The following is a 144,179-nucleotide window of genomic DNA, read 5'->3' on the forward strand; positions in this document are numbered from 1 at the left end:
ACAAAATACACCGTATGGTGGGTGGGAACAAGTTGATTTTCAAAGAGCGACGTGGGGAGGATGATTACTGACACTGTTGCCAAGTAATTATGCTCCTCGTGGCAAATGATGAGGGATTATTGGTAAACCTTTATTAACCAAGTCTGTTTAAAACACAAGAGTTCAGGGAAAGGTCAGGAACATGGGACCGTGAGGAGATTAGTGCATGTGTGTGTGTGTGTGTGTGTGTGTGTGTGTGTGTGTGTGTGTGTGTGTGTGTGTGTGTGTGTGTGTGTGTGTGTGTGTGTGTGTACACTGGACTGCTGTGTGTTGTGATTTGAAAGTTGAAAAGTAGAAAATACTGCACCTTTCATAAGCCTCTTTTTCCACATAGAATACAGTTGAGAATTAAATGTTTGTGAAATTTTAAATCAATTCTATTGAGGATTTACTTAGATTTTTCTTTAATAATTAAAACGATACATCAGGATTGAGTTTTAATGACATATATACTTACACAGTTATTCTAGTCTCTAGCACTTTTGTGGAATCAGAAATATATTAAATTAAAATAATTTAAAGTGTATAAGCAGGCATGAAATGCTTTCTTTGGGGCCCGAATCAGTAAAGTAAATATGATTTTGTACTTAAATAATACACTCTCATACTTCTGTGAGCAAATATGGATGAAATGGAGCTGCGACGTGTGCTTTGAGATTATATTGTTGGCATAGGTGTTAAATTCCTTCTATGACACTATATCCAGTCCTTGGCATGCCAGGCATATAATGATTCCTCACATCGTTTCCATAGAGTCCTCGAGTTAGTTTATGTTGAACAAGAATGTACAGTATTTTAGCACTATGTGCATTAAGCCTCCAGTATATGACAGTTGAACAACAACATCTCTTCTAGAAAAACACTATCCTCGCAAACTTTGCCAAACTGTGTTGCATTTAAATGACTAAGTGAATGTGAGATTACAACAAAAAGTCAAAAAGATACACAGCGCATCTGTCTGAAGACACAATGCAAGTGAGACAGTAAAGTACAATCTTATCTAATCTCATTTATTCTTGAGCAGCTTTTTTTTTTTTTTTTTTCATGGCCAAGTATTTTGACAGGTCAGAGTAAGAATAGCACAGTAAAGAATTAATGATGGCCAAGTTCCATTTAGCTTTGTCAGTTTCAGGGTGCATGCCAGCTCACTGTCACACTGTCCCTGACTTACAGTACGGGACTAGAACAGAGCCATTATTCCAGTTATTATTTATTTATTTAGGGGCTTTTCCTGATAAAAACGCGTCAACCTGCGTGCTTATTCATGCAATTACAGAACATAGAAAGAATACTGAAAATACAAATACTAATGGCATAAAAAAGATAACCCAGCCTGAATTAATTTGGTCTAGACGACTGATTCTCAAACTCTTTTGTACAAACTATCACCTGAGAAAATGTTGAACTCTACAGCTACAGATTTTTCACACAAGGCAGATTTATTCTCTCATCTTCCTCCTCTTCCTTACATTTACTTCACACACTGGTAAAGTGAAATTAGATTAAGATGGAGCGAGAGATTTGAATTATTATTAGAATTATTGTGTTATTTGTTTCATTTCCTTACGCACTGCAGTCAAAATTCCTCAGCCCCACTCCGATCACATACCCTGGTATATACAGTTGAACAGTATTTCCTGATGGTGCACGTACCACAGTTCGAGATACGTCTGCAAATAAGAAAATGACATGATTCCCTTTGGTGCAATCACATACCAGCACACCAACACACGAGACAAATCTTCTCACAGTCTCTCACATTAAAACCAACATATGCCGACGCACTCACTCACAAATGCCATCTCCAGGTCAATTTACCTCCTCATTCAACGACACAGAAAGGTATTTGTAGAACTGCCACCAATGATGATGACTCTATTAACCCAAAGACTTTGGGGTCAGATGAGGACCTTTCCACTTTTCACACCATTTCATCCCTTCTACCCTCCACAGTCATGAACGAGCCACAGGAACAGAGCTGGCAGCCATCAGATTTCTTTCCAGAGCATCTCAAGGAACCCCCCCCCCCATCCTCTTGATAACAAGTCTGGAACTTGGCAGGGGTTATAGAAGAGGAAATGGATGGTGTACATTAACAGGTGGAGATACTTTGTGGGAGACAGAAGGATTTAATTTGGACACTAATTATCCAGCAAAGAAAGAAAGAGCTGTGGCGAGCAGACGCACTGGAGCAGGAATAACACGAGAGGAGATTTTCACAGTACATGTGCTGTCTCAATGCAGACCAACTGTGGCACGCTTGTGTGGTGTTGTTCTGTGGCCGTGCTGTGCTGTGCTGTGCTGTGCCGACTAAAATACAGCAGAGAGCTGCAGAATGACACAAACTAACTCCCCCCTCAAGATATAAAAGATGGATTATGAAAGAGCTACACTCTCTTAATTCCTTTATGGCCATCATTACTATATCGTAACGTTGTCTAATGAACATAACCTTCCCTGTCTGATATGAATGACTCGTGGCGTTACGATTCCCTCGTTTCCACTGAATGACTTCACCGCCTAAGAGCCAGTCAGTCAATGAAGACGAACCATTTTAAAGAGTTTTATTGCCTTAAGGAAAGCACGAGGCCAAGTGTTTCATAAAGTGCGAGTTTGCCAGAGACATTCTGAGGGATCATGGGACAATTAATGGAAGAGGAAACAAAGTATATTTCAGACACATTAAAGTTTCATTATCCTTTCCAATAACACTGCCAGTAGGGTGAGACTAAGGACATAATATTACAGTAATACCATATTTCCAAAGTAATATCCAATAAAAGCTTGGCAATGGGAACTACTATATAAGCCCTTATAGTGCATTACCTTAAATAATTATTAATATAAATTGATCATATCCATATTACAATGTTGAAATTCATCCTCCCTTATGTCGTACACCTTTCCCATTATAACCATTACTGGTGATACTGTAGAAATAAATGATATTACCATATTGTTATAGTACAAAAATATTACGCAAGATAAAGAAATCCGTCCTTGTTTACTTCAAAAATCCAGTGCTAACCAAAAATCCTATATATATATATATATATATATATATATATATATATATATATATATATATATTGCATGCGTCACTATGCAGAGACTGTAAAAATGTAAATATAAATCGCAAAAGTATTTCAGCTGACTCATATTTAAGCTGTGTATTTCTTCTTTTTGGGAGAACAATATTTGTCACACAGTTGGGAGAATTATGTGAATTTGAAATGACTCGGCAGCAAATGGTCCATTATGACTAGTTTGAGTTTGTGATTTGGTTACAACGGGTATCGCCCCATCCCTATTAAAAATGATGGTGTGTAAGCGTTGCTTGTTGCAGCTGAATATCTCTTATCTCACAAATTCCTAGTCCAATAGAGAACCACCATAGCCGTCAATTATTACAAGTCAAAAGGTAAAGAAAAATAACAATTCCTTTATCCAGGAAATGGTTCACTTAAAAGAATAAAAGTATAATTATTTGTGTGTTTAATTCCTGCCAAATGAAAATAATTGAAAGTAAACCTGCATTCAATTCAATACAAAATGAAAATAAAAAACTATAAAGTAAAGTTAGTATGTTATTTTTCCTACTTGGAAAAAATGCACTGACAATATAATACTGGTCATCAAGATTTCTATCACACATCTGCAACTTTGTGTTATTTAATCTTTTCCCCTTAGGCTGATAGTGTTTCTGCTGAGTTCACAGAAAGCCTCACTTTGCCAAGAAGGATTTCAGTGGATGAGGTTGTTTCTTCCCAGAGTAAATATTACTGTTAAAGCTACATGCTGGCATCTACTGTTTGTTTTGGGTAACAACAGTGCAGTGCAGCACACGTCACTGTAACAATGACACAAAAGGGCAAACGTACATTTAGTGTTTTAATGGTTATAGTCTGCATGACATTTAAAGTTGTACAAACGAACACATCGTTAGAAACTGCATGTTGTGTCTGCGTATCCGCGAAGACCCTTAGAAAATGTTAAATATCATATGGTTGCTCTTTATTTTTGACAATAATCTACTAGACAACAACACACGGCGATTGAACACGTATGTCACTATGAAAAAAGATTGTAAAATGTGTAAAAATGTATCAAATTTATCATGAATATTAATAAGCCATGATATGTAACTATACTCATTAGAGTTAGACAGCAAGAGGATATAATCATTCTGACATTTTCCCTCTCCTCTGCTCTGTCTGTTATGGTCAAAAACAAACTGAACCCAGCCAAGACCTGTAACATGGGAAGTATTTCAGTTAAGGTTTAAAGTGAGCTTTTGGTCAAAGTTGTGTAAACAGTGTTGAAAGGCACAAGATTCTGATTTCGTTCTGTACATTAGTTCATTTGGTGAAAATAGAAAAGAGGAAATTTCTCCAATGGCATTGGCAGAAGTTGAATGTTTTTAAAAAGCATCTTTTTAGAGTACAATATATCTTAAGTAAAATACAGCGATCCCTCCCCAGCATCTAATATATTATGAATAACAAAACCCTGCGATGCCCGAGGAACTGTTTTCCTATGCAAAGAACTATCGTACATTTCCTTTTTTAAATCAAGCTGCATATTTCCTCTGATCTGTGAACGCATTATATTATACAACAGTCAAAATCCCATTTCCAGTTTAATGAGTTACATATTCAAGTATTAAAAGCTCCATCGCAAAGTCGTAAAATGCTTAATTACTGTATTTACAGCTCGCCCTCTACCAAGCGTCACCAGCTTAACTGATTTTAAGGCAAAGAAAAGAAAACTGTGAATTGCATTAGATTATAGAAGCCACTGACAAACTGCTGTGTCTGCAATCAGTGAGTAACCTCAGACTCGTGTGGTGCCAAAGCTGGTGGCAGTGTGGCTCCACATTGTCCCTGGAAATGGTACCTATACCACACACATACACACACACATAGAAAAACAAAGACACACTGAAGGTCAGAATTTCAGGGTTCATACACTTTTTCTAAGGTTAAATTCACACTTTCTATGTCAATTTCAAGCTTTATTTTAGCACCTTACATCTGTGGATAAAATATGAATACACAGAGCATTTACTCAAAATGATCATTTAACTTTGAACATAAATTGTCATGATTGGAGTCAGTGTTATGCTACGAGCAACCAAAGTTGAGTTTTATAATAAGACATTAAAAGGAAGATGCAAATGTTTATTATTTCAATATATTCCACCTGCCTTAAGTAGACTTACAGAGAAAGCAAGGCCTAGACAGAGCATTTCTCTGTTTAATAAGTGATTTACTCAGTCTTTTTTGTGGTAAAACACAGTTGAAATTAGTTGTATATTGTATAAGTACAGTTGAAATTAATTGCTTAAGTATTTTCAAGCACTTTTCCCCAAAATTCAAGCACTTTACTTTACAAACCTTGAAAACACAACATTAAAGTTAAAGCATTTTCAAGGATTTCAAGCACCTGTACAAATCGTGGAAGTTAAAGGTCCCATATTATACCCTATTTCTCCAAGTTAACCTAGTTCCTTTGTGTCCTAATGAACATGTCTGTGACATGCTTTGGTCAGCACTCTCGCGTGTTTTACGGACAAAGCGGAGCTCCGCGAGACAACAACTCCAGGAATTTAACGCATTGTGACGTCCCAATGAGCGCGGAAGTCAACATTGCATGTTTTATCTCCTGTACTTAGACTGAGGAGGACCACAAAAACATGACCGAGTCATCTTTTTTCACACTTTGCCGACTGATAGGACCTCCAAGAGTCCCAAATATAAGGACTTGAATGATTAAAAAGTTAATTTTGCATAATATGGGACCTTTAAAACATTTCACTGCGTGCATTTGATTCAAAGTGCTTTGGAGTGTGCCACTGATTCAAGAACTGGATGTAGCCTATGAAGCCAGCAGATGGCACTAAACAGCAATATACACATGCACCATTACCCACTGGTTTGTTCCATTTATTATTTATGAGTAATTTTTATGATATTCTTAGCTTTTTCAACATGCACTAGGTTTTTTGACTGACTTACGTGAAGTATTCGGATTTGGGAGTTGGATTTGTGTTGAACTCTGCCACTGGGACACCTCTGGATGCAATGCGGGGCCCAAACATGGCTGCCGGGTAAACGATTGAAGATGTGCCCACCTGCAGGTAAACCAGAGAGGACAATGACACCAGCATCGAGACCTTGGAAAGGCATTCTGAACAAATAAATAACATTACACAACAGAGGAACGTGATATGTACGCAGCCAAACACAGAGATGAACTCACCACCAGACACAGATCACAGACTTCCATCTCTTTCTCCACTTTGGTCAGGATATGGGAGTCCAGAGTTTCTCCAAAGAACACCGTGTTGGGCCTCAGCAGACCACGGCAGTCAGTTTCTTCACACCTTGACACATAAAATAGTTAAAGCATAAATACATGCTGGGAGTCACTGACAGGTTTTGGGGCTGTAGAGCATCATTTTTAAATGAGTTCACACAATGCAGATTAGGCCCATCAGCTCCACATGCCCCTCTCTGTCAGTATAGCTGCTCTGTTTCACATAACTTGGTAGAGATAGAACTTAATTAATGCACTCCTATTGCTCTACGTGTTTCAAACGTACATCCTGTGTTCCTTGCCACAAGCTCAGTGTTGCTGTTCACAATATTTGCACGGGGTGAAGGTCTGGGCTGTGATGACGAATCAAGGTGAGAAAATGATGCGTCATGCACCCTGAACCATTTCTTCTACAACCTGAGCCTGATAAATCCTGGAGGTGTCATCTCAGGAACATGTGTGAAAATCAAATCAAATCAAATCAAATTTTATTTATATAGCCCACAATTACAAAACACCGTTTGTCTCACGGGGCTGCACAGGGTTTGTAACATCCTCTGTCCTTAAACCCTCGACCAGGGTAAGGAAAAACTACCAGGGAAAAAAACCCTTATAACAGGGAAAAAGAAAGAGGTAGAAACCTTAGGGAGAACCACAGGTGAGGGATCCACTCCTTGGACGGACAGATGTGCAGTAGATGTTACCCAAAACATACTATACACAATTACAAAAAATAGAGAGTAAAAAGTATTTAAACGACAGGATCCATCTGGATCACTGGGTTTGTCACAGAATGTAGTGAAGGACGTTGTGCTCAGAGACTTGAGGATGAAATCCTGGTCATTCATTGTATTTAGGTCGTCGGCTGATCTCATATTTTGGGCAGATGTTACCGAACCTAAACCTGACCAACTGAAGCAACATCAGATCATAACACTGTCCCCACCGGCTTAAAGACAATCTTACATAAATGTAATGTGGGTTCAGGTGTTAGAGGCACAATTCTCACTTTTACAAATCAATGACCCATAAAAAATTATTTCAGTACATCTTTTTAGAGGGTTACATAATGTTGCACTGATATCAAAAAAACATGAAACCCACCTGGGCAGTTTATCCACTGGAATGTTGGCATCGGGAACATCTGGACCTGGCGCACTGCACAATAACAGAGCAAACACAATGGATTAAATAGCACTTTGGGCAAACATAGTTCAACTTGGTGAAATCAGGCCTACTGTGTGTGTTACTCGGTGTTTGTGTATGTTTCAGAGGTGCCGCCACTTACCCTTTGCCCTTTAGGGCAGCACATATGGGATCGCGCGCGTGCACAGTCACGTCTCCACAACTCATGCAGCGTGTCTCCATCAGGTTTCCTGCAAACACACTATGGTTCTATCAGGATTTCTAAAGTCACAGATAACATCTACCATACACAGAACTTGTAAAACATCCAATATGCAATATTTGAGCACCACTATCCATCACAGTTAGACACAAATGTCAGACCAAAACAAGAGGGACTGGGACAGCTAGTGCCAGTAAAACATTTTGCCTGTTCTGGCCAGTCACCAGTGTATAAAAACAGACATGTAGCAATGTATGGATCAAGTTACTTACGAGTAAATATGTATCTTGGTATTATCCATTTCCTTGTCTGAAACCTTTTCAGCCAAAGAACAATCTTAGACGTAAATCCAGAAAGTCACGTTCAGCTGGAAGCTTTGACCTACTTTCTGCCACAACCAGCGGCTCGTTACTCACTGTGACTATTGCTGAACTCTTGAACTTGTTATCACAACATACACATTATATATGACACATTCTGAACCTGAAGCATTAAGGAAACCTAAAAATTAGGGATGCAAGATAGCTCAGTTGGGAGAGCTGCCACCCCATGGGTTTAATTCCACTTGTGGTCATTTGCTGCACGTCTTCCCCCTCTCTCTACCCACCTTTGGCGCTGACTATTATATCTAGTAAATGCTTAAAACTACATACATATGACAGGTGAGTGTTCAAATGTGCTTGCTATAGAGGGTCTGGTGTTTCCTGAAGTACTCAAATACACTTGTATTACAAACTTTACGTCCATGTGGTATAAAGGCTGCTTAGATTTCATATAAAATAGGAGGATGAATAGGATAAAAAAAGCAGTCACCATGTCATGGACTTTGGTATTTGTTACTTTGTAGAGCATTTATGTGCACACAAAACCTTGAAAAACACACAACATGGAAACTTAAAATTGGTGACTAACACTGACTGTGGGTTTAAGGGATGTTTGATTGGGAGACTGAAAACTATAATTCACAAAATGTTTCCCTAGCCAAGCAGAACCATGTGGTTCAACATGGTGCCGTCATAATTTCCAGTAATTACCGACTATGAACTTTCAGTTTTAAATTTGCTTGCTTATATTTTATCAATCACTGTATGAAGCTTTTGGAATTCGGGTTAAAAAAAAAAAGGGTAATCGTTGTCTTTGTGCAACAAAAAATTTCACCAAGTCAATAGTTAGTATGATAATGTCGAGTATCCCTTTGAAAGTTCCAAACTACACTCAGATGCATGGCAGTTTTGCCCCTACTCTAGCACTCACCATGAATCTGGAGAATGTGTTTGGACCCAGCCCGTCGGTGAAGGTCGTCTGTGCACTGGGTTATGACAACCACGGCGCGTCCCTGTTTCTTCAGCCGGGCCTCACACTCTGCTATAGCCAGATGAGCAGCGTTTGGTTTCTTGTTCAATGTCAGCCCCCTTCTGTAATGGTAGAACTCCCAGACCCGAGATGGTGTGCGAGAAAAGGCCTCTGGAGTGGCCAGGTCCTAGATACATCAACAGTTTTAGGTCATGGTTCATAACTAAGATGTTCGCAAAAAGTTATTTCTCAGAGGCAGGAATTAAGCAGTTATTCTGTATTTCTCACAAGAAAGCTGATAGAAAAAGTGGGAAGGGGAGCCAACAGGGGCTAAACCATCTACTGTATATGTCTGTGAAGGTTCTCAGTCATACAGGCCAGTCATCTACAGGAGTTCTGGTGTCTGATGAAGCTTTATGGATGAGAGGTGAAACGTTTCACCTTAACTCGAGCAATTACAGTTGTCACCAGCTAACTGCACAGATTGTATATGAAACGGTGATGTGGTCTTACAGGTTTATTCTGAGGCCAACCAGGAAATGAGTATATATTGAATAGCCACCAGTGGGCAACTGCGCTGGCTACAAATAGAAAACCCGTTAAAATTGAAGTCTATGGGAAAATGAGCCTACTTCTCACTTGATTCATCAGATGTTTCCTGAGGAGTTTATGATATCGACCACTTGTTTGGGTCTTCGTCAATAAAGCATGATGTCCGTTTTGTAAATTATGTTCCACCTTAGTGGAAAATAGACTATAAAATTCAGCATGTATGAGTGGACACCAGTGTGATTGTATTTTCTAATAGGAACCTAAACTTGCAGTTGCAAAAACCTCTACATGGCACTGGCCAAATTGCAATTCTAGAGAGTTCAGATTTGTATGGGTGACATCACAAAAGACAAGTGCACCATGTTCAAATCTACAATGAAATAATATTTTACTCATTTGAAATAATAACAAAATAAGAAATCAGTATACGTTTTTGCATTTATGAAGGATGATTATTGATTGATTGATTGTTTGCTGAATAAATACTATAAATACTGCTGCAGCCTACAACAAGAATCTATGTGATGCAACATACACCATTTATCCCTATATCAGCTGTTGCTGCCCAAGATATATCCACTGAGCTGTGTAGATGTATTATGCAAGCATAGAGCACACACTCTAAATCTCAACTAGAAAACCATACCAAACACACAGTTTCACCCTAAAAACATTAAAAATGTATTCCTTTTTAAGTATTAATTACCTGAGACATCCACTTCCTCCACTTCTCATGTACTCCCCTGAAGGTTGGCACTCCGCTCTCCGCACTCACACCTGCCCCTGTGATTATAACTATGTGCTTAGCTTTGGAAAAGACCTCCCGGAATTCAGACATATCTGAAAGGGAAAGAAAATTAAAACAATCAGCAGGTGCTTCTTAAGTGTCTTGATAGTCGATACTTATAACCATTCTGTGATTATGCTATTCAGGGAAATCTCAAGTTGACAGAAGAGACATTTTCATTATGCCTCAACTGATAATGAAATGACACACTGTAAGACAGGTGCATTCCCTTTTACCTGAGTTAGGTCTCACTGTGTCTTTCAGAAGTCCAGTTGTCGCATGTGTGGAGCACATGCGAAGACCGAGGGCAAACACAGCCCGGCTTTGAAGAAGCATTGTCATTACTGTTTCAGAGGAGCGGAGAAAAAAAACATCAGAAAGAGGAAATTAATTGTTGCTTAAGTTTACCACACATATCAAAATAAACGATCTTCTTGTTTTCACCAACGTGCAGAATGTAATGCAGGTGGGCCTTAATAATGTATCTTTTTAACACATTTGTCAAAATTCTATATTGTGAAATATTATTTAAAATAATATTAAAACGTGTTGTTTGAATGAATGTTTTTTTTTTTTTTACTCAAAAGTAGGGCTTCTCGAGTATAGTATTTTCCGATTTTGATCAGTATTTTGCAACATACATTCATCAAGACACTTAAAGGTGCATTATGTAATAAATCTGGCCATAAACTGAACTCACCAACAACAACAGTACAGCCAAAGTATTTGCATTAAAAAATATATTTTGCTGACTGCAAATCATGTTTATGTTTTGAAATCATGTTTTGGCATGTGGCGCCACCTACTGCCGTCTACCAATCATTGCAGTTAGTAGGGTCCCAGCTGACGAGCAACCACGGGTTGCCAGTTGCGTCAGAAAACGAAACCTAAAAGACCACTGTATTTTGAATTTGAATGTAGTAACCGTTTTTGGCCACATTCTTACATATGGCTCCTTTAATCATTAATTGGGAATTGGGACTATAATCTCATTTCAAAATAATATTTTTCCTGAATTGTTCTCTGAGGTTTGGGAAGCTCAGATCAATAAAATATACTCATTTGGTTTAATAATGCACACAATTATGTGTTCAAATATAATTGCAGAGAAGTGTAGGAACAAGTATACTATTGTATACTGTATAGTACAGTATAATCTATGTTATTACATTCTATAAGTATAATAGTCTATATTAAATGCAGTACAATATACTCCGAGGGGGGAGGAAAGAGACCATAACTTTTGTGCAACTAATTGTGTAACTGCTTTAAAGTGCCATTAAATATACTGTGCGAGATAATGTGGTAAAATGGATGCAGGCATTGACAAATCAAGAACTATGCAAACATTTGGGTGCGTCCCTCAAGGATGAACTAGTTTTACAAGCTGCGCACAAAGTGCTGCATGTTTTCATGTGTGACATCTAAAGCGATAACAAGTCAGACTGTTTGTTGGTCACTTGACAGCAAACCATCCAGCTGCCTTTATACGTAAAAAAATAGGATATATTCACAGTACAGCACACTAACTTTTGCTAACATGAAGCAAATGCTAAGTTTGTAACGTTGAGAGTTAGGTTAGCTCGGCTAGGTTAGCTGTCTACAGACAGGAGCAAACGTACACACACAGACGCCTATTTTAGGGGAGTGACACGTTTGTATACAGAAGAACTGCCCTGAACAACTTTGCAGTACTTACCGCGTTTGGTGAAATGTCCTCTAAAGGAAGAGAAAGCTACGCGTTTGTTTACCTCACAGCGACTAACATGAAAGACCGTCAACGTGCCACTGCCGTCGTAACTCCAGCTCCTCTGATCATAACTCTGATGTGTTTGAGTGCGCCATCCAGTGGTAGACTGGAGTACGACTCATTCAAGATGATCCATTCATTCTCCTCAGCAAGAGATGATACACCCTAAGATTTAACTTTGTATCATTATTGTCATTATTATTAGTAGTAGTAGTTAATAATAATAACATAAATATCATGTGGATACCCACAGTATAAAGTAACGCGTCATTTTTATTTTACTTTTTATCCCATAGGGAATTAAGTATCGTATGATGAGAATAGTATTTTATCGATTACAATTACAATTTGAATTTTTTTTTATAATTATATGTTTGTGCTGTCTTTATACCCGCCTCTCTCTCTCTCTCTCTCTCTCTCTCTCTCTGGGTGTGTGAATGTGTGAACTTCATCCTCCCCCATCAATAGCTACCTCCCAATGTGTGTGTTGGTCTGTGTGTGAGAGCGAGTGAGTGAGAGAGGGCAAGAAAAAGAGAAAGATTGAGAGAGAGAGAGAGAGAGAGAGAGAGAGAGAGAGAGAGAGAGAGAGAGAGAGAGAGAGAGGGGTCCGCGGCTCTGCGTCTGCCCCGCGTCGACCACAGCAGGCAGCAGCATCACCATCCGGACACTGGTTCAAATTGATGGCGACCACTCCAGACAGCGGCACAGACCGACGACCGATCAGGAGACTCCGCTCAAAGAGCGACACACCTTATCTGGTTGAAGCCCGACTCTCCTTCAACCTGCGGACAGGTAGGCGCACATCCACGCATCCATCCGTTCGTTCATCCATCCGTTCATCCATCCATGCTGTCTCCAAATCCTCCTCCTCATGTGAGATTGAGTTTGGCCAGATTTTCGTCATGTGGGTGGATTGCACATCCCTAATACTTTCCCCTTAAAACCACCACAATGTCACCACAACAGCCAGGTTATCACTGATAACTTGTGTCATAGTATTTGAAGTGAGTGTTTATCCCTGCTGAATTCGGAATAATACATGGCGAGATGTGCTGCTCCAGGAAGGGGGGGGGGTTGTAAAATGTTATGCAACTTTGTGCACTAATGCTGGTGTTTTTGGCGCAATGGTATAGAAATGCGCATAATGTTTATTCTATTTTGAATCATGTGATGTATTTCTGCTTCGTGTGTTTATTATGATGCGGTTACATGCTTCCCATGTAATTCAACGCAGTTACATAACGTGAAGAAGCGTCAACGTGACCTGTAGTAGTCCGGGCGTTCGGCAGCTGCCGCGGTGCAGAGAATGGAATGGGATATCCGGGCGCATTCAGCATCACTTGTGCATTTTATTATCGCTGCATTTCAAACTGTTGTAAAGCATCCCGCGATGATGCTCCTACTTGTGAATTGCCTCCTGCCTCCTGCCTCCACCATCAGCCTTCACAAAGCGCGTTGCATCCCTTGTTACCATGGTGACTTGGCATTTTTATGCTGACTCAGACAACGGGATTCAGGTCGCCTGCACGTCATAGTGTAATTCAGATACACACTCGTGTGTGTTTGACCGAGGATAGATGTCGTAGAAGCTGCTTTTCTCTCATTAGTTTCATTCACGTTCAAATGGGAGCGTTAGTGTGTGAGTGTGTGTGTGCGTGTGTGTGCCCACGTGCGTAATGATCGCGTTGACATCATCGAGTCCCACATCGTTTGTTCCCATGGTGCATATGGAAAGCCAGTGCTCTTTTATATAATGCCATGCATCTCAGTGTGCTGGAGTCACACCCTTATCTATCCACTCAGCAGTCTGTGAAAGAGGAGCACACCACGCCTCTGGCTCACTGTAATGTGTGACTGCAGGCCAGTTCAATGAGGGGTTTAATAGAACTTATGCTGCAGCTAAGTTTGGGGAAAATCATTTGTCGATGCTTTGTTTTTCACTTTATACATTCACCATTTGGTTTTATGTCATTCTCATAGTGTATTTAAATGACTGTGGTCTTGTTCTGGTAGTTGTTTTAGAGAGGGGTGCGTTTTTCTTTATGTGTAAAGCTCAACAGAGAAGACTATTTGAATGATATAATATATCATTCAAATAGTGTATATGGGATATGGTATATATTATATACACCAGTGTTTCATGCATAAACACTAATCTACTCAGTAGTCCTCAGTTTAGGTTTTACATTTGTATTGTGGTTGGATTAAGATTAGGGTTAGACATGAACTAGTTATGGGTAAGGTAATGGTAATTGTCTTAATGCCAAATATCCAAATTATACACACACACGCAAGCACGCACACACACACAGACACACATATATACATATAGATGATTAATTCTTCATTGTGAAATCATATTTTTTTGGTAAAACAACAACAACAATCTCAAGCTGTGCAAAAAACGTTTTTACAGCAAGCTTTTTTTTAATTATGTTTTTTAAATGTATGAATGAGTGGAAATATGTGGCGCAATCCACCAGTCTGTTTTTTTTGTCATTCAGGTTTTGGAGATACGAGACAGAAATATGCAGCCAAACCTCCCTTTTTGAAGCGTGAACGCCCAATGAATCAGTTTATTTAATTTCTGCACACATGCCATCATGTCTCTCTTGGTGTCAGTATGACAGCTGCTCCCAGGTGTGCAATGGGCAGCGCTGGAAAAGAGCAAGGCTGCCCTGGTGTGTGCTCTCCTGGATGAATGAATCTCTCCTGGATGAATGAATCCTTTTCTGCAGCCTCTAGTGTGTTTTTCTCAGATAAGGCTCTTGCATTTCGATGCAGATCTGTTCAAACCAGAGAGCGTTTGGCCTGTGGGGGGAGAAGCTTGTTGTCAATGACAGGACACTGAAATGTGTCTCTATGGTTCTGTTTTATTACGCTTCTCTACAGTGACCTCATACGCAGCATGGGGGTGGCATGGAGGCGATATGTTCAACAGCACAGTTGACTCACTTCCACATAAAGAAGTGGAGCAGGATTCATCTTTGTTATTGCCAAGGAAACCAAAAGTCTCATGGTTGTGTGCCCAGGTGCTTAATAATGATAAATGACCAGAGAGCTGCAAAGGACTTGAAACAAGAACTAAGCAATTATGTCTGTAGTGCAGGTTCAAATAAGATAATAGCTTTGGTTACTCTTTGTTTTATACACATTTTAACACTTTTATGGGCTCATTATAATGGTTTTACACACAGGCTGCATACAAAAAATGACCACATTCATAACGTAAGGTAAGAGGGACACAGGGAAAGGACAAAGGACGTTTGTGGCGTTTCAGAACTATTATAAAATCCACATTCATATCCAATACTTTCAGGTTATAAAGCCATGTTCACTGTGGCGTCTGCTGTGTGTGATTTGTTTTATTGTGTAATGGATTAGGGTCAAGCCCGTTCTCTTGTTTCGTGTTTAGACAGCTGATATTTGTCTTTGTTCTCTGATGGTGATTTGCTCACCCACGGTCTGTAGCCAGTCTATTCAAATGGAGAAAGACCTTTCACTGTCCCTCAAAGATTCCTCAACTCCTACAGTATAGTCTGATAGGTGTGATAGCAGTGTTAGTTATTTTGTATCCTGTTAAAGGCACTTTGAAATGCTTGCGGGTCGTATATGACATGTGTTTATCTTATTTCAAAGAGAAACAAATGCTAATATCGTGCACCTTTTGGATATTATGCATTTTGAGTTGCACCTGAAATGCAATTTCTTGGTTTGAAAATGCGACTAAACTGAATTTGTAATTGAATAGTCCTGATCTCTAGTCACCTCTGTGGGGATTCAGTCTCTGCTGCAAGTTATGACCTTTTTTTTTTTGCAGAAATGAGTCTGTAGTGTACAAATGACAGACACCCTGTGGGTGTCTAATGGAATAAGGGAGCATGTATGAAGCATTGCTTCATCGCATCGGCCTGTTTAGCATCTGCGTTAATCTAATTTGCCCCGCAGATAAATGGCCCTGCACGCTGCAGTCACAAAGATGTGGAGATATAATGGCATCAGTTACTATGCGGCCATTAACGGCAGTATCACCTGTCGTAAAATATTAAAGGGTGGAGGAGTCGATGGATGGTTGACCTACTTAACAGCTTTGATTTCAATGATTACAGCCTGTTATTAAACTTCATATCTTCTCATTGTCAGCTCAGTTGCCCTCTCTCTCACACACACACACACACACAAACAAACTTATTACGACACATTATTACCCTAACCCTGAAAAAGCACTTTAAAGTTGTGGGGCCCAGACAAAATGGCCCCACATGGTCAAAATGTCCTCACAAAGATAGTATGGTATGTGTTTTTGGACCTCACAAAGATATAAATGCAAGTACACACTCACTTCTGTCTGGTGTACAGTACACTGTGTGGAATAATCATTATTGTTTACCTTATCTAGCACAGAGGCAGACATATGTGCACGTGCCTATGTGAATGCTTGCCATTGTGTATATGTTTTTGCAGGACAAGTGGTGCATGCACATCAGTGCCACGTAAGCGTGCCGTGCATGCATTGCTTCTAATTTAGTGTCCGTCTCAATGGAAGAGTTTTGTCTGCTTGTTTTTGTTTGCTCATCATTCAGCAGCTCAGTCCCATCTTCTTCCCCTCTGCAGACTCATGCTGCACACACACCCAAAAAAAACACTCCAATTTACCAAGGCATTAGCATTTCAAATGTTCCTCCTGATATCCGTCCACTGAAGAGAACACACAACGTCTTTCCTCACATGATACAGCTTCACATTTTACTCTATCTGCTATTTTGTTGTGCGAAAAATAAGGGATAATTGAAGTAGCAAATGCCAGCATTTGCACGTGGCTTATAGGAATACCATATTCATGCAGGATTGAAATGGCACTGTAAGTCATTTAATTCAGTCGTTGTTTTTCTGTGCACGTTGCAGCTGCGACACACAGGTCAACTTGTCCTCATATGATCAGGGTCTGTTCTGGCATATGCACTATTAATAGCAGTTTGCCTGTTGTATGTTAATTTGGCTGAACAGCTGGATGGTGCGTGCAGTTCAGAGGTGTGTGTGGACACTGGTGCCTGGATCTGTGACCACTATACTTGGCCTGAATGCAAAAAGACTAAGCTCAAGCCAAAACCTGGCTGCATTGCAGCTGTTGAGTGAGATAATACGAGGACTTCCCAGAGCTTTTGTCCGAGAGTGTTTTTTTTTTTTTTTGCAACCTGTACAACATGCATGCTCTGTATTATAACTCCACATGGTTAGATATAAATGTGCAGTGCATAACTTGTGATGATTCAAACCTGTCAGTGGTGTAAAAAATGGACCCCAACACAGAGTCTTTCATAAATCAAACTAACAAAAAGGCAAAAATGGAAAGCAGGGTGTGAAAAACAGGACAGAAACATGGCCTGACACAAACAAAACAAACCAACAAAACACTGGGGAGCACATACTTAATACACTAGGGAGGCAGAGGCAATCAGACACAGGTGAAACACATTAGGGCGTGGCAGGCGATCAACTGGGAAGACAGGAAGTCGAACTTGAAAAGGTATACCCAAGGTAAAGGAAACAAATACAACACTTGTACAAGAGTACAAACAGAATAAATGTGCTTGGATAATACAGGGGTCACAACAAAACCGTTGTCAAATGAGTATTATTATTATTATTATTATTATTATTATTCATTACATTTCTAGAGCGCTTTTCTAGACACCCAAAGCGCTTTAGAAATTACCCATTATTAATTTACACATTCTCAGTGGTGGTGGTAAGCTACGTGTATAGCCACAGCTGCTCTGAAGCAGACTGACGGAAGCGTCAGTGGCTGCCAATGTGCGCCAAACAGCCCGTCTGACCACCACGATCATTCATATATACATCCACAATGCTAGCTGTGCTTAGATCCTGTGTGGCCCGATGACATTTCCTCACTGCACACAGGAAGTGGTTAGTTTTATGTCAAGATCAATGGAGACAACCACAACATTGTGCTGGTAAAACACAACACAACTGCTGCAAATGGGCTGCACACCCACAAAAAAATCTACTTCTACTGTCAATCAGTAAGTAAGAATATGTTGAATAGCCACCAGAGCACTCTGCTGAGTGCAAAAATAACCTATATCTCATTTTGTCATTTTTCTTAGGAGTTAATTGGCTCTTTATTAGCACATTATAGAGACCATTTTGTAAATGTTGGGTTAGGGTTATGGAGAGGAAAATACACAATAAAGTACGGCACGTATGAATGGACACCAGTGCGCGACTGGTATCGTCCAATAGGAGCCTGGTAGCAGGTGACGCCTCAAAGAGGCTTCAAAACATGTTCACATTCTTGTGGGTGATGTCACTACCAGTTGCTTTTGTGCACAAACGCTCCCTCAGCTGAGTCAGACCTGAAAGTATTGTTTGATTGTTTGAGATTTCAGGTGTCTTACAAAAGATGTTACACTGTTCTTGTTCGCAGCCTGAGACTGAAAAGCGCCATGATAACAGTTACACATGGCAGCATCCATTCATCCATTCATGTCAGCATTAAGTTTGTAAATACTAATCATTGAAGCAAAAGCTTAAAAATTGACAATCATTTTGGAGTGTACATGTAATCTTTGTCTCCAAAGTGAATGTTCTCAGGCTCAGTGCTGCAGCCACAATGCTCTAAAAAAAGCTAAACTCAACTCATTCACCACCCACCACCCCCTGCTTCTCTCTCCTTTTGCTGCTTTTGTTGCAATCTGTGTACAGAAAAGCTTTGTTATCCGAAAGAGCACAATCAATACTCGACAGTTGCATAGTGGGACAGGACGGATTCATGCTGCACAGCTTTATGTGGCTGCTTGGTTTACCTGAGGATTTGCAGCGTTGTGTTAGAGATACACACTGCACAGCACAAACAGGACACGTGTGCATGTTTTGTGTTATGCTGATTTTGCACGTTTGAATTCTTTGAAGATCGAGTTCTCTTTTTTTCCCCCCCCGCTGGGAATCCAAAAGACAAGGTGACCACAAAGTCAAGAAGAAGGGAGATTTGGAGATGATGTCTGAGCTCTCAGTTCTTGTTGTTAATAGGGAAATGGAATTTTAGATTAACTTTTTGAGCTGGAGCCAGCACAGAGTCTGATGAATGAGTAATATTTTTAGATGTTTGAAGAGATACTGGAGGCAATTTGCAAAAGTGTTTTGCAAAGTGATGATAATTAGTGCCAAGATTTGTATCACTTCTCTGTCTTCGTCCCTTCCAATCCACCCAAACCCAAATCACATGCACACAGCACGTGCTTTAAGACCATCATACGCTCGGCTGTAACAGCGTTGCGTCACAAAAAGTGTGCATCAGCATTCATCTTCCCCAAATGGTTGCACATAGGCTTTCTTGTGCTGAAGCATCCCAGGCCTGAATAAAACATGAGCAGGGAAATCAGATAATAATAGCAAAGCTATATCCTCGACTATCCTGCGCTGCAAAAAAAAGGATTTAATAAACCATTGGTGTCACCTGGCTAACAACACCTGCCAACCTGTGTAGCAAGATGGTTTAAAGAAGGTGACAGGCAGGTGTTTTCAGTGAGAGCCTGCATGGAGATGCATTTTTTTTTCCAGAATATCCCTCCTTTATTTTATCCCCTCATTCTGTGTGTATGTGTGTGTCACACTCAGAAGTGTGGGAAAGGCTCCTGGCAACGATGTGCCCACCACACAAACACACACACCAGCTGAGAAATAGCACTTTTTTTCTAAATCCTCCCAATCTGAGGAAAAGCTGCATGGTGATTTGCTTGTGGCTCATATTTATTGTTAGTGTGGCAGCACATTGAGCAGAGTGGGGGTAAAGATGGCACTGTAATCTGACAAGAAATGTTAAAGTTGGTTTCGCTGAGATAAAAGGAACGTTGTTTTTGATGGTAATGGCTATGTGGTGCATTTCGTTAGAGGGAAAATGAATTGACATGCATAAACGATGCATAAAAACAATAGAGAACATGACGTGTAAGCATGGCGCAAACACATTAAGCACAAACAAACTCGCACAACAACGAAGTAACACACAGCATCCAGCAAAATGCCCTAGGGCTGGGTGGAGGATATCCCCACAATAGTAGTGGAGGGGACACACCATTAAACGGACATGACAAATGATGACTGCGAGGCTTTCGTTGCTTCCAGTGCTGCTCCCAGAGTGCACCGGCTCTTTAGGACGTTTCTGCTGAGTAAGAGACTTTCCAGACTCAGAGCCACTTCAACCACTGCTGCAAAACTGGGACTCAATTCAATCAAAGCTGCATTGCACCACTTAGCAGTGCTACTTGAAATCATCATGTTTGCAATGCTTATGCTCACATGTTTAAGCATGTCCTACACTTCCAAATCTGGTCATGATTTTCAGTTTTTCAATGAGGCAGAAAACACTGTTGGGAGTATATTTCATGAGATGGATGTTTGTTAATCCTCAGCTCCAGGGAGATTCTCCAATCTATTTCTGGAGAGGATTACCATCAGGTTTTTATAGAATACACCCATTTAAATAGCAGCTTATATCTTGTTGCTTGCATCAATACAGGATGAATTTCCATCAATTCTTCAAATGAAGCAGGCCTAGTGTGAATATTACATGTATTTTTCAGTAACAAGTGAACTAAGGGTTGCTGGTTCAAGATCCCGCCAGGTAAAGGGCTTGCGTACCCTTGAGCAAGATACCTAGTTCCCATTGCTCATTGTTAATTGGACACTCTAAATCAGGGGTTCTCAAAGTTTTGATGCCTGAGGGCCAATTTAGGAACCCAACATTGGACTGAGGGCCACCAAAGGAAAAAAAACAGAAAGAAATCCTGTTACTAATAATTTATTTATTTTAATAAATAGTAAGAATTTTAATGACCAGGTTGCAGTTCTACAGTTTACACTTTTTGATCTGTATCCAGTAACGTCCAATACACATTTAACAAGCTTAGTAGCTCCTGGATTAAAACTATCAACTGTAATTCATTGTGGGCCACCAAAAATGTTTTTGCGGGCCGCCATCAGCTCGCAGGCCGCACTTTGAGAACCAATGCTCTAAATTGACCCCAGCCACAGGGAAGCCACATCCAGTGTACTCCGTGTTGGTCCCACGCCCAGATAAATGGGAGGGTTGTGTCAGGAAGGTCTTAAATAAAATGAAAATTGTCGATCATACACATTGGTGACCCCTTGAGACCCCATGTACTGTTCAGACAGTTCTGTAAACCAGATTATACACAGACCAGTATCCTGAAGTGTCAAAAGTGTGGGCATTTGGAGTGATGGTAGGATGTCTTTCAACTCAAAGGTTGTGGGTTCAATTCCTGGCTCTGCATGCTGACACTTAACCCCATGCTGCTCCTGTGTCTGGTCATCAAGACTAAAATAATTTAAACACAGACCATTTGCATTGTATTAAGATAGTTGTACTTTAATATTACCTATTACAAAATGAATACCACACAAATATACCTTTACGTCAGGGGTGTCAAACTCATTTTCACTGAGGGGCCACATCAGTATAATGGTTGCCCTCAAAGGGCCAGATGTTACTGTAAGACAGAATAAATGTAAGTAAATGTAAACGCACCCTCAGAAAGACTTCTAAACATGGGTGATTTCTTCAGCCACAATAAAGCTAGCTTTTACTGCCCCATGGTTTTTAGGTTATGGCTTTTGTGAACACATTCTGCTGCGATTATTTGACAATTTGTTGTTTTCCTTGAAGGCTAACTTTGGCATACTTGGCTCCTTGTTTGGTGTCAAAATGCAGACATAGATCGTACTCTTTGACGACCGAAACCGCCTCATAACACAAAAGTACAAACATGTATTCGCCCTCCCATCTGTCTTGAAACTGCCTTCCATCGCCATCAATCTTTCTCTTCATGGACATTTTGGGATCATATGTGGATATTTCAATCTCAATTGCATTCATTGCATGATGCATATACAATGATACACTGCAATCTAGTGGCAGGATACTGTCACTTCTTGGGTAACACAATCGTCATGCACTGTGTTACCTGGAAATATAGTTTATGGTCAACACACATAAAGTAGCATAGACCTCGCAGGCCACATAAAATTATGTGGCGGGCCACATCTGGCCCCCGAGTTTGACACATGTGCTTTACGGTGTTGTTATTGTGTTATCAAGATTAAGTCTTATTTCTGTTAGTCGGCGTCAGTGACAACATGGGGTCAAATCAAGAGCTGTAGTTGTGTCGGCTCCATAAAGGCCTTGTGGATTTGAGGTGACTCATTGCATCTTGATCTGCTGAGAATTATTCGATAGTAATATCTGCATTCATGTCAACAATCCTCGCTCATCACTATCAAGGAAAAGCCAGCCTCTGATGTGACAGGTTATATAACACCGTTACCTGTGCTGAAGAGGAGGAGATGTGCTCATACCTAGCTTTAGCAGAGCCAGAAGAGGCCACAGGAGGCCTGAGCTCTTAAGTACCACTCCATACTGTGGTGGTTCATCATCAAAACGCAAGCTGGATGGATTGAAGCTTCACTGAGAGGGAAATCACAGAGACAGACAGAGCACCCCAGAGGAGAGCAGCAGCGCAGCCTGCTACCATTAGGTGTTGCGGAGCTCACAGGTCTCATTTTATCTGACTTTATTTTTTTGTAATGACACACACACTTGCCGGCTGTCAAACAGCATTATTTGGTAAGACAATATAACCAAACCCTATTACCTCAAAATTGCTTTTTTTTATAGCTTCCTGTCCACAGCTCAAGTGTGCAGTATTACCTTTTGCTTTGTCAAACCTTTCATTAGAGATGACTAACACAAAAGTCCTCACATGCATCCATTACTCTGCAGTCATTACAGAGCTGCTCATGCATAAAGTGCAGTCTGTGACTCCATCACGTTGCCCACAACACCGTTTCTTAATTAGGGGACAACATGGAGAAACAAATTGTGATGTTTGCTCTGCAGAAACGGCACACACTGCATCGTTTCGCTCTGTCTGCAGGCAATATGAGAAACAAGACACATCCTTCCCCCCCTGAAACGTAGAAGTGATTGCAGTCCTACATAATAAGTTTAAATACCAGAACATGATTTAGTTCAGAACACATTTTCCTTCTGACAGCTGTACATGCTTTTATAGAAATCTGTCGCCGGTCTCAATTTCATGGGAGGTTGGTCTGTGAAATTATGACTAAATCAACTCGCACTTACAGAGTTTAAAATACTGAGCTGCTGCTGCTGAGGAAACTCAGGCAGTTTTCCTGGAGCACCACTGCCATCTAGTGGAGCAAACTTTTTCCTGCAACAGCAGTTCATACTAATGCTGAAATTATTTATTGGACAATTTATGTATTTATGCTGAAAATTGGCAACACAACATAACCAATGTCAATATGATACTTAAGTATAGTTTCTTGGTTTAAAAAAAAAAAAAAAAAGAATATATATATATATATGTATTTTTTTTAAAGTGCAAATGTATATATATTTTTTGGCATTATATGGATTCGTTGATTAATTAATACTGATTAGTAACCAAATGACATCAAATAATTTGTTTCCTGGAGTCAATTCTTAGGTGATTGTAAGTAGATTACATGTATGCATTATTAAAATGACATGTGAAATGCAGCACTGCAGGGAATCTTCCTTTTAATTACTTGCCCATTGATTTCGCCGTTTTATAATAATAAATAATAAACTTTTTTTCTATTCCCATATGTGAAAAGGAAAATAAAATAATTCTGGGCTGCAAACATTGTACAGCCTTGTGGGTGCATGTTTCACCAGACACTTTCCAATACTATATTTCTCTGGTAATTTCATTCAACGACCATTGAATTTATATGTATATTATCGTACAGCCTTCAGTTTCTTGTAAGCCTTGGAAAGGGGGGAAAAGTATCACAAAATCATTCACACAACCAGGCAAAATGTTTGAGTTTACTGAAACATCTATATAGCTTCATTGTGAAAGCTATCCTATATGTACAGCAGGGAGACACGGCTAAAGATGGAACATAATGTAATCAACATATGTAGTGGTGGAGTGCAGTATAGCACACACACCACTTAAAGGAAAACCTCAGTTTCCCCATTCTTTTTTGTTACGTGCCCACCAGTGACACTTGGCCCGCTTTGCATTAATGCTAGCAAAGATAGTGGACACTGTTTACATTCTGGGAATGCGGTCCCGTACCCCTTCGAGTGGGTCTAAAAAGTGCTGAATTAGCGTTGCAGTTTCAAAGTGACCAAGTGTCACTGGTGGGCACGTAATAAAAAAAAAAATCAAGATATTTTCTTGACTCAGGGTAAACTGAGGCTGGGAAGCACAATTTCTCAAAAATACTACCCCATTCTAGTAATACAGAGCTAAATGGAAATCGTGAATTATTCCTTTAAGTACAGCACAATATAGTAAGTGAACAAAGAGCATGAAGTTACGGACATGCCTTCTCCATGTGCACCGTGAGATGGGTTTTTCTTGCAAATGTTTTGCCACACTTTGGACATGTGAACGGTCACTCCCCGGTGTGAACCATCATGTGCCTTTTCAACGCGTTGCTTAATCTAAAGGCTTTGCTGCAGATCTCGCACACGAAGGGCCGCAGCCTGATGTGCTTCTCTCTACGGTGAGCCATCAAATGTGATTGCCTCTTGTAACACATACTGCAGTCCTCGCACTTGAACGGCTTCTCCTCCGTATGTTGAACCATGTGAACCTTGAGCTGAGCCGCACTCGGCCAGCCTTTCCCGCACGTGTCGCAGAGGTACGGCTCCTGCCCGTTGTGTTTGTCCAGATGCCATTTAAGGTATGTCTTTTGGTAGAATTTCCTTCCACACAGCGGGCACGGGTAGCCACCTGTGTGCCTCACCATATGTGCTTTCAGGCAGTGTTTTGTGCTGAACTGTTTGCCACAGTAGGAGCACACACTGGGCTGCTGTTCTTGGTGCTTGCTCTGGTGCAGAATCAGATAATCGAGTGACTTGAAGCTTTTCCCACACGTTTCACAAATGTGTGCCGCTACAGTGTTGATGTGTGCGTTCTTGTGGTTATCTAATAGTCCTTGCTTAGAGTAACATTTCTTACAGGTGGAGCACTGATACAGCCGTTTGTTCTGCTGATGTCGAACCAATTCGCACAGCTTCACAAAGGTTTTCTTACACAGAGCGCAAGGGTAAGAGCTTGTGATTTTATGTAACATGGTATAGTGTCTTTTCAAGAGAAGGATTTCTGAGAAACTCTTTTCACACACAGTGCACTTGATAGTGAAGGACTTGGTGTGAGAATCATCTGCAAGGTCGGTAGAGTTCTTCTGTGGTTCAGTTTCACTTTCCTTTGTTTCAGAACTTGTCTCACTGTCACAGGACTGGAAATTACACCCACTGATGACAGAACGGCTAGTGTTTCTTCGCTTTTTTCTTCAGGGACATTTCTCAGAACATATGCTCTGATGCTTCTCAAAACTCTTGTAATACGAAAACACTTTGCCACATTCCTGACACGTCAGCGGTGAGTTACAATCCTGCACAGCTTGTGTGCGGGCAGGTGCATCTGCGATTGAATCAAGAGCGTTCTCCTGAATCTTTTCCTTAGTCATTCTGGAAGAAGTCTGTATGGTTTTGTCCTTTACTTCTGGGTCTTTTTTTGAAACCCTGCATTGACTATCTTCGTGTGACACGCAGTCCTCATATCTGTCAAAGTCTTCGTATCCATCCAAGCATTTTTTGTCCATATCTTCATCATCATCTTCATCATCATCAGGCTCACTTCCATCAAAAGGATCCAGTATTACTTCAACGGAGGCTCCCTGGTAATCAGTCACATTACTTTCTTCTTCATCCTGTTTAAACTCCGTAACAAGTGAGTTGCCACTGTGCTCGTTCTCTGTGAAACATGTGGATCCAGACATGACAACTTTATTTCCTTGTCACTGATGGCCTGTGGAAGGCGGTAGGACAGACTGGACAGTATAGCAGCATCACCAGAGGAAGACGGAGCTAGATACAAATCAAAAACAGAACAGAAAATAGAGTCAATATCTAAAAATACAATTAAAAATGGATTAATACAAAAGATAATTGCAATTCAAATAGTCACCTTGTGCAACGTCATGCCAGTGGTGTTTGTGATGCTGAATAAGTTTATTCAGAGGCTCAGGCTGTTTCATTATCTCTGCACACTCTTTCAAGACAGAAGGGGAGAGACTGAGCCAGAGAGACGCCGAGAGACAGGATATGGCAACAAAATGTGTTAAAGACAAACCAGTGAGAAACAGTGAATGTTGACAACTTCAATTGGCACTTTTAAATATTTGACCATTGCAGCAGTCAAACAATATTATATTTACTCTATCAGTCCCCAAACAACTAGAGTATATGCCAGATTCTTACTTGTTCAAGGTTCGGAACAGGCAGCAGCTTCTGAAGGTTTAAGAGAAATGTCCTCATTAGAGTTTCCAGAGCTGAGTCATATTTGGGGCCAAACACTGTTGGGAATATTTTCAAAAACAAACAAACAATAAAAATACTGTTACATTTTACAGTCATTATTTTAAATCCATAAATTCCATTATCATCCAACTCACCTCATAAAAGACATCCCTCTGGAACTGATCAACCAATAGTGTATGAACAAGCTGTCTGAAGTGCTTTTACCTCAACACTGGCATGCTTAAAAACAAAAACAAACACAAAAAAACAAGTAAAAACAGCTTTGCAAAGAACACAAACAGTGATGGTGACTGGTTGAACAACAGCACCCACGTCTTTATCCTGTTTTGCGATGAAGCCGTTTATTCTGCTCAGATGGGGCTGGATGGTCTGTGAACTGACAAAAACAGGACGGTGGCAACACTCTAGCACCACCTGTCAGCATATCAAAAGACAGACAATAGAAATAAAGGTGATTTGATTTATTTCATCACTCCCATAAACTAAAAACTTACAAAAATAGCATAATATACTTTATGAGTGTATGAGCTCATACACTATGTATAGTGTATGAGCTCATGTGTCAGTATTATGTTACTGACACATAATCAACACGGACTTTGCCTAAAATGTTTTAGAACTTTGGTATTTGAAATCATTTGTTCGAACTTGAGTTCAAACGTCCTTGTGAGCTAAAAGCACTGATTTTCCTCTTCTGCTGTTGATAAACTTCAGCTTCCAGACAGAAAAGACTGACTAAATAAATATTGCAACCATTCACAGACATCCCATGCAAACTGCAACCATGATACCAGCTGTTGTTCACACTTTACTTTTATCACCTATTTTCTTCAAAATGGGAACATAATGTACAAAACTGACATCATTCTCTATTGAAGAAGACTAACTCCCCAGGAAAATGTTTACTGACTGTTACAAAGTGGGACATATGCTAATTTTCCAATTATATAATATATATTTTTTTTTCAATATAATAATGGTCAGGAATGGGTCAGTCAAGGGGAAATAAAAGGCAAGCTTTTCAGCTAAAAAACTGACAATAACTTCAAAGTAAAAGCATTAAAGTGATACAGTATATTGATCATGTTAAAAAACTTATTTATGATGCAAACTGAACCAACAAGACAAAACAAAACCACATAATATACCTCATTGTAACTGGATATCAAATGGCGGGCCACATGAAATTGATTGTAGGGCCACATTATGGCCCATGGGCCGCATGTTTAAAACCGCTTTAACATGTATGCATTACTTTGTGTAGACTTCCCACACACTCATGCAAACAAATTAAACCCCAATTAATAATAATATACACATTATACAGTAGCTATTGAACTGTATTATACCAATAATGATGAGAGAACATTCAACTGAACACATTATAATGGCATTGCTAATATTTTTTTTACATTGTTGTTGCTTTATTGCACAGAGCTACATGAATACATGTAATAACAGTGACACATGTAGCAGCAGCAGGTCCTTTCTGCTTCTTCTTACCCTGGCACTTGAGTGAGCAGCTCAGGAACAGTTTCCCAGCTCCCTACTTCTCTATCTGCCACAAAGCTGCCGACAAGCGCTGTACAGGAGGCACGACGAGCCGCAGAGAAGACAAGGGGAGGGAACCTATAGACACAAGCGTCATATACCAAGTTAGCATCGGATACAAGGCAAGTTGGGACACGCCTCTCAATATTCTGACACCATTTCCGTCAACAGAAGCCGACACGATTCTGTCGTCTGTTAGCTAAAGGCTAACGTGTAGCTAACGCTCGTTATACGCTCACCGTGGTCCAGGAACGTGTTGCTCATTACGGTCTTGAGGATTTTTTTTTTTTTTTTTTTTTTTACTTTAGCTACATGTTAAAATGTCACAGCTACTGGGGAAGAGTCTGCTTGCTTCCATTTGGAACTAATTTCTCCGTGGTTCAACTACTTGAAGCTTTATTTCAACGCCCTCCCTACAAAGGCTTTTACGGTAAAAGCCTGAGAACCATGTACTGTTATGAAAACCGGATGTCGATCAGTTATCGCAGGATTTTTACCGTATAAACCTTTATAAGGAGGGCGTTCAAATTCAGCGTCAGATCGCTTGACTGCAGTCGAGAAAGAGGAGTCATTTTTCTTAGTGGTCAATGGCAGCTGGGATACATAATCTATTCTATTGCTACCTAAAGGTTAAGAAATCCTAAATATATTTTCAACAATAAAGTTAGTGATGTGAATTTACAAAGTTTCCCAACAAACCACTCTCAAAGTTGCAGAAACAATGTACAATTATTCTGGGTTCATTCAATTGCACTGGGTATTTATGGCATCAATTCAAAAAAAGAAAGAAAGAATAAAAATAAAAATACTGTGAGACATCGATTAAGACACATTTTTCCTTAAATTGGATTTGATAGTAAAATATTAATATTGATACCTACATGGTGTGAAACAAAACCCAAATTCCACCAGTTTACAAATTAAATCAACATATATTTTGACACAATGAAGCCCAAAGCTATTCAGACTATAGATGTTTAAGAAGTCTCAAATTCCCCTTTATTTTGAATATAACTTCTTTTTGTCTGCTCTTTCTGTTTATTTGCTTGTTTTGTCTTTAAAAAAAATGTTACAAAAAACGTATAGGCTACAAACTGTGTTTAAAGCAGCATTCAAAAGGCCTTTGGTCACTTAACACACATTAAGTTTTGTATGTGCACATGCTACCTGTAATGTATTCAATATTTGTGCTAAAGAATGCTGTTTTACTTTGTGCTATTTTTCGAACATACCACTAGATGGCAGCATTGTAACATTTTGAATAAGCAGCAGCTCTGCAGTAATGTAAATACAGTAGCAAAGAGGTTATATATATTATGCTTTGCATGGGAATTTTTCAAACAATGTTGTTTCATTACATATTAGGTGGTTATTATTACATTACATTCCGTCTTTTTGTTCTATTTAGCACAGTTGTTGCGATATACACGATTCTAATCTTGTAGAAGAGGAGAAATATCCTCTAATGAATGTGAATAGCACTTGAAAATAAATAAAGGTATTTGCATAATAATAATCATCATCATAGAGAGACAAAGGATATGGAAATGAATGTTCCCCTTAAATACACATATGCTGCTTGTGATTCATCCCTGGTGTATTGTGGTTCTGCAGGTAATAGAAAACAGAAAACACATTGAGACAGATAAAGAGGAGAAGGAGAACAGACAGGCAGGAGTGAAATTTAACAAGCATTCATCTCTTTACAGCTTTCTGGGAGTGAAGTCTCAGGCATTTGACCACAATCCCTCACACCACTCGCCTGTATGAGCATTTCTATTGTCTGCCAAGCAGAATGTTAACATTGATATTCACACTGACTGTTAATGAAAGGTGTCAACACACACAAGTGTCGATACAAGCAAGCGTTCACATGTTTATGCCTCACTTTTCTTTGACATTTGTTTGCCTCTTGTTCTGTGTCCTTCTCTTCAAAATGAATACATCACTTTCCTCCATCTGAAGTGTTGCAGTCTGCAGACTTTATATAATCACGTTGCATTGCTCTGCTGCCTGACAGAGCTTATTGCTAAAGGAGGATACAGTGACTGCAGTTAAAAAAAACACACACACACAGTGAGGAATGGTGCTCCTTAAAATAAGCATATAATTATCATTGAACAGCCAAATAAGCGCCCCACTTTTACCTTCCCTAATTTGATATTGTGCCGTGTCTGTGTCTATAAGACAGATAATAACGCAGAAGGAGAATGACAGATGGGAAGAGACAGAGAGATACAAGGAGAACTGGAACAGCAGAGTTGTGGTGACAGGCTGCTCAGTCGGAAGTTGTAAGATTGTTTCGCCTCAAAACTGCACCACTTCCAAGGAAACCAGTTCAAACCAGAATCCATATTTAAAAAAAAAAAGAAAAAAGAAATATGTCTACTGTATTTTCAAGCAAAATGTCTGTTCGAGAATAAATGCTTTTTTAGACACACAAACACACACACACAACACCATCTAATGAAGCGTCATGGCAACAACACTGTGTGAAAGCATGTGAGTCACAGAGGATCAGCAAATGCATCTCAGGCTGAGTTGACTTCACCAGCTTCAGCTTATTGAGACAGTTTGTGTTGGGAATGTTTTCAACCCACGGGAATTTGGAAGACCCCCGCTGATCCCATTTTAATCTGGATGAGGCAAAGTTGAGGCAAATGTAAAGATCCACAGAAGCTTGTTTGAAAGAGATGGGGGGGGGGGGGCGGGGGTTGACTTACAGCACAACACACTATCACACTGTTTTAATCTCAAATATGAAGCATTTTAACTTTAATAATAGTGCGTTTGTTCATATTTAACATCAATCTTCTCACTATTATTGCGTTTCGTGTCATTTATTCCCAACCAGCCTTGTGAAGAAACCCACATGGAGCCTCTGATTGCACTGCCCGACACAGCACTTACATAACCACATTGCCACATGTGACCGCTCTCTTTTGCAGTCAACAAACAACCAGTGGTGTAGCTTTAATTTGTGAGAATGCTCTACTATGTTTCCCTTCACGTTGCTGTACAAGACATACAGAGAGAAACAAGGTTCAAGGTTTCTTTTATTGGTAAGCATCACAACATACAGCCAGCGAATCTCAGTGACTGTCAGTAAAAGTGCATTAGTGCAAGCAACATTCAAGGGACGATCACTGGCACATTTGAGGAACATTTAAAGAACAGAATAACATGAATGGACAGAATGGTTATGACTCCTTCCTGTCTTTTAACTCACATCTCATCCAGTCAATTTACTGTGTCGACTTTTTGTTCTTTAACCTATGTCCCTCTGTTGCAAAGACATAACAAATATATATCTCTATTGCAACATTTCCAAAACAGGTATATCAACACAAGAGATAGGGAGACACTTTCACCAGAAGGAGCCAACTGAGAGCAACGACTGCATCGTCACACCGTGGTGGTAGTAAATAAACTGCCTGTCCCTCATTCCAGAGAGAGGACACTGAAGGAACATCAAAGATGCTCACTACAGGCCCACAACCATTCACTGCTTTGTAGGAAATGTGACTGGAAATGCCGTAGGGGTCTGTTATCTTCTCCAGTGATTAATGCCTAATTAACATGGTCATCCTTCAGGGATCAACTGCTGTTTGGAGTTTGGGATTTCTAAAGAGGGAATGCTTGATGCTGCTCTGTTACTTCACACGCTGAAGCGTCTCATTTGAAGCTCCGAGCTGTCTGATCTCTGATTAAGGTCCCATCGCTGTTTGTCTTTTCTTTGATTTAAATTCTCTCAGCTCATGTATGTTTTTATGCTCAAATTAGACGGATGGATTTGTTTTTGTGTTGTTATTCATCAGTGACTGGGTACATGTCATACAGCAGCAATACGGCTTTAATCTGCTGCCATTCATGGACGAAGTTACAATAGTTGATTATTAAAGGTCCCCTATTGTGCAAAATCAACTTTTTAATCTTTTAGTACTTATATTTGGGACTCAGTGGGCCATACCAGTCCCCAAAATGTGAAAAAACAAGACTCAGTCATGTTTTAGTGGTTCCACTTTGTGTAAGTATAGGCGATAAAACATGCAATGTTTACACCTCCCGACCAAGTGACGACAGTGCGGACATTTCACCGTGAATGTTGGCACCCCGCCAGGCAGAGTACTTCACAGCTCCACCGTAGCTCCCCCTTGTCCCTGTGAAATACGAGAGTGCAGGCAAGGTAGGAAGAGTGGCTGCACAGCAGAGCACAGTGTTTTACTCAAACTTCTAGCCTCAGAGGACTTGTGTGTCCAGTGGATATATTTTATTTATGAAAAAAATGTTCACAAGCTTCACAAGCCCTTTGTTGTTGATCGTGTGTGTAAATTCCTATGCTGGAGGGACACTCCTTGTGTTGTTGATCCACACACGTCACTTTCAGCCGCAGTAACACAGGTGCGATTAGGGTCTTTTTCTAGCATGGGAATTTACATACAAGCCGTGCAGAGCGGCGCATTAATCGTTTTTCTTCGATTTTTTTATGATCGCGCGAAGCCAAAATCGTGGTCACTCATGCATTACGGTGAAACTCAGTAACAACAGGTAAACGGACATTACTATGGGGTATATGGAGCGGGGGGTTGTGACGACGGTGCATGACAATAGGTGATAAGTGGCGACAGTATGGCTGTGGATAGTAAGTTAGATCGACACTCCCCTGGAAGCAGTGGATGTGTGTTTACCTGGGTCTCATTCACATGTAAATGACCAGGCACAAAACCGAGTGTTCTGAAAAAGACTGTTTTGGCAGGGTTATTGAACTGCTATTGTGCTTCATCCTTATGATATTTTGACTAAAGCATGACACAGACATGTTTATTAGGGCACCAGGACCTAGTTTAACTTGGGTTAATAGGGTATAATATGGGACCTTTAATACGTGTTTAGGTGTGGCAAGAGAATGTGGAAAAATGTGGTTTGGTTTAAGAGCTGAACTTTAAAGCTCCAGCGGGTAACTTAAGTTGCTGTTGATGTTGAAAGTCCAATTTTAGTCAGACTAAGACAACAGTTAGGTTTTCTGTATGTCATGTAAACACGTTAGTCCGACTAAAATCGAGCTAGTCTTACCATACCTGGATAATGCGATTCATAGTCCGATTATTGTGTATATACGCTTAGCCGGACTCGAGTCACATTTGGTGTTCTGCAGGGTTAGGGTTAGGGTTAGGGTTAGCCCTAACAGCCCACTGTCTCAGACCTTCTCACAGATGTGACAATAGTTTGAAGTAACAGGCATTCATTTTACTCAAAGGTCACACACTACAGATTTAATAAAGGATGTAGTACACCTTGAAAGTAGACACAATCCCCTAAAAACTACCACTGACTTTGTTTTAGGCTAAAATGTAGTAATTTTTTGTTACTATTGTTAACTGTTATAAGCTTTGAGGTTCCACAGGGCTCCTGTTTTGATCCGCTCTTCTTTACATTAGCTCTAGACCACAACGATCAGTTATTTCATCATATCAGGTTGCATAATTCCATTGTAAGGTGCATTTATTGTCATTGCTGCATTCCTTATTCCTTCTTTAAATTAATTTAAATAATCTATTCATCTTTTAAAACACTCTTTAAGTACTGTACTCTGTAAAAAAAGAAAAAAGAAGAATATTAATTTAAAGTGATAACAATATGAAAGAGCAACTTTCTCTACCTCCACAGTGGCCTATTAGAAGAGCACACTGTGCAGCCAATCACAGACACTCACTGCTCAGCTCCACTAATCGCGGATTAGCTTCAACCGACTGCAGTGTGTGCAGCTCAGGGAGGGAGAGGCATCCACTGCCATTCACTACTCACCCTCCGTTTTATTATTAGCTCTCTTGGATTCAGCAGCAGCAGCAGCAGCAGCAGAGGTGGCTGTAGCTGCAGCCTGCAGGCTTCATATTGGGATCTCAGGTAAAGGTGTGGGAGTATAGAACGACAGATTCTGGCTCAGTGGTCGTGGACACTGTGTGTGTGTGTGTGTGTGTGCGCAGTGGACAGGTATAGGATTCAACTGATGGCCCTTTAATTCCAACCTACACACCGCGCGCGCGGAGGCACCGCTTCGTTTTGCCCGCGTCCTCGCCACAAAAAAAAAAAAAAGAAAAATGTTCAAGACGGCCAATTACCCGACGGTGGATCCTGCGCCCACCATCATGCACGGCACTTGGTTTTCCACGGGCTGCCGAGAAAGCGTGCCCGTGGCGGTGGAGAAACCTCGGAAAAAGGCGTTCAGCCTGGTCAAAATCATGTCCCTGAGCAGCAAGAAAGGCCACGGCCAGTATCCGCACCAGCACCAGCAGCAGCAGCAGCAACAACAACACCACCACCACCACCACAACATGCCCTTTTCCATCCACTGTCACATCGGGAAAGAGATAAAGCACATTTGCAGCAATTGCAGCCGCGGGAACGACACGCAGGACGGTGAGTATTTCTACTCGACACTATGTGGCGTGTGTGTTTGTGGTTTCGCCCATAAAGTCGCCTTGCGGCACAGCCATCATGCACCATGGAGTGCTCATCATGGCCATGCCTCTGTGCTGCTCTGCGCGTTTGGCCAGTGGATCATGCGCTCCATCCCCGAGTGCGTCTGCTTGTGTCATAATGTCCTGCAGCTCAGAGGGTCGATATGTCTCTGTGGGCTGAGGTAGTAACCTGAATAACAACTTACCCATATGGTTGTACTCAGACTTGAGCTGCTGCTGCTGCTGCTGCTTCTTGTTGGTTATATTTTCATCACAAAAGCATGTTGATGGAAGGAATGCGTCTTTGTTCCCAATCCCCCAACTATTTCGCCTATGGATGTCATTAAAAAGGCATGGGAGTCTGCAGGGCTGTTTGCACTAAGCCATTTCCACTTGAGTGTCATTACATCACCACTCAGCCATCTTGGTGTACAAACAAGTGTTTTTAATTAAAAGCAGACCCATCAGTTGCTTGTGTTGCAGTGTACAGTGAAGAATGGAGGCTGTGTGTGATAGAGTACAGAAGGAAGGCTTTAGTTTGTCTGATTTGATACTTGGAAGATTGACTTTATACCTTTTTTTGACAAAATTCCAGTGAGTTACTTCAAATTGCAGTTTCTATGATTTGATGACTGGAAATCGTTCAGTCGATACAGGGAACATTGCACCAATATCCACTTTGACTGAATGCATTGCTTTTTGAAAGACACACCCCCTTTTTTGTCTTTACAATGTCAATCAGATTTAATTTCTTCGGTTTTTGTTTTAAAGTAGTACCATCAGCTGTTTGTATTCAAGTAAATAATGAAGAATAAAGGGTAAAATGCCAATAGAATGTCATCATACCCTTTTGTAATAGTTTACTGCCTGGACTAATACATACAATCCATAATGTTAGCCTTACAAGATTCAAGTGAATTTTTTTTCTTCTAAAATTCAGAAAAATATGAGAAAACTACAATGGCACGGTTGGAAAAGTGATCAGTCCCCAGATGTAATACTTTGTGCAGGCACCTTTTGCTCTAATTACAGCCATCAGTCGGTGTGGATATGTCTCCACCAGCTTTGCACCTCCTAGATTGGGGAATACTTCCCCATTCTTCCTTGCAGAACTGTTTCAGTTCAGTAAAATTCTGTGGTGAGCGGCGATGGACCGCACTCTTCAAGTCCACCCATAGATGTTCTATAGGATTTAGGTCAGGGCTCTGACTAGGCCACTCTAGGACTTCCTGTCCTTTAGCCACTTGCATTGTTTTTCTTGCAGTGTGTGGACCTGCCCATTTTCATGTGTCTAACAGAGGGCTGCACGTTTTCCTCCCAAGAATTTGGGTGTACTTGGCAGCATCCATTTCCCCTTTAATCCTGACCAATTGCCCAGTCCCTGCTGGAGAGAAACAACCCCACAACAGAATGCTGCCACCACCATGCTTCACTGTAGGTATGGTGTGTTTTGGGTGGTGTGCTGTGTTTGGTTTCTGCCCAACATGGTGCTTGGAGTTCAGCCCAAACAGCCTCACCTGACCATATAACCTTTTGCCGCATGGCATCAGAATCTTCAATATGTTCAATATGAGACACAGTGTGACATTTTTTTCAGAAGAGGCTTCTTTCACATGCACAGATCGACCAACCTCTGCCATTAAGACTTCTAACTCCTTCAAGGTCGCCATGAGCCTCTTGGTAGCTTCTCTGATCAATCTTTTCCTGGCTTCATCCAGTTTGGAGGGGCAGCCTGATCTAGGGCGAGGTCTGGGTGGTGCCATAAGCCTTCCACTTCTTGACAATACCCTGAACGGTACTCGGAGGGATAGTTAAAGCCTTTGAAGTCTTTTTATATCCTTCTCCTAACCAACAATGGTGACTTCTTTGTGTTGCCATGCACTGCTAGGAGTGGAACCCTCAAGGAACAGCTGATTTTATTCTGAAGTAACCAAAGCCACCACAATTGATGCCAGGTGGAGGCCAATTTACTTGTTGTGTCATCTGGAAGGTGATTGGTTATACCTGAGAATGTTTGTAAGGGGTTATTCTGAAGGGACTGATCACTTTTCCAGCCTGCTATTCTAGTTTTACATTTTTTAAAATACATTTTCAGACATTTAGAATTTTTCAACTTGAATGTTGTAAGGCAAAATGTGTAATTAAAGCTGGGAAATTATGGATGTGATGTATTATCAGTTCAAGCTGTAAATAGAAAAAAAAAATCTTTGAAACTATTTCAAAATGGTATGATGTCTTACTACATTTCAGTTCACTCTGTGTTGACACATGAAAGAGAATTTTCCACATTTTGCTTTATTGATTGAGCTCCATCGAGATTTTTCCAAAAATGATTCTCACCCTTTATTCCCCATTTCTACAGTCACTTAGTTACTTAAGAATATCCAGTCATTTGTTTATTCCATCCACATCCCATGTGTTGATGATTTCCAGCCTCTATGAAGTGTTTGATGTGGTTAAAACGATGTTCAGTTAAGCATTTTTCCTCCCCATTGACATTCCTAAAGTACTAAAGTATTGGCGATCCCTTGTCCTGCTGTCTTCAGCAAATAAACTCATTTCTGTATTCGTTCAGCTGTGACTTCAGAGGTATTTATAGCGTGGGTGGTGGCAGGAATGCAAAGATGACTGGCTCTGACTCTGAGGCACCGGAGCGTCCAAGTAAATGGTCTATGGGAGCGATTTCCCCTGCATCACAGTCACATGATTTATCACGCTGTCCTGAGAGGCCCAGAGGAAGTGACTGGCGTGTAATACAGTGATACAGTATCTAATATGACATCATTATTTAGAAACAAGCTACTGAGAGTGTGATGAGCGAATGCAATATGTTGACAAAACATGCTATGATAGAGGTCACTTCTTACATACTGGAGCACCATAGGTTTGTTATAGTTTTTTTTATGTCTAATGTTTTGTACGGGTAGAATCATATCTGTTTTTAAGATTGTATTCTAATGTGACAAATCACTTTTGATTAGATCTATAATCTGTTCTCTATCCTCTGGAACAGTGGTTGTCAAATGTCTTATATTAAAGGTGCCATATGTAAGAATGTGGCCAAAAACGGTTACTACATGCAAATTCAAAATACTCCACTGACTGCAATGATTGGTCGACGGCGGTAGGTGGCGCCACATGCCAAAACATGATTTCAAAACATAAACATGATTTGCAGTCTGCAAAATATTTTTTAATGCAAATATTTTGGCTGTAATGTTGTTGTTGGTGAGTTCAGTTTGTTATATGAACATTATTCCTGAGTCTCTGTGACATATTAGGAGGATTTTACGGCCAGATTTATTACATAATACACCTTTAATCATTACTCGCTCAGTTTGTATGTAAGGAACAACTGGAAATGTCTGCATGTTTGCCACACAGCAATCAAAGCGGACAAGGTAACTCATATCCTGTCGGGGATAATTAGATTTTCATGCCTAATGGGAAATGAAAGCAAACCAGTGTCTGTCTAAAAAAACAAACAACCAAAAAAAAAGTAGAGTAGATTTCATGCAATCACAAATCTTAAACACTGGTTTCTTGTTATAAATTCATTGAACATTTTTAGACCTGGTTGTCTGTTTAATGTGAGCAAGGGACATCTAAAAAAGACAGACACTGAGAGAAGAGCGGAAAATAGGGAATGAGGAAAAATGGAAGGAAAAAACACCAAGTACCAGAAACAACAGAAGAGGATTTATGAAGTATTGGATGATTAAATCCACAAGAAAGGCAGTAATGCAACATTATGGATGCAAACTGCCCTTAAACGCCACCATCAGCCAACTAACATTCTTTTTAACGCTGTTTAAAAAACTGTTCAGATGTCTTTTTGATACACTTTACGATCAGCCTGCAGCTGACGTCTTAGATTTTTTGTGTGTGTCAGGAATGGTGTGTCAAACATAAGAATTCACAGTGACTGTTTATCAGAGCAAACTTCGGTTTTGCTTTCGTGCTCCAATAGTAATTGAAAGTCTAAAAGGTTGGGGCTTTGTGAATATTTGATGAGGAGTGGATAGATTCCCTCTTAATGAGGCGCTTATCAGTTTGTTTAGTGTGTTTTGGCACGCTCAAGTCAACCACTCAGTGTGATGGAGCCTCAAACAGTACTCGGATATTGAGGGTTTGTTTATCACCTCACAACCTCGTGCAGTTTCGAGGGAATACCGGAGGCCAACTGGCACCGATTCTTTTTGCTCGGATCTCCGTAAGCAAAAGTCTGTGATGCATTAACTGCCTCCCTTCTCCTGTGACACCACATTTGGACCCTCACTTAAATGTGACTATTTTCTTCCCCATACAGCTGAGGAAATAGAGAGGCTGGCCGCCATGCGTTCCGAGTCGTTGCTCTCCGGCACTCACACTCCGCCCATCCGTAATCGGAGCAAGTTTGCCACTTTGGGACGTCTGCTGAAGCCGTGGAAGTGGAGGAAGAAGAAGAGTGAGAAGTTCAAGCAGACCTCTGCTGGTACGTAGCTTATTATTATTATTATTATTATTATTATTTTGATTTTATGTTAATGCAAACACTGGGGGGAGCGCACGCAGGTGCCGTGTGCATAACAAACAGCCACGAGCACAGTATAAACCCTGAAAAGAAAGTCTGTGGATATCCTTTGGTCAAAAGTGAAATAAATATATTAAGCTTTAGCCTCCAGGGTGATTGAACATGCAGCAAATTGATTCAGGGAAAGTGCAGAGTTTGAGTTTTCTGTGTTGAGTTCACTTTAGAGTTCCTTTTGATCCAGCAGCCGGGTGTCAGGGGCGCGTGAAGGACATGCTCTCTTCAGAAGTGGCTTTATCTATTTATTTGCCTTGGATTCTGCCGTTGGCCTGATGGACAGGAGGAGGAGGAGGAGGAGGCATTTAGTCCGGCTGCTTCTGTAGTGGACGAGCCGTTGCACAGACGCCTGAATGTGGTTTGAACAGGACAGGACGTTCTTATTTAACAATGTTATTTAATGAGCAAGAGTTCCCGGTGTGAATCTGCTGACTGAATCATTCTCTGTCTGATCTGATCGTGTTTGCAGTGGCTTGAGATGATCTTGTCGGTGTGTTCTGCGAGCACTGGGAATAATGTGTCCTCTTGTACAGCACAAAATATGCATTTGACTGCCTGGTTGATATTATTTGACCATTGCCTCCCCTTTTGTTTAGCTTTACCCTACATGGTCCACTGGTACTGGTGCAGCAGCTTCCCAGAACGTTGCACAAAAGTTGGTTTTCTAGTATGTGTATATTCGATCAAAAACGTTGCGTGGATGTTGTCTGTTGATTGTACGCCCTGTGATAACGGCATCTGTCCTGCTGAAGTCAGAGACAATAGCCAAGTACTCGGCAACAAAGGGCCTTTTTTTTCTCTTACAATGGAGTCAATGCACAGTGGTGCCGTGTGTAAAAAAGCTCTCCTCATTGCCTTTGTTATCCACTTGTTTTATACGCATAATGCCACTGTCTCCGAATAATTCGCGAGCCGCCATTGTTCTGTTCAATCCGTTTTGATGGCAGCGAGAGTTTGGATCTGATTACGTCACTGGAAAACGCTGGAGCTGGCAATGCATTTCATTTTGTATGACAATAAATAACTATAAGCTGTATATATAGATCACATTTTTCATATTTACATTACAAAGGGCTTCACAACATCAAAGGACGAGAAAGACGAGACAAATTAATTTGAGAAGAAACAAGTTAAAGCGAGTTTACACTTTCTGCTACTTCTTTTGGTACAGTTCAATGCTTTGCTTTGAGTAATGCTTTTTCAGGTATTAAAGGGGACATATTATACCCTATTTCAAGTTAACCTAGTTCCCTGGTGTCTTAATGAACATGTCTGTGACATGCTTTGGTCAAAATACCATAAGGATGAAGCACCACAGCAGTTCAATCACCCTGCCAAAACAGCCCTGTTCAGAACGCTCTGTGTAGTAGTACCTCTTTAGGTCCACCTTAAAAGGTCAACCTTAAAAAAAAAAAGTATAACGAAACTTAAGAGACAGGAAATGACATCAGCCACAGAGGCTACTGGGAGCTAACAGCAGTTAGCATTTGGAAAAGTGATAATTTGCAGGCTCTAGCAGGCACATTGCCGTCATATATAACATGCGTCCACTGGACAGATAAATCCTCTGAGGCTGGAAGTTTGTGTAGAACTCTGTGCTGCACTGTGGAGCCAAGAATAGAACTTTTCACGGACTTTGCGGATTTCCAGTTTTCGGATACCGTTGCCCTCGCCAGCACTCTTGCGTCTTTTAAGACAACATTTTATCTCCTTTACTTAGACTAAGGAGTACATAAAAAACGTGAGTGAGTCATCTTTTTTCACACTTTGGCGACTGATAGGACCTCCAGAGTCACAAATACAAGGATTAAAATTATTAAAAAGTTGATTTTGCATAATATGTCCCCTTTAATACAGCATGTGTCACTGAAATACTGTACAATGAGCGTCCGGGATTCATGCCACATGTGATCCCATTGTGAGGTCATCTCTACTGTTCTACTTGTGGCCCAGTTGCAGTCGTGAAAGCAGCTCAGACACTCTGGGATGGCTCTTCAGTCACGGCACCAGCACCACAACAACTATGCCCGTACTGTCACATCAATTTCAGGATGAAATACTATGCACCCTATTTCTTTGAAGACTCAAATAAGCGAAATGGGGCCCTGCGCTTGTATTTGAACGCAGTCAAATTCAGTGGAGTGAATTCAAATGACAGGAAGTAGCTTAGGGATTTTTTTCAACTTAAACGTCACAGCACTTTTGTAGAGATAGAAAAGCGGCGCTTATCTATATTTCATAATATTAGGGTGAAATATTTATATCCAGAATGCTTGCAAAAGAACACGCTGATACCATCAAGTTGTCCGACTCGGTATCAGGTAATCTCTTCCTTAATCTGGCTTGAACAGCACTAACCAAGAATCTAATGTTATCCGTAGACATCTGTGGAGCAGAGATACTACGACTCTTGATGCTCGATTACATTTTCTATACTCAGAAAAGTAATTCTCTATATCTATGCTGCTTATCAGAGCACAGATAGCACAGTGGACATCTTTACATAACCACCAGTACTTTTCCAACCAGCCTTTAATTGTGATGAAAATTCAGTTTATCTCATCCAGGGAACAGTATTGATCTTGGTTGACCTGTTGTTCCACTATTGATCCGTGTTTTGTTTTTTTTGTGTGTGTTTTTTTTGGGGTAATGGAACACTGCACATTATGCTGTGCAAGTGCCCTCATTTAATTACCTTCACCAAGCAGGTTATGTTTTTGGCTGTGTTTGTCTCTGTGACTGTGAGCAACTTGAGGACACATTTGGGTGACATCTTCTGGGGGATGTAAGCGTACGGTTATATGTATATATACTATATGTGTATGTATATAGTGTGTATATATATATATAAACTTTTTCCATATATATATAAAAACATACACATTATTAATGAGTATTTCGCACACTGTTTATAAGGTATGTAAAAAAAATTCTGCTGCAACATGCAGTATGACCAATACTTAAAGGTCCAGTGTGTAAGAATGATCTAATGGCAGATTGGAACAAAAGGGCGACTCCTCTACTTAGCCCTTCCTTTTGCAGGTGTATCGGGGAACTATGATGGTGGTCTTTGAAATGCTAGAAAGTACGTTGTTCTTTGTCGTTTGAGTCGTGAGCTTTCACTTCAAAGTGTAAAAAAAACGCGTGCTCTGGCTGCTGTAGGAACGCGGTGGCCTCGGTAAAGCAGGGCTTGAAACGCGTATGCATTAAATTATATACGTTTCTGTAAGGTTACGGAAACCATAGACATTTTATTTTAAAGCAAACATATACTTGTAAAATCTACAACAATCAAACAAGAATATCCCTATGAAAAGTTCATGCTGCAGTGATATTCTACCATGAAAGCAGGGCATTTAAGTAGAAGGTTGCAATGGCAATTTCTTTATGTCAAACGAGAGCTCAATGCACAATCTCATTGTCTCAATAACTTGATCGATTTTAAAGTGTTGTCTTGAATGATGTCAAAATTTGAACATCATGATGAAGACGACTGTTTGAATACAAATTGTCATTGAACCACTACATCAGGCAGTTGTAGTGATTTTTGCGATTAATCACCTTGTTAAAGAACAGCATGTTATTCAATAAGTCCTGAAACATTGAACAACTGGACATGTGCATTCAACAGTTTAGAGAAGGTTAACATAAAATCACCTGTAAAGGGTTATAGTGCATTTTAGGTGCATTCTGAAACTGAATCCAAAAGCCAAGGGCTAACCTTTTGTGAGTAGTGTACAGTATGTTTCCCTGTGTCAGCGGGGAGCAGACCAGCCACTGGCTACACAGATGTTGTTCCAGATAATTGGACAGTGAGCACAGTCGAGGAGGATTATGAATGTGTTGTGTGATATTAAGCAGATGAGGGGCCAGCTCTGGGGGGTGGGGGACAGTACTCCTCACCTCAGGATAGAGGAAGAGTAGCTGACAATTTGACGTCTTTTCATGCTCTCCTATCAACCCGGGTGCATTATCATAGCATGCCTCGGTGTCGGGAAGAGATCACACCAGGCAGAGATTCTTCAAAGGAACAAGCATGTCGTGGTGAGGTGTTATCTTCATCTTTATTTATTGAATTTGTCGCAGTCAGCGGTCGTTTAAATGCTCTATTCTTGCAGCGCGTTTCGCGAAATCTTTATTGAGAGATTGCAGATTCCGTACATGTTTCAGTTATTGCACGGAGAAGAATGCGAATGTCGTATTATGGACCCCACTGCATTCACAATTATGTGTCAAAGTTGAGCCATTATTCTGTTGTGATAATCTTAAAGCTCGAGCTTCTCCCATGGAAAGTTTTTCGATGCAGGAAGAGTGTGTCGAAACGGCCTCAGTTAAAGCTCCCACTTTGAGCTACTGAGCCTCAGGGTTGGTAGGATGTGTTCTGAATATGTGGGTCACTTCACAGTGGAATATATTTCCCCCCTTAAAAAATAACACACAACCAAAAAAAAAAAAAAAACTAAGTGCAGTGTTCTCAGATCAATACAGACTGTATTTTAGATATGCCAGTTTAATTTAATATGCTCTCAGCTAATATTCCCCGGCGAGAGTCTAATCTTCTGATCTTGGCACAGATTGTGTGGCTGGAGTGTTGGGCTGTGATGACACGCGGGGCCCGTGACGGCAGCCCCGAACACAGGCCGTGCAAAATCCCACTTTGATGATACTGAGGGTGACTTACAGGACAGCGTCTGATTTTTCATACTCTGATATGACTTGGTGCAAACTGACAGCTGCTAATTTACTTCTCTGACGATCCAGTCAGTCAGCCTCACACTCAAAAAATGTCCATCACGGGACTTTTTCCTACCTTTTTCATGACAGGTTAACCAATTTCTTCTTTAGCTTGAAGCACTCAAAATATGTAAAATCTGAAGACATGTTTTCATAAAGGCTTCTAAGTTCATTCTATTGTGTAACCGTGGACACCCTGTGACGGTTATGTCATAAAGCTTTGAGTAATTACTTTTCATTTTGGGTGAAACGTCGGCTTAATCCGTGAGCACATTACAGCACCGTCAGTTGAATGTTGACCTGTAGCCGTGGGTTTCCCCCCTCTTAAATGCTGATGTCTCATGGAGAGATTGGTCTCCCCCCCCCCTCCCATATTCAACAATCATCATTTTTACTTTATTAGATAAAACATGTATATTTGATAACGGGTGAGAGTGACAGGAAATGCAGGGGAGAGAAGAAAGTCCAGGGTGGATTTACATCTGTGCAGACTCTGCCTTCTCAGTGATGCACGCCACTGAGGCAAGATTTCTTGTTTTGAATAAAAATATATAGGGATACACGATATCAGACCTTTTGCCGATATCCAACATGCCGATGTATACTGTACATCTTTCCTTTTGAACTGCTGAGGTCATTTACGCTCTCCTGTGGTGAAGTGAACATGATATTTTTCATAATCATGACACAGCAGCTGTGAATATACCATATCTTTATTGTGCAAAATAAATAAGCATAAAAAAATAATCGCAGTAGGGGGCGCTAGCATTGAAGTCTAGGAGGTGGCAGCTTTGTCAGCCCACAAAAATATCTGTAAATATCTTTCTTTTTTTTTTTGTTTTTTATATATATCTGAATCTAATCTTTAATGACAGTAATAATAACATCTTACTAACTTTACACCGACATGGACGGGAATCTGGACTCTGTGTTCATCAATAATTCTCAGATATAAAGTGTGTTATGGAATTTTTATGAGAACCAACCCCCTCAGCTACACAGTAAGTGAGATTTTTAGTGTGTTTTTTTTCCGAACTGCTCAATCTTATTAATAGAAAACCCTCAATATTCAGATTTCAGTGAAATTAAATGCTCTGTGATTGAACGTCTCTTAATGCTCGAGGTGCTTAAGGGAAACGATTAAATGATGCGTCGGCTCTCATTCGCATTGGTTCCTGGTCACTTACTGTCCACTTGATGTTAAATGTGCTGCCATTGGATGGGGGGGAGGGAAATCACATTTGGAGGAATCGGCCAAAATTTGCATTCCAATAAACATCGAATCAAACCACGGCTTCCTTTCATGTCACACTACCTTCAGTTACCATTTCCTATTGGGCTGCTGTGGAACTAACGTTTATTTTAACACATTGGTGATGTTTTGGCTATGTCCTCAAATAATTCCTGGCTCGGAGCTGTTGTCATAAAGTCTTGTTTTGGAAAATAAATTGTTTGAAGTTTGGAGTGATATTGAACATCTGGTGTCCTGGAGGTGCTCATAATGGAGCGTACTGTTTGTTCTGCTGTGGTATTTTGGACGACTGAAGCACAGAAATGTCCACATTTCTGAGTTGTGACTAAGGGCAAGGAAAGGGAGAGGTCAAGCCGTCTGTGTTTTCACGGCTTTACACTGCGGTTGTGTCGGTGTTGAACACAACTTGCCCTCTGACAAAGCAAGGACAGGACTATTGGGTCATTATGTAAAGTACACCTCTCCAGGGACACGCAGGGTCAATCCTGCACAGTGTCCTCAAGTGCTGTTCCTGAACCTCATTTCACATTCTTAATTGGTTTCTATGCAGGGGTAGATTTTCAAATGGAATGGGAACCACTTTTGTTCGGCGCACTGATAAAAGATGTTAATTGGCACAACTTTTGAAGCTCAATACAAGCAGTAGCTGTGGGACACGTCTTCTTCTGCATAATGCATGAACAGAAGTGTAGCTGGAATATTTCCTTTTACCCTTTTAACCTCTTTTTTTTTTAAATCAAGACGCAGTGTTTTAGTCTGACAAGCCAATATCCAAATAGCAAAAATGTAATATCTGTGTTGTTTCAGAAGAAGAAATTGTACAGTTTGTCTGGAAAAACACAATAAAACATTGCAAACATACTCTCAAGAGCGAAAACATTAGTTATAATGTAGATGTATTCCTTTTTTGGATAAATAAATTAAGCATACATTTGATTAAGTTTTATCAGTGAATCTTTAAAAAGCCCCAAGAAGGAATTTTATATGCTTTTCTTTTTATATTTTCTGAAAATAATTTCCCTTCGTTATCTTTTTTCCTTTTCCCCCCCTCAGCATTAGAGAGGAAGATGTCGATGCGACAGAGCAGAGACGAGCTGATCAAGAGAGGAGTGCTGAAGGAGATCTTTGAAAAAGGTGAGCCGATCTTAACTTTATGGAATTTTATGGAATTTATCCAAGCCGGAAAAAAACGATTAGTGCAAGAAGAGCAGAACGCGGTGCGCCAAAATCTTTCTTTATTCATTTCCTCATTAATCACTTCGCCTGTTTCTGAGATGCACTCTGCAGAATTTGGCACGGGTCACGTCGAGATTCAGTCTTTCATTATAGATATTTTGTAGCGTTTCGTAAACGCTTTGATCTTCTTGACTTAGTCATACTCGGAGCTGGAGCGTCTTGACAGCAGGGGGCTTTTTCTTTTTCTTTTCTTTTTGCCCAAGCTGAGGAAGTTAGCCAAAGTGTGAGGAGTGTAAATGAGAATTTTTATTTGAACATTTTAAGCCTTTTGGGTCATTGTTAAATCATCACATGACTAGAAAAGTAACATTTTACAGAGATTAAGCAGAGATATCATTTGAATGTTGCACACACAGAATCCAAAGATTAAAGAATGGGGTGCACCTTTTAAAGGGTTAGTTCAGGTTTTTTTTTTAAGCATAGTTTTTGCGCACACAGGAGTTATTGATTGTTGTGGAAATTCTCTCTGCTGCTGCTGAAGAAAGAAATAGAGACTTCACACGAGTGGTCGAAGATGAAGAAAAACCCAGATCATGGCGAGAGATAAACTTTTATATCTAAAGAACACCCCTCTCACATCCCTTTGTCTGTTGCAGGGGTCTGCCCCTCCAGGCTGTGTTTTCACACCCCTTTGTCTATTGCAGGTAGCCCCCCCCAGAGGTATCCTGCAGAATGTTGTATTTAGGTGCAAGTTGACTCTAGACATCTTAATTTGAATACACAAAAGGACCTGGTATCTTGTGTTAGGAAAGGCTCTAGCTCTGAGACAAAGAAATTGAATTTGCCATTACATGATCCACCATTTCCTCTATCAGTACTCTCAAATGTGTTATTTTTTTATTTTAGTGTTTAAAGTCCGTCATATTTGCCTTAGTAACACAAACTTCTAACAAACTTTATAGCAGTAGATCAGCAAGTACTGTCTCCCAAGTACTGAGGAGTAAGAAACAAAGTATAATTTTCTCTATGGACCTTGGTGCAGGACAGTGAGCAGTTTTCAACCTTCAGTTTCCAGTCAGAAAATGAATGTTTTAAAAGTGACATGAAAGTTCACATATTCTTAGTTTTTAGACTTAAGCAGGCAGATTTTTTTTCGGTGAGTCGATGTGTCACCTTTTCACTGCTGGCGACCCTGTCTTTAGGAAGGTCGAGGACCTGTGTCACAGGTCCCTGCACGACGAATACTATTTGTCAGTATCTCGTACAACCACACTTTCAAAGAAAAACCTGCCACTTAAGGTTAGGCTTACTGTCACTTAAAGTGCAGATGCTCTTCAGCCAAGTGAATTGACCAATTGTACGATTTGAAGAATGATTTTTATAGCAATTTCGACACAATAACTGTGTCACCTCTCAGAATACATATTAATGAGGCCAGATGTGCTCGCTTCTGCCTAGAGACAACCTACTTTCCATTATAAAAAAATTTTTTTTTAAAACGTGTGCAGTGCTTGATAGATGAGCAATGGTCTGCTCATGTGTTTACAGCATGACCTTGCCCTGACAAACTTCTACTTCGGCATAAATCACAAAGAAATAAACATTGATAAAAAATATTTTTTACCATAGGGAAAAACCTATTTTCTAGCCTTTCTTCTGATTGGTCGCTGGATTTTAATCTGCTTTGACAACATATCTACAGTATGACCTTGGGCTGAGTGTGGCATACACCAGCCAAACCCTCACTCCGGTTTCATTTATAATGAAATGGTGGAGAGTTTTCCAACAAAGCAACCTAACTCAAAATGCCAAAGCCTAATATGTTTCATCGCTTGACTATAATATCTTGTGTTAATGGAAGAGAAATTGACTCCTGCTTCGCAAAGAAATTCCAGACTCTTGTTCAAAAGACTGTTCAGTTAAAATAAAACATGGGAACCCTCAATGAGAGCTCTCTCAATATAAAAGCGCCAGTTTCGTCAGAATATGAGCAGCATTGTGAATTGCCATAAAATGTGACCATGCAAAAAGCAGTGTAAAAGATTTAAAAAGCAAAATGCATGACAAAACGCTTCACTGCTTTCCTCTGTTGGTCTGGGGTTTGCTGATAAAAGACTCCCGAGTTGTTAAAACAGTCTCGGCGTAGAATCCTGCCCCCGCTCCTATTGTCTCTTAAAACTTAATACCACCAAGTTAATTTGTCTAAAGCTCTCTCTGACTTTGTGTCACTTGTGTTTCTACTCCGTTTCAGCAACTGTTGAATTCCGTTCCTCTATGGACGGCGGAGTCTACGCTCAGGAGCACTCTATGAAGTCGTCTATGGTCCTGCCGACCAAGAAATCAGTCACGTTCCCAGGTGACCATCAGGATACCCCCGCCAAACCACCGATGTACCATAAACAGCCTCCTGCTCTCCCTCCAAAGCCTTTCTCTAGAATCCCAAACCATAGCACAGGTCAGTTGTCTAAGATTACGCTCTCTATTTGGATAAGTCTAATTTTTTCTGACTGTTATTGTAAATTACGACAATAATAAAAAGTTTTGTATCTTGTATCTCCACAGCTTTTTAAGTTCGACTTGTTGACAACCCAGGTTGTCAGTATTGTTTTGATAGACAAGCCATGACTACTTTAGCTTTAAACCACACCTGCGTCGCCGCACATGTGCACAGGATTATGCTAGTCTCATTAAAGTCGTCTCTGCTTAGGTCAGCTGGGCTCTCTCTGTCATTGTCAATCTGTCACTGCAGGAAAGTGGCGTTACCTTGGCCTAATTTTAACCACACGGCACCGATGTCTGAGCCATGTCCGATTTGTAAACAAGCTCTGTTTATCTGTCTCTAACGGCACATTGCAGTGGATGTTATTAAATACGGGTAGAAATATAATTTACTAAATACATTTATATAAAAAGGCAACAATAATAGTGCACAACAATCATGCATCATAGATGTATACTTGTCAAAACTAAACCATCACATGTAAAAAAAATCAGTGAGTGCAGAGCTGAGCAGCTTTATATCCAGTAATCTCTCTTTCCTTCCTGTTATCCTTGACTTTTCTTTCTCTTTAGATTCTTGCCAGCCAGTGAAGTTGCCCTGTATGCCCGGAGGAAAACACTCCCCACCTCTGCCTCCCAAGAAAGTGATGATTTGTGTGCCTCCAGGGGGACTGGACTCCTCCAACTCCCCTTCCCCATCGCCCAACCCCCTCAGCGCTCTCCAAAGGTGTATCTCTCCCCAAGGGATGTCGTCCCTCCACGGCACCCTGCTGCCCTCCCAGCTCGTCGGTTTGTCCGGTCATCACCAGAGTCACGGCCACCCGCTCCAGCTCCAGTACGGCAGCTTGCATGCACCCAGCCGCATCATTGAGGAATTGAACAAAACGCTGGCGCTCTCCATGCAGAGGTTTGAAAGGTTAGTAGCGATCAGTGCTCAGTCGTGATAATAAATGTGACTTCAGTATCGCAGAGGGATTATGGTTCTCTGTGTTTTTCTACATTGCACACAGTATCTTTGTTGCCTGGAATAAACCTGAGTGTGTTCTAAAGCATATCGTATCATGATGGAAACCGGGCTTATGTTACAGTTAGTATACTAATAACAGATGTAAACAATCCCATTACTCTTCCCCTCGTCTGCTCTTTTGGAAACACGACAGCCAAAGATGGCTACTGCTGTTAAGCAAGGCCCTTGCTTTAAGGTTATTCTAAAACCCGGGTCATACTTTCCACATCCATGTGTCCACTAAGATCTGTGTGAGGTAAAATTTGTCATCCGTGCTGGTCAGTATGGATCCTAGATGGACGTTGGTGAGCACGCCTCCAGTTTGAATTCATGTGTGTACCCTACACGACGAGCGTCCAGTTGGTGGTGTGTTCTTGTTCAACAAAATTAGATGGTAACCATGGACGCTTTCTTGAGATTATCCAAGGAGGTCCGCTGGTACCCACGTATGTACAGCTAAGCGCTCAGAGAATACGAGGACATACAAATAAGGGCAGAAATTCCCACTAGTGGAATGGAACCCTCAGCAGAAGCACGGTCCATGCAGAAATGTACATGGAAAGTATTACTTGGACCATAGTCTTCAAAAAGCAGTTGTTTTTCATTTTATAAAGCTATACTCATGAGTAGAATAAACTCACTGGACCTTTGTAAGAATCACACTGACATATCTTGTATCAGAGAGCTTTAAAAAAAAAGGAAAAAGACTGACCTTGGTTGTCGGCTCACAACATATTTCCTTTATTAAAAAAAAAAAAAAAAGATTGTCCTTGGCAAGTTGTTCAAACAAAATCGTTCTTATTTAAAGCCGTTGTCAAAACAACACCAGTCGGAGTAATTACTGAGTGAAAGAACATTATAATTAACATAGATCATCTTGTTGTGTTTATTGCCTCTTCATTTTTTTTGCGGCGACATTTTCACTACCTTCAAATCTGTCCCGGTGTTATTGAGGTCATGTCCTGCCATGTAGCACTGGTGTACAGGTCTAAATTAGTCCACTGTCTCACAGGGCAGCGTGGCCTAATTTTGCAGTAAATGTGTGTGTACGTGTGGGCACGGGCACACGGTCCAGGTTGGCCTGACAGAACATGACCAGCTGCTCTTTAGAAGAGCCACACTGCTTCTTGTTTGGAGGGGACGAAAAAAAAAAACGACAGGGCAGCGGATTGGACATTATGTAACCTCTTACATTAGGATCTCTCTTGCACCAGAGCCATTTGGGCACGGATAAGGAAGTAATGGTCCCGTCATGGCTCACAATCAGCCTGAAAGCTCGAAGTGGTTACGTAACAGTGTCTCATCATAAGAGGCTCTAACTAGTCAGTGATTAATCAATCTATCAAATGTGTGCAAATGAAAGTGACGTTTGTTTCCAGTAGATTAAAATAAATAAATACATCATGAAGTTATATAATCTGTCACTCTTTTCTCCGTTGTAATCCGAAGTATTGCATAAGAATGTACAGAATTTCTTCAAATCCGAACGTTGTCTAGGCTACGTATTGTTTTTAAATCACTTCTCTTCTTGTTGTGAAGGTTTTTAGGAAACTAGTGCAGTGCCCGAAGGAAGTATGTATTCCTATAGGAACATAAGGCTAACAATACAAACACTGTGCAAACCTCATTAGGCACAATGCAAATGTTTTCATTTTTCGATTAGCGTTAGCATAGCTAGATGTTGTGACTGTCGGCCACTATAAAAAGGCTAAAACAAAAAACATTTGCCTTGTGCCTAATGAGGTTGCACAGTGTTTGTATTAGGAAGTCGAACTGTATTAGCCCTACGCTAACGCCAATCGTAGCCCTGCTAGCTTATCTTTGGAAAAGGGTTTGCCAAGTTAGCCGCAAAGTAGTAGCATACTAATGCAATATAAATATCCTCACCCACCGTGAGGACAGCCTCTTCACTCCCACCTCCCCGCTCCAGACAGCGCAGCTGCTGCTGATGAGCCGCTGCTTGCCTGGTGTAGAGTGATAAATCGGTGAAAATTAAAATTCCTCCAAAAAAATGTAATGAAAATCAAGGATGCACACCATCGGGCCATGCTCAACCCACATCCAAAGTCTTAGGGCGATCTGACTAACGGTCAGCGAGATATGCCTGTCACAGACACACAGACGCAACTTGCTTTATAGATAGATAGATGTTTCTGAGCAGCATAACTGACTCAAAAAGTGAAGGATGTTTTATTATATTTCCTGGAGACGTAGGTCTTTGGCCCAAGGAAGAAATTATTAGATTTTGTTGGTGCAATTGATTTGTTCAGCACAAGAAAAACAACCCAACCTCCCCAATAATTAACCTTGCCAGATAGTGCAGTGTTTTGACTCTGTGAGGGAACTATGCAGCCTTGGATGAGTTTTTCTCCCCCCTTCACTGTCATCCTCTTATTTTTCAAATGGTATAGCATATACCATAAGCATTGACTCACGCTGGGTTTGATTCCCGGTCCTTCTGTGTGGTCTTTGCATGCTCTCTCTGTGTCTGCGTGGGTTTCCTCCAGGCTCTCCAGTTTACTCCCACCATCAAAAAACATAAATCAATGAATGTATGAATGTTCGACTTATTCAGTCAGGTCGGTCCATTGTAGCGGCGTACACAGTCAACCCATCTCCCATGTGACCTTGTGTTTTCATTGTGTAATGACGATAAAGATCCTTTCTTTTTCCCCTTTCCTAACAACACAGTACGTCCCTACGTTTCTCCACCAGCTCTGCGTTGCATGGCCTCGGTCAGTGTCTTCCTCTGGACAGGCGAGAAGCACCGTCCGTAATAATTGACTACGAGGACGACAAGGAGAACATGCCCAACGAGTCCGATTACGAAGATCTGCCCAGCATGTACAAGGACGAGGACGACGAAGAGGACAACGACGAGGACGACGAGGACGACGACGACTCTCTGTTCACAAGTGAGTGGCAGCGGCGACGGTAGCGAACAATATTTGTTGACACATCTGTCAGTGAATCATCATTAACTGCACTGCTGGATAAAGCTGAAGGCTCCTCAGGAGTGCAGATGTACTCTGACCTTCAAAGCGCGGCCAAAATTAGGTTTGCACAAGTGTATCCAGAGTCACCCATGGAAACACTCGCTTCACCGCCTCTCGCCAAATCTGCTCGGCTGTGTCGGGGTTGTGTTTGTGACGTTTCGACACGGCGCGTCCTCACGTGGCCGCATGCTGGTGCTTTTAAAAGGTTGTGTCTGGTCATGAGTAAGGGGAAATCGGACCGGCGTGCTAAAGCGTGACCTTAAAGTGGCGCTGGAAAGATGAGTTGTAGGTGCCATATGTAAGAATGGGGCCAAAAACGGTTAATACATTCAAATTTAAAACACCTAGGTCTTTTAGGTTTCGTATTCTGACGTAACTGGCAACCCGTGGTTGCTCAGCAGCTGAGACTCTACTGACTGCAATGATTTGTAGACGGCGGTAGGTGGCGCCACATGCCAAAACAGGATTTCATTACATGATTCGCAGTCTGCAAAAACATTTTTTTTAATGCAAATATTTTGGCTGCACTGTTGTTGGTGAGTTCAGTTTGTTATATGAACATTATTCCTGAGTCTCTGTGACATATTAGGAGGATTTTATGGCCAGTTGCTTTAGATTTATTACATAATGCACCTTTAAAGTAAACTTGGTTTAACAACATTTTTTTTTCTAAATACATTTGGAAAACGTTGTCCAAACCAGGAAATAAAGATAAAATGAACTAAGCGATGTTGAGTAATCAAAATAAAGTGATCCTGCTTAGTGCCATTTATCTTCTGTATGTTGTATATGTTATTTATATTTCCTTATGTTTATGTTGCCCCAGTTTTCTATATTGACTGTTTACACATTAATACTTTTCACTGTTGCTTCTTAGTTGATCTTATTTTTTTCTATTTCTGCTGTAACAAAGCATATAATCCTCTTGTGGGCCTTACAAACTATTATCTTATACAGTCTACTGACACTGAAACAGCCTATACATCTTGATATGAGTTGCAGGGGATCAAGCAGATCTGCACCCAGATCTGTGCTTTATTTTAGCATTTCAGCTCATGTTTGACCTTTTTCTGTGCACGTTTAGGCTCCCTGGCTCAGAAGGTGCTGAGGAAAGACTCTCTGGCCATTAAGCTGAGTAACCGTCCGTCCAAAAGAGAGCTGGAGGAAAAGAACATCCTGCCCATGCAGACGGACGAGGAGAGGCTGGAGTCCAGGCAGCAGATAGGCACCAAACTCACAAGGTGGGACGAAACTTAAATGCATTTACAGATAAGCACAATTTATGGCTCAAGTATAAATGTTGCAGCAGCCAGATTAACAACCTCTACTGGGAAACTGCACTGACGATTCTTGGCCTAACTAAGCATTTTGTCTTGATTTGGGCTAACAATGGCACCGATATCCTGGCTGATTACGCTGTGACGCAGTCCAGAGCTGATGCAAACGTGCCTTTATTTTTTCCTCCTGAAACACTTGCATCACATCAGTTTTTTTCTTCCTTCTCGACATCCGATAAGGAAAAAAAAAACGCTTTATCTCATTAGAATGAGGCTCTGAAAACGGAGCTGACCTACATTGCATACATTGCCCCCTCCTCTCCTTTTTCCTTCACTCGTCTTCTCTCTGGCACTCTCTCCCGCTCTCCTCCCTCGCTCACTGAATCACCACAGTGATGCATGTGCCAAACTATATCCACCCGACTCCTCCACACAACAGCACCACGCAAGACACTTCATACCAACACTTTAAACACACGCACACTGCTAGTGTAATGTGTACAAATCACAAAAACTTGGATACATGTGTCATATGTTTGAATTCTAGTAAATGGGCAGATCTAACAACATGATAAATTTCATTTCCCCGTCGGATTTACAAGCCTCATTCGACTCCGCTGCTCTGTGAACGTGTTCTTTGAACGTCACCACCCCCACTGTGTTTAGAACCCAGTACCCAGAAGGGTACAGCGTGCTTGCTGTGCTTCATTGACACGTTTCCAAAATAAAAGTGTTGTCGCTGTGTCCTTTGCACAGTGTCATCCCCATTTAGAAATTCCTAATTTCATGCTCTTTTGGCACCCCGACGTTGTGTCCTGTAATGCTGCTTGTGTCGGGCCGCTCACATTGAAAATGGTGACGTTATTTAAGGACATACTAACTTTAACTCTCCTCTGTTGACCTGATTCACTGAGAAAACCCCGGAGAGCTGTATTTTCTAAGAGTTTGAGTTGAGAATCACCCTTGAGAATGTTGCTGTGATTTTTATTTTTCTTCTCTTTATTTATTTATTTTTGCTAACTTTTTAATAAGAATTCATGCATTATTTAGTTTGTGTCTCTCAATGAAATAGTTTGGAATATAGAGGATACTCTGAGGCAGGGGTCTCAAACTGGCGGCCCGGGGGCCACATGCGGCCCCCCAATCGATTACATGCGGCCCCCCGACTTAATGTCACGTTATAATGAAAACATGGCCCACGACCTCACCGTCTTTTAAATACAGTGTGTAGCTGAGGCACAGCTGCCAGAGAGGTGATAGGATATAATACATGTTTGCTAGCAATGTTATTTATAACAGTAATAATAAGACATTTGGTCATTATTATCCCATTATTAAATGTATCATATACAACATTTATTACATAGATAAATGCGCTTGTTATGGCCTGAGCCACGAATGGCAGTGGTCGAAATGGCTCCTGGTACGAATTTTAATTACACTTGTCCACACTATTATTTATGTAATTTAAAATAAATGTCGTTTTTTTCCCACTTTTTGTTCTTTAGGCCGGCCCCCTCTTGACCACAATAGATGTGCATTGGCCCCCAGGTCATTTGAGTTTGAGACCCCTGCTATAAGGAGATTGTCAGCTAAGCTATATGGAGCTATTGCTCTTTTTTTTCCTCTTTGGCTCAATCAAGGAGCCAGTTCAAAAGCAACCAATAGAATCATCCAACAGTGTAGGCCCCGCCCATTAAGTGCAATTGGAGTTGCGACCCTATTTTTCTCAAATCTCTTTTTTTGCTTGGAAAATCTATTTTGTGTGAGTGAATAAATATCTCCATAAAATTATGGGTAGCTTATCGTAGACTCATATCCTCAACCTGTAAATCTGCAGAGGTGAGTTAATGATTCTCTTGCTATATCAGCATCAGTGTAATGTACTCATCGAACATTTTAGGCCAGAACAGGCAAATAGAGAGTCAACAAGATGGACACTACTTATAAATAAACCAGGCTTTTAGTAACTGAACTCCAAATGGATGTTTTTCTTCAGCTCTTTCCCTCCAATGGCTGTGTTTTTATTGATGTAATATTGCCCAGACCATGCAGTTAGAACTCCACTTGACCGAACGATAACCCTCAGGTGGGAGAGACACAAGAAATGAGACGAGACAAGCCTGGCTGAGAGCAGAGCAGACCTGACTCTGCCAACAGTCGCTTACGGGCCAAAAAGTTTCTCTAACGAGATGGAGACTATCATCGATCCAGTGTCTAATTAGGGTCCTGTTTCTGCAGAGCCCTGACACTGATAATGAGAATAAGAATCACAGATTTGAGAGGGAATTGAAGGCGACGCTAACAGATTTTCTCTCCGGATGTTGCACGGTGGAAAAGTGTGATCGCGGGCTGTGCTTCTGATGTCTCATGAATAATAACCTTTCCGTTTGCGTTTGAAAATGTCATAATTGCATTCGCCTCGTTCAGCGCCAGTCCTCGGCAATTTCTGTCTCTTGCAGGCCCCACTTTCTCTGTTGCACCAATTTGTTATCGTTCACGTAGACGAGAGAGGCCGGTTATGGCTGACTGACACTGTGGGAAGTGCAGGGCAGAGCTTAAATAAGATGCAAACCTTTCAGCTATCAGAAAAGAATGTGCTTTGCTCATGAGTAAAACAACTTTTTGAGGAGTGATTACTCAGCAAAATGAGTGGAAGGAAGAAATGAATTGAGTAGTTTTTCCTCATTTCTGTATCATGGAAGAACAAGTTTCCTTTTTTTTTTTTTTTTTAGCTTGAGTTATACAATAATGACAAGCATTTTCCTATATGTTGATTGAGTGTTTTCTTGCTGCTTGTTTCTCACCAGGCGCTTGAGTCAAAGGCCCACAGCAGAGGAGCTCGAACAGAGGAACATCCTCAAACGTGAGTGTGGTAAACTTATATATTTGGCATTAGGGATGTGAATCTTTGGGTGGCTCACGATTAGATTCCGATTCTTAGGGTCACGATTCGATTCAAAATCGATTCTCGATTCAAACGATTCTCGATTCAAAAATTGATACAATGCATAGTGTGTTAAGGCAAATTATGGCATCAAAACAATACCGTTTGTATAAGATAATGTGATCACACAAAGGCAAACAAGACAAAAGTTAACATTTATTCATTCAAAACAAATACAAACTTACTTGCTGTACAAAAAAACAACTTGCATAAACAAAAGCTTAGGCTAGCTGCCTTTTTCTCCCAGAAGTTACACTAATAAACTGTACACAAATAACACAAACTGGTGTGTGGTTTTTCAAAATAGAAACTTATAAAAAATAATATTAGATTTTTGATGTTTATGAATCGAATCAGAATCCTGGCTGATTAGAATTGCGATTCCTATGTGAATCGATTTTTTTTCCCCCCACCTCTATTTGGCATTATCTCTAATGGCACTTTCCACTGTCTGAGATTCAGCATGGTTCCAGTTCCTGAAAGCAAGTTTTGAACTGGCTAAAAAATAGATTGGGTCGGAACCTGAAAACCTTGATTTGTGTCAGTAAAAGCTAGAAAAATGGAATTTTCCGAATGAGCAGAAGGAAAGCTCCCAGAAACTGGTTTTAATCCCCTATGTTGCCACTGTTTTTGAGCAACACTCACCACTGATGACGCAGGACAGTGGAACTTTGGTTTTTAGTCTGGATGGGAACCATGCCTGTGCTTGAGTAAACAATTAATTTGAAATCTCAAATTGCTGCAAAAAATGTTGTGTGATAGACATTGAAGTGGAACAGTAGCCTTTTGAGCAGACAGGCGTCATGTAGCACATCCCAATTTATACATCTCTCTTTATTCCCCCCTTTGGTCTGCTTTTTCCATATGAAGCAGGCAGCAGGACTCTCAGAGGACTCATGTCCAGAGAGACGGGGTTCGTAGCTCAAACACACGCGCTTTCCCGGGACTCTGCAGCTCCCACATCAAAGACTGATTTCATAGCCGTTTCCTGAGCTCCCAAAAGCCCCTGTGTGATTGGCACAGTGCAGGAGCAATACACAAAAGTCTGAGAATTCCTGAGTGACGGAGAGCCATGTCCTTCCCGTCACTCAAACACATGCAGTACCAAGGTTAAACAAAAGGGCCTTTATTTTCTATTGAAACGCCATAGTCCCATGTTTGTGTGTGTGTGTGTGTGTGTAGTACTATGCTCACATTATGTGTTCAGCGCAAGCACAAATGCGCATTGACAGCTGAAGCTTCTGCAAAACGGGAACAGTGTCGCAGTGCCAGCCTTGTTAACTCTCCTCGTTCTGATTTTTGCAGGTTTTATTTTTGTAACTGGCTCAGAATATATACGCAGCAACATATGGATGGATTTTAGGGGAGACGCAGCATGAATTTGATCAGCATCTTAAAAATCTGTTCATCATTAACATGCACCAAAAAAAAAAAAAAGCCGTGGGACAACTTGAAAAGGAACAAAACAATCATTCTCCCCTGATACCCATAGCTAATAGTATTAAACAGCCAGTGATGGGAAGTATTTAAAGCTTTGAGAGGAAACCTATTCTGTTTTTTTAGTGAGATTCTAATGAGCCACAATATGCAAACGGTGGGTTTGGTCCCCTTTTTTTAGTCATTTCTGAACATCTCGTAAACAGTCCAACTGATTGTTTGCGTCTGTATTGGCAGTGTCGATCTAATCTAATCATTTCATTCTCCTGCAGCTCGCAACGAACTGGAGGAAATAGAGGAGAAGAGGGAGATAAAACGACGGCTATCGCGAAAGGTGAGTCGAAAATATGTGCAAAAGAAAACCAAAAACAAAACATGAAATGCATTCTGAGTTCGACAAACAATCATCGGTGGAGAGGAGTCTTGTGTCTCGGGGTCTCCCCAGGAGGACACGCGTGTCCTTGTTGCCCTTGGTCCTTCAGCACGTTATCTGCCAAGTCCTCGGACCCCACTGGGAGGTGTTGAGCATGTTCCCATCACTTTCAGATAATGAATAACACTTTGCGCTCACCTGCAGACATGCTCAAAATAAAAAATATCTCAGCAGAATAAATTACATCATGGAAAATAAACCATTTATTATGTGATCATAAGTCTGTTAGTCTGGCTGTTGGTTTGTTCTTTGATTTATCTAAATCGTTTTTATGATATTATTATTATTATTTTGCATGACCTTAGCAAATGTAGTAATGTTCTCGGGCACCTTCAGCTGCTCGCTTCAGTCAAGACGGAGAGGAACTCGATGTGATGCACTGAAACGTAGTTCTTTGTCAAGTGCAAAGTGACCTCGCGAAGTGGAAAGATTGATTTGGCAAATACACAAAACCTGAGAATGTGCAACCTGAGGGAGTAAGAAAATATCAATACACTTAAGTAGTGAAATATTTGTTGGTGTGAAACGATCTCTGTTCTGTGAAGTGCAGTCTTGACGGGCGGTTTTCTGACAATGGGTTGTTTTTCGACTGCTAAATGGCTGCGGGTTTTCAACCATTGGACTCTCTCCTCTCACTAGACAAAGAAGACTGAACACTGTTTATACATGTAATGTCATTTTAAATAGACTATTTTTGGGGGAGAAAATGCAAGAAACGGTACTGTGTTGCTCTTTTATTGGGACTTAATCTGTGTTTTGCTCTCGTTACAGCTGAGCCAGAGGCCGACCGTAGAGGAGCTGAGACAGGCCAAAATCCTCATCCGATTCAGCGACTACGTGGAGGTGTCAGATGCCCAGGATTACGACAGACGGGCAGATAAACCCTGGACCCGACTCACAGCAGCTGATAAGGCCAGTAGTCTTTTTTTTTTTTTTTTTTTTTAATATTCCCAAGACCGTTCCTTCAAATTTCTTCAAACACTTATCATCATGCTCCCCAAACTGCCTCATTTGACGCAGTCCTTACCACGGGGATATGCGGTCGACGTGTATCCCTTCTCTTGTTCCGGCAAAGTTCCACCCGTTCCACTTCAGCGGTTTTATTTCCGTTAGTGAGTAAACACCCTGGAGCTGTCCTGCTGCTCACTGCCCAGCGGTCCTTGGCTCTGAGTTTTAATGACTGCTTGATTTTGTTGCAGAGCAGATATATTTCTGCCTCCTTTTGCTTTTGTCGATGCACAGCTCCGAACACGTCGGGGTCCTCACACCTGAGATCCTCCGCGCATCAAAGGGATTCTGTAGGGGGGGGGGGTTATTACGCAACAGCTCCTCCTTACATAAGAGAGTAATCGCACAGAATTACAGAGGACCCTTCATCTGCAACGCTAAACTGTGGCCTTCTCTTTATGTCATTAAGCACAGATTTGAATATTGCGCGTTCTCCTGATCAGCGTAAAAAGAGCCATTTTCTTGGCTGTGTTGATGTTACACATGATATCTATAGAGAGGGGGGAGGGTGCAGGTAATTAAAACAGTACAGAACACCAGTTTTTATTTCTTGGAGGACTCACTACGAGGATCTCTTTGCAGTCATCGTGGCTTTGGGCAAAGCGTTCAGCCTTTCCCCGCGCCAGTGTTACAGAGGCCATGATTCACTGGGCAGTGTCCCAGGTCTGAATGTGTAGATCTACAGTACATAAATGGCCAATGATTATGATTTGTGGGCAAAAAAAACAAACATTGTTTAAGATGAGCTGAACATGTGCATAATCCGCTATTTGTTTACAGTGATTTGTACTGTAAATCTTCATGCTTGGATTTGTGACAGTATTTTGGAGCTACGGCTCAATGGACAGGAAGTAGTCACGGGCTTGGGAGTCGCTGTCCGTCTGGAACTCGTTCCCTAACTTTTCCCACCGGCTGATCACCTCCATAGACCAGAAACAGACTGAATAGTGTTGTAGTTCTTGGATGTCTCAAGAGGACGATACCGGAGTGAGAAGAGAATTCAGCAGAATCATTTATGGGCATTGAGATGAGCATAAATGATGCACGAAGCATACTAAAAGGACAGAGGCCGAGGCTTAGAGGCGGCAGTTTGCCTACTAAGCCTTTTTTTTTTTTTTTTTTTTTTTTTTTCGTCTTCTCTCAATCTTCTTTCCTGTTTGTGCTCTCTGCAGGCAGCGATACGGAAGGAACTCAACGATTTCAAAAGCAATGAGATGGAGGTGCACGAGTCAAGTCGCCATTTAACCAGGTAATGCAGAATCCGTGTATCTGCATGCGACTGTGCATGCCTAAATAGGAAAGCGGCAGCTACAGTATTCGTGGTGCTGCGGTTTATAATTGGCTGAACTACAGTATGCGTGCTGGGTTTTAAGCCGAGGTGATGAAATGAGATGAAATGTTTGACAGCCCTTTTTTATTTTACGCGTGTGTGTTTTCAGGTTTCACAGACCATAGTAGACCACCACTGTCTCGAGCAGCGCCGCACTGGTGCTCTCCTCCACTGAGAACCTTAAGTGCTGGACAGTAAAATGGTGCCCGTTTCTACAATAAGGCCATGTCTTCTGAAAATGCCTTTTTCAAGACCCACACAACTGAGTCGGTACTACACCACAGGATGCGGACGCCCACGACTCGATCCACTGTAGTAGCACACGATGGCTCCAGTTGTGTAACATCGCCCCTCTGTGGACTTGGCTCGACTGTCTCTCGAAGCCTCTCTGCTGAGCTCCGAGGCAGGCGCTCAGCTCAGCGGCAAACCCAAGACAGCGGATGAGTTTGTGTTTGTTTTAGCGAGGGCAAACTGCACCTTCACTCCATCATCGACTGACACCAGTGGACTTGTCTCAGTGGACATGTTTTAATTCTGCCTATTTATTATGCCGTCACTCTGAACTCCTCCGGCCCTTATGGGCAGCTCTGTATGAGTACACAGTGTTGATTGTTCTGAGTTCACTCAGCAGGAGATCCATCTTTACTGCACCTGCTGGGACTTGAAGAGGAACTGCTTAGAAAGATACACAAGAGGGAGGGAAGGAAGGAGGAAGGGAGGGAGGAGTCCCAACATTAAGATTATGTGCAATATAGTTTTCTCTTCAGCTTTCCCTAGACTATAGCACCCCCTGGAGTCTGCTTCATGTCATTATCACGTAGTCCTGACGTCTCTTACTCCCCCCCCCCCTCCCCCCATATGTGCAATTCTCACCATACCGACAAACGTTGTCATCTAATTGCTAACTGTGAATTTGGGAGTTTGGTCAAAGACTGCACTCTCTCCAAATGTACATTTTGTTTATACCAAGAAAAGGATAGGATGCGTTAAAAGAAAAGGAACAACAACAACAACAAAAAAAGACGAAAAAGATTTATGCTTGATCAAGTTTCATTCATGTCAGAATCATAGAAATTGAATAAGAGTACGTCTGCAGCTGCCGGACACACTCTTGTTGCCGTTTGTGCAACAATTATGTTTTGTATTATTTTGTCCGTTTTTAATTGTTTTTGATAGAGGCAACTCATTTACATGTTCCAGCTCTTTGGATAGATGATTTTAAAAATAGAATATTGAGAGATAGACTCGCCATTTTATTTTCTCTTGTGTTTTTATTTTGTTTTATTTTTTGCAGCAGTGTATTTAATGATCTTTGCTCATTAATATTACTGTACTATACACTTTACTTTTATACTCATGTCATTTTGACCAAGCAATATGCTGTTTGTATAGTAAAGGCTATATTGCAGGTGTACTCCCGCCATTTTTTACTGTGCTTATACACTGCGTCTCACTTCAGGGTTTTAATTTTTCTTTTATACTTTACATTAGAAAAGCTTTATTCAGGAGGACTTTCTCTGCATTTTCCTTTGACTGATCCACCTTAAATATTTTCAAAAAGCTGCCTCTTTCGATGGCTCATTGACGTTCGGTTAAGATTTGAATCAGATCTCAAATCTGCCACAAAACATGATGCATTTTCAAAAAAAAGAAAAAACCACATGCACTGATTTTAGTGGATTCAAAAAGTCAGGATTCTTGCATTTCTATTGCTACAAATTGTTTACACTTGGCTTTTTTTTTGGCTTTACCATGGTCACTGTTTCAAATTCAGGGCCCAAGTATGTACAAATATTTTTGGATTTCTGATCCGTGACCAGTTTGTCTCTTTACTTTCACTCGTCTTGTTACCTGATCGCTGTACACAGTATTACCAATTCTCACGTGCTTGATGTACACAGAATATTTTGTATTATTTTTATTGTGTTTTTTTTGATTTTACAAATCTGAAATGCCTGTTCATCAGGTGAGCGGAAGAAATAGGAGAGGTGGAAACTTTTGGCTGCTTATTAAGATGCGTCTGTCAACAAAGAAAAACATTTTCTCCCTTTATGTCAAATGACTGAGAACACAGACGATTATTTTTGCACTTTATGGTTTGAATGTGAAGCCGTGTTTTTTTTTTTTTTTGCCATAATTCTGAACAGTTTTTTGTTGTCACAAATTGCATCAAACCCCTTTTTAATCTAAATTTGACTCTGTCGGTCTCAGAGACTTTGAATGACATTGTTTTTACTTGTAAGTTTCTCTGTGGTCCCAGTATTATCATGTCATTATTAGAATTTTCTCTGTTCATAGATTCAGTACAGTTGAGCATTATAGGAACAAGTTTATACAAAAAACTTCTATTCTCATTTTTGGTTGCAAAAAAACAACAACAAAACAACTCGAGCCTCTGGGCTGAGCATGATGTTTTCCATTTTGCTGGAGTCAAGGAACATGAATTCAGCAATAAGTTTCAATCAGTTTACTTTTTATTTGTTGATGGAGCAAATGAATGCATTTGAAAGTGTTTTCTGTTTTGTTTTTTGAAATACCATGTTAAGGATACATCATGCAGATTAAATTCCATCTCTGAATGCATTTGTACTGTATTTTCTTTTTTTATTTTTTTTTAAATTTCAGATATTTAAAAAAAAAACAAAAAAAAAAACAGTTCAAATCGTGCATACGTGGCAGTTTGGACACTTTTAAGGACATTAAGTGACATAATCCTTAATTATTTAAATCATATTTCCATCCATTTAAGATTGTAGCGCTGGTTAAATCGACATTGATCTTAAGTATTTGTACATCTCACAAATACAGTTGATCCAGAATCGGTACATTGTACTAGCCTGTAATACATTATTTATTATGCATATAGTTATTAATTTAGATATCAAATACATGACACAAATTACAAAGTACAGGAAAGTACTTAACCTTTCCATTTAAGTACAATCCTCTTAAATAAAACAGAATTTTATTTGAGATATATTTAAAAAAAAGGAATTGAGACCCTGCAACAAAGAAGGCCTTTGCATACAGGAAAGCTGTTCCTGCTGATTTAAATAGTAAATCTTGTGCTTTAAAACCTGAAATGCAGTTAAAACATGATGATGCAAGATAGTGGCCTCAGTAAAGCAAGGCCCTTGCCTTTGGTAAGGCTTTTCTTAAGGTAACGAACACCAAACTTTTAATTTTTTTATTTATTTTAAAGTGGTTATACACTTGTACATACATATTTACGTTAGTATTTTCCATTTTTGCCAAGAAACCCTCAGTTACGTCACATACTGGACCTTTTAAAGTGAAAAGTAGCCTGTGGCTTCCCCATAGTGGAAAATGACGAACCACCACTAGATGGCGACAAATCACAGAGAAAAAAAGGCTGTGCCCTGAGTCAGTCAGTCTGAGCTCGGGTCTTGTGAAATGGCGTCCTGATGAGATGGTGCTGAAGTTATTTGCCTCGTCACCACTCGTCTAAAAATAATTGGACCCACAGGGAAGCTTCACTTTTCCGTGCAACGGAATCTGGAGGACTTCATTAAGTGGGGGAATGAGTACAGTGAGCGCAGCTAACTAACCGTGGGAACTCCGCATATTCAACAGTTGACAGCTTTTGAGTTCCCATTTTGTTGAGTGTGCGGCTCACACTGAACACTGTGACAGCTCGTTAGTGCACCGTTAGCACTCTGACTCTCTCTCACACAACACTGCAGTAGTTAAGAGGACGTACCTCCGCAGCAGCACCCCAAACATTTTATACGAGCTATGTTTACTCCTCTCATCTGCTCACTGCCTCGCTTGGAGAAAAGCATCATGGGAAACGTAGTTGGACGGTGACTTCACTCTACCGTCGGGGCGCTCGTGGGCGCACTACACTTCCCACACTGCACCGCGTTGTTGTTAACGACCCCATCTTGTGCCCTCCTCATGAATATATAACAGCCACTATTTGCGTAGGAGGTCGGCCGACGTTCATTTCATATTCCAGCGCTGTGTTCAACTCCAAATGGGACGCGGCTCCTCGTCTCCGCCCTACGCTGCGCCCTGCCTCTTCCCACTGGATTTAATGGGTAAAATGTTCTTCTGGAGCAGCGGAGGAGATTCCGACAGGGACTGGAAGGCGAGAAGTGAATGACTACTAGCGGGATAAGTCAGCAACACCGCCCAGTTGGCGGACATTTAGCAAGGAGGGCACGCATTCAGGCTTTTAAATGTAGAGGTGTAAGTGAGTGCGCACCACTATTTATTTCGAGTGGGGGACTTTTCATTGGGAGAGATGGAAAGTGTGCATTCTGTCGCTGGGGATGGCGCGTCGGATGGAGGCGCGGCGAAGTTAATGAAGAAGCCCAGCGGACTGTCCGTCGCCCGGGGGACTCGAACGGATGATGGCGGTGGACATTTGGCACCCTCCCGCGCAGAGGTAAAGAACGGGAATAGCCTGTCTCGTACCGCGGGATCCAGTGCGTCAAACCGAGCTGTGGCGTCTAATGGCCGGAGCTCATCCAGCAACTCCAGCTCCCTCCTGTTGAGACGGAGGCGCTTGAAGAGGAACCTCTCCGCCGCAGCTGCAGCCACCGCCACCTCAGCTGTAACCGCCGCCTGCGGTGCCAAGATGAACTCGGCCCTGTCCTCTGCGTCTTTGCACACCCGGAGTCTGGACAGAAAGACTCTGCTCAAACACCGGCAGAACATGCAGCTGCAGTCCGCAGATCGCGAGTGGGTGAGGGCTGATCTCCACCGGGGCTGCTTACATGTCCATGACAGACTGACGCCCTCACATCCCCGGCCGGTCCTTTGCACTATGGACACCACAGCCGGCGAGGTAGCTCTACGTCTGGGTAAAGTGAACAGTAAGTCCAGTTCTGTTGTGCGCATTTTTAGTAAAGACAGCCCCAAGACAGACCAAAATGGAAACTGCAACATGAAGTATGAATATAGTGATGATAATCCATGCAAGGGGATCGAAGACTCAAGTATGAAATGTAACCACCTGCCTATACTGGAGGCCACAGAATTAAGGGGCCATCCAAGTGACAGGCTGAGGCTGCTGCTCATGGAGAATGCAGATGAAAGGCATAAGCAACAGGACGTTGATGGAAAACTTTTCACCCCTGAATCAGAGTCCCAGGATATCATAACCTGCTCGCTGTCAGATTTAAACTCTAACATAGATACTCCAAATGATGATGACTCTGAGCACAGGAATGGCATTGACAGTTATGGACTTAATTCTGGTTCTGATGTGGAGAGCAGTGCTTTTGATGATCTGAGCTCCGGTACAAGGCTCAGCGAACACAGGGACTCTCTCAGCGACGACATGATCCTGGGCACTGAGGCATCCATCCTCAGCCCCGCGTTTGACAGCGCCACAGAGGGTCAAGACATGTACGCAAGCTCCTCAGATGAGCTGGACCTTGACTGTCCTGTGTCAAGCACAAGTATGGACCCCATTTCCCAACACCACACTACTGGCATCTCTGCCAAGTACAAGCAATGCAGCCTGGGAGTTTTACATGACATGGTAAAAAGTGCTGGGCCGGATAGCAGACAGAGCCCACACAGCCTGGGCAGCCTGCCAACCAGCAGTAGTGCCGGCTCATTGTCAACAGCATGTTCTACAGGTAATACACCTGACATCCAAGATCCAGACTGTGGCTTTAGTGATGAAAAATCAAGGCCAGCAGCAGACCACAATGGAAATTCATGTGATTCCAGCCCCACGCTCTATGTGCAGCTGCATGGCGAAGCTATCAGGAGGCTTAGCCCAGATGAGAGGCCTCTGCAGATCCAGAATGACTTTCTCTTTAAGCTTGGATTTAAGGATCCGTGGAGAGTTCAAGAGGAAGGACTCAACACAGAAATTGGCTCCTTGTTACGTTTTTATGCTGGTAAGTAAAATTATGGTTATATGCACAATTGCAGTCTCTCATCATCAGGTTTCTACACATTTTTGGACTTGCCTAGGCCTTTGTGGTATCGTGTTTACTTTTATTGAACAAACAGCCAGGTGCATATTAGAACAAAAGCATCATTTATACCAATTCTGTAACAGGTGTTATTTCCACATATTGTTTTTGAATGCTGTCAGGGAAGGTGAGTGCAGCACTAGACCTTTGCTGACAACGGCAGCATTGATTTAAAGAGGTATCATTAAAGGTTTGTGCTTCCCACTGATGCCTTAACAGTGTGATGTCATGAAGGGGTGAGAGTGAGTTCATGGTCCAAAGGATGCTGCTTTGCCAGTTCTACCATGTCTTAGGGACTTCCTTAAAATCTCCTGTTCTTTTTTTTTTCTGGCTGCTGAACTGTTTCTCTTGGTCTGTAGCCACACAATGTGCTCCCATAGACACACATGACATTGCTACAAAGCAATAGCGGCAACTTATGGTGCTCAGACATGGGGCCCTTTCCGGCTTTTGCCCCATTATCATCCTAATGAAAACGCTGAATGCTTTTGTGGTTGGATGGAGAGTAGGGGTGGGAGCAGTATGGCTGGGAGACCATAAACCTTCTCTGTGGACACTGAGTTCTGGTCATTGAGATGCTGCACAGTGCCTGTATTATTGGCGTCCAGTGTAGCCTCTGTCACACTAACTAACAGCCTGCCAAGCTGGTTTAACGTGCTCTTCCAAAGCTCAGAAAGCCCCTTTCTTCCCCACACATGTATGGAAGAGAGACACTATCACTCTGAAGCTCAAGCTTCCTGATCCAAGAGGCTGTTGAACTAAAGGTTACTCAGTACCAAACTGAAATGGTCAATTTTTTGTTTTATTCACGTTTTCACAGTCACATGAGGTTCACGCACTAATATGCTCTTTAAATTGATTTAATTAACACAGCTTTTTATTTGAGGCTGTATGTGCATGCACAGCTGGGCTCATGTGGATGGTTGTGCTTTTTGGAAAAACAAATAAATCCTACATGTTGCTGTTGACGTCCCTGTGGTGCCCCCAGATCCCATGTGAGAGGGCTTAGGGCAAAACTCTCATTCATCCTCAGTGAGAAGGACAGTGAAGAGCACATGCACACAGAGGAATTTACTGTAAAGGGAAAGTGGAACAAACGTCCTTGTGACATGTCTAGCTGGCTCTGCTGCCATTTCCTTACATGAGTGAAGCATGTGAGGAATGCACGCTGGCTCCCCTAGAATGTCAGACACCTCTGCTGTGGAAGAAGTGGAATGAAGGGACAAGGGAGGTGGGGACGGGTGTGTGCGAGGGGATACCATGCTGACATATGTTGAGCTGACTTTGAATGCTTGTCCTGCACAGATAGTCGCGATAGGGACAGCCTCAGCTGACTTGTTGGCTGACTCGAAGGCGCAGCTGCCACAACTGTAGACCTCAGTCACACTAAAGGCCTATTTGTCTGCATGCCTGTGCATGCAGAGTGGCCTTTGATACAGGAAGTCCAGTATCTAAAGTCTATTTTATTGCTCCGTTTCTCAGTAAGAGGACTGTGTGTGCTGATTTAATGGTAAACTAGTGTTGATAATAAGAGAGGCAAATGAGGTAGGAGCAGGGAAGCAGGACAGCGATGGGGTGAGGCTGTTGAGTTGCCATGGTGCATCTTGCCAGATTCGTTGGGCCAGTTTAACTTTGAAGGGGTCAGGTCATGCTTTGAGTGCAGACTCTAGCGGCCAGAGAAGTCACTATGCCCTGCTAGACACACTGCCTCACTCTCTCGCACACACACACGAACATGTACAGAAGGCTGATCAAAGGGCCACTGATCCTTTCAGAGCTGGCCACACTGGAGCCTCTTGTCATGCCTTAGCCAGCGTCATTAGGGTTTTGAGTATAAGGGAGAAGAGTTAAGAAAAGAAAGAAAAAAAAAAAAGCAAATGAAAGAGTAATACAATCCATACATACACATTCTAGTGCAGACACGTCAAGAGTGCCATAGCTTTAAATATATAAAGCTCTTCTTCAAGAGATTGAGGGTTGTTGTTTTTTTGTAAATGTCCATCCATATACAAGTGTAGGATACAGGTAATTGTGGCACTTACTAATTTTGACTGGACTTGACTTGATTAATGCTTCCTCTCCAATGACAGCCCTAAGTAGCCCTAAGTTGTAAAGTTCTCTTAGCCAGAGGTAGAGAGTAACACTGTTGTTTGTGCTTGCGTGTGAAGACTTGTAAGAAAAGGAAATGGCACTCTTAGCCTTAACGCACACTGGCACAGGGTTCCTCAGAGGCGATGGACCTGGAGTTCATAACCAAATCAAAGCAGAGCAGTAAATAATTTAGATAAATTAGCCTACTCAGCTTCACAAACACTCTTCATCCACATAATTCAGCAAACGTGCTGCATCTTTTTTTGTGAACTCTCTCTACCCACGCTATTAATGTTGAGATTTTTAAGAGCAGTTTCTTGTAAACCCAGAGTCGTGTTAAGACTTGGCCTCCTTTCCGAGTGAAATGAATGACCACTGGCACACACTGGCCTAGAATCTATCAGTGTATTATTCCTTTCAGCTTCATGCAAGTTTATAGCTCAGGCTTCTGTGAAACAATATAGGGCTCAATAACAGCTTCAGCATGTTGCACCCAAATCTCAGGTAATTCCCAGAGTGTTTCAGGTATTTGCCAGCAAGGTGAACTTGGCTGGAAGAACTCTTCATGCAGAACTAATAAAAACAGAGGCGAGCAGTGAAATATTGAGGATAATGACTTTACTTTTGCATAACAAAGGGCCCATATACATGTACACTCGTACAGTTATATGACTGTGTATAATTTATCTTTAGCAAATCTCAATTGCATGCACAATTACACTCTGCTTATTTGGGATTTTGAAATAGTTATTTATGAATTCATTGCTCTGTGGTCGAGCTTGGTTGTCAAAAAATAACCGATTATCATCTTTTATAAGAACCAAAACAGTGTGGAGAAGATACTAGATACTAGAATAATACTAGAAGTGTAATTATGTTTCACCTGCTTGCTTATGTACAACTTCCTGCTCCAGTATCTTACTTTATATGGATCTATTACAGATATAAAAAAACCCCCCACAAGACTTTAAAGTAATATTAAGACTACCACTATATCAGTATTACCAAAAGCTGTCCTCAATTTAATGTTTTTCTGGTTAAAACCAAATGTGTTTTTTCCCACCAACATCAAGAATTATAATAAAAGCAGTTTGCTTATAACCAGAGACAAATCAGAGAAGTGGCACAAGTAACAGTAGAAGCTAGACGTCTCCTGATATAGCCAACCCTAACCCTGTATAGTCCATGTAAGATCCATAAGATTCTACATTTTCTCTGAAAGCTTTGAGGAATTTCAGTTCGTGGCTGTATCTTTCCACTCTTCGCTAAGGCCTTCTCTGAGGAGGCTGCCATTGGTGACGTGATGACTTAAGTGACTCTGCAAGGTTTAAAGGCTTAATGAAGCTTTCTCCAGCAGGCTCCGTGGCAGCTATTAAGCAGAGAATCAGTCTTCACTCCGTCTCGTCTGAGCCGTGTCAGTGTCTTCGTGCAGTTAGCATCCCCGATTGCCCACACACTCAACTCCTGCCTCTCCATGAAAACCATTTCAAAATGCAGGAGAGCAGTCTGTCATCATGTTTGTTGTTTTATGAGCGGCCGCTGGTTATCCTGATAAAAATGTGAGGATCCCTCCCAGTGATTAGGGTTATGAATTTTGTAATATGAATTATCTTTTACGAGTCACCAGGGATTTATGAAATGCGATTTACGGAGTTTCATTTAAATCTATAAAACGTGGCTTGGTTTTAGCACTTCCAGCATCCTCAACAACTCATACATTATAGCTGCCTCATCCTGTATGTTCTCACTCCATAGCTAATGGTCTTTCTAAATGGCCCATTGCTGAGTCATTATGTAATTGTGTAATCAGATTTCACACGTTCCAGAGCTCAAATCCAGTACGCGATACATCAGTGTGCACTTAGTTTTTTTTGCATCCGCTGTGTGATTGCCCGAAATCAAAGTGAACAATCAGTAAGATCGGATTCATGCGCTTTTATTTCTCTTCATGCTTGACCCCCATGTGAATAAGCGGTCTTAGATGGAACATGGCCATACACAGAGCTAGAGCGGGACGTGTATGTGTCTCTGAGGCCTCACATGTGTGTCTACTGAGGCAGACAGGGACGGGATGGCGGTGTCGGCTTGTAGCAGTTAAAGCCAAGGGAAACTGTTTTCTGTCTAATATAGATTGTCTTCCTGGCTGACATCTTCCCACCCTCCTCTTCTTTCCTCTCACACCGAATCTTCCTCCCTCCCTCAATTTCTCTCATGATCGATCCCCCTCCCTCTGCTCTCGCTATCTCTCCTCACATCTCCTCCTCCCTCACACCATCTGACAGTTTCCATTTATCTTCCCATATCTCTTTATCCCTCCATAGGGTATTGCTTTTCATTCCAATACTGGTCTGCCCCTCATTAATATTTGATATAATATAAAACATACTTAAAGAAACTTAAACAGTTCAGGTGAATATTTATTGCATATCTAATACACTTGGAATCACCAGTTCTTGTCTGGTCCCCTGTGAACATAAGTGAACAAGCAAAAGAGAGGCTATGCACTTGAAATTCTCATTGCTTTGTGGAAAGCGGCGGAATCTAGGCTGAACAATGTCACGCTGGTTTGTCACTCCTGTCTGCCTGCCGGCACAGTCTAAGACATGGCACTGGTAAAGAGGAGCGGCGAGAGGAAAGGGGGCGGTGGTTTGGGAAGGGCAGGGGCTTTCCTGCCCTATGGGAGCAGCTTGGCCTCTCAGCTGTCTGTCAAATTGCCCTTGCTGAATCCTTCCCAAAAACCTAGAACGGTCACAGAAGAAACCCCTTCAGTGGGGTCATGAAGCGGACTGACAGTCTCACCAGCCCCTACCCTGACCACATGCATGAGGGTGGGTGGGATTAGAGGCAGGCCAGCAGGGGCTCACTTTCCCCAGCTTTGATCAACAGCAGCACAGCCTAATACCAGACAACATCTGCAACTCTCAGCATTAAAGAGGCCCAAAAATTCCGATTAGGGAGCACACTGCCTGCCTGCGTGTCTGCCTGCGAGTATATGGGACACAAGTGTGTCAATTGCTGGATGGGAGGTTTTCAAATACCAACGCTCCAGTGGTGCTTACGCTGATTTGCTTTACAAAGTGTTAGTCTCCAGAGAGCCTGTTCATTTTGTGTTTAAAACAACATATTTGCAATTCATTTTCTCTAACACACAAGCAATGCAAGTGGATGCAAAGACTAGCTAGGTTGCAGGGAGGTGTTTTTTTTATATATATATAGTTTTCTGTACCTTCCTGCCATGCAGGAGTTTAAAACCTAAATCGAGGAAAACTGTGTGAAGGCAATTTGAACATTTAAGAGCTTGTCCCCAGATCTGTCTTTGTTTATTTTGGACAAAGATACATAAGGTGTGGTTGAGTGGAGCTGATCCTGTTTCTATGGACTCTGTTCTAATAGGAGGGGGCAGAGTTGTTGATATGAAGTGACCCAGTTTAAAGTTCATCTCTCTCAAAAAAAAAAAATGCTGAAGCACAAGAATGATACTTCCTCATTGGTGTCTGTTTATTTTAGGTGAAGGGCTTTGAGAGCAAACAGTAGGACATAGCCACATCTAAAAGGTAAAACAAATCAGGACAGCACAGTTTAAGAGTGGCTCATTTACCAGACCCATACTTTCTCCCTTTAGGTACAGTATATCTGCAGAATCTCATGTTTGTTGAAGTGACACTTAAGAACATTAACTACCTTTTCAGCATTATCTGACCAGTTATCAGATATACAGCCCTCCATTTAACTTACTGCACTTCTCTGAGGCAGCAAATAAAGTACAGAAAACCTGCAATGCAATCTGCCTTTGCAATATTTACTATATTGTAAATACAATATGCACAGTCTGTCGTTTGTGGTGGTGCAGTGTTGGAGAAAGTATTCAGACTCTTTTCTACAAACAAAACAGGCTTTTTATAAAGGTTCTACCTGGATATAAAACCTTTTATTCAGAAAAAGGGGTTTTAAAGGGTTCTCTGGATCAAAATGGTTCTTACTGGAACCATTAGTGTTACCAAGAACCCTTGAAAAACCCTTTCTTCGGGAAAGGGTTTTTCAGAAGCAAATGGTTCCAGGTAGAACCTAAGTCCGTGTAGAAGGACCCTTTTAGAACTGCTATTTCTAAGAATGCATGTCACTGGCTATAATGTGATCTTCATTTTCTAGTGTATGTCAAGTAATTTGGATTTCAAGTTTTTTTGTTTTTTTTCCCCCTTGCAGCATTAATGCTACTGTCACACTCACTGCTCTAATGGCTTTGCTTTTTCAACCGCAGCAGGCAAACTGCAAATACGCCAAATAAAATCCTGCCTGTATGATACCTGCACAGCATCAGACAACAGAGAGTCTTTGACAAAGTCACCGAATAGCTGAGGGACACAGTAGAGCATTTAGCAGTTGAAGAGACAAATATTTCCCTCAGGTGTTGGTAGACCATAAACAGAGCTCAGGGCAGAGGCGATCTATCAGGTAGCGACAAGACTTCAAATTAATGTTAATGTTTTGTTTTTTTGCCACCGAGAAATAATATGTCAGTGTTGTATTCTTAGCTTGTTTTCACTTTCCCTGTATGCCTCCAGAAATACATTATGTGAAATGTGAAAATCAACAATACAGATCAAGTGACCTTTTCAGAAAGTTATATTCAGGGGCGTTTCTTCACGGAATTTAAGCAGCCTGGGGCATGAGCTATAAGAGGTGGCTCTGGGTAACAGCTGATTACATTAGTTCATAGCGGTGATAATTCATGACAAATTAATGGTTGGCAATGTACAGAGGGCTGCAATCATACCATGGTTGGAAACCCGCTAACTATGTCCAATGTCACTGGCTTGCTTTTGTTTCAGTTAATGTAGTGTCCCTTTTCCCTCGGGTCCTTGAAATATCCCCGGGAAGAGAATTATAATGATCATTATCATCATCATTATCAGTGTCATTACAGATTAACATCCAGATTTCCTCCAAATTGAACCGATTTATCAAACGGTGCATCCTAAAGCAGACTATTATAAGCCTCAAAATGGCTAAACTTATTACACTGTACTAAACTGTAGTGTTGTGTTATCAGTTGTCACCTCACTCCAGTGATAGTGCTCACTGCATGCTCCAAAAAAGAAAACCATGCTTTGTTTTCCCCCGGGTTCACGGTGCCTTTAGGCATGCTTTTTTTCACCAGGTGTGCTAACGTGTTAATGTTGCCGTGCTCGATAATTGTGTCTTTGATCACCAGCTGAAGCATGCGCTTCACGCTTTGGCCAAACGCCTTCCACTTCCACAGCGTGCTCCCTCGCTCCCGCGCTGCGTTCACATGCCCCCGTTTCCCATAATTTAAAGCACAACTCAGTGTAGTGAGGTTTGGACTTGGAAACTAAACGTCCAGTGATCTGTGCAGACAGACTCGCTGCTGCACGTGCACCCGGTGTCAAATCATTAACATGTCACTTGCAGTCAGCTGTGCAGTTCAACTATCAGTCAGGTCCTGGGGGAAAAAAAAGCAATGGATAATTCACCTGCTGCACCACGAAGTTACTTTTCACTGCCCATCTCTTTTGCATTCTATTGTGCGTGCTCTTTTTATCCATGCTTTTATTTGTTATTTTGTCTCCAGTTCCTGTTTCGTTTGTGGTGTTTCTTTTATAAGTACAGTTTTATTAACATTCACTTGGCTGTCACCCAGTTCTTTTCTGGCTCCCTCTGATTCCCAGTTCCTCTGGTTAAATACTTCCTCTCTTTAGTCTCTCTCTCTCCTCGATTCTCACTGCCCCAGCAGCCACCCCCACCCCCCCTACTCTCTCAGTGCCACTGTGTTCACATGGCCCCAGCATGTGACAAGAAGCCGAGCCAAAACACCCCGGATGCCCGTTTCAGCTCTCCACTGTTCCAGACCTTGTTAAATTTTAAACAAAACAAAAGGCAAGGAAAGGAAGGAGGGGGTAGAAGGAGAAGAAAGAGAAAAAGTGAGCACGTGGGGGCAGGGGAATGTGCAACAGCATCACAATCTCATTCATTCACTTATCCCGTCCCTATGCATTATCAGGAGAGAGCTGCCCTTTAATTCTGCTACTCTCGCTCCCCTTTCTGTCTTTCCCTCCTTTCTCTCTGCAATGACCTGGACCGATCGCTTTAACTACTGATCTGGGGTCTGATTACGTTGTGGACTCCGCTTCACTGTAATTCAGGAACAGGAACTGTACGTCTTCATCGACAACTCTCTCCTCAGTGATCCCCTGGCTCCTGCGTCAGACACAATTTCATATATTATTGAAAAGGTCCTTGTATACAAGCACTAGCTGGGAATTGATTTATTGAATCAAGTGCGTCTGCCTTGGTTACACTAGGACTAGGTGGTGATATACACCCGCCCTCCCTTTCAGCTTGTTAGTATTTTGAGGGTTTTCGGTTTACATGGAAACTGCTACTTATCTAGACATGCTAGTTGTTAGCATTGTTGTATTCATACCATCCATGAACCTTACAATAATTAAAGGTGCCATATGTAAGAATGTGGCCAAAAACGGTAGCTACATTCAAATTCAAAATACAGAGGTCTTTTAGGTTTCGTTTTCTGACGTAACTGGCAACCGGTGGTTGCTAGGCAGCTGAGACTCTACTGACTGCAATGATTGGTAGACGGCGGTAGATTTGCAGTCTGCAAATTTTTTTTTTTGTTTAATGCAAATAGTTTGGCTGTACTGTTGTTGTTCGTGAGTTCAGTATGTTATATGAACATTATTCCTGAGTCTGTGACATATTAGAAGGATTTTATGGCCAGTTGCTTTAGATTTATTTCATAATGCACCTTTAATTGTTTGTGCTGAGCATACAAGTCTCTTCATCAGACCTAAAAAATGTACAGGTCAGGATTTCCCCATGGCTCCTCTTTACCACATCTATTATTTATTATTTTCTATTTCTATTATTTATTATTATAAAGCTAGGGATGGGAACTGTGAAGCTTGAGTCCGACTGAACGTATACATGCAGAAGATGTGGGTTTGTCTTTAACACATTTGATTTACTACCATTATTTTAAAAGTCCAGTTTTAGTCAGACTAGCACAATAACACACAATGATTTTTCTCAAGTCGTATGACTGTACTACTTACTGTTCTACTAATTATTGCTTTAGATCCCCCTGCGTCCTTTCCTCTGTCTTATGGTTACCACAACATGGCAGCCTTTAATGTAAGTGGCTTGCTACCAGATTTAGCTAAGCTATGAGAGTCCTTCATAGCCTCTCATATTAGCGGCGTTAGAGGTTAAGCGCAAACAATAACAAATGATAATCTGTGTCGCTCGTCCATCCTCAGGGGGTGGGGGGGGGATGGAGCTGCAACTCAAAGTGGTTTAACCATTCCTTTATCTTGGATTAAGCAGCTAATAATTCTAGACAATGATGTAGACTTCTGTAGGCCATTGCCACCACATGCTGTTAATGTATTTCCTGGCATCAAATGTAATGCAAAATGATGGATTTGACACCAGGTTTGTCGGCAGACTGTAACCTACAGCATCATTACAGTGACGTTGTTCAGAGTTATTTACAGAGAGCAAGACACCCGCTGCATTTCCATAGCCATTCATTTTGGAAGTGCCTCAGCTTTTGAGGAATTGTGGTTTTAAAATGGCACAAATATTTGAATTTAATTATTTGAGCAAAACCGCATCAGACAGGAGCCTGAAGCAGGCACAGTACCCCGCTGTGGTAGTCTCTGCTTCATATTTAAAAATTAGTCAAATCTACTGCTCTCTACTCAGGAACCTGTCTATCTGTCAAGTGGTGGCACATGTTAATGCTCACTCATTTGGAAGAATCACATCTGCTAGTGCTGCTCGATTATGGGTCAAAATAGAAATCACAATTATTTATAAAGAAATTGAATTGATTGCACGTAAAAAAAAAAAAAGTGGCGTTAAACATGACATTTTGAATTAACCTATTGAATTGACCTTAAAATAACTACTGAATGACTGCGTTAGATTTTTGTCGGATGATGAGCAGACAGGAAATCAAACATTACAACATTAAAAATGTTTTTTTCAGAATAAAAGCCCTCATTTTGTTATTTAATCGCTGAGGACCATAATTGTAATTTAAACAATATTTGATTAATTCCACATTGCTAAGCTACTATAACATTTTAAAATGCAGACTGTGTTTTACATGCATGTACTCGCTGTGATGCAGGTAATGAGGTACATGATTGAGAATGTGTGTAAAATGCACAATATGGAAGTAGGTTATGATTTCAGACTGACACCGTCACGTCACATGGTCTTGAGCTTTGATATGTGACCCAGGTGCCCCTTTTGCTGCTCCTATTCTATGTCCTCTTTATTTCAATTACACACAAGCAGGCATGCACCCCTTCTTCACAGCATAAGTAGTGGATGGTGTTTCGATACACTGATTGTTGTGCAGCTGTAGATTGAGGTGTGTGTGTGTTGTGTGTTATACAACATGATGCTGCTGCTGCAATTGTTAATTTTAAGTATTGCAGTAACTTTAGCTTTTATATGATTGATTCTTGACTAAGCTACTAGGGTTGCATTCATTGATCATTATAGCTGCATAATTCTCAGTTCATAAGTTAGAAGCATTTGGCTAATGTCGTAAATTCACATCAGTGCTGCAACGTTTTGTAACATTTAAACTATCTCTGTCTAATTTAATCCATGCTGCCCTTCAGCCTGGGTTATTTCTTATTTTCATGTCAAAATCAGATCAAAAGATCAAAATCATCCAAGGTTAGAATATAGAGGGTTATTCATTGTAAGTTTGTTCCTTTTCAGTTAAAGTTTAACAGCACGGTTGATTCTGGTGGCATTAAAAATAAAGATTTAAATTCAACTGTGGATGTGAGGGTACTATTAAGGTGAAGTTGATTCTATTCAGGGCATTAGCATCAATTGTATGTTCCTTCCATTCGCGAAAGGGCTAATTTTGGATGACTGTTGTTGTGTGGTTCCTGTGGTCTGTCAAGATTTACTAAAAGAAGATTTATAATGCTGCTGAAGGAGGAGACACTCTTGGAAGTACTTCTGGCTCAAGGAACCGAGGGCGCCGAGCTCTGAATGCAATATGTCCCTGCTTCATTTCTGTCAGCGACAGGCATTATTAATGCAGTGGTACAAATGAACAGGGGAAACCCAGGGCGACAAACAGGCGGGAGTGCCTGCAAGATAATTAATCACTGACATACACGTCAACACACGCACAAACTCATGCATGTGCACTCCACCGCAATCCGCTCTAACCTTTTGCGTGACACCATCTCACCAATTAGCGTTCTCATCTCACCCCTGTAGCCACAGTATCACAGGGACGTGTCGTCAGCCTGCTCCTGTATCGCTGCTGTCCCTTCATCCCCGGCTCTCATATTTCACCCTCCCCTGATGCACTTCCCCAAGGGGTGGTTGAGTTCTTGGTGGGTAAACATAAACCTCTGTGTCATGGAGGGGGGTTATTGTACTGGTGCTTAAGATTACAATACCTCTCTCTCTGCTCTCTCTTGCTCTCATTTTAAGCCCCACCACCACCACCACCACCACCACCCCAAATCCAGCATAAGGTGCTGCTTGTTATCAAAGCAGTGTGGAGTGTCTCAGAGACAGGCTGCTGCTGCTGTGCACAGACCATTAGCAACTCCTGAGTGACAGAATGCGGAGGTTGAGGTGACACAGTGACGCTGCTGTGGAGCAACCAGTGTCCTGAACCATGAGATAATATTTGTGATTAAGAAACTGCTTGTAGGAACTGGGTAAAATTTAAAAAAAAAGAGAGGGGGGAGCAGCAGGATAATCTGAGAATATCTTTTTAAAAAACAGATATATTGAGAATAGGCAGTGAAAAATAAATGTTGTCAAATTTTATTAGAATTGACTGTCTGAGCAAGTGTATTTGATATGTTCCTTTGTTTAACTGTGGAGAGTATAGAGCACAGATAGTTAATTAAAATCCCAAGCGGTCCCGATAGAGGAAATTTCATTAAGCAAAATTCTGAAACATCATAATGACCAAGTGTAGTTGGTTAAGTGGTTAAATCCAATATACTGTATTTAAATGTGCATTAGTGTCTATTTGAAGTCAACAAAGTACTTTCAAATCAAGTATAATGAAGTTATACTTTGACATGTTTAACATTGGACAAAAAAATGTAATGCACATTAAAGGTAAAAAAAAACAAATATTTAATAAGCCTGCAAAAATGCAGTATAGATGCACATATGAAATAATGCTACAGACTGAAATTGCATTAAAAAAAATCCTTGTTACCTAATTTTTGATTAAAATATATTTTCTCTTGTCTGCATTTCTCTTCTCAAATCACACCAATGTGAAATTACTTTTCTTTGTGATTCAGTCCATTCTTCCTTCCTCTACCAGGAGTGATTCTCACTCACTTCATACAGGCAGTGTCTGTCTTTTGTTTGTACACGGTGCTTACCTTTCATCATGCCAAAGTATAATTTTAATCTGTAATCAAATAAATGTCAGGACTTTTCCAGTCAGAAGCTGCACATCTGTCATTTCTGCAGATATTTCACATTATAAATTGCTGAAAAAAAGAATGTATTTTTGGAACTGGAAGAGCAGAGTGCTTTTACTCCGAAACGGGAACAGGACATTAAATGACGATGAAATGTGTGCCGTTTGTGGTAGAAATAGCAGCGCTCACAAACTTGAAATGACCCTGAAAAGCATGTATCACATGATCAGTGTGGCGGTCCCGAAATGAAAGGCAAGACATTCTGCGTAGCATAATGCTGTGCTCATCCATCGTGGCCTCACGTGACGTGATAGTTTACAGTGCAGGTAATTGGTCTGCATGTCCTGGACCGCTACTGCCATAAAGCCTGGAAAAGCTGGGCCAGTTAAAACGCAAATGCGCAGTCAAAATGTGGACGTGATCAATGATTTCTGGTAATAGGTCTAGGTGTGGCTAGGATAGCGTCTGGGTTCCGGATCTGGACAGAGGTCCGCCTATTACTGAGCTGGAGGTTGAATAATATATTGGATAAAATATTGGATTCACTTTTTTGGAACTTGAGCCATACAAGGAAGACAAAGGTGCTGCATCAACTGTAACTGTTCTTTTTCTTGCAACTGACTCAGCGTAATGGTGATATGATACTAAATCTTTAAATCTTTAAATAGAGTTCTGTAATTTGTCCACACATTGATTGCCTTGTTCTTGTTTTTGCAAGAAATTGAAGATGCAACCATCCATGGTAAATATTTATGCGTCATTTATGCTTTCCCATGTTTTTCATCTGTGCCCCATATGTTATGACTCCAAGCTTCAGTGTGATGTTACACACGGTTTAATGGAGCTCATAGTGGCAATGTAAGCCTTATGTCACACCTGGGTTATAAGCTCCTCCAGACAAAATCTGTCACTGCGTTGTCATGTTGCATTTGCTTTAATTGCATCCTCAATACGTGCAGCAACTTCCTTTTCTGCGTACTATGCCCAGTGCGACCCCGTCTGTGTGTCCTCATGTGTTAGACAGAGATCTGTCAGGCTTAAAGCAAGTGCTGCAACATTCATGAGTGTGTGCCACCCTGTGCCTGGACAGTAGTGACCCATAGCTGTCAACGGTGTATCCTTGAATGTGATGGCACAGGCTGTGCTGAGGACAAACTGCAGGGATGACTAGCATGCAGAAGGTGGGTGGGACCAAGGAATGGTTTTGCCTGGTTTGGGGCTGAAGAGGAAGCTGTGAATACTGAATATGACACCGATATTAATGAAGCCACACATGTGGTCTATTTTGGAATTTCCCCTTTTTAATTTTTAATCATCGTATGGGGAAGTCGGAGAGAAATATCAGTGACACAGCAGCAAGTCTGTGTCTTTGTGTGCTGCACCTGCCATGCCTAAGCAGGATGGAGAGGTCATGTTGTGAGTAAGCAGGGCCACAAGTGAGGAATCCTAGCGAGGACAGACATATAAAACATTTACACAGACTTAAAAATCTGCATGGAGCAAAAAAAGGTAGAGGATTTGAGAGTGTGGATGGCAGCTGGAGATCCAGAGACCTGCTGTAATATACTTAGGGGAAGGAGCTTTGAAGGAAGATTAGCAGTATAACCTGAGAAATTTCCGTTTAGCTGAGACATTCCTTGCCCTCTGAAACATTTAAACCTGCACGTGCACACACACACACACACACAGAGTTAAAACCTTTGTACTTGTAATCTGTGTGAGAGAGAGGGAAAGCAAGACAGATACATTACATAACTGGGCACCATGGCTCTCCTGCCTATTTACTATCACACAGCAGTAGCTCGGTTCACACGTGTGCAGGCTTGCTGTATATTGTTTGTGGAAATGCAGCCTCCCTTTTTTCTTTTTTCTCACGCAATCATGACCTACTGGTTATTCATTATTTCCCAACATGGAGTAGTCATCCTCTTCTAGACCAGTGAACAAGTTCATCATGCATTTTAAGTCTTCATTGAACAGCATTACATAAACACTGGGTTTGATGGAGAATACATCTGACAGTTTACATGCATTGTATTAAACACACACACACGGTAGCTGACGGACACGTCACAGTCTTTTTTAAGTTTTTACCAATTTGATCTAAGGTAATAATAATATAAGGTCTTGTCAGAAATGTGTCTGCTTTAGTAAATAGACCTCACTGTTCTCTCTTATCGTCTCTGCTGATAAATAAGTGTTTCCACATACATGCTTTTAGCTTGGTCACTGTAAACATCATATCACAAAGTTGATTTCCGAGGAGGCCGAGACACAGCGCCTGACAAAACAAACACAATGCAGTTCTGGCTGTTTTGGTAACACCAGGGTGTGGGTGGAAATGCTTAAAAGTCCCAGAGCTCAAATTTGAAATGACATCACTCAGGGCAGGAACACACAGGCAGAAATACACGGCGGCGCATGGACAGGCAGATGACATGACCATTGTGCAGCTTAGTCATACGTGTAACAGACACATGTGGTTCCTCTTGAACTAGGGGTGGCTGCTCAGTCCAGATGATGTCATGGGAATATGTGCACAAATGATTTGCAGTTTGCACATGCACTGGTCCACTGAATCCAGTCAAGTACTGAGCACATCATTTACATTCAGTGTTTGAAGTTTCCTTGAAGTCCCCTTGAGATAATGTGGTCAAGGTGTGATATTTGTCTACTTACAACTAATGGGTCATATGCTAATGGTTAATGTGCTACTGACTTTATCTAATAGCAATGTGATAGTTTTCCCTCTGTGGTGGTTAATGTAATTAACTATGAAGTAGTGACATTAATGGATTGTGTAGCTATATTATTATACATTTATTACAAATTATATCCAAGTGGTTGTTCTTTATGGAATTATTTTTGCATTGATTGAACCAGACCAATTCATGATTTTGTGTGTTTTTATTTCATATAGCTCTTACGTCATAATGTGCAAATAGAGGACTGTGATCAAACGACACGGAGGAGAGCTGCAGTGATCATTTATATTCATTTGCAGACCGAGTTCTCTCTCTACTTATTTTATTGGCTCACCCTGCATAGTTCTGTAATTGGTATCATCATTGCATTTTTAATGAAAATGACAGTCAAAACAATGCATAAAACCCAAACTGTAATCATTATTTAACATGCATTTATACATGGTTTTATACAACTAAAGTGCTAATTCTGTCAGCCCCAGAGAATGTCTTGTTTATAGTTTATAGTTGCTCCTAATGTAGAGGTAAATGGCTGAATGAGATTACTTCACATATGTTTGTTAAACACAGGTAATTGTCTATCCATACACGAGAGATGTTATCCAAGCGTCACCATTGTCCTTTAACATTTAACTTCATGGTAGACCCGTCTGAGCTGTCTGATACTTCTGATGTGATCCGTAAAAAACCTCAAATGTCATGTAAATCCTTCACTAAGCACAGGCGTCAGGCTGCAAAGAGAGACGTGCACCGTCGCTGTCATTGGACCTGATCGTGAATGAGGGCTGCACGTCTGCCACGCTGTAGCAATGTTTTCAGCTGTGGAATTATATTCAGATAAAAGCAAAATCTAATGTTTGAAGATTTAAATCAAAACTTTTTTTTTATCAAGTCACATTGTGGGTTATTTATTCCCCCCTTTTGAATATTTGTTGCACAGTTGGATCATTATAGTTTTTGAGAATGAATGGTTATGGGTAGATGGTTAATGTATCAGCACTAATGTGTTATTACCAGCGTAGTTGTTTTAGAGGGGTATAAAAACTATTTTTGGACTGATTTTTACACAGATAGTCACAAAAATGGTGCCTTACTCTCCATTTCCATTCCCTTCTTTTCTTACCATGAAATAAATTACTGGGATTGCTACATGTGTGCAACTATGGACTATTCTTTTGACTGTTTTTTTCCACTGCTTTTTATGAATTTATTGTTTTATTATTATTATCATACACAGGCTCATTCAAAACATAGTAAAATCATTAATGTGTGAGCTCCTCACAGTCATACCGAGATGTACACCCATTCGATTAATTTACACAGACATATTATTTGCATGAGTAAACAGGCATTTTTGTCCACCACGGTGACAACATTTGCATTCACTAATACACAAACAAGTGAAAACAGTCTCCAGAGCCCGTGTGTGTGTGTGTGTGTGTGTGTGTGTGTGTGTGTGTGTGTGTGTGTGTGTGTGTGTGTGTGTGTGTGTGTGTGTGTGTGTGTGTGTGTGTGTGTGTGTGTGTGTGTGTGTGTGTGTGTGTGTGTGTGTGTCTGTGCGCTCGGCTGATCACAGGCTCGTGTTTTCCTATGTAAGGTTTCGTAACACACACACACACACACACACACTTCTTACATAACAGCAGCAGGAGTGGAGCCGGGAGAGGAGAAGGGGGTGCACACATCTATGTACGTCATCTCCCGATCCCTCCACTTACAGAGGGAATCACTGGGGAAAATCTTCATTTTTCACTCACTGATGCCGACACCTCCTTTTAAAGCATCCATAATGCAACTCTCCTCGCTGTCCTCTGTAGCAGGTTCTATTTTTGGATGGATATTGATTGAACGGCACGACGAAGCATGTGCACAATGCAGTGAGCAGTGTGAGAGACAATGCTGCTGATGGAAACGCTATTATGTCTTTCACTTACTGGTACATAAATCCTTTATTTAAATACATTCATAGCTGCACAGTATGATTTATTAACCTCCTATGGGAGCCTTATTTTATTGTAGTTCGTCATTACAGCTGTCAGGCATGAGTTATGAGTGACTTATTGTCACTTCTAGGTACAATATACACGTTTTGCTTTTGCCCATGAATTCAAATTTGCATGAGGTTAAAATAATCTGATATGTGAGGATAGGAAGTAGATTAGTTGTTTCCTGTCGGGTGTTAAGTCATATACGGAAATGAAAATAGAGAAGAGCTAGTGGGTCAAATTCAAGTAAAAAGAGAAGATAATTCAGCATTACAGAGCACTACAAATCCTCTTCAGTTCATCCCTTTCCTATGCATTCATACACTGCCCCTATAGGCAGTGGGTGGTAATGCACTGACCTAATAGCTGGAGTTGTACAATGCCTCTAATAGCAGTGGGGTGTTTAGTTCCCTTCTCCCCAGGGACAGAGGGTAATAATGGTTTGATGGGGAAGATATTGCAGGCTGTGACCTCATTTGGATTCAGGATGTGTTTCACTGGACTGAAAGTGAAGGTCTCGTATAGTGTGTGCCTGTGCATGTGTGCGTTTCTGTTTTGATTGTGTCCTTCCTGGTGACATGTTTAAGAGAGATGAGCTTTCAGAATTTGAGGGCATCCATCAAGCCATTAATTATCCACTTTGCTCTCCATGCGGGGATGGATGTGTGGATTTGTCATGGTCACTTGGGCCACAGCGACATATTTTCCCAGAGCTCCCTGGGTCAAAGTACACTGCCTTAATGCTGTACCACCAGCTGATAACTGTGGAGGTTGGGGGTTAAGATGCATCACCTCAGCTGAGCTTTTTAAGCTGAATGATACTTGGTGATGATTGACAATGGACAGGAGCACAAAGCAAAGTATCTCTCAGCTTTTACAAAGAGTGGAAGGACTCCTACATACAGTACTAACTTCCATGGACTTGGGATGTATGTTAATATACTGTTGGTAGATTTTAAAAACCTCTTTTTCTTTTACAAATCACTCTAAACATTCACAGATGTGCCTCACCCCGTCTAAAAGGCATCACAATCTAATCATGTTTAATGGTTTTAATAATTGAACAGTTAATGAAAGCAAGCTGCATTGTGGATAATTAAATAAATTATCATCCACCTAATCAACTGCTTGTGGAGCTGTCCAAACACTGCACAGTTCACAGCTGTTCCACAGTTGGCCGCACTCTCGAGGTGACATTGCATGAATAAAAGCCATAAATAATATGGACAGTATGGTCGGGATCATTTTGTCACAAATGTTATGATGGCAGAGAAAAGATATCAGAGTCTCTGAATGTGTTACAGTTCATCATCGGGGCCCATGAACATCTGCACTGAACTTTAGGGAAATTCAAACGTTAATTCTGGAGACGTTCTACTCGAGACCAGAAATGTGTTGCTGTGGGAAACGTCAGTCTCTATCATCTGGAGAACATCATTTATTAGTTGTTTTGACATCTCGGTATGGGCCAAAGCAATGGACCATCTTGAAAGCCATACTATTTAACCACAAAATGAAGCTATCGTCTTCATTTGATGAGCCTTTATACTGATAACGTTATTATTAGATAAACGCAACTTATAGGTCACATATTATACCATATTTGTAGAATGTAGAATGCTCACAGACATGCTTTGGTCAAAATACCATAAGGATGAAGCACCACAGCAGTTCAAGCGTGGAAGTCAACATGGCATGTTTTATCTCCTGTACTTAGACTGAGGAGGACCACAAAAATATGAGTGAGTCATCTTTTTTTACACTTTGCTGACTGATAGGACTTCCAAAGTCCCAAATATAAGGATTTAAATAATTAAAAAGTTCATTTTGCTTAATATGGGACCTTTAAAATAAGAACACTCTCCGTTACATTGACATGACAGAGCTCCCAAAATGCTGGTTCTGTGGGGATAAAAAGCAGATATGAATTAAAAAAAATAAAAAATTATCCTGTCTTCTTAAATACAAAAGGACTGCTTGACAAATTTCACACAGTAACATCTCGTCAGTCCCAGAGGCAGAGGCATCCCCTGCTCCTCCGTGGGCCCATTTGTGTGAGCACATGTGGCAACTTTTAAAAGGATGTTTATACGATTAAGAGGCTGCTAATTAAGGATCACTCATGTCGGAACGTGTGAAGCTAAACGGCGCTACTGAAAAACACCCATCACCACATGTTGTGTTCACAGTTCTGCACATGCATCCTCGTGTGAGGTGTAGGGAAGTAAAGTGCAACGTGAGGGGGGGAATGTGGCGGAACATATATACTGTAGGTGAGTGCAGCGAGCAGCTTGTCACCCGTGATGGCCTTTGCAACCTCATAGCAAGGCTCGTCTACTGCTGCCTGAGCAGACAGTTGGCAGTTGGCTTAACACAGCCTGTCACGTTGGATCTAGGTAATCACCACAAGTCATCCCCGAAGACTGGGAGAGACAGGGAGGAGAGATGGAGAAGCAAGTAAATGAGTGGAGCGATTTGGGCTTAAAGGCATATCTGATCAGATATGGGAAGCCTTTCCTTCCTTCACCTGCAGCCACACACCTTTAAATGGATGAATTTTAACATTGTGTGTGTGCGTAACAGGAGGATAGTGCAGTTACTGTAACAGCTGGCCTGCTCAGTCTTACGTCTAATTCCATTTCTCTTCTCCATCAGCTTCCCTCAACTCCTGTTACCTCTTTACAAGTTAGTATCTCCAACACTTCATGGCTCATTTGATGACTGTGTTTTTTTTTATAATTGCTACCTTTGTTGTAATGTTTTCATAGTTGAGATCCTGAAACATTTAAATAAAAATAACATAGTGGTGATAAAACAACCAAATATGGTGGCTTAGAAGTATTTATAGGTCCTACAATCTTACCATCCAGTACATCACATCTGTCACCGCCTATAGAATACGGAAGAGTGCTGCTACGCATGCTCCGCTGAGACTTATGTGGGTCATCGATGCCCTACGGTACGGCATGCCCAGCCCTGTAGTGGAGGTGTGCTGATGTCAGGTTGCATTTACTAGGTCAGGATGATTAACCAAGAGATGCATCCTTGTTGCCATTACTGAGAAGATCCAGAGGAAAGAAACATTGATCCGATAAATCTAAGATGAATGGATAGAGGTCAACCCTGGGTGCAGATAACTAACAGTGATGGAAAACAGGGGCAGAAGGGCATCCAGGGTGGTAGTCAGAGGGAAAACCAGCTGTGAATAGTAAGTAGGACTAGGCAGTATGGCAAAACAGTCATCACCATATATTTATTCTGCTGATATAGCCCCAAAAACCCTGTGGTTTAATTATATTAACCTAATTTATTGATTTATTATGATGTACTTTGTACAATAAAATAACAGATATTTTAGGTGCTGATACTAACTACTAATTGCAGGATGTCTGTGAGGAGAACTGGCAAACATGAGCACCTTCTCAGGTGGTGGAAAGGTCTTGTTGTGTATGCTGTCCTGGTTGGCAACAACCGCTGACATATTCCACAGACTGGCTTAATCTGCTTTTACGAACAGACGAGTTTATGCTCCAGTCCACCATCACTTTTGTCGCCTTCTTCCAAGGTAAATTGTGGCTCAAAACAGGAAGTGGTTGTATGATCCTGCAGTCCCGAAAAAACAGTTTCGGACTAGCAGTTGTCATGTCCTTTTCTGTGTGTTTTATTGAGTAAATAAATCCAAAACATGTCATTGTCATTGATGTGAATCTTATTACCATTCCCTTTCCAGATTGTTTTCTTGACCTGCTTTATTTGGACTTGTATTATTTGTGGTTTGTCTACATATACATTAGTATTCAGAGAGTGCTACTTGCTGACAGTCAGTTGCAGCTGTTACACATCTGCACGCTTAATCTTGGATAATACAGTAATGAGCGTTTCTCAGGCTTAGTGTCCTAACTGTTAGGAAATTGCCTCGGATCTCGTTGTAGCAGAATACTGAGATCCTCTCCAGTGTTTATCATATTTCGATTTTTTCCATAATATTACATAAATAAAGCCACATTTAACATTCAATGAAATTGATGTTTAAAAGCCAAGCTTTTCAAAGCACATCAACTATATTGATGTGGATAGTTTTCACCTTTTGAAGTGAGATTGGTAACAAAAGATTTTGTCTTGTGTGTGTGTGTGAGAGAGTAGTAGGGGTGCACAGTACACACATCGGTATTGGGACCGAATGTAGAAGGGAAACTGCTTTTCCTGAGCTTGGGAAAAAAGGAAGGAAGTCCTCTTCAGTAACCATCACAAACACACACTGTATTACTCCTGCTCCTACATGCAGTAGGTCCAGGAATAGTCTGTGACTTGACTTCTGAACACACCCACCTTGCTGGGCCCATCTATTATTTTTAAATTCACATTTTATGCGTCTCCCACAGATTATGGGATGCACCACAATGACTAACGTTATTGCTGCTCAAAATATTTCGAGTGTAGGTGGCCAGCGGTTCATACGTTTGGAATACAACTGTCTGTTATAACGTCCTTCCCCTACTGTAAGGTTACCATGAGATCCCGCTTGTCTCTGCTCCAAACAGGATGCTCATGTGGTAGTCCCACCCATCTCTCCGCTTCCTCCACTGTGCATTCCCATGGTTAGACTGACATATTTGCTTCCATCCAGTCATCCCGCATCCACGAGAGATAGTTGTAAAACTACAACATCCTTTTCCAATGTATCGGAAAAAGCAGTCCACGCATTTGTCGCCACTCTGAAAAAAACCAAACCTCTTGCCGTTTTTGGTCCATGAACATTCAGGATGCACACATGAAGATGGTTAATCACTGTCAGTCAATGTGTGTGTGTATGGATGTCAGCAAGGGGAAGAGTAGGAGGAGGAGCATGGTGTGAGTATTTGTGCCTATGCTTGTGTGGGAGAGAGCACGTTCCAACAAAAGACCTAAAAATAGTAGGACTATGCCCATGTGACATATTGAGGCTAAAAGCTTGTGAATAATTTGTCTAATGCAACACAAACCCCCTTCCTAAGCTCAGTCATGAAAATATGTTCCTGCTGCTTTCCTCTGCCAGCCAGTGCAGTTGGAAAGGGGGGAATCAGTCTGTTCAGTCATCCCAGTTGGTTTGTCTGTCTGGTAGCAAGATATCGTGTGGATTTGGATGAAATTTGGTGGACATATCTCATCTAAGGATTCATGTAGTTGTGGTGGAGATGTAGAAGTTAAATCTACTTATTTTACCTCTTCCTGAGGTTAGACAGATTCAATAATTAGTTAGTAGTTTGTTAGTTTGCATATTTAAAACAACAGATAATTGCCAGTTCCATTCTTAAAGAAAAACTGAATATTGATATGAAAACATTTCTCTTCAGTTTCTACATCATGTTCCCCATGATTCCCTATGATGTAGCCTTCAGTTACCATTAAAACTCTAAAGGTGTTTTGATTTGAGTGAGTGCAGAGCGGCATTAATCGTGTGCAGCTTATTATAGAAGGAGGTCCATGTTTAGGTTGCCATTGCATGGAAAATCAAAGTGATTTTTTACACATGGAGAAATAATATCTTATACATGGTGTTTTTTGGGTCTCGTGTGTGTAGTACAGTTAAGCAGTGATGTTCTTTCTCCAGAAAGCATCAGTAATATACTCTGTGCACCCCGACCCTAATTATTAAAAGTTTACTCCTGCTCTAACATATGGCCTCTAGCTTTGTGTGCTATTCCATATACTGTAAGCATGCCAGCACAACTCACCCTTGTAGTCAAACATGAGTCTTGATAAACATTTAATAACAGTCTGATACTCAGCAATTTAATCAGAGCAAATATCCTTTCGCAAACAAGCCTATTGATTGTTCAGTGAACAAGATTAGATTGAAGCACAGAGGAAAGGTCGATGTAATTACCGTTGTGTACCTGTTTGTTTAAATCTTTCAAATTAAAAATGTGCGAACCTCAGGTTCAGCCACGTCAGTTTACATGAGCAAACCATTGGTCAGATTGTTGTTCTCGCTCTCTCACTCTGCTGAGTGTGTTGGATGAAAGCAGGGCCCAGTACAGACGGCATGTGAAAAACTGAATTATTTAAAGTCATGAGAGCGAGAGTAAGCTTGCCCTATTGAATCTTTCTTCCTCTCTTTGGACCCCCCACCCCCACCCTTCTGCTTCACTCTGTGTGTGTGTCATGAAGTGACATGTGTGATGCCTGCTCAAGGCGACACATTTGTGACTTTATTCCTTCTCACTGTTTTGTATTAAAGATAAAAATGTAGAATGGTTGTGGGTTCCTGGTGCCTTTATGATGGTGGTGGAGGTAGTCGCAGTGACAGGCGGGTGTGTTTGTAAAAGCGAGAGCCAGTATAGTAGGACGAAACGCCATCAACGTTGTTCTTACACGCTCCATGTTACGCCTCAGATTTTGTCATGCTGGCACGCTATGTGAAATTGCACTCGGGGGTGGCAACATGTTTGTTCCTTCAGTGTATACAAGCATAGGCAGATTAAAAAAAAGGGGGGTCTCCTTTACAGCAACATAACCAGGCGTGTTCATAAAAGAGCCTCCTGTGTATTTGTAGTGAAAGTGAAATAGGTGTGAAAGAGCAAGAGGGATGCAGCCAATTTATAGCAGGCCATGGCACAAGTAGAGACATTTTCTAATGCCATCTGTCGCTTGGAAAGGACAATTTTGTCAAAACCAAGCCATGAATCTCTTCAGCTGAATGGAAAAAAAAAAAACGGGGAGATTAAACATGCTCCAAGCAAAAAAAAAAAGCACAAAACTATAGATAGAATGGAGAAAGCAAAAGCCAGGCAGCCGGACAGATACAAGTGAAATGACAGGGGGGAGGAGGACAGCACATGCCAGCCTGGGGAGGTTTTTTTGCGGAGGTGGAAGTAGACACAAAGCAGGTGTATGTTTAGACAGAACGATAAAACAGCCTGGCTGACAGAACGCCTGATAAGCAGCCTGACTGTCAGGTTTGGCAGGCTAGCGGTGAAGCAAGAGTACGGGGCATGGAGGAGAGCAAGACAGATGGCTAAAACCTAATACAGGCAACTCAGAAACTGTAAGAGCATAAAGTAGACGTGGTGCACCTGCTATTGAGTTTGAGACCTGATGCATATCTACATGTTTCAATTCTGTGTGCAAAGTAGGACATGTAAAGCTGACAAATGTGATGCATTTAGATCTTATGGGAACACATACCGACCACTGTGGGTGTATTTTTTTTAAAGCATAATGGAATAGCTCGCTTTTTGCTCAGCATCAGCTCTGGTCAAGATATTCCAGCAAGCATTGAATGAGTTGCCATGGAATTCTGTACAGATGTAGATGGTGCTAAAAAGGATAAGTAGTTGTGATGTATATGGCGCCACCAGCAGGTCAAAAGTTCGATTTAATCAATGATATATCTTAACAAAACTAAGTAAGAGTTCCCTAATGGTCATGCTGATGGTCGTGATGCTACCCTCACTTTCTGAAGTGCTACCATGAAGTTAAGTTTGTCATTCATGTCTGCTTAGATAACATTTTTAAACTAAGATAAAGATCCTCAGCAAGTTAGGACACTGCTGTTAAAGTTAAACACAATTACTAATGTGCCGATGTTAGCTGCTAGTGCGGTTGATGGTTTTTAGAGCTTTATTTTTTGATCAAACATATGGTTCCAGTAGATTCAGGGTATGTCCGTAAACACTTGATAGTTCACCTTATGCTGCACTTACTGCTGCTGCTGCTGTGCGGTGAGTGTAAGATGCAGCCTTTAATCATGTGCTTTTGTGACTGTGATGAAACATTCTGTGTTGTTATTTGTCACTTCATTAATTATGTATTTGATTATGATTCCCTGACGGTATTTTGTCAGATATTCATTTACCACTGCTGAATGCTAAATTTCTGTAATTTTCTTGTTGTTTCAGGGAAACCACAAAGCACTGAGAGCTCAGAGCGGGTCCAGCTGTCAGGGACATACAACGTTCGTAAAGGGAAACTGCAGCTACCAGTCAACCGCTGGACCAGACGGCAGGTCATTCTGTGCGGCACCTGTCTCATCGTCTCCTCTGTCAAGGAGAGCCAGACAGGGAAGATGCACATCCTGCCCCTCATTGGAGGAAAAGTACGTAAATGTTGCGCAGCAGCAGGACATGACTGGCATCGCATAGACATTTTTTTTTCTTCCATGCTTTGGATGATAAACTCCATCATGTCATATCAGCAGAGAGTGACCTGACAAAGTGTTATTACCCTCTGCAAATGACTACTGCAGGGAAACATGTCCTTGATGACATTTCACCTTCAACAACTGTTTGTCCTTTATTTGTAAGACGACTTCCTGTTTTGCTCATGTCAGCTCAAGGTCAAACAGGAATGATGCAAGCCAGGCTTAACAAAGTCAAAATGTTTTTTTTCCTTCTAATCGGTAGTCAAGACACTCTACAATCTTTAGTGTAATGGATCCCTCTCACTTCATAGTTGCTTTATTCTCTCTCTGTAAACCGCCTGCGTAAACATTTCCTTTATCTGTTTTATAGCTTTATGGATCTGTATCTGTAGTGCCAGTGGTTATAAGGTTTAATTGTTGTTCAGGAAAGCCTGATACAAAGCCGCCACACCTTAACATTTGTCACACAACACATGACCTCTGCCCAACCATTCATGCACACATTGCGTCTGCACGTGCCTGCATGTGGTGAGTTTGTTGCTGTGAGGGCCAGCATTCTATTCAGTCCCCATAACTTGTCAGCCATTCATTCACAAAGTCCATGTGCCCGAGAGCGTGTGTGTGTGTGGCTCTGCGTGTCTAAAAAAGCTATTTCACATACAGTCATTCTTGCTGATGTCACGCACATGTCCACTAGATGATCATGCCTGCCTCATATACAAGTATTCTGCTTGACTGAATACCCGTTAGCCATGAAGCGTCTAATTTCCTTCAGCAGAAGCCGATTCGTAAATGTACTTATTGTCCATGTTTCAGCTTTTTCTCTTGCTTCCTTTTCTTTCCTATTGTGTGAATCTATAGGTCATAGGTTTGGCATTTACTGTATATTCACAGGGGGGGGGGGGGGTCAGAGATATCAGTATTTCAAATACCAATGTTACTCCTGTGTGTTGTGCTGCAGGTGGAGGAGGTGAAGAAGCACAATCACTGTTTGGCCTTCAGCTCAGCGGGTCCTCAGAGTCAAACGTACTACGTCAGCTTTGACAGCTTCACAGAGCACCTGCGCTGGCACAGACATGCTGCCAAGGTACCCCATATGTGTGTGTGTGTGTGTGTGTGTGTGTATGTGCACAAGAGACAGAGATCATAAGCATATGCTCTGCATGATACTTCTGGGTCAACTGCATTGTATATTACACACGACTGTGAGTTGAAGTCTGAAAATATGGGAGTGTTTGAGCTAAGTGCACATTTCACTGCCGTCCACTCTGTAGTGTACACAATGAGAAGTGTCTCTGGGAGCATAAACACCACTCATGACTCTCTTTTTCTTTTTTCTCTCTCATTTGAACTCAAGTAGGCCATAGCCAGAAACCCTTTTTCTAAATATTAACAGGGACATGCATGTCACCCGCACCCAGAGGGCCACTCAGAATAGGAGCTTGGAAAGAAGCAGCACGTGCCCCAGTGACAACTGCTGAGCCGCAAGCTCGCTCCACTCCGAAAGGCTCAAGTTCACAGGCTGTAGATGTGTTTCACTGTACATTGCAGCGTCTGTGTGCCTGTAAATTTGACTACCAAATGATTAAGGGTTAACGGCTCTGCACACCTGCAGTTAACTACCTTAGATGATGATGTAATGTTTGATTTCCCTAAAAAGATGAGCAATGGAATGACATTTGACCCATTAGATGAAGCCTACATGGAGTAAACCAGTAGAGGTTTACATGGAGTTAATCCTATTAAACTCTTAAATCTCTTTTTTTTTTTCACTCTTCCCACTTTGATCTCTCACCTCAATCTAGATGGTGTCCCAGAGAATAAACTCGGTGGACCTGTCTTGCTGCAGCCTGGAGCAACTTCCTACCAACCTCTTCTACAGCCACGACCTCACCCATCTCAACCTCAAACACAATTTCCTGCCTGCAGACCAGCGGCTGCAGCAGCTGCAGAGGTATGGTGCCATTGCAAATCTACAGTAAACACACCTGAGGATGAATTACAAGGAGACAAAGAAGCAGGAAGCGGTGGATGACGAGAAATGAGAGAAGGGACGCGAGGAGATGGTGCCGAGTGGGCAAGATGAGACTTGAGAAGGTTTTAGCAAAGCTTTACATAATGTGGAAACAATAGAAGACGGAGAGATGAGACATAGCAAGGCTTCATTGGACACAGCAGGTTGTGGCTGCTTGGTCTGGACAGGTTAAGTTTTTTCCGACAATTGATCTGAACAATCTAGACTGGACTGTGGTCATTGGCACATGGAGTCTAAAAGGTCTCGCCAGGGCAGGCTGAGCTGTACCAGGCCAGGCCAAACAAGCTCAAAGGTGAAAAAGGGTTGTTACTTCTGCAGGGAGGCTTTTAATATCCCTGGCCTCCCTCACTCTCTCTCTCTCTGTGTACACCATCTGCTGCATGCTCATCAGGGTCCCAGATTAAAGCCCACATCCAAGACTTAGTCATCGTGTGTATGTGTGTGTGTGTGTGTGTGTGTGCATAAACGTGCATGTACACACTGGCACACATGCATGGCCGTCATTTTTTCTGAAGCTTATTGCAAAAAGTCTAACAATCTGAATCAGTTGTGTGACTATGATACTGTAGTCTGTGTTTGCAGAACAGACAGACAGAGAGAGAGCGAGAGCTTTCCTGTTTGAAAAAAGTGGCTGCAGGCTACTGATCCGAAAGTCATGTTCTTGAGATTGTTTTAGAAAAAGACATTTTAAGGTTACACTAAGTTTTTAGGAAAGACAATTAGTCGTTTTGATGAAGGTTGGATCAAGTTGTCAGGAAGTAAATGTAATCCAGTGTAATTGTCCTCTGAAGTTACTGGTGTCTTCCTGGTAGAAAGTGACAGATGAGTTGGAGGTTAGAATCTTATGATGCTTTACCACATTACGTAGTTTGAATGACTGCGACTGAAATATTTTTAAATCTTACCAAGTCGTGCACAGATCCACTGATGGTCAGGCGAGGTCGCGTTCATTTTGTGCTGCCAAACCCTAAGTAGGCTCATCCGCATTTGACCCAGCATGAGGGAAAAGGAGGTCAGTAATGAGAAGAGATGAACGGCTGGAAATAGAGAGTTTTGACATAAAGAGAAACGTACCACATTATTCCTCTGTGACTAAATTCAAAAGATGTGGAGTAAATAAACACTGTGCAGACTATGTTAATGTGGGTGTATGTGTTTTGGTGTGGAGAGTTGTGCGAGTGTGTTCATGTTGCAATATAAACAGTGGCCTTCCCTTGACATTTAACATGGAGTCATCGTGCTTTGTATTTTTCCAAGAGCGGTGGAATGTGTGAACCTGCCACACACCTCTCTTCTCTTTTCTCTGGCCACAAACTAACTGGTGGGTGAACTGCCAATCAGATATGCATAATCAGTTGTCCGGGATACTAGCTCTTGCTCTCGAGCATGTGACTTCCTTCCCAGCATGCATCTCACTCTGAGACAGAGGTCATCACCCCGCTTAGGATGAAGACTGACGTTCCATGCATCTGATTGAATCTTTGGCCTGTTTATTTACATATGTATGACAGGTCAGTGATAGAGAGCGGACGTGAGAGTCAGGAAATGAGTGAGGGAAAGGGAACGGCAGAGGTCAGAGTTGTGGAATAAAGACAGAATTTGAGATAAAGAGGGTTATTTAAGGCCAAGTGTATATATTAAAGTTGTTTTAACCAATGTTTCGGCCTCTTAGGAGCAGCAGCGCAACAGAAGAACAATACCGCGGTGCAGTATTATCGAAAAAGTTGTTACTCTGCAACTGTTAGCACTTGTCTGTCACATAATTAGCAAATACAGTAATTGGCCTTCATCTAGAACTTCAATAGAACTTGTGTTTCTCTGTTCATTGTAAGACAATAACATTTGTGGAGAGGAAAATTAAAATAGTATGTAAAATCAGACTGAAAAGCTTCACAGAGCGACAAAGAGCTCCGCATTCATGGATACAAAAATGGTGGGGGCAGCTTTAAATCCACAAGAAAGACGGCGAGGAGAGAGAGAAAAAAAGAATAGCATGATCGGATAGAATGACAGAGCATGACACAGACAGGGAGAGTCTGAGGGGGTATGAGCATTACTCAGCAGTTTGCAGGGGTTTGTTTAATGGTGAAATTACATTTTCCCACACACTGCCTGCAGGAGTCACCCTCAGCTGGAATTATTTGGCCACCCTAATCAATAGCCCTGACATCTTGTCTGCTTCACCCCCCCCCCTCCATCATCATGATGAACTATGTGTGTTTGTGCACATGGGTAGGAAAATCTGACATCTTACCAATTTAGGCACCTGATCCAGGCTTGCGGTGCTAATATGGTGTGCTGCCAATGTCTGACTTGACATAGCTGCTCTATCTCTGCACATAATAGGTGATAGATGGTTTTGTGTGTGTGTGTGTGTGTGTGGGTAAATAAGGCCATAGTAAGTCCTTCCCTCTGCTCCGCCTTCTTCCCTTGGTTCCCTCCCCACTGAGGGGCAAACCCCTCTGAAGGTCACTGCTCTGCCATGGAACACCACACCAAATAACAGTGGCCACCGGTGTTTGAATGAACAACACCCACGTCATTGCCTTGCTTATTTGCTCAACAATCAAATGCTACGGTGTAGTTGAAAGAAAGTCTTTGTTTATGGGTGTGTCGAGTGTGTTTTTTCACAAACACAAATTCACTGCAAGCTGCACTTTGTGACATTTCCCATTAATATATTCATTCATGGAGTCATGATGAATATCCACTCTTTTGTAACATTCATGTCAACAAGAAACAGCCACATCTCCAGTCGCGTCTTTCCTCCTTTCTTAACTTCTCACTTCATGTTGTCCCTCATTGTTTTCTGTCGTGTCACAGGTTTTCTCGTCTGCGAAGCCTCAACTTGTCCAACAACCACATCGGTCAGTTTCCTCCGGCCATCTGTGACATACTCACCCTGACAGAGGTCAACCTCAGCTGTAACTACCTGGCCTCTGTCCCCAGCTCTGTGGGAGTTATGACCAAGTGAGTAACAACTGTTGATACAGATTCTGATTTGATGAGAACCAACGGTATTCACAGAGGGGTCCAAAGGTCTGCGGCCGCATTGTGAGGTGGTCTTAGATTTCATTTGTCAAGATCTAAATCTTTGATAAACATACCTGACTCTAAAGTTCAGTTCCAATCAAAACACACCACAGCTGTTCTTCCTCTCTGCATGTGGCTGATTTCAATGCCGAGTCACTGATTTCTTTTTGTATTTATCTTGCCTCTCCCAACTTTTGGTAACTTGTGATGTAGGTGATTACCCAACTCTTTCATTTTCGTGGCAGGGGTTTACCACTGACATGAAACCAGTCCTTGGGGAACAGCATTTTTCTGGGTTTGAGTGTCAATTGTTTACAAAAGCCAAACGTTACCCAACAGCAAGAACATGGCAAAACAGCTGCCACGGTGTGCGCTTTGTTATTTCAGCATGTGAGCAAACAAAACAAACTCAATTCCCTCTGATCATCTGTGGTGCTGTCCATTGACATTTATCAGAGTCATGGCCCATCACTGGTCTTGGTGTTTTTAATCTGCCTGAAAAAAATCTCCTTATCCTTTTATTGATCTGTTGTGCAGAAAGCTTAAACCACGTCCTCTTGTATGTTGGTGCACACCTTTTCCTTTAAAGCTCCTTCAATTTCTGTAAGGACTCTATTGCCAGTAAAACGATGTTATCTCTTACATGAATTATGTCACTTGGCTCTCGTGGCTGAAAAATGATATTCAGTTTGTTCCCTGACCTTGTTATGTTATTCAGCTCCAAAACAATTCTACACCAAGAGCATCTTGAGGATGGAACACTGTAAAGACCATTTCCTAATAGTATATCTCTAAATACAGCTACCTATCATATTCAGAAATATTTGATATGTGAGCCCAGCTGAAAATAAACAGGTATATTGTTCTGTAATTGGTCTTTGTCACCACTGACTGCTCAGGTATGACACATACTTTAAACTGACATTTCATTTGAAAATAAGTTCACAGGTATGTGGATTGAAATTAGGCTGGATGAGATGCCTGTATGGTCTGGTATGCTTGTAAATTCTTGCAGTGGCCAGTAGGGCATTTATGATGCTACTGCCATCTGCTGGATTTAAAGTGTCGTGATGATTACAGGCGCTCAAAGTCAGACCAAGTCATCGTTCATACAGTGTTGAGGACACACTGCCAGTGATAATAAGGAAACACGCTCATCTTCTTCTCTTAGTTTGCAGACGTTCCTGTTGGATGGCAACAGTCTAGAAGACCTGCCCAATGAGTTGGGTTCTCTCCAGAGGCTGAGCTATTTAGGCCTTTCCTTCAACCAATTCAACCACGTCCCCCAGGTGCTGGAGCGTTTGGCCTCCATGGAGAAGCTGTGTATGGCTGGCAACGACCTAGAGATACTCATCTTGCAGAATTTCCGGCTGCTCCGAGTCAAACACATTGACCTAAGGTACAACAGTATGGGTGAATTATTACAAGTATAAATACAAATGATCTGGATTAGGATATGACTTTTTTTTTTTTATAATTACTAGCTGTCAAATGTCAAGAACAAGCATCCCTTTCCTTTGTCATACAGCAGAACATGTGCCAATCACTGCACTCAATGACATATTTTTCCACTAATGATAGAAACAAAAACACTAAGAGGATGCCAGAACAGGATCAAACAGCGAGACAGCACGGAATCAGGAAATCATTTGCCTGAGGTGGCTCCATCAAGTGTCTTCCCATTGCATGGAAAAGAACAGAGCTGCAGTGACTTGCAGTATTTTCCAGTTAATACTTGACTCCCTCTGACTTTGCTTAAACAGGGTCAGTCCATCCAGCATCACTCACCTGTTTGGGCAAAGATCGTTTCGTATTTCTGATGGTGTTTGTGGTCTAATTTAGAAACTTCTGTTTCTTAAAAATAACTCTTTCTTACGCGGGAAATAAAGCCAGTGAGTTATGTAATTTGTACCCAGCAGTATTAAAGATTGGCTGTTCTAAGCCCCACAGTTGTGAGGATTTGCTGCTTTTCCCTGCTTCATGGCGTTTTGTATGACGTTTGATATATTTTAGTTCTTCACAAATAAAACCTGAGGAAACCAATGAATATGCATTTTTTTAATAAACCACTATTGGGTTTAAACCACATTTTTAGATTAGTTCTAGCAGAGACAGTGTGAAGAGCATACATTTGTAGTATTTAATAAAACCACAAAGTATAACCATGAAATTGTGAAAAGATAAAATGATCAAATGATCCAGTTCAGTGTTTTAAAATAACCAATTTTGTATCTGCATTTAAAGGGTTTTTTTTAAGCTTCAGTTTGTCGCTGATTAAATCGGAAACTGTGATTCAAATTCTGGCATTTGTTTTTGGAACAGAATACTATGACCTATATATCAGTTGTTGCCAAAGATGGTATTGTTGAAAAACTGAAAGTTATACAGAACTCAAGCACCTGCACAATATATTAACATCACCCTGTGTCTTCCAAGAAAGGCTGCAACATGTGCAGTTCGACCCAATCCAGCTGGAGCTGAACCTTTGTTTCCTCTCTGCCCCCTCTGTCAGACTGAATAAAATCTCCAGCATGGTGCCAGATGAGCCTGACCTACTGAGGCATGTGACCCAGCTGGATGTGAGGGATAACAGGCTGATGGAACTGGATGCCTCAGTCTTTCCAAGACTGGAGGTGCTTCACTGTGAAAGGAACTGCATCAGCAGCCTCAAGGTCAAGGGTTGCTTGCTCAAAGGCATCTACGCCTCCAACAACGGTGGGTTTGTCGGTCAGGTCTTTATGCTCTATGCAAGAAAAAATCCCGACAAATCCCCTTCCCCGTCACATCTCTGCTGTCTTACGTTTCTCGAAACAGAAATCACTGACATTAATCTCTCCTCTCATATCCCTGAATTTTCTTAATAAATTCAGGCCATTCTGCTGTCGCATTGTCTCTCTGGCTGACTTGTCACCCCCTACAAATTCTCCCCTCCATTTTCCATCTACCTGCCTTTTCGTACTGTATATCGTGTCTGTCCTTGCTGTAGGTTAATGTATTTGTTTTTTCCCCTCAGAGCTTTGCCAACTGGATGTCAGTCCTGTGCCCTCCAATCTGAGTTACATGGATATTTCAAGGTGAGAAAAACCCCCAAAGTTTGCACACACCTTCAGAAAAAGTGAGTGAAGCATACATTTAAAAAAACATTTTGAAGGTGTAGCTCATTTACACCTCCACGCCCTACAAGGACACAAGAGCAGTCGTTGTTGCTTGTTGTTGTCAATTGTAAGTGACAAAATTCATCTCAAAGACCCCATAACTGTATATTGACATAAACACACAAAGCAAGGTTCTTTCTAATGTGGTGAAATGTCAAAGTAGAAAGTCTGTTATCGTTTAACTGCATCAGCCCTGACCTTTCACATATGCTTTGATTGTCAAGTGGTAGATAGGCTTCTGTGCTCAGCTCATGGAAAGAGCAGTACAGTTTTTTTTTTATTTTGAGAAGCATCCAGTTCTTCTTAAATCCATTTTCCAACTTGGCTGACACTGAAGGACGTCGGGTTATTGATTGTTTTTGTGTGAAGCATGGTACCTCTGAGACTCCGATGACCTGATGAACTGACTAATTTTACAAGAAATAGTTTAGCCAGAGCTGAAATCACTGCCTTGTGTTTTCTTTCTAGAGCAGGACTGTTGAGAATTGGAACGCACACGGTTTCCCATTATATTCTATGTTAGGTGTCTGTGCACTTTATAAATTGCACAGTATTTATCATTGTCATCACTCTCCTGTCCTCCTGTAGAAACCGTATGGAGTCCTTGCCAGACTGGCTGTGTGAAGCGAAGAAACTGGAAGTTCTGGACGCGAGCCACAACCTCATCACGGAGCTCCCAGCGCGGTGAGTCTCTCGCTGTCTCTCTACCTCTCAGGGATTGTGTCTGTACGCCTGTAAATAGAGTACAGTGCAAGATGATTCTCCCCGCCCTCTGCTGGCGTTGTCATCTGTCCCCCATGAAGCCTCATAAATCTCACGGCTACCCTGTAACCTCACAGCCTTCACCCACTCTCCTTCTCTTTGTATAGATTTGGAAGGTCAGCTCACTTCCTCCGTTTTCTCTCCGTCTCATCCACTGGTCCCCTCAGTGTCTGCAGATTTATTTTTTACCCAATAAGTGTCAGGATGATTAATTTCAGCTGCAGGCTCCACTAGAGGCGCTGCTATTTTCTGAATTCACGTTCTCATCCTCGCCCCCATCCTCCTCCTGTTTTACTCTCATTTCCATGACTATTTTAGTCGACTTCAGTTACAGTTCATGTAGGTCCAGTTGTCTCTCCATCGCTCTCTCTATCTCTTTATCTCGCTATTTATCTATCCATCTATCATACATCAATCCATCTGTTTATGAACCACTTGGTCGAGTCCCTGACCATCTGCATGTTCCATGTGTTGCAGGTTGTTCTGCAGCAACAGTCTCAGGAAACTGAGTGCAGGACACAACCAGTTGCAGAAGCTACCTGAAAGAGTGGAGCGCCCTCTGCTGGAGGTTTTGGACATACAGCACAATCAACTGGTGGAGCTGCCATGCAACCTTTTCCTCAAATCCGACAGGTAGCGTCAATCATCATCGTCGGAAGTCATTTTTGTCTTCATTAGATAGTGCGCTCAATATCTGACAAGAAGATTAAGCACAGGGGAAAAGGAGGTACATCAAGACGAAGGACAGAAATTATGGATAGGATTTTTAATCAACGGCAGTCAAGATGCTCAAGGGCAGGCATGACAGGCAAATATAAAACAACCGAGCTCTGCAAGGATAGAAGAAGGTGAAGAGTGTTTTAAGGGGGATCATAAAAGTGGAAAGTTTTTAATTCAAGTCACTCGTCGCAATTTTGAATGTCCGTTTCCGACAGAAAGCAATAAGGAGTTTCTCCTTCATTTGTCACGTTCAGCTTACGATGTGTGAATGCGTCAGCCAACAAGCTGGAGCACCTGCCGCCTTCCAGCCTGTCAGAGGAGAGTCACAGCATCCTGCAGGAGTTCTACCTCACCAACAACCGACTGACAGACAAGTGTGTCCCCATGCTGACCGGCCATTTGCACCTTCGAGTTCTGCACATGGCCTTCAACCTTCTGCAGACCTTCCCAGCCAGGTATATGTCTTTCCAACCATTTTCTTTTTCTTTCTCTAATCGTTTATCTTTTGCTAGAACAAAATCTTTTACCACCTTGATCCAGCCACCCCTACCGAACAGATGCTCCCCCTTCTTCTATATTCCCTGCAAACCTTACAAAAACAAAAGTACATTTAATTACCATGAAAAAAGTCAATATATAGTGTTATAAAATAAATAAAAGTAACGCAGCACAAAAAGGCATAGTCATACTTTGAAAGCAAAGTGTGTAAACATCATGATTTATCATAGTTGGACAATTCCTGTAGTTTAGCATGAGCAGGATGGTAAAGGTCTAACCAATGGTTAGTGATACATTTGGTAAAGTAGCTGCAGTAAAAAGCATCTGAAGGAGGCGAATATGTGCCCACTCTCTAATACAATCTGGGATAATACCAAGTAGTGATACCATGGGGTCCTTAGGCATGCCTATGTTGAAAATATCCAACAGTTACATCATCCCAAAAAGTCACAAGCTTGGGGTGTGTCAAGAACGTTTACACATAATAAGCCAATCACTCCATCAGGTACGAGACTTATGTGTCTAAACGTCACGGTTTTTGACAGAGTCTTATGAAAAAAGGCTAATACAAATCTGACCATTCGATGACTACCTTCAGCCCTGTTTCACGTGCACATGTAACCTCACTCATTGCCTCCTCTCCCTGATCAGTAAAATGGCTAAGTTGGAGGAGCTGGAGGAGGTGGATCTGAGTGGAAACATGCTGAAGACTGTGCCCACCACCATCATGAACTGCCGGCGAATGCACACACTCATAGCCCATTCCAACGCCATCGAGGTCTTTCCTGAGGTCATGCAGCTGATGGAAATGAAAGTAAGCCTGTAGCAGTAAAACAATGGCCACAAAGCCCCAGCTGCGTGCATCTGTTTTTGAGTATTGACATCTCTGCCTTCTCTGGTCAGTGTGTGGACCTGAGCTGCAACGAGCTGAGTGAGATCACTCTTCCTGAGAACCTGCCTCCCAAGCTTCAGGAGCTGGACCTCACTGGAAACCCCCGTCTCAATCTGGACCACAAGACCCTGGAGCAGCTCAAGTATGTAACTGTTTTTTTTATGCAGGACAAAATGCAGAAAAAATATGTATCTTGTATTTTGCCCATAATGTTTTCATGTTATATAGCTAATTTACATTGAATGAGACTTCTCCTCTGTGATTTATGTCGCTATATGGTGTATCTGATTCATTTTATGTTTTATGGTTTTCCAGTAACATCCGCTGCTTCCGCATCGATCCGCCCCCAACCTTCTCGTCGAATGAGGCATCTGGTGGGCCTGCTGTGTGGAGTCATGGTTACACAGAGGCCTCTGGCGTCAAGAACAAGTGAGTTCTGCTCAGACAATGATGGGGGGGGGGGAGGAACATAAAACAACTGCGATCACATTTGTCGAGAAAAAACCCCCAACTCAGCCTCTCGAGGATGAGCGCAGATAAATCCAGATTACTCAAATATTGATTGAAAAGATGAATCATTTATACTCGTATATCAAAAAAACCTCTGCACTGACTAAACTATTTATTTAGCCATGTGCACTGTACATATTGATTCTTGTTGAATAGGCAGGTAGCGATGATGGAGGTTCTGTTAAACAGAAGATAGAAAGTGTTGTGACCAAGGCTAATATTGTATGGTGTGTTATGATTTATTTCTGAGCAGAAGACCCTGTAGTCTTTGTTTCCTAACGGAGCACACGTCTCAATAAATGCCTTCTTTTGTTTGTCGTCTTCCTTTCAGGCTGTGTGTTGCGGCGCTTTCTGTAAACAGCTTCTGTGGAAGTCGCGAAGCTCTGTACGGCGTGTTCGATGGCGACCGGAACGTGGAAGTGCCGTACCTCTTACAGTGCACGATGAATGACGTTCTGGCTGAAGAACTACACAAGACCAAAAGCGAAGAGGACTACATGACCAACACCTTCCTCGTCATGCAAAGGTAATTGGATGTGTAATTTTGCTTTTTCACCATTTGTTAGGCCTGGGGTAATAATTAAAATAATAAAAGCATGTGTCCATAGAGGTCTGCTAAGGTCGGTTTAATGTAGATTTCAAATGCAGCTCATTTCCATTACTGTGTAGCCTCCCTGTAACACAACACTGTCCACTCTAGTTGTTAGCGCACTCTTGTTTTGGTCAAACGAGACAACAAAGAAGGCGGTAAACATAGAGATCTAAGGACATAGAAATGAGAGTGAACTACTGGTGAGAAACTGCTGCGACTGGAGAGGAATGGGAAACCCCATATGCATGGATGTGGATTCTCATTTATTATAAATGGAACTGTGGGGAATGTGAAGCAGCGCTCTGTGGACTTTGAATGCAGAAAGTATTACTTTTGATATTTGATAACTAAGTGAACAATCCACACAATTAAACTCCTCTGCCCCTGCAGGAAACTCGGGACAGCTGGTCAGAAATTGGGAGGCTCAGCAGCTCTGTGTCACATTCGCCATGACCCCACTGAGCCCAGTGGCTGCTTCACCCTCACAGCCGCGAACGTGGGCAAGTGCCAGGTCATCCTGTGCCGCGATGGGAAGCCCGTGTCGCTGTCCTTGCTTCAAAATGTCGGGTTGGAAGAGGAATATCGCAGGATACGGCAGCACAGGGCCATCGTCACTGAGGTAAAAATCACTGCCAGTGGAAATCAATGTCGAGTGTGTTAGCTTAAGCACTGTATTGACATTCATACTCTATTCCACAGGACAACAAGGTGAATGGCGTGACCGATTCCACACGAATCATGGGCTACTCCTTCCTCTACCCATCAGTCATCCCTTGTCCCTATGTGCAGACAGTCACACTCCGATCCGAGGATGAGTTCTTCATTGTAGGCAGCCGTGGCCTGTGGGATACTGTGTCTCCCACTGAGGCTGTAGAAGCTGTTCGCAATGTCCCAGATGGCCTTGCTGCTGCTAAGAAGCTTTGCACACTAGCACAGGGATACGGTTGCACTGACAGCCTCAGCGCTGTTGTCGTCCAGCTCAGTGTGAGCGAAGACTGCTGCTCGTGCTGCTGTTCTGAGCCTCCCCAGCCGCCACCGAGCCCCGGCTTGGGCACGTATCCCTCGTCGTCCTCTGCGATCAAGGAGCGTCCCTCGGACGGCTCCCTACCTGTGCCACCTTCCTCCTGCAGTGAAATCAGCAGCGAAATCAGCACCAGTGAAATGAGCAGCGAAGTGGGCTCCACTGCCTCGTCCGATGAACCTCCGCAGAGCTCCTTGGTGTTGCTGCATGATCAGCCGCACCATCCGCACCTCCACCTGCATCATCCGGCTCACTTGCTGTCCTTACAGCACCAGCAGGCCCACACAACCTCTCAGCCCTGTCAGTACCTGTTCCCAGGTTCAGAGCTGCCCTCTGCCCGCAGCTGCTGTGCCCTACATCCTGCTTGCTTAGCAGGTTCCTTCCAGCGGCAGCTATCTAGTGCCACATTCTCCAGTGGGCTGGACAGTGAGGACGAGGAGCCCATTGCTGGTGTTTTCTCTAATGGGAGCCGTGTGGAAGTGGAGGCGGACATCCACTCCCTCAAAGCAGAGCTCTCGTCTTCCTCCTCCTCCTCTTCATCTCCACAAACATCCTCCACCAGCCAGGAGCGCACCTTACTGACTCTTCCTCCACCACCTCCACCGCCGTGTACCCCAGAGCCGCTGGACGAAGGGGTCGACATGAGCCTCGGGGAGGTTGAGAATGGGCTCGAGAGGGACGAGTCATGGCAGGGGGTTGGATCAGGAGGTGGGGATGGGGGAAAGTTAGCAGGGAAGAGGAGGCTTAACGGGTCAGTGGCATGCCAGGAAAAGAGTCACAACCTCATTGAGGTGGCTGCTGATGCCCCCTCAAAGAAACCTGGAGGCTACTTTACTGCTCCTGCCCAGCCTGACCCTGATGACCAGTTTATCATCCCCCCTGAGCTGGAGGAGGAGGTGAAGGAAATCATGAAGCAGCATCAGCAGAAACAGCAGAAGACTCCGGGGACCGATCAGCCCATGGACTATTACGACACCCCTCTGTGAACAGCGACACACCGACTGCAGCCTCATCTCCCTTCCAGTGGTGGCAGCATGCACAAAAACTCCACATCAGCCGCTCGGTTTTTTTACGTGGTCACAAAACAGCGCGTGTGTTCCTCATGAGGCTTTCAACGCACATGAAAGCCTGCCAGCTCGACACAGCCTTATCCTCGAAAGAACCATGAAGTTGGAACTGCTCCACCAGTTTTTACTGCGACAAATCATAGAATAAAACAAGCAAACGAGCCCTTTAATGATACTTAACCCTCTTGAAAAGTAAAAAAGCTTGTGGACACAGCTTTGGATGTCCACGGTCTCGCCCTTCTCGATGACTGGAATCTTTTCTTTCTTTTCTTTTTTTTTTATGAGACAACCAGCTGAGTATGTTATTGACACTAGTCTCTTTGCAATAGCATTAGTTCATCGCAACACTTGTTAATATTGGTAACAATTTAATGGTTGTTGTTTTTTTTTTGTTTTTTTTGTTTTTCATTTTGTAAGAACTTACCATATCTTTTAATGTGAAAGCGGCAAAGTTGCTGGAAGAACTTTTTGAAAACAGAGACGCATAATCTTTTTATTATCAGTGAACTTTGTTGAATGGTACACTAGTAATACCACACTTAACTGTTGTAGATAGGGCACTTTAAATACTGTTTTTCTTCAGTAAATCATGGCTCTTGTCCTGTAAAATGGCATAGAATTTTTTTGTAGAAAATTTAAATACTAACTCCTAGGAGTTGCATACTCTTTATGGTGACTCAGTCACTTTTTTACTAATCTTCTCTGAGAGAAATGGTGATTTTTTTTTTCTCCCCCAATGATTGTAAATAAGAGAAATGTTGTATACTGATGCTTTTAAAAGGAACTGCGTACCTGTGTGTCAGTGACAGGGAGGATGACATTGCTGTTATGGAGGTGTCACTAACATTTAATTACATGAAGTAGACCCACAAATATGAAACACAGACAAACACACACACACAGATAAATGTTTATGTGCAATTGAAGCCGCGGCATTCCATAAAATAGACCATCATTGTATTGAATGAACACTAATTGACATATCTTTGCATGCATGCACTTACAGTACACACAGACACACACACGGACACAGATATCCCCCCCACTGTTATCACTGGCATGACTGTGTCAAGTTCAGTAATACAAACAAATATATCCACATGGAAAAGTGACAACATAAATGTTCCTGTCTTTGGTATAATAAATTTTAAATTTGTGAATATAAGTCATCCAGTCTGGGACTTGTTTTTGTGCCTGTGCGGAGATAAGAAAAGCATACGAAACATATTTTTAAAGCGTTTATTCGGAACAATAACATTCTCATCCCTCTGTAGTGGTGTTACTTTGAATGACCAGAAGGGGGCAATGTCACATCATGTGATTATTTGAACCGGAGTGAAATCTAAAGCCAAAGATCATGAACATTTCATTGTAAATGATTGTTTTGCTTCTGTTTACAGGTTGTTCCAGTATAGTTTCTATGTGGCATAGACGTTTGTCATGGTAAGGGCCGTTTTGTCCAAGCGTTTCTTATACTTCTTCTTCACACAGACAACGCTGATGATTGTAACCACTATCATGACTCCCAGCACAGACAGAGAAGTGGCCAGTGCGAGCGTGGTCTTATCCATGAGGGAGCCCTTGTACTGACAGCTGTCTCCGTAGTACCACCAGTCATCACCCACCGCACATCTGGAGGGAATAACAGATGAGGATGAGAGAGGAAACAACTTCCAGGTAATTCCAGTACTCACAAAATGAAATGTTGTTCTGGTTTCAAAAATTTGACATATCCACCTTTAAAAAAACGGAATCCAGACGGAACAGAACACTAAGGAAATTGGGATTATTTGTCTTTGTTCAAATATAACTAAAAAGGTAACAAAATGGTTGCACCAGATTAATCAAACACCTTTGATAATATGATGTATGACATAATGATAATGTAATCATGTCTAAGAGGACTTTAAAAAATGTAACATAGTAATGGGAAAAAGCAGCCAAAGTGCTCTGTGTTTTCAGGGTTAAAGGTCCAGTTAGGTACTACTACTTTGTACTAATAAGTTGCTATAATTAAGTAAGATAAATGCTTCAAAAATAAAATAAGCCCTTTATATATATATATTTTGACAAGGGATTCGATTTATGGAGGCTGTGTATGACAGAACCAGCCACAGCATGCGTTTCATATCTTGTGGACGGAAGCTTAGTACGCAAAGACGCACAACATCCTGTCTGGTAGGCAAAGGGCTCACAGTAGTAGTAGACACGTGTGGGAAAAGAAGGGGGTGAGAGGAGGAGGAGTCCTCTGGTTGGTTACAGTCTGCACTCTCACCATGAGATGTGACTAATACTGACACAGTTGGACCTTTAGGAACTGCGGATCAGTGGGTGCATTCAAAAAGTCCTCACCTGCAGGCAGCTTTCCCATCATCCTCCACACAGACGCCATCATTCTTACACTGAATGTTGAGGCAGACGTCTGGGGGTGCGACTGTGCCAGTGGGCAGCGGCGAAGTGACAGGAGTTGCAGTGGGCTCGGTCTGGGACAGGGTCAGATGTGACACATCTGAAAATGTATTTTTTTCCAAAAGGAGAGGCATTGATGAACATGAAATGATCAGGCAGCGATTGGATTATATGAGTAGATTCATAGATTCATCGTTTAGTTCTCTTTGGGTAATAAATCTTTCATGTTTGGACACAGTAGAGGATTCATATCACGTTTTTTGGTGCTTTTACCTTCCATTGACAAGAGAAATATGGCGTCCCCTCCTTTGATGAAATCCCTGCTCTTGGCTCGGAGGTGCGTGAGATACACCGGGGTTCCGGCACTTGGTCCTCGGAAGTACTTGGTACCGTCTTGTTCCGTGACTTCATGCCCCATTTTACGTGGGTCATCCCAGAAAAATTGGTCAGAGTCTGTTTTAAAAAAAAAAGATGTCGAAAGGGTGTGTGAACGTATTATTACAGGAAATAATGTCTGTTTGTTTTTTCCAAAGAATGTCTGAGAGGTATGATTTTGCAGTTTTACCTGTTACTTTCATTTTGGGGTCAGTGGTCACACTGCGCTGGTTAGACATGCGCTTTTGGATGTGCGGGTGCTGGTCCATTAGCATCATGGTTATCTGTTTCCAGGGGCAGGGCCATTTCTGCCCAGTGTCGCCTTCACGGGCCACTAGATGAGCATAGGCTGACAGCTGACCAGGGTATTGTGCCTTTCCACTGGGGTACAGCTTCATTTGGAAAGTGTAACCTTCCTTTGAGGTAAACGGTGGGCTGAAAATAGAAGTGTTTAATGGAGTATTGGCCATAACGTCATTGAAGTTCTTCACGCGCCATATAAACTCTGGGCAGGTCGTCTCAGAAAGATTGATATCATCCAGTGATAGTCCACCTGCTGCCTCCCCGGTGCCTTCCTTGCTCCCTTCAAAGACAACACGAAACTTTGTTTTCCCATCCAGACTAACGTGGTGCAGCTGCCACAGCTCCTGAGGGGATCCTGTTGCAACAAAGACAGATCATTTATTTAACATTTTGCCAGCACAATGACAATAACAAGATTTTGAGCAGTATCTCCCAATAGTCACCCTCTATGGTCTTGATAAAGCGCAGAGTTCCATTGGGGTTTGCTTTGTCATACTCTCGGATGTAGATCTTCAGTTTGTCGCTGGGGCCGGCGCTGTTGTAGTAGAAGAACTGCAGACACTGGTAACCTCTTTTGGGGTAAAGGAGTCTGCTTTCAAGCAGTGCTGTGTCCCCAGTTTTGGCTGTGCCAGTGTTGAAGTGCATGAAATAACCAGAGCCTGAAGATCCAAACGTCCAACTGGATTATCAGTGTCCACATGTAATCATTATTTCCAATGCACAGTCACTCTTGAACACGATGTTTATCCCTGCATACGTTTTTATGTATATTGACAGTTTAGTAGTAATCCTCCTTATGTCCTGATGCGTCTGTATCTTTGCAATATTATAATAAACATGATGAATTATTTCGCTCAGAGTTTAAGGAATAATTGGCTGATGTATCTGTCTGACATGCCCACTTTCTCCCATTAAAGGGGAAATGTAGGATTTTTCAACCTGGGCACAGGTTGAACAGCAAGTGCGACAATGTAAACGTGTCTACAATCAGAGAGAGATCCCACTCTTGATAACGCTTGCTTTCTCCCTCTGTGGGCGTGGAGTCACAGAATCATTGCAGCAGCAAGTTTACCTGCCTCAGTCTGTCACTGTTGCCAACTGAGCGGATTCACTGGAGCCCAGTTTCTGTTCTCTATAAACATAGAGCCCAGGTTGAAAAATCCTGGTATTCCTCTTTATAAGTAGATTCAAAATATCCATCCAACCATTCGATTTCTAAACAATTCCATCATTATTAAAACAAGGGGAAAAAGTAGCACAAATTGTTTTGAATATTTTTGAGTGTCATGTTTTTGAAGTTCTCAGTCATCCAGGTCATAATCTTCAGTCAGCTGTGGGTGACAGGACAACCTGAGTCGAGCTGACGATGTTTCACCTCTCATCCAAGAGGCTTCTTATCGTTTTTACCCTAGCCTTTAACTAGCCCCTTTTTATTCCACCCCTAGGTTTGTATTTAGAATTTACTTAAATGTTCTTCTTCTTCTTCGTGTTTTCAGCTATGAAATTGTCCCACTTTACTTGCACTGTGTGCTTCTTCTGTCTCACCATCTGCTTTCCACAGACATAAATACAAAACACTGTTATACTCCTACACAGAGGGTAACATGGAGCTGATTTGCTTGTGTGAACTCATCTGACCATGGTTTGAATGTCACAGTTGTACCGTGTGCTACGTCACGCATATTATCCCTCCATTGTGATTCTCACCAGCGCATTTGCCCATGTTGGAGTAGTCCGTGTCAGGCCCTCCAGCAGCTTTGGCGAGCCTGACCCAGTCTGCCTTGTCTCCCTCTCCCTGGATCATACCACAGATGTTCTCACGTTCAAAGTCACATGAGTCCAGGAAGGTGGAACCCTGAGCTAGAAAAACAGGTGAAGATCTTTGAACAGCTATAAACTAATCACACATGACAGAAAACTTCATGCTGATTCACATATTCCTCTGTGGAAGATAAGCCATGTTTACTGCCGTCGTCTTGTGTGAATATAATTTGAATTAAAAACGATAAAAGTGGCGGCACAAGCGGGGAAAAGTACTCATTCTTACTGCAGTTGTAGAGGCGGTTCAGCTTAAGCAGGTCGCTGTCACTGAACTCCATACGCTGGCCGATGACGTCACTGAAAGCAGGGATCTTGGTGACGATGGTGGGCTCACTGCCATTGCGAAAGGCAGTTTTACTATAGTGCATCATGGAGCCGTAGTCGTACGGGACGCCCAACGAGCTGGAGGTAGTGTCGTTATAGGTGTTGAAGTTGTGCTCTCTACCTGTAGTTCAATAAAAGTGTCAGAGTAGCTTAATTTATCATCACATTCTGCAAATACAGGCTTATAGGGGTTGCTTTTTAATGCCTGCCACGTTCAGATGAAAGTTTGCTGCTGTTAAAGTAAGAAATTCTGTAATAGCAGCCAATAATAGATCTGATTAATCAACAATCAAATGGGCGGAGGGCAATAAAGCTGCGATACTCTTCTTATCTATATGTAGCCATGAAGACTAACACAAACATGTTTATCGCTCGTGCAAACCAAAGCGATGCTGGATGAACTCCTTTCATTTGACAGTAAATGTGAGGTTCCATACCCGCTGAGATTCGATCCCACATGATTCTGACATAGTCGTCGCGGTCCGCCCTCGACTGCTCATGCCAGAAACCCAACGCATGGAGGAACTCGTGTTCAATGGTGGCAATGCGGTCACAGTTTGCTCCTATAGATAATACTTGCTTCCCAATTTTCCTGTTTCCCACAGAGGAGAAACAACTTTTTTGGGAGGTGGGGGAAAAAAAGACAACAAAAAAACAAAAAACATCACATATTCTGTTGTCTCTCTTCTGTGTTGCAATAGAAGAATAATGCATGCAATCTTTTACAAAATGCAAACTGTCTTTTCATCTGAACAGACCATTAAAAAAAAAAAGAAGAGATTCTCTCTGCCATACCCGCTTCCTTTGAAGATGGAAATGTAGTTAGCCTCGCCGCTCCAAGGCTTGAAGTCAATGCAGCTCTTTAGCCGGTACTGCTCAAACGCCTTCAGAATCACACCCTTTGCATTGATCTCTGCAATACATACATTTGTCAATCTTTCAAATTCCCTTTTAAGTCCGGCTATAATTTTGTATTATATTCACAAAAGACCTCTAGTGAATATGTGAGCCTTTAAAGTCAATCAACTTCATGTGTATCTCATTCCCTACCTCAGTTGTAAAAGGGTAATGAGTTTTGGGATATGTTCAGGCCCTCAAAAATGCAATTCATTTGGCAGAAAAATAATAATAATAATAACAATTCCTTGCATTTCAATAGGGTTCTTGCACATTCATGCTCGAACCATAAATATCTAACACATGGTATAGAGTACACTCAGTTGTGGACTTGTACTGAAGCAGAATCCACCACATTTCACGTAGAACAAAATCATTGTATAGTCCATCCATTCATCCAACTATTACTTAATTTCCAGGAGACTAACTTTATAATTTCACTGTATTTATAATAACTGAACTCTAACAATAAGCAAAACAGCGTCACCACAGAGAGCTGGAGGCTTCCATGGCAGAACTCAAGTTTCTCTTGATGACTCTTATAAATAACGTCTTTTCTTCTGACCTTGTTAAAAGGAAATCCGTATAAAAAGCACTTAAGTGATTGAAAATATACAAAATGAATTAATTCAGTCTTTTTTTCCCCCCTTAATTCCCTTCTAATGTATGTCATACGTAAGCATGAATTATGTGATGAAACGTAGAAAGATGTCAACAGAAAGCCGTGTTGGAGAAGGGGTGAGATTAAATAAAGTTTTTAATAAACTTTTACTCACTCCTTTTCAAACATAAGAAGAAGCTAATGAATGTGAATGATTTGATTTGCATGTCAGCTTGTGAATTGAACATTTGCTCTTCTTTACGCTTGAAATAAATACACTAAACTACCAAATATATGACCATAAAATGCTCTTTTAACACTCTTACCCAAGTCGTTTTCCAAGTAGTACGGGATCGTCTTGGGCCATCTGTACTGATCCCCTATTATAGAATTTCGAGTCTGCCTCTTGAGTAGTCAATAAAAGCAATCACAGGGACAGTAGCGACATAATGAGTCCGTAAGAAATGTAATTGTGCAGGGGGAAAATTGGAAACATTCAAATAAATTAACAGACCTCCTCAAGGACAATGTCTCCCTCGAAAAGACCCAGTCCAGCTTCTGTGGAGTCCACACACAAAACAATGGTTATGCAGTGAACTGAATATTATTTAAGTCTCAAGAAAAAAAATGTCCCATTATAATCTGCATACCATCATTTATGTCAAAAATGTCAAGGTCCTGTCCGCCGTCCACATCATAGTCTGAGACAGAGATGAAGGATTTAAGTAGTTAAAGTTAAACTTCAACTTGACCCTTAGCTACTTTGTGCAAAAGAAAAATCGTTTACCTGGTATTTTTGCTGTGGGCTAAACCAAAAAAAAACCCAAATGAAAGTACAAATATTATGGATTGCAATTACTTTAAAATCATCATTTCTAGTTAACAGCAACGAACAGATTATATACATTTCTCACCAAACAAAGCGTCAGGCCACAAAGGATGCAAACAACGTGAAGAACAAGTAAACCTGAAGATCTTTCTGCCATGTTCTGAGACTGTAAGGGACACGTACTGATCGCTGACCGACCGATAGACGCTCTCGATGCAATAATTCAACAAGTTCTTTGCAGGTAATAACATCGAATGGATGAGTTCTCGGGTCAATGATTGACAGAGCTGTAAAAAGGTCCAAGTTACACAACAACAATCTTTACACATTTGCAGATTAGTTGGACTGAAAGAGTAAACCCCCCTGGTTTACCAGCTACGCGGTCAACTAGATTGAGATCCACTCGTGCAAAAGTACTGAATTAATCTTGTTTAATTCCATGTGTGTATGTGTGCCACTTTATTAGGTACACGGGACACCAGGAGCAGCACTCAAAAGTTTTAGAAAAGTAGTTTCCTCCCAACTTTTATGGCACAAAATCATTTATTTGAGAATTTTCAATCTGGTTTTACATATTATTGTAACCTTCCTCAAAGTAACCAATAACCTGCTTTTATCTACAGACAGAGGAGAGAGAGCGCTATTTTAAGTTTTTTAGACTTAAATGCCGCTTTTGATACCATAGATCACAACTTTTTAATTGACCATCTTAAATCCTGGGTCAGTATCAGGGACTTGGTTGATTTTGTTCTTATCTTTTTAACAGAACGACTCATCCTCTACAACCCAAATAGCCTATGGTGTACCACAGGGCTCTATTTTAGGTCCAATTTTATTTTCTATTTATATGCTCCCTCTCGGCCAAATGATCCAGCGACATAATGTTTCTTTCCATTGCTATGCTGACGACACACATATATACCTCCTGAGGACTGAGACCCAACGGTTCGAGAAGCCTGGCTGCTGTTTTAGACTAGTTTAAAAGATGTGAACCGCTGGATGGTCCATCTAACCCAACTTTCTCTAACTAAACAACTCCAAATCAGAAATAATACTGGTTTAACCCACCCAGCCAGGCTTCTCACCGGTTTTAACAGACGGCATCACATTACTCCAATGCTGGCTTCACTCCACTGGTTCCCTGTACATCACTTCACTTTTAAGGCTCTCGTCAAGATCTAGCCCCTGAATAAGTCACAGACATGGTGACCCCATAAGAGCCTGTTTGCAGCCTTAGATCCACGGGCAGGTCCTTTCTTAACTGTTACGAGGCTCAAAAGCAGGGGTGACCATGCCTTCTCCGTCAGGGCGCCTGTGCCTGCTTCACTTCTTAAAACTTAGATTTATAGACTGGCCTTTATTTGATGCTGTATTTGTATCATTTTATTGTTTATCCTTTTATCCCATTGCTCTTTCTTTGCAAGCACTGTAAATCAATTAATATTTATTTTATTTATACCGTTTATATGCGTGCATGTATTGTATGTAAAAGCATACCTCAAGTTTCCGAGTATTTATCCGAGTTACTGTTTCCTTTCTATCGTTTTGAACCAGCCTCCTCTGACATCATCAACAAGGTATTTCTACCTAGATAAATGCTGCTCACTGGGTATTTTCTCTTTATGGACAATTCTAAACCTTAAAGACGATGAAAAGTGCGGGAAAATCCCTGTAGATCAGCAGTTTCTGACACACTCAAGTCACTTGTATGTATACATTTATGAATAATGTGTAGGCCTATAGCTGTACCTGACTCATACTGTTAATATATGCATGTCAGAATATGATTTATGTACATTTAATCAAAAAAAAAAAACACAGGGCCACACTTTCTGCATGGAGTTTGCATGTTCTCCCCATGTGTGCGTGGGCTTTCTCCAGGTTCTCTGGTTTCCTCCCATAGTCCAAAAACATGTAATGTGGGGGATTAGGTTGTATGATTGTTTGTCTCTATACGTGGCCCTGTGATGGATAATCAAGAACCACCATCCTGATTTACATTGTCCGTTCTGTAGTTACCCAAATAAATTTCACACAGGAAGTTTCTCAAACAAAACTTTATAGACATACATCTTGTGTTTATGTTCAACCTTGTAGAAGTTATTTTCCCTTTATGTCCATTTAAGTTAGAGAGTCAGGAGTGACATGAAGTTTTCTATTATGTGCTTATAAAAGAGGTCGTCCGTTATTATTAACTTTTACTCTTTAAGGTTGCAATTCATTTTGCACATTATTATAGTTGAAGTAGGACTATCAAACACAGCTGCCACATTCAAGCAAACCTTGGCTGCTTTAGTGGTTTTGTGTATTATGCTTTGATGATTACTTATTGATATTTCCAGTCCGTTTCTTTATATTACTTAAAACCAGGCTTCTTGGAGCAGATGGAACTAATGGAGGTGAACTGATGCGGTTCAGGCCCTGGACATATTTTTCCCTGAGATTTTTGAGCAACTGTGAGATTTCACACAGAATGTGAGAATAACGCAGTGCGGTTTTAGTCTGGAGGGAATGCTCCGGCTTGTCTGTTCTTGCTACGTCAGAGACATTTGTGCCATTTGTGTAAATTGTGTTATATGACTTGTTACCTTTGAATTCATTTGGCTCACCGAGCTACCAAGTGAAGTTGTTCTTTTAAAAGATGATCTTACATTCATTTTTGTTCAGTGCATAACAGACCATTTTTATTTAATTGATTGGTAGTTGAAATATACATACTATTCTCACAATTTACCTTTTTTAAACCATGGGCACTGAATGAGCTTTGCCTTTTTTTCTATGATTGAATTCAGTTCAGATTCATAATGGAATATATAACTGCAGGGTTCCCTCTTATTTTCTATCCATATCTGCAGAGATGTTTTATTTTATTTTTTAAATTAAAGGCCCAGAATATGGAGTATGCGTTTTGAATACTCTTGTGGAATACACATGAATGTTGCAGATGCCTCGCGGCTATAAATCACATGGAATTTAACACCATAGTAATTGCAAAAGATGTTTACGCAAACACATTTTGGACTATAATGAATGCAGCTTTATGAATATTATCAAATATGTCATTTCTTGTCATGAATGAATACGAGGAAACATGGCTTATTCATTTTGACCACACACACACACACACACATACCGGCTTTGAGAACTTCCTGTCTTTTAGCATTTCTCCTTCATAAATATTTTCTAATATTCAAACTTTCACAAAATGCAGTGTCAAGGGTGATAGGTTTGAATGCTGATTTGATTGAGTTATTGTTATGTGAGTGGATAATGTGAATATGATAATTATAGTGGTCTTTACAGGTCATCATGTCACCACATGGAATGTTTTTTTTTTTATTCAGTGGAGGTTCCATCAGTGGTGTTGCGTTTCAAAATTACACTTTTAATCTATCGCTGTTGTAAAAGCACAATTTTTATATATGTATTTTCCCTGAGATCAGATCCAGGATATCTTGGTGGGGAGTCGGCCCCCCGATTCCTGCCGTAGACAAAGGGGTGTGAAAGCACAGCCAGGAGAGGCAGACCCCTTCCCAGACAAAGAGATGTGAAAGGGGTGTTCCTCAGGTATTAATGTTTCAGGTTCACTATGCTCTGGATTCTTTATCCAGCTACGACCACGCGTGTGCAGATTGACCTTTTCTTTGCAGAGAAAATAAAACCTTGTCGGCCGGCAGAAGTCATCATTTCATGTTTCACCAGCAGCAGAGAATCAACTCAGGAAAAAAAAGGCAACCGGCATATGATAAACCAAATTTTTACTTAGTCATACACAAAACAGCTATAATAGTTTATGGTGTTGAGGAGTATAGTGTTTTACTGTCTGACATTATAAATTGAATCCTCCTTCATTCCCTGCCTCTGGGGATCAGTACCTCACAGCTTCACAGTCAGGCGCTCAGTGGATCTATGAACCTGAACTGTCAAACTAATGGATGCTTGCAAGATTCATGCGAGGTGTTAACCTGCTGGAAAAATACTATACAATGTTTTCTCCACACTGGATCCCCAACAAAATCTAATATCTTCTTTGGGCCAGTAAATCCCCTGCTATACAGGACAAACTGGGCCAAAATCACCACAGGCTCCTTGGTAGAGGTTGTTGTTCACATTCATATATGGAACTACTGAATAAATGTCCACCCAACACTGTGTGAATCAGCCCGCGTGCTACAAATTAGCAACATTCTTCAAAAAGTCCTAGTTATATCAGCAGATCTGCCTGTGGCTCTTTGGTTCAGCATGTGGCAGCATGAGTGAGCGTGCTCCGCAGTAAATTCATTGCACCACCTTTAAAAAAAAAAATGGAGATACAGAGAGGAGAAATCGCTGAATGGGTTAAACTCAGCATGCCGGTCATATATGGAGAATCTGAAATGTGCAGCACTTGTTTAAATGTTCTATGAAAGAATTTCTGATTGATTTCACGTCATTAATGTTTGTGGAGGGTTTCATTTAGCCAGAGGCCATAGTGCTCCATTTAAAACCACAATGCGTATTCCACTAGCCATCTGTAATGGAAAATCTGCCAGTTTAAGCGTTGTTTCTTTTTTTACAGTTCACCTTTAATGTTTAAATGCCAGTTTGAAATCCGCTCTCTTCGGTCTTGTTTCCTTTCCTCGAGGACAGAAGATAACCACACAGACACACACACACACACACTTTTCTTCTCAGGCATTGTTGATTTTCAAGGCCCTTTGTCGTTTTCTACTACATAGTATTCACATGTATGACGTCCGTCCTCTTTTGCAGTGAGGAAACTCGTGACGGACTGTTTTGCTTCTCAAGTCTTTATTTCGGATCTCAACAAGCAAAAAAAAAAAAAAAACGGTTATTCTTACCTCCTCAGTCAGGTATGAATAAGAGACGCAAGGCTTTACATGGACTATTCCATTAACTAGAAGGTTAGCAAAAGGCCTGGACGTGAGAAACTTTTCTATATTGCAAGCACACAGAGTCCATTTAGCAGCCGAGCTTTCGATGACCTCATATGATCATCTTAACCTTGAACTGTACACTTTGTCTATGGGTATTTTTCATTTATTTGCCCTTTAGCTACAGTCCATCTGCAGATGTGTAATTAAAAGCTGTCGAGGAGCCACTAGTTTTTCCTTCAGTAATTATTTTGAATCCCAAAAACAGTCTTTGCTACATCGATTACTGTTCTACTGCAGGTAAAAAAAAGAAAAAAAAAGAAGCAGATTTTAAATTACAGAATGACACAAACAATGAAGTAAATGCAATCCAGTGGTCAGTTTCTCTATATTTTCCATCCTCTCGTGGATTTGTTATTCATAAATAAAACCACAGAAACATATTATGCTGCACACGCACAAACACATTACCGATAATTTGTTTCCTGGGGAATTAACATTCCGCCCAGTCCTTCCTCATCATAAGCAACTGCAAAGGCAGCTGTGACACAAAGCTGGTGTTAAATGCTGGATCCTGTATTCCCACTTGACCACTTTGATGTCCACACTGCATTTAACCTCCTCGTGGAAATTCGTTTTTTCCTTATAGCCCTCAGACACCATCACAATTAAATCTTTGACATCACCATCACACGCTGAATTCAGCTTTCAGCTTCAGGATTTGGCTCAATCCGTTCCAGCATTTCTCTCTCATTTTGTCTCAAGCGTGTGCGATGAGAGAGAGAGAGAGACTTCACAAATGTAAGAAAGAAGAGGTTTCCGCTGCCAAGCATGGGCAAAATTTCCACTGTGTAGTTCTTTTGAAGATAATTCATGCCTACTTTCAAGGTGTGACAAATTGGATTGTTTCCCTTTCCGCATGTTCTGAGACAAATTCAAAATGATTTTCTCCAAGTTCTCCATATGTGCCTTTGACCCGCCGTGACTGATCGATTTTATGTTTGTACATTTGTACATTGAATTTGTACATTTTACAGTGGCAAATTGGAACCGTGAAAGCAAAACATCCCTGCTAAATGGCAAAATGCACAGAATTGAAAAAAAGGTGTGTTTTTATGAGAAGGACACGTGCTGTGGCACAATAGGGACCGAGACATGCGTTTGGAACAAGGTTGCTCAAAACATTTTTAATTTAAATTCCAATGGCGAAAGGGGAACAGAGCAAGGTTTCCTAAGATTAAACATTACTGTATATCCATCATCATTTTGGTCCACATAGGAGTTGGAAAGGCAGAGTAACAGCTGGACAGATTGTCAGTGCAGGAGAAAAAAAAACAACAACAAAAAAACAGCCATAAGCTGCATGTGAGGTGGACTAAATGAAGTGCTGCTTCCCATATTAAAGTAAGTCATGCTGAATTATTGACGTATGTGCAGAAGCAGAAAACACATTATAAATGGAGTCTTATTTCTTTTGCATACAGAGTAAAAAAAAATATGTTCAAGTTGACATGTTTAAATGTAGTAGATCTACTCCTTAAATTATAAGATGCAAAAGAAGACGTTTACATGGATGAGGATGGACTATAATAGGGATTCTTTTTTTCCTCCTTGCCCATAGTTTGTCTTCTAACACCAGCCTGTGGTGATGGTTAATAATAAGGACTTCCCAGACACTATATACAGCAGATGGCCACTTCTAGATCATTTTGTGATAAATTAGTCAAAATGTAGGCAGTCACTGGTAACTTTGTGAAACACTTTTATTCGATCAACAGGGCAGAAGTGTCTCCCTGCACTGACATAATATATATTTACAGTATTTGCATCCCAACACACACACACACACTGTAAGAAAAGATACACCATATCTACTCAATAAAAATGAGGCAACAGATTACAAGCAATATTATTAATTAAATTTCACAATGTTTGGTATTGAGTAAATTTTAATTAAATTAGACCCTTAATAGTTACCCATTTAATATGAGTAGATCTGAATAGAAAACAGTACAGAATTAATTAAAATCTAAACAAACATATTGAGTTGATTTGAAAAAGATAATGTGTAAATTGTACTAATAAAAATTTATTTAATTCTACATATCAATGATATATAATTGATTAATAATCAACTACATTTATCTGTGCATTAATTTGAATGTATTCAATCCAATCAATTAAATATAAAAAAAATATTTCTTAGGAATAACTAGTCTATAGCCCAGAAAATACAGAACTAAACAAATACTCAAATAACATGTTTATTAACAATTAACAGCTGTCCTATTCTGTCCTATTTCAAACCAGAAATTTGAATAGGACAGAATACTGACTCCAAACTTTTTTGTAAAAACAAAAATAAATTACATTTTACACAGTGATGATGTATTTCCATGCTTGCGCACCTCACAAAGCTACTAAATTGGATTAATAATGATCTTAAAGAAAAATTCTCCAGAAGTGCATGTACCAAAACTATTTGTATGGAGTAAAACACATTTAGAACTCACCACAATAGAAATGGCATTGACATTAGTGGGATAAGTGTCCAAATCAGTGCTAATTTACAAACATAGCAGCACTTTCAAATGTGCAAATCGCTAGCTCTGTAGAAGCTGAACATAGCACAACATGTAAACTGCAACTACAGTCTCATTTTCAAGCCAGAAGTTGCTGTGCTGTAGTCTGTAATGCTGCAGAAGATCACCCCTTGTTGTCGCTCTGAATCCAAAGACTTAACACTGCCATCTCATTTGGCTGCACCTAAGGAAAACACACAGTTTTAGATATGAGAAGTGCTTTTCAGCTTCAAATTTCTGCAGATGATAATCATACCCATGTGAAAACTGAAAGCATTTTATTGAAATGAAATTTCCCCAACACAAATATAAACACCAATGTCAACATAACGTGATTTTAACCTATAATTATTATAATATATTTTCCAGTCTAAAACGTTCATGGACTGAAATTGAAAAATTGAAAATTGAAAAAATCTGTGCCGTGTTAGGCTCCTCCCCCCTGCTAACGTTTAGTGCTGTGGACCGGACATTACCACACTAAAATTAACAGATTTAAGCATGAAAATAAATATAATTGCGGCTCTAAAACGTAACACTGTTGATAAACTTACTTCACGTGTGTTTAGGTAAGTTGCCTTCACATTTGCAAGTTGCAACACAACAGCGAAACAACAGAGAGTACTTACGTTAGCTGCCCGGGAAAACGAGCCCCACACAGGAAGTAAAGCTAACGGAAGTGCGTCAAGTGCCGTCCGAAATATAAGATGCTCTTTCAGCGATAACTCCCAATATATCTCTTTATGTTAATGTGTCTAACCTTAACATTAAACTCAATGTACTTATTTACGTCATTTTATAAAAACATACTGATGATATATCAACACGCAAGTGACGTAGGAAGCAAGATAGCAACCATGATAGCGGAATGCTAAGCCGCATCCTTCAAAATAAGTTTGACTTCAATACATGAATTCTTCCTAAATGTATAATGCAGTGTTCATATTATAGCGCAACAAAATCACACTAGGCCTACTGATGTACATTAACATAAAGCCTTGGCAACAGAAGCCAACTTTATGTTGCTGCTGAGTCTCTTTTTCTGTGATAGCTCATTTTATATTGTAATATAGCCTTCATGCGTTCTTCTTACAAGCCAGGTGATAATAAAATAAGTTTTCTTACCTTTGAGCAATGTCGAAGTAGATGAACATTCACTGTCTATGCTCCTCAAATGTCTTGTGGCTAAATGATAGCCTGCTGCATTCAAAAAATGCACACTTTGACAGGAAGTGCTTCTCAATTAAAATTTGCCTGATTACATTAATTTGAATTCACTCAATATTCAGTTTTTTTGGGATTAAGCAAACACAATGCTTATATTTTATTTAACTACAATGGGTGGATTTTATTCCAAATATTTTTATTTGAAATGTAATTAAATATTTGCTTCAAAACCAAAAACACAATTATATTGAATATATTTTACCTGATACATTAATTCAAATCTACATCCCCACAGAATCGTTTCTTACAGTGCAGGATGATACAATATAAATGAATGGATTCATTATCACAACCGTTTTTTTTCTGATTTGAGTTTTCAAACATTTAATTTCCCACAGAAATATAATTTGACCTTTTCTGGCACAAACACTGACCTTGTCAGGACCAGTTTTCCACATGGAGACCTCAGTCTTAAGGAAAAAATAACCTCTGGCTGCGCAAACCTGCGCGTGTGTCGTCATTAATTGATCAGAGCTGCCCACAGTTGGTGGGATCTGTAGCTTGCAGCGAAGCCTCCTGCTTCCAGTCTCTATGTATCCAGCCAGCCTGATCGGTGCCTGGATCCTCTGACCGCTGCTGAGAGAAGAGCGCACGTCACTGAGGCAGAAATGAACGTGGCTGAAAAGTGATTTTTGGAAACTTACCGGGACCCATTCATTGGAGCGAGAAACGCACTTATAACGGACGCAAATACGAGTTGGTCGCCGAGGTAAGGAATCCGTGTTAGTCCATGAAGATCTGATGGTGCTGTAATGTACGCATACATTAAGTCAAAAGCTCAAATTAATGGAAACATTTGTGACAACCTTACCAGTTCACATGTTTCCATCTGTTGGGAAACAGCCATTACCTTAGAGCCCCGAAACACTCCACCGGGAAAGCGCATTTGGATGACTTTTGCGCTTTTACGCACGGAGCCATTCACATTTATTTTTTCTAAACGATGCGACTGCTCATCAGCGTGAAGGCGCCGAAATATCACTGTGGCCCGTGACAGATCAGTCTCATCTACAGTGATTGTAGACTCCCAATTTCATTTTATGAGAGAGTGGTTTTGGTGAAGAGGAAGATCTGGAGCCGCACAGCTCCCTCACATTGTCTTTAATATCGGAAGACTTGTTAGTTTACGACTCAAATCATAATTTTTACATGTTGATACTATGCGTTTCAGATTTTTTTTAGACATTAAACAAAAACGTTTGCACTTTGTATTTAATGATTTAAAATGAAGTAACATTGAGATTATTTGTTACCCAAACCTTTTTGAAAATGTTTCGTGCACAGATACATTTACACGTTTCCTCGTGTATGGTTATATCATTTATGAGAGAGATGAGCAGAATGCTTTGTTCCAAGTAGCAGTATTATTACAAAATAATCTTAATCTGACAAAACGGGTCGTCTTCCAGGTGCTGTTGGCTATACTTGTAAAATAAGACAGCAACAGGTAACAAACACACACGCACACATGTTAAGGGGAAAAAGGATGAGTCACAGTCTCATTCATAAAAAACACACAATACACCTTGAACATGAATGAAGTGTCGTAACTACTACAATTCTTATTCAAACATTCATTGAGCCATTGTTCATGAAGTATAATTCTGTGAACATGGCACATTCTTGTGTGAAGAAAAAACAGCTGGTATTAACAACAATTATAGCTTATTATGAGCTTATTTATAAATCAGATAGTATTGGAATCTTGTGGTTTTCTACCAATCCTTGCACATTTGAAACATATATGTGTATTACACATAAAAGTGTTTTACACTTAGATGCAAAGGTGCAGTGTGATTTAGGCATGCTGAATAAAGAAAGCTCCTATACCAGGATTCTTGTATGACTCACCCATGAGCTACAGCAGCAGAATGTGCTACTCCTGCCACTTTATCAGGTGTTGTGTGTACTTCATAAAGTGGCCAGTGAGTGTAGTGGCAGTTATACAGCTGCTTTTTGAAGTTGTGTAATTACAAATAGTTCCATGACTTGTGACTGCAGAATGACTGTTGATAATGAATTTCCCTCTTAACCATTTGTTCATTGACCCTCATGTAATGTATTGATCTATAACTGTGAGACTTTAGCTGCTGAAGCAGAATGAGAACATGTCAACTGAAAGTGTTAATCACGTGACCACATGTGTGGCTCGAAGACATGAGTTCTTAGACATTTTTAGTATTTTATACAGCACATACGTTTTATTCCTTTAAAAAATACAAAATACAATTGTACACAAAGGATACATGACATCCTGTGAACGTGTCAAATAAAAATCCTTGAATCACATTCGGGTGTTGGTTTTTGAAAAAGACGAGAAAATCACAAAGCAAACAAATGCGAGTCGACCTCTTTCTTGTACACTGGCTTATAAAAAACAACATTTTCACAATTTTTACGTAAAAAGTAAATGTAAATTGTTAGTATAGTTGAAAGGACTGCGAAAGGGTCAAAGAGGTCACTGTAAAGGTCACAGTCGTAGAAACGAGCATTTCAGTCGACCCCGGTTTTGATTTGCAATATTGTACATATCCCAAAGTACAGTGCGTTTCTTTCTCTTAATTTGACTTCTCCCTCTAAAAAAACAACAAAACCAGCTAGAACATTAGAGCCAGTTTCCAGGACTCAAAAATCTTTGTTTTCCCAGATGGGGCAGTTAGATGAAGACCTCGCGTTCCGATCCAACATACCTGTGCCAGTGGACATAACAGTGGCTGTGGTCTACTTTCTCTTTGGTGAGTAAACATTTTGTAAAAACAGAAAATCATTGATTTTCCTATTACTTCTGCTCAAGGGTGAAACAAAGCAAGACGTCTCATCGTGAAGCATGTGTACTTTTGTCTTTCTGCCCGTGTTGCATTATATCCCACTTTGACAATTACCAACTGCAGCGCTTACTGTACAGTGTTCACTTTAATGATCAGTATATTGTCAGTGTATTGTATGGCTGCACAGACGCATATAAAGCCGTCTTAAAGAACCAACAAGGCGACCATGGTATAAACGCAGTGCACGTCTTATCTCTTATAACTCAACAACATTAGGGTTCTTTGAAAAGGAATTCTGTGGGTGGACCATCAATGGAAAAATAATCATGTGCAGGTTAACTTTTATCTCGGCGTGAGGTGATTGCAGCACTACTGAAAAATCCTTATAATTAATGGGGTTATAGGCTGCCCACTGTGTTTAGAAAACCGAATTAAATGCCGTTTCTTTCATATTCACAGTAGTTTGTATCCTTATTACTGTGCTGTACTTTAAAAACAGCTCGTATGACTTTATTTCAATGTTCAGTGTACTGTATAGCGCAATTAGTACATGAAAGGGGTTTGTGTTATCAGCACATACAGCCATCAGTTTTCCCATTTCCCTGTATTTATGGGAAATATTGTTTCTTCGAAACTGCTCAGGCGTCTTACGTTTCTGTGTAAATCCCAAAATATAAACAGTTTCCTGTTCCTGCAGGCGTTTGTTCACTGTTCGGAAACACCACTCTGCTGTATGTCTCCTACAAGAAAAAGCACCTCCTGAAACCTGCCGAGTACTTCATCGTCAACCTGGCCGTCAGTGACCTGGGCCTGACGCTGTCCCTTTACCCTATGGCGATAACTTCAAGCATCTACCACAGGTACAGTATTACACCTGGCACATACTGTAGCATTAGCCCTTTGGCTGCTTTATTTACCCCCCATTAGATATGCAATATAGAGCGGCTTATATCCTTTTTTTCAGCACACAACCTCGGCAAAGATTGAAAAAAAAAGACTACCAACTATATAAACACACCTGAGCAACAAGTACTCAAAATGTTTAAAATTGGATTTAATTTGTGAAATTTGGAAATGCGTCACAGTTCAGCGTTCATTTGGCTCGTTTTTATGATGGAAAAATGAAATAAATATACGGTCTATTTTGTGACTTCTGCACAATAATCTCGACTTAACCATTTTTTAAAAGCCTGAATATGTGACCTATAAACACGGCCCGAGGATGTCCATACAAAGAGTTGTGTATTATTCCCGAGTCAACTTACCATGGGTGCGCCTGCGGCACACATCTGTGCCATGTGAGCACTGACCCCTAACCCTGTTTGCATAAAACTCCAAATGTTCATGTTCATTTAAATACATGGCTGTATGATTGCCTGAATTTGCAGTTACGGTGTGTAATGCTCATGCGACGCTCTCCTTTCCCCTCCCTCACCTTCTCATTGATCTTTCCACTCTGTTTTTCCTCTTCACTTTCCTCTCGTCTCTCTCCGTCTCTTTCTCACACCCACTTGCCCTCCCACACACAGGTGGCTGTATGGGAAAACAATGTGCTCCGTATATGCTTTTTGTGGAATGTTGTTTGGTATCTGCAGTCTGACAACACTAACCCTGCTGAGCGTGGTGTGCTTTGTCAAAGTATGTTACCCACTCTATGGTAAGTGTGCAGAGAAGCCGTTTCTCACTGAAATGGCACAGGATTAAGCACCACATCCCTAAGTGGCTGGATTGTTGATTTATCTGTGGAGGAAAGCGAAATGATAATCCCTATGTGAAGCACTGCACATTAGCCGGACTTTGATGGCTGACAAGTACAGGGGCTGCACTCATTAGGCATGTGTGATGTTAGTCAATGCAGTGCAATAGAAGCCCTCTATTTAACCCCAAGAAAGTGTGTTTTCCCAGGTAATCTCACAAGTGTTGCTATACAGAACTCCCAAATGTACTAGACTGTACAAATGAATTAGTTTCAACACCTTAATCCTTCCCTTCACTTTATAGGAGGTTCTCATTTCCTTATGACTCATTACAGAGATACAGTCCTCACTTAAGGCTGATGCAATGTCTCTTGCCATCCATCTACATCTTTTCACTTGTATGGCTCTCATCTTTCATGGAGTTAGCGTATAGCATGCTGTCCATTAAGCCTTTGTCCTGCAGAATAGCTCTTTATTGTCGCTGTTAAAATCAATGAGAATATGTTTAGCAGCTCAGTGGTATAAGCAGCCGATAAAACACAGTATATTACTAAAACGGTGAAGCGTTAACCCTTTAACACCTAAGCCTCTAAGACTTATGCCCATTTTTCCAGAATAACGTTCAATATCTGGCAGTTATTGGCAATTTACTTCATGTTAAAATGGCGCATAAACAAGGAAAAAAAACGTAGTTGTACATAAACACCAGATTGTTAAATTTGAAATATGAACAGTATAACATTTGAGTCTTTTTCTCCATGTCCAAAAACAGGCCAAAAAATGGAAACTATGTACAGGTGTGCCAAATCTCTCCTCTCTGGTGACAAAGACGTTGATTTGAGTGAAATTACCACAACCACATGTTGGCTTTGACGTGCGACTTCTCAGCTTTCAGAAACCGTTTCTGATTGCACACCCTGTTGCGTAATTACGGTAATGAAAAGTCACAGACGCATCGGTCTGTTAATGGTAGGTCTCAAACTTGCACCCCGCGGGCCACATTGGGCCCTCCAAACCATTTCATGTGGCCCAGCCCTTAAAGCTCCCATAGACCGCAAGTTCCAATTAACACTGCGCACACACTGTATCTGTGCAATTACCTCATTTAAGAAGCCCTAAAGTTTCTAAACAAACAGTTTAGCCACTGCTGACAACGCTGGGTTTTATTGTATTCTCAACCTCTGCAAGCGGTCTGAAAAAGCCTGGTACCGTTACGTAAGGATCACTTCTCCTTAACAGCAGATCCTCCTGCTCCGGGCACTAGTCGTGCACATCCGGTTGCATACATTGAACCGCAGAAGAAGAACGTCCGTTGTGGAGGCGTCTCACTAGCGACAACGTCTTATGACTCCGGGTCAAAGACGTAAAAGAGACTACGGTGGGGAGACAAAGCCATTTTTAAACAATGTAGCAGCACTACAATGCAGTGCATCCACAGTTGCATCCAAAGGGGGCACTGTGCTTCTGAGAGCTGACGTGCCGATTACGTCACTTCCAGGTATCGGCCTATCACAAGACAGTTGTGAAAGCTCTCGTTGGCTGGACAATCACAACACAGTCCGTCTTCTGGGTGTGAGATTTTCGTCTGAAACAGTGCGGCTGACGAGAGCTTCAGTGAGGAGAGATTTCGATTGGCTCATTTACAGCGACTTGGAGGTTTTTGACCATAAAATCAAGTTAATGTATGTAAGTAGACCTCCATAACTCACATATATGTGCGATAGGCCCACTATTGGAGCTTTAATATTTTTTTTTTTATTAATAGAAAGATTTTCATCACAAATACATTGTTATTGTGAACCAAGTATGTTCCGTTCCATGTTCCACACCTTTATTTTGAAATTCTGTGAAATGTCCATCATTGGCGTGATATTATTTTATCACAACATTACTACTACATTTTGACCCCTGCCCTGACGATCAGTCTGCTAAACACTCCAAAAACAAAAAGTATTCAAGTTTCAAACCTCCTTGACAAACTCTCTTTGAGTATCTATTCCAGGAAAGACTGCTGAACACTAGTGTGTGCCATCATCTCTACTTTAAAATGGCCCATTGACACCAATTACAGCATGCTAAAGAAAAAGACCTCTGTCTTCATATGCGGTCAGATGATGAGCAAGTGCGCGTGTGTTCTTTATTGTAATGTTCCTCTGGCAAGAGCAGAACATAATAATCTTTCCTAGAACATGTAACTACTTGAATAAACTACAATCTTTCATTTTGACAGGAAACCGGTTTAATTCTGCTCACAGCCATCTGCTGATTGCCTGTGCTTGGGTCTATGCTTTGTTATTTGCTTGCTCCCCACTGGCCCACTGGGGGGAATATGGACCAGAACCGTACGGCACCGCTTGTTGCATCGACTGGCGACAGTCCAATCAGCACAACAAGGCTCGCTCCTACACTGTGGTGCTGTTTACCTTCTGCTACATCCTTCCATGCTGCGTCATTGTAGCATCGTATACAGGTATTCTGGTCACAGTGCACACGACGCGCAAGACTATGGAGCAACATGCATCGAGGCGAACGCAGATGAGCAGCATCCAGACTATTATTGTGAAGGTAAGTTGGATAAACTTCTATCAGGTCAAAAAAAAACACTTCACTTCACTGAGGTCTCCTTTCCTTTTTTAATCTTTACTCACTTCTCACCCCTGAAAACAATCACAGAAGACTATTACTTATGTACTTGTACTATTAACTATATCCAGGATAAACCTACAGACAAAAATAGGAGCACATATATGATCGTTTAACTTGGAGAGCCAAAGTCATCAAGTCTTGCTACATTCCCATTTGAAACGACAAAGATGGCCGCTGTTTGGTTACAAACACGTCAACACTGCAAAATAATAAAGAAAAACTAGTGGTGGTGTTTGGGGTCTCGCAGTAAATGTCAAAACAGCTTCTTAAACACTGGAGTTTGTCTGGAGAATTCCTGTTTTCACCATTTGTTGAAGAAATCACCGGTGACCTCAATAGATACATCAATGGCGCAGCTTCTCATTAGCAGAAATTGGCTCTGGTTGCTCTGTGATGGATGGAATGCCACAGCTTTTGCCGACCAACAGTCATCATCATCATCTTCTTCATATTATCTCTGACTGACATCAAGAAGAACGCAGAAATGCAACATTACAGATGCTTGAAAACACTACCGTTCATACGCTTGACATGAACACAAAGTGTAGAATAACTCCATAGGTGTGGTGATCGTACAAAGACAAACTTGTAGAGGTCTCATGTTCCTACATCAATATATACACAGACTTTAATTCCTTTAAAATAAGTCCCATAAAACTTCCTGCTGTGATAAATATTCTGCCAAACACAATGAGTATCGATTCATGGCTGAAAAAGCCTCAGAAATACAGCATTTAATCTAGTTCAACTAATGTTTGATCAACGAAGACTATCGTGTCCTGACACTTTATGAAGCAAGACAATCTCTCTCCATTTCTGCCACAGAAGGTGTCACGATAAAAATGTCTTGATAATTGTGATAAAATGTCAGACAATAAATTAATAGTTGCTCCTGAGTAAAAGCTAAAGAAACCAATTCATTAGTACAATTTTGTGCTCTTTTCTCCCTGCAAGCTAAGTGTTGCCGTCTGCATCGGCTTCTTTGCGGCATGGAGTCCATATGCTGTGGTGTCCATGTGGGCCGCCTTTGGACACATCAACAACATCCCTCCTCTGGCCTTTGCCATGCCAGCCATGTTTGCCAAGTCCTCTACCATCTACAATCCAATCATCTACCTAATGCTGAGGCCAACCTTCCGCAGGATGATGCACAGGGACATGGGTACTCTGTGCCACGTCTGTCTGAGGGGCTGCTTCTGCACCCAGAGCCCCGCAAAGTGCTGCACCAAGCCAGAGATCAGGGTCAGGCTTCGCATGATTCCCAGACAGACCAACCAAACCTCGTCCAACTCTGCAGCTCAGCCTCCCATGGTGTCGTCACAGGATCGCAGTTGTGACAAGTGCGAGGATGCGTTCGAATGCTTCAAACACTATCCTCAAATATGTGGCGTCACTAATCCAGCTGCTAGTAACGACTCATTTGTGGATAAAGCCACACCAGTTCCCCAACCACGTAAGCAGGACACTCAAAGATGGTGCGACAAGAAATCTCTGCTGAGCACCATGTGTGCAAAAAAGACTTCAGAAGCAGACAACCTCCATATTAACTTAGAGATGGTGCCAGGTCATGCAAGAGTGGCTTGGCCCTGATGTGCACAGTGCTGAGCAAAAGTTTAAGGTAGACGTTGGGTAAAGTAAGAATGCTTTCACAAATACATCCATCCATCCATGATCTACCACTTTGTCCTCCACCAGGGGTTACATGGAGTGCTGTGATGCTGTAATAGGGCGATAGACAGGGTACATCCTGGACATTTCGCTAGTCCATCGCAGGGCCACATATAGAGACAAACAACCATTCACTCACACACCTACAGTCAATTTAGTGTGACCATTTCACCTATTCCCCAAATTTGCATGTGTTTGGACTGTGGGAGGAAGCCGGAGAACCTGGAGAAAACCCATGCACACACGGGGAGAACATGAAACTCCATGCAGAAAGGCCCTTGTTCCAACTGGGGCTCGGACCCGGGTCTTCTTGCTACAAAGGCAAGAGCGTTAACCACTACACCAACTGTGTGACCCACTTTCAGGAATATAAATTATATATTTTTTTTAAAATAATTTTTCCAAAATGCAGAGTGAGCCAACAGAAGAAAAATCTAAATTAAAACAGCATTAATTCAAACACATGCAGTGTTTGAAGGAACTCAGCAGGTAGGTTGTTCCAAACATCTGAGATCGAACCTCAGATCCTTTGTGGATTAAATGCTCCAGACCAGGACTCTCTCGCAGGCCATATCATCACTTCCAGGGCTTACTGACATTGGCTGTGTGTTTTGGGGCTTTTTGTCCTGCTGCGGAATTAATCTGGGGCCAATCAGACGCGTCCCTGATGGTGCATGATGGACGACTATCTGCTTGTGTTTCTCAAGCATTGGGTACGCCATTAATCCTCACCAAATCCCAAACTCTATTTGCAGAAATGCAGCCCCATATACTTTCAAGGAACCTCCATTAAGCTTCACAGCTGCCTGCAGACGGCCATTACTGCACTGCTCTCCATCCTTTCAGCAAACAAACTGCCTTCTGTTACAGTCAAATAACTTTGACTCATCAGCCCAGGACATCTGCACCACAGTTCTTATGTTCACGTTTCCTTGGCTGTGTCGACATTGCGCTGTTTATTTGAGCTTCTTCAAAAGAGCCCAGTCAGCTTTGAAATCTTTGTCTGAGAGAGAGACCTCCCTGGTGTATTATAACTATCTTGTGTCTTTGTTGCTGCCCTGACCTGTGACATCAAACTTTCTTCCACAATCTCACCTTGGCAGCAGAGTCTGGCTGTTCCGCACAGAGACTGAAGCCTCCTACACAGCTATTTTGGTTTCACGTAATGACCGTCTTTCAACCTACATTTGGAAATGATGATCATAAGCACCCGTTTGGTACAATTGGTCAACGATAATCTTACAAGATTAAGATTACTTTATCAAAATATTATATTTGTGAAAGCTTTCTTACTTTACAGTAGACCTGCCTTGCATTTTTCACAGTAATGTATCTCAACTTACAATGTTTACAGAATGTCTCGTGACATATTTTGCAGGTATCATTTTCTTTAATTTCAGGAACTCTTGTTCAAGAATGTACCACATGCTCCAGACGTCTTTGGGCTGCAGACATGGCATTTATTACTCCGACCTCTATGCATTATTTTGGATAAGACTATGAGCTTGAAGAGTAACCGCTTTAAATTGAAATGGATTTTGTTGTTTAGTCTAATCTGCAATTGATTTTGCCTATTTTTTTGGTGAATTAGCTCTGAAGATTTTGTGTTTCTGTGTTTCACTGAAGTTCGCAAAAGCTTGGTTAAATTGTACGCTGTTAAACACCACATACCATAACTTCAGTTAATCTCACCAAGACTGTAAGTGTGGTTTGAATGACAATGACTGTGTTTTTGTGAACGAGAGACCAAAAAGTGGAAAAGAACATCCCTGTTGTATCAAGCTAGAGCGGACATTTTTAGTCATTCAGCCATAATTCTATGCTGCGCACAGGTCACTTGCTGCTTACTCGTCTTAGTAAATCCTGACTTCTAACTCCAGGGAATCATATTGGCTGTGAGTGAGTCATGGATGAGTGACCATTATTCCTTCAGCTAACAGTATTTACTACCTTTAAGATTCACCGTTTGTCCTTGGTCATGGTTTACTTAAAAACATGTACAGTATGTGGTGACAGCCATAGTGCAACTTGTAGTGGAGTTGTTCCTTTACTACACCAGCACACTATAGTTCACACTTGACAAACGCAGGTATATAGTTAATGGTGCTTAGTCACTTTTGCAGACTATAACACTGCTGCCTATCATCATTATTAGCATTGTCCATCTACCTGTATGACTGGAAGTTAAAATCGAGCCATTTTCACAATTTGTACAAAGGAAATGTACTATTTCTAAAAATTAATTAACGTTCTTATTATTTCAGTGTAAGGGTACACATACAACTCATCAAAGTTGTTTATAGTAGTTAATGTATGTTATTCTACTGTGCAAAATAAACGTACTCTGACATCTCAAACTGTTTTAGTTTCTCACCTGCACACGGCCAGTTCACTTAATCAGATTTAAAAACGTTTCACCACTTTTGAAATGACTTTCTTTTTATGATTCATGCGGCAAAGCCCATTACTACTATATGGAAGTATTTAATTAGATTTTATCTACTGATCACTGGGGTGCCATTTTAACAGCATTGGTAAATCTGATTCAATTGTTCCAGTTGCTGTGGGGGGAAAAAAAAGAAAGAAAGAATTTGCATCTCAAACCCTCATCTTTAATCCTTTAAAACTTGAAAGGAGTAATTTTCTCGCTTTAGCTGAATAGTTTATCAAACCTTATCTGTGTAAGAAAAAGGGTTTTATTTCCAAAACGGCATTCATTTAAATGCTTCAAACAGTTAACGACAATTACAACAGTAAGCAGAAAGGTTTGCCTTTGCGTGCGTTTTTACACTCGGGTGTATTGATCTACAATCTGACTTTAGTGGTTGCGTATTCAGATACACATTTAGTAGTAATTATATGAAGAAATTTACACCTGTAAAAGATTACCAGTATGACGCTGAACTTGAAATAAAGTTGTGCCAAATGTATTTAAATTCATAAAATACACCCATTGGGTTTATGACACATGTTAACAGTTTATTTAAAATGTCTTTCCAGTGGATCCAGGTTTGGTAAGGTCATGGAAACGTGAAGTGAGAACAGGGTGTTTGTCTTTTTGTGCTGCTGCACGCGTATCTACTACTACTATAAAGAGCGTTGCATCAAGATGTGTGAAAAACGGTATATAAAGTCAGTGACATTATGTAAAAAAAATAAAATAAGGCATGGAAATCAAAAAAAATACTTGGTACCATTTAGGGCCAACAAATAACTTCCCCTATGATATTGTAAACAGTATTAAAGGCAAGTCTGAACACCGGAGACTAGAAAAAAAACAAGTTACACTAACTCATGCACACTTTCATTTTACCGAGTGAAACCACCAACGCACAGCAATGCTGCTTTTGTGGTGTACTGCCGACTAGAAAACACAACTAAAACCAGATAAAAGTCTTGCTCACTCTCGCCCCACATGTATACACTTTCACTGAGGTGACATTTCAGGCGTCAGGTCTCCTTCAAGACCAGAAGCATTGTGACACTGACTCTCATTTATAACCTAGGTCACTTCCCCTTGACACGTGCTGGCCATCACAATAATTAGCCTCCACCTGTTTAGAGGGAGCAATCAGTCAAGGAGAGTTTCACTGTTTAACAAAAAAACTGAATTTACCAATGCAAAAGATTTCTAATAGATACACAGACAAGGTTTTAACATCAGTATACGTGTCATAAATACCTTTTAACTATAAACTTCTGCATACAAGGGAGATAAAAATGCCCATTATACACTTTTTATTTTAACTTTTTCAATATAATATTAGAAGCCTTTAACCTTAGCAGGTCAAATTCAACAAAGATGTAGTTAAATAGTTCATATTTTTGCACCAAATCATGCTTCTGTGTACTGCAATTCATGTTTTTTAATGCTCTACTTGTTTTACCAGCATATGACAAGTAATGAGATAACTGACACGTAGTCAGACATGAGATCTTTCTTTTTATAGGGATTTATTTGCCTGTATGAGGATAAGCAGAGAATAACAACATTGGCTTCAACAAACCCAGCGGCAGTTTTCTCTCAAGAGTTTTGCCTTTTTTGAAAACCTTTAGGTGTTGTTCATTAAATTAAATACATGTTCTCTCTATCTGATAGTTCAGAAAACTGATGCGTTTGAGGTTATAATCCATTGTAAATGACAGATTTATTTAACAACATGAATCAATGTGTGAAAAAAGGAATTCCATAAAAAAAGAGCATAAAAAACACAAATTGCAGACCACAGGAGCATAAAAGCAAAAATATGAACTATCCAGTTGCAGCACTTTGTTGGATTTCCTTTCTCATGTATATTGGTCCTGAAAAAGTATCCTTGGAGGTTTGTATGCTTCTGCTTCATATCAAAACCTTGTCTGTACATCTATTATAAATATTTTTTTGCATTAGCATTTTCTGTTTCCATGTATGTTAAAGTGTCAACTTCTCCTTGACTGATTGCTCCCTCTCAACAGGTGGAGGCTAATTATTTTCATTGCCAGCACATGAGTCAAGTGGGAGTGACCTAGGTTATAAATGAGAGTCAATGTCACAATGCTTCTGGTCTTGAAGGAGACCTGACGCCTGAAATGTTACCTCAATGAAAGTGTGTGCATGTGGGGCCAAAAGAGTGACTTTTTAATCTGGTTTTAGTTTTGTTTGTTTTTTTGTGATCGGCACCACAAAAGCAACATTGCTGCGTGTTACTGAAATGTCATCACTTTCAGTAAAAAAATCAAAAAGCTGAACACTGTCTTTTGGAGGAAATTGTATTCACCACAGCCCATTAGCTGTAGCTGGAGTCAGATTAAAGGAAGTAAAACTTTGATTTACCTGCATTTGTAGGATATACTGACCCCTAATGAACACATGGAATATTACAACTATTTTTTTCAGCTTCTATCAGACTCATTGGTCTTACCTGTTCTGTGTGTTTGGCTGGAATCAATGTTAACCACACATCACATGATTGTCCCTGAAAGTGTTAAAGCAATAGTCAAAGTGTATTCCATTACACAATTAATCATTTTCTAAAAAACAGATACTTCCTTGCTGTGACTTGAACATTAACGTCAGGTGCAGGAACTGGAATAAAAAAAATATAAACACTTACGTTTATTTTTCTACACAGCAAATTACATCTGTGAAAACCTTTTATTCTTCAATGATTAGAAAAATCTGCCCTTTCATAAGGATCATCTTGGTAGAAAAGGCTCTTTGGCAACTTAAAAAAAAAGAAAAACCTGAGCTTTTGAACCATCAAAATAAACAGGTAAAAATGAGTGACTATCATACAGTGTTAAGTCTCTAAAGACGTTTTCAATGCTTTTGGCAAACAAACATTCCATTTACCTGTTTCTAATCAGAAAACATGGTAACCAGAGTTAGAAAGTCATTTCCAAGGAATGAGGCAAATCTGTCAAAAAGTTATGAGACTGGGGATAAAGCAGCACAGGTGTCCAGCATTTTCTGGAAGACATCTAACTTTATGTTGCCGTGAAGAGCTTGATAAAGCTTCCCAATTGTACAGCCAATACTTCCCTCCTTCATTTTCCAGCGCTCCAGCATCTGGTGCACCATCTCTGGCAGGCCGTCACGCTGGTAGTCGTGTTCTATGGTCTCTATTTCCACATTGGTCAGACCCAGGTTACGTGCACAGCGTTTCCAACTGGCTCCAATGTTGTCCCTCAGCAGATCCAAGTGCTGCTCAGTCACGGCGTGGTCCTCTGAATACACAGAGAGAGGTTTAATCTACAGAAGTGCATTGAATTGAAATAGATTATTTGTGTAAGAGATACTCGTACATAAAGGAAGTTCATGGAAACTAAGCTAAAGTTTATTTGATATTCCATATTCAGTTTGCATATTAAGAACATATGTAATGGTATTTACAGGCCAGAATCTTCATTCAGTGTCTGTGTGTGTGACTGTATTTCCCAGAATTCTTTGCAGCCACAGAGCATTTGTTTATTTTGCAGAAGTTGGCAGAGAAGCTATCCTGCATTCCCACACGTGAACCCTTTATCCAGTCAATAAAAGTTCAGTTAAACACTGAGTCGGAGTCCTGTGTTGTCACTTTGGACGTTGTTGGTTTAAACTACAACACATTTCTCTTCAAAATGGCCGGTTCACCTTTTAAAAAATAAAATTTCGGTGGTACAAATCATCAGAAATGCTTTATCATGCACGGATGTACTCTTCTCGAATAATGTATTTCATCAACAAAATCCTGGTTTTCAATAAGCCAGCACAACATCTGCTGTTGATACCTCACAGCATTGACATTTATGCTAGTTCATGTCGAATCCCTCACGGCTCACTATTAAAACAACTACTAAAAGACGATGTGGACATTTTTGAATCGATCTTGCACGTTTTAATCACTAATGTTACCCTACAAAGCCTGAGTTTACCCTTAAAAACAACAAACAGGAAGTTAAGGAGCTGGCTTATATTTTAGCGGAAGTTGTAAGTGAGGCTTGATGCATATAGTAGATTACGCAGTCGTGACAATAACTGTGAGCTGCAGCCTAACTAAAGTATAATTATGTTTAAACAGGAATATGCTCCTACACGTTACATGTAAAAATCATAATAATAATAATTTACCATATTTTTTAATGCTCTCTTTGATAAGAGAACTGTTTGCAGATGCACTCTGGCACTCTACACCTACACCTCTGATAGTCATCATATTGTTGTTTCCAATCTGGATGCCTCTCGCATGCTGAATGATAACAGATCCTGCAACAAGCACAAAACAATAAATACTGAAACTATCAAAAGTGACATGAGGAGCTTTTAACACCATTTAGAAAACCAGAATTTGCTCTGGAAATGCTTTTTGTACCTGTATCTTGAGCCAAGCCATTCTTGCAAGGGCTGAAGTGACGTCCAGAAGTCATGTCAGGAGCAGATGTATCAGACACAGGGTAAGCGGGCCAAGATGGGTGGCGGTCAAAGTTGGATTGTGGATGTTTCTGGTTCAATTGGTCTAGTGAGGGATAGCTGGCAGACATTGACAAGTGGGATGGAGTAGGTGGTGAAGAGTTCATGGAGTCATAAAGACCAGAAGAAGGGCGAGGCCTCAACTCCTCCTGGCTAGAGGGCTGCACTGGCTCGGCTTTAGTCCAGGAATGGACAGAGGATACAGGGAATCTATCTTGTTCTGGGTGCCCTGTAGATTGATCTGAAGTGTTGTAGTTGTTTTGCAGGAAGGGATTTGAGTTGTTGCGGTAGCACTTATCCGTGTCAAGCGGCATATTAGCGTTATAGCTACCACATTTGTGGTACTGCAACTCCCGTTGCAGTTTCTCATCCACAGCCGGAGCGGGGATGAGAACCTGTGCATCTGTCTGAATGGAAAACACTGGTGGCTCGTACTGCAGGTCCTCAATACTGGCTTCCACTGGCTCTGATACACTTCGGTCTGAGCTTAACAATGGGGCGGGGCAATCTGTCAGGTGAGGAGATAGGTGAAGCGATCCCCAAAAAATAGTTTAATTTAAACTTTTCAATGTAAATCAGACAACAGATATAAGAGCGTGAAGATACTATCTAGGTCATCGCAATAACTAACAGGGCTCACCTGCTGAAAAACATTCATTTGTTGTTGATAAAGATTTCATCTTGTCAACGAGATCATCTGGGCCTTCATATGATTTCTGTAAAAAAAAAATGCAACAAAAAAATTAAGAATCAGCTAATGTTTTTTTAACTTGACAAATCCGATATGAATGTTTACCTTCAACTGAAGTAAATCCTCCTCTACAAGTGGTTCAAGCTTTTCCTTGTAGAAAGGAAGGAACATGGTGTAGCCCTCTGCAGAGAAAGAAAACGGGAGTGAGGACATGACAAGAATGAGCTGTGTTTTAAGGGAAGAAACTTTATGTACTGCATGTCTGTACAGTATAGTGACAAAGCTCGAGAAAAACTGAGAATACGCAGCAGTGTTTAAATCCATTACTCTGATTTTTGGAAAGTTGACTGGAAAACGCAGCAGCAGTTTGCCTGAAGCAAATCATATTTACATAGATGTTATCACAACTATGATAACAGCTTGTTTTTTTTATTCATTATTTACATTCGGGAAAAGGTATAAAAAATAACAAGTGGAGATGTGTTTTTTCTGGGTGTGTAGGTTATGGTCCAAGGACTAAATTATTAGATTTTGGTGGTGATCAGAATACAAAATGAATTTACTATGCAATTGTTGCAAATGTTAGAGATTATCAGATAAGCTACTTTGGTCACATCACACAGCCTTTCTTTCATTACCTCTCACAGATCGTACTGTAGGTGCTATACTGATTTGAACAGCATGTAATGATCTACCTGTAAATGTTGGTCGTTGTTGTGGATTGTGATTCCAGCAATCCTTCATAAACTGAATTATTTCTTGAGGAGTGTCAGCTGGAATGAGGTTTTCTGCTGGTCGGTCACCCTTACGAACGCACTGGCTGATATGGTCTTCACTCCTGGCATCTGGTCATAAAAAAGACACCTGGGTTAAGAATATGGCCAGTTTGAATGCAAATAGTTTATTTGTGGACAAAATTTGTTTTGCTGGTAGGACTGGAGCATTTTTTGACTCGAAAGCTCACTTGCATATGGCTCTTCCTGTGTGAGAATGACCCAAACCACAATCGCAAAGCTGTAGACATCAGACTTCTCAGTGGATGCTGTATGTATACTCTCCAGGTGCTCTGGAGCCATGTAGCTCAGTGTGCCAGCACCTCTTGTCCCAGCTGTCTGACCTAAACGACTCCTCTTGCGAGACTCCTCCTTTGTGAGTTTGCTCCATGTCTGATAGGTGGCCAGGCCCAGGTCTGCAATCTAAAAAAAGAGGATATAAATGATCAGATTACCACAATTGTGTTTCCCACACGGTCCACATCATAAATGCGTTCTTGGACATAAGTGTGTATAATACCTTAATGTGAAAATCCTTGTCTACTAAAATGTTTTCTGGCTTGATGTCCTTGTGAATGACACGTCTGTCTGTGAGGTACACCATCCCTTCCAAAATCTCTAATATGATTCTGCCTTTGATGGACAGTGGCACAGTGACCTAGGAACAAGGAGACTTCACACAATAAATAAATCCTTCATTTGAATAAAAAAAGATTAATCGGTCGGGTGGTTCAGGTAAATGTCTATCGGTGATTCCCAAATGTCATAGTGACCAAATCCACACATTTATTTTTGTTTTGTCCACAAACTAAATATATTCAGCTTACTGTCATAGAGGAGCAAGGGAACACACTTGTGTTTAAGTCAAAGAAGCATGTTTTATATTAGAACATTCACAACACAATAAGTGACTGATTAGTTATTGATTAATCCATTACTCATTGCAGCCCTACTAACTATGACTGGAAACTACAGGCATGAATTATTGTGACAGTCTTTCATCAAATCTACTCACTTTTTCTAGCATGACCAGCAGGTTTCCTCTGGGGATGAGCTCCATAACTAGTGAGCAGTCTCTGTCCTCCATGATCACGCCCAGCAACTTGACAACTCGCTCATGGTTCAGACTTGCCATGATGCTCCCCTCTGCCAGCAGTGACTTTTTACTATCCCTGGAAGGTTTGGCAAACACAATAACATCTAAATGACGGCAAAATAAGAGGCATCACTTGAATCATGTTGTGTCTTATAACAGTCTTAGTGACAGGATGCTGAGGTGCACCAATTACTATTGTAAGCATATCAGATCAAACATAAAGTGACAGATCCATTATTTATTTTAGAAATAATGGTTTATTCTCTCTGATATAATCATTGAGATGATAATGTAATGCATACATGTTAATATTCAAATGGTATTTCATGCGGTGATACTCTATCATGTTTTAAATCCACGAGAAAGCAATAATGAAGTGCTATTTCAATTAAAAATCAACTGTAACAAATCACAATATTTGTCAAATAACATCTTCATTCTTTAATTGCCCTGGTAATGGAATTATGGTGATGACCTAGAAACAGATGTTCACACATTACTGACGTGTCTTGTCTGAGTTAAAAGGAAGTGGTTAGAAATAGAAATGTCAGGTCTCTTGATGGAGATTACGGGCAAGGAAATAAGCCAAACAGTAACTTTACAAAGTCATTCAGCAGTCTTCCGTTTGTATCATACTGTATAACACATGTATGTCACTTTCTGCTGACGTCTTTTCATACATTTAAATTGTAACTGCTTTTTTTGTATAAACACAGTTACATTGAGAGTGCCTGGGAATGTTTAAGTTTGATTGTGATGCATAGTATTTAACCAATATTCATCATTATGCCCACATTATTCTATAGTTTTCTTACCACTTTTTTTTTGCACTTTTGACTCTACAAATGAAGTAGCACCTTGATTATAAACACACAACTGAATTGCACTTGATCGACTTATTGCAGTTGGAAAGGTTTTGATTTCCAGATTAGCCATCAGTCCAATGAGGCTGGGATGGCGCGTTTATCAACGCTTCAGTAAGTCTTTTATATTGTTCTCTTTTTCCATTGTATTTTTGTACAATGACAAATAGATATTATATTGTGTGTGTGTGTGTGTGTGTGTGTGTGTGTGTGTGTGTGTGTGTGTGTGTGTGTGTGTGTGTGTGTGTGTGTGTGTGTGTGCATATAATGCAATTTATTGATCTAATTTTATTGTATGTTTTACACACACGCCCCACTTCACTGTTTGTGCATGGTTGTTTTTGTATTTAATGCTGGTGTGGGGTTTCCTTTTGAGCTGCTGATTATAGACATTTCCACGAGGGAATGTATAAAATGTCTATCTGTGTAGCTAATGTAATAACAAAGCTACACCGTCGTTGTGTGTCCTGTCAAATAGAGGAAATCAGTGTCACTGACTTCGATAGGCTAAGCCTGTCTTCAGTCTCCAGGCAGACACATAATCTAGTTTAGCACTAGTTGGAGGGGAATACCCAGCACGCACAGAACTTACTCGTTGCGAAGAGAACCGGTGTACATGGTCTTAGTCACCACCTGGCCGAGGGTTGCATGGTAACACAGGAACACGTCTCCAAACCCTCCGTAGTCCAGTGGCTCCTTTTTTATAAGATCGGCGGACCTCATTTGAAATGACTGTGATGCGGTAGCCATCTCTGGAATGAAGTCAAAACAACAAAACACTTTAGTTCAGATTTAAATATAAGTGTTCAACAGCTGTATACAGTCCCATGATGATTAGACCACCAAGTAAAAAAACAAAACACCGAGGGAAGCTGCCACTCATTCACCCATGACGGCCAAAACACGGCGACGGAGCCAAAAGTGAAACTTCAAGCTAACGCCTGATATATTTCCAAAACGTTCGGTAACAACACCAAACTGTACGATACACTGGCAAACTAACATAAAACTGACTGTAACCGCCACCTGAAAAAAACACATATTATGCAGAAATACACAAAAACCAACGAAAACGGTCACCTAAACGGGCTGTGAAGTCACCAAGGGAAACTTTGCTTGTGGTTCCGGTATTTCCTCGACGTCTCGAGGCAAAAGGGCGACACAAAAACTACAACCAGGCATACAAATAGATAGTAGATCAGGAAAACTAGCAGATCCCGGTGTGTGTCTGAAATGGTGCATAAACACATTCCACAAGTAAACACAACTTCGGGATATGATTTTAATTTGTCTTTAAAAACATTTTTTGTGTGTTTTATTCAGCTCTGAGTGCGCCATATAGTAATCTTGTCGTGTGGTGTTGCTGCCACCTGCTGGTCAAAGATAATGATTGCAGACAGAACAACTGCATCAACAGGACAGTTTGTCAGTTTGACAATTGATAGTGACTACGTTCACATTACAGGCTTACTTTGTTAAATTCTTAATAAAACACTGATCAGATCTGACAATTCACCTTTATCTACCAAGATCTTCACTTTTACACTGATGCAATTGTACAGCTGCATGGATTCTGATAGGACTATTCTCACGGTGGCCACATATTCGATGAAGGACAACATACTGAGGCAACACAAGACTGATTTGAATATTATAATTGATGGATGCATTTCTGTGTCCACACAGCACTGGGAAAATCAGGTCTGAGTCACACTGATGGTAAAACAAATGAGTCACCTCAGCCTCATGTGAATGTAGTTACCGATATTGAAACCATGTTGTATCTGTCTGTTATTACCTCTCACTTTCTAGACCTAAAGAAATGTAACAAATGGCAACAAATCCCTTTCAGAATTTCTAAATAAAGAAGCTCAGCTAAATTAGTACCATATCCTTATTTATGTGGGGGGAAACAAAACAGAAGTTCATTGAAGAAACAGGGTTAATGTGAAACTAGAGCGGGAAACCACCTGAATTGTAGTCTGACAGTGTGGGTGATGAATGACA

The 144,179-nt window shown here is 41.1% G+C and overlaps 6 protein-coding genes and 1 long non-coding RNA gene across 7 annotated transcripts; 3 read left to right on the forward strand and 4 right to left on the reverse strand.

Annotated features, from left to right (window-relative positions):
* Positions 1-4,005: 4,005 nt before the first annotated feature.
* On the reverse strand, positions 4,006-12,097 carry LOC310928001 (NAD-dependent protein deacylase sirtuin-5, mitochondrial-like). The gene is made up of 9 exons (XM_083890462.1): positions 12,037-12,097; positions 10,574-10,681; positions 10,257-10,390; positions 8,960-9,185; positions 7,646-7,733; positions 7,462-7,515; positions 6,301-6,424; positions 6,057-6,172; positions 4,006-4,935 (listed from the first exon to the last, which is right to left on the reverse strand). The coding sequence occupies exons 2-9, from the start codon at positions 10,677-10,679 to the stop codon at positions 4,860-4,862; spliced, it is 924 nt and encodes a 307-aa protein (XP_083746588.1). The 5' UTR covers positions 10,680-10,681; positions 12,037-12,097; the 3' UTR covers positions 4,006-4,859.
* Positions 12,098-25,267: 13,170 nt separating this feature from the next.
* On the reverse strand, positions 25,268-28,120 carry LOC310927987. The gene is made up of 6 exons (XR_014592846.1): positions 28,016-28,120; positions 26,825-26,926; positions 26,647-26,731; positions 26,453-26,547; positions 26,160-26,243; positions 25,268-26,059 (listed from the first exon to the last, which is right to left on the reverse strand). It is a non-coding gene; the product is annotated as an uncharacterized lncRNA (long non-coding RNA).
* A 6,041-nt stretch (positions 28,121-34,161) lies between these two features.
* LOC310927986 (phosphatase and actin regulator 1-like) lies at positions 34,162-61,106 on the forward strand (the record flags this gene model as incomplete). The annotated part of the gene is made up of 11 exons (XM_083890446.1): positions 34,162-34,480; positions 38,831-38,995; positions 46,128-46,208; positions 48,502-48,705; positions 49,323-49,665; positions 52,471-52,670; positions 53,836-53,992; positions 56,839-56,894; positions 58,685-58,746; positions 59,617-59,761; positions 61,030-61,106. The coding sequence occupies 11 exons, from the start codon at positions 34,162-34,164 to the stop codon at positions 61,104-61,106; spliced, it is 1,809 nt and encodes a 602-aa protein (XP_083746572.1).
* Positions 61,107-65,450: 4,344 nt separating this feature from the next.
* phlpp1 (PH domain and leucine rich repeat protein phosphatase 1) lies at positions 65,451-106,719 on the forward strand (the record flags this gene model as incomplete). The annotated part of the gene is made up of 17 exons (XM_083889825.1): positions 65,451-67,062; positions 92,274-92,470; positions 93,477-93,602; positions 94,321-94,469; positions 97,374-97,520; positions 98,755-98,982; positions 100,096-100,298; positions 100,597-100,657; positions 101,327-101,422; positions 101,978-102,133; positions 102,475-102,675; positions 103,370-103,532; positions 103,622-103,752; positions 103,926-104,039; positions 104,452-104,646; positions 105,103-105,331; positions 105,412-106,719. 17 exons carry the CDS (start codon positions 65,451-65,453, stop codon positions 106,717-106,719), a joined length of 5,316 nt encoding a protein of 1,771 aa, XP_083745951.1.
* A 1,499-nt stretch (positions 106,720-108,218) lies between these two features.
* On the reverse strand, positions 108,219-115,463 carry mep1bb (meprin A subunit beta b; the record flags this gene model as incomplete). The annotated part of the gene is made up of 13 exons (XM_083889588.1): positions 108,219-108,432; positions 109,153-109,309; positions 109,483-109,662; positions 109,775-110,242; positions 110,331-110,546; positions 111,595-111,747; positions 111,935-112,153; positions 112,470-112,648; positions 112,828-112,945; positions 113,857-113,935; positions 114,045-114,088; positions 114,181-114,231; positions 115,445-115,463. 13 exons carry the CDS (start codon positions 115,461-115,463, stop codon positions 108,219-108,221), a joined length of 2,097 nt encoding a protein of 698 aa, XP_083745714.1.
* A 10,163-nt stretch (positions 115,464-125,626) lies between these two features.
* opn7a (opsin 7, group member a) lies at positions 125,627-131,743 on the forward strand (the record flags this gene model as incomplete). The annotated part of the gene is made up of 5 exons (XM_083889826.1): positions 125,627-125,777; positions 126,508-126,670; positions 127,340-127,467; positions 129,738-130,072; positions 131,108-131,743. Exons 1-5 carry the CDS (start codon positions 125,690-125,692, stop codon positions 131,741-131,743), a joined length of 1,350 nt encoding a protein of 449 aa, XP_083745952.1. The 5' UTR covers positions 125,627-125,689.
* Positions 131,744-137,228: 5,485 nt separating this feature from the next.
* ripk1l (receptor (TNFRSF)-interacting serine-threonine kinase 1, like) lies at positions 137,229-142,922 on the reverse strand (the record flags this gene model as incomplete). The annotated part of the gene is made up of 10 exons (XM_083889589.1): positions 137,229-137,527; positions 138,411-138,545; positions 138,652-139,257; positions 139,390-139,465; positions 139,546-139,622; positions 140,136-140,285; positions 140,405-140,636; positions 140,734-140,871; positions 141,229-141,385; positions 142,765-142,922. The coding sequence occupies 10 exons, from the start codon at positions 142,920-142,922 to the stop codon at positions 137,229-137,231; spliced, it is 2,028 nt and encodes a 675-aa protein (XP_083745715.1).
* Between the last annotated feature and the right edge of the window lie 1,257 nt (positions 142,923-144,179).

Source organism: Microchirus variegatus (genome assembly GCF_963457635.1).
Source record: "Microchirus variegatus genome assembly, chromosome: 5".
Lineage (NCBI taxonomy): Eukaryota > Metazoa > Chordata > Actinopteri > Pleuronectiformes > Soleidae > Microchirus > Microchirus variegatus.

Coding starts and splice junctions, on each gene's coding strand:
- LOC310928001 (XM_083890462.1), bottom strand. CDS start 10,679: ATGACAATGCTTCTTCAAAGCCGGGCTGTGTTTGCCCTCGGTCTTCGC. Junction 7,734..8,959: donor ACACATTCTCCAGATTCATG/GTGAGTGCTAGA, acceptor GTGTGTTTGCAG/GAAACCTGATGGAGACACGC. Junction 7,516..7,645: donor GCTGCCCTAAAGGGCAAAGG/GTAAGTGGCGGC, acceptor GTTATTGTGCAG/TGCGCCAGGTCCAGATGTTC.